Source organism: Fistularia commersonii, chromosome 25, assembly GCF_037954325.1.
Source record: "Fistularia commersonii isolate RoL2024-O1a breed Wild chromosome 25, RoL_Fcom_v1.0, whole genome shotgun sequence".
Classification (NCBI taxonomy): domain Eukaryota; kingdom Metazoa; phylum Chordata; class Actinopteri; order Syngnathiformes; family Fistulariidae; genus Fistularia; species Fistularia commersonii.
Window position 1 is genome coordinate 12,575,456 of NC_141308.1, and position 104,824 is coordinate 12,680,279.

The 104,824-nt window shown below is 45.2% G+C and overlaps 3 protein-coding genes across 11 annotated transcripts; 2 read left to right on the forward strand and 1 right to left on the reverse strand.

Annotated features, from left to right (window-relative positions):
* Window positions 1–2,798: 2,798 nt before the first annotated feature.
* LOC147219344 (solute carrier family 12 member 7-like) lies at window positions 2,799–31,121 on the forward strand. Of its 4 annotated transcripts, XM_086172669.1 has the most exons (27): window positions 2,799–3,152; window positions 9,727–9,815; window positions 9,905–10,030; window positions 12,587–12,733; window positions 17,837–17,891; window positions 18,317–18,447; window positions 18,539–18,669; window positions 18,752–18,856; window positions 18,947–19,152; window positions 20,402–20,563; window positions 20,654–20,752; window positions 20,829–20,886; window positions 21,186–21,360; window positions 21,482–21,600; window positions 21,677–21,775; window positions 21,837–21,956; window positions 24,466–24,570; window positions 24,732–24,900; window positions 24,980–25,175; window positions 25,246–25,415; window positions 25,489–25,620; window positions 25,705–25,812; window positions 27,570–27,674; window positions 28,918–29,087; window positions 29,457–29,471; window positions 29,887–30,020; window positions 30,403–31,121. In XM_086172669.1, exons 1-27 carry the CDS (start codon window positions 3,029–3,031, stop codon window positions 30,492–30,494), a joined length of 3,342 nt encoding a protein of 1,113 aa, XP_086028795.1. In that variant the 5' UTR covers window positions 2,799–3,028; the 3' UTR covers window positions 30,495–31,121. The 4 variants fall into 4 exon arrangements, with proteins under 4 accessions (XP_086028795.1, XP_086028796.1, XP_086028798.1 ...); XM_086172670.1 differs by lacking the exon at window positions 29,457–29,471; XM_086172672.1 differs by lacking the exon at window positions 27,570–27,674 and having other exon boundaries at window positions 2,801–3,152.
* A 5,168-nt stretch (window positions 31,122–36,289) lies between these two features.
* col15a1b (collagen, type XV, alpha 1b) lies at window positions 36,290–89,161 on the forward strand. 6 transcript variants are annotated; one of them, XM_086172298.1, is made up of 44 exons: window positions 36,290–36,543; window positions 36,625–36,695; window positions 62,142–62,329; window positions 63,132–63,341; window positions 63,415–63,567; window positions 66,186–66,260; window positions 67,518–67,616; window positions 69,865–69,976; window positions 70,134–70,348; window positions 70,424–70,450; window positions 70,529–70,591; window positions 70,696–70,782; window positions 70,938–71,000; window positions 71,073–71,204; window positions 71,585–71,719; window positions 74,368–74,421; window positions 74,608–74,643; window positions 74,739–74,876; window positions 74,962–75,021; window positions 76,590–76,625; window positions 76,742–76,774; window positions 76,943–77,005; window positions 77,491–77,526; window positions 77,617–77,700; window positions 77,795–77,860; window positions 78,079–78,114; window positions 78,373–78,435; window positions 78,534–78,623; window positions 78,738–78,773; window positions 78,856–78,909; window positions 79,534–79,590; window positions 79,769–79,828; window positions 81,004–81,048; window positions 85,127–85,208; window positions 85,309–85,334; window positions 85,409–85,507; window positions 85,580–85,724; window positions 85,793–85,866; window positions 85,954–86,085; window positions 86,174–86,272; window positions 86,357–86,431; window positions 86,526–86,723; window positions 86,813–86,928; window positions 87,496–89,161. In XM_086172298.1, exons 1-44 carry the CDS (start codon window positions 36,533–36,535, stop codon window positions 87,716–87,718), a joined length of 3,957 nt encoding a protein of 1,318 aa, XP_086028424.1. In that variant the 5' UTR covers window positions 36,290–36,532; the 3' UTR covers window positions 87,719–89,161. The 6 variants fall into 6 exon arrangements, 5 of the variants coding, with proteins under 5 accessions (XP_086028424.1, XP_086028420.1, XP_086028422.1 ...); XR_015108694.1 differs by lacking the exons at window positions 36,290–36,543; window positions 36,625–36,695 and adding an exon at window positions 55,873–56,244 and having other exon boundaries at window positions 81,008–81,048; XM_086172294.1 differs by lacking the exons at window positions 36,290–36,543; window positions 36,625–36,695 and adding an exon at window positions 55,873–56,244.
* A 626-nt stretch (window positions 89,162–89,787) lies between these two features.
* LOC147219346 (LIM/homeobox protein Lhx8-like) lies at window positions 89,788–96,525 on the reverse strand. Its single transcript, XM_086172300.1, has 8 exons — window positions 96,416–96,525; window positions 94,444–94,587; window positions 93,633–93,754; window positions 91,731–91,951; window positions 91,489–91,592; window positions 91,302–91,397; window positions 90,955–91,132; window positions 89,788–90,333 (listed from the first exon to the last, which is right to left on the reverse strand). The coding sequence occupies exons 1-8, from the start codon at window positions 96,440–96,442 to the stop codon at window positions 90,254–90,256; spliced, it is 972 nt and encodes a 323-aa protein (XP_086028426.1). The 5' UTR covers window positions 96,443–96,525; the 3' UTR covers window positions 89,788–90,253.
* Between the last annotated feature and the right edge of the window lie 8,299 nt (window positions 96,526–104,824).

Here is a 104,824-nt window from a genome sequence, read left to right on the forward strand (position 1 = left end):
GAAGCCGCCGGCATGTTTGCCGCGGGCGGCGGGGGGGGAACCGATAGCGGCGGCTGATAAGACGGAACAAACATTTTTCGCTCTTTTCTCCCATCGGGATGCTAGCAGGCGGCTAGTTTAGCCTCCTCGCGCAGATGTAAACACACGGACGTGCAGGAATTCGGCAGAATAAGCCGAGTTTTTACAGCGAGCGGAAAAAATGACAAACATTTTTGATCGATCGCCAAAGACGACGATGGATCGGAGGTTTGATCCCTCCAGATGTTCCCCGTCCAGATCTCCTCCGCGCTGCTGCGCTTGCGTAAACACTCATTTTAAACTAAAATATTTAACAAGGAGACGACGGCGAGGTGACCCTGAACGCAGCACCGTCTCTTCGGGAGTTGACCCTCAGCGTCCAGCGTGAACCTACAGCACCACCTTCTGGCGCCGCATGAAACCACCTTCTGGCCTCCTGCAGAAGCTGGAGGTCTTCAGATCCCCTGGCCTTTGGAACCTCATCAACTATCACTTAAAAGGGGTTGGAGTTTCTGATGAAGATGATTTGGAAGTCCAACGTCCGGCCTCCTGAAGACCTCTGACCTTCTGACCTCCGTGTCACGCGAGCGATGGAAGCGCTAGACGTGCTAAAGCTAAATTAACGTAAACGCAGGGAAACCCTGGAAAAGCGAGACGGCACCTTTAGCGCTGCAGACAGAAGAGGCGTCGTAGTTTGAGGGAAGTATGTCTCACCTTCTTGCGAGCTTCTAGGACCAGCGTGTAAGATCTCCAGACCTCCAGCGTGGAAACCTACAGACTCGCGTCTTCAAAGATCAACCTCCCGAGACGGAGACGGACCCATCAACCGTTTATTAGCATTAGCGCTTCTTATCTCGAGTCTTTTCTTACGCCGCGACCTCTGCCCTCTGCTTATCACGCTACGTCGACGACGCTCCGTTGTGCTTATATGATTAACAAGAAATCCACTGCGAATTCTCATTCTTTTTTTTTTGCAGCAAAAAAAAAAAAATTAAATTCAAATTAGCATTTTTTAAATTATTTTGATAAATCAAAACATTTTTCTTAGCGATTTACATTTTTTGTCTCAAATGTTGGGAAACCCCGTTCTTTATGGACTCACCTGAGAAAATACATTAAAATAAATATTATTATATAGATATTTTAGTGTTTTTTCTCACCAAACGTCCTTGAATGAAAGGTCAAACCTTCTCCTGTGTATAGAAGTCGAAGGCAGTTCGACATGATGCTACTTTTATGAATGTTATTATTACCATCCTGAATTATTATTATTATCATTTCCATTATTATTATCTTTTTCAATAACCAGATTCTGTTTCGGTTACATCCGTCCGAGCCTCAGGACCAATCACGGCACTCGTCTCGGTCACGTGACGCGCTAGCCTTCGAGCTAGCTGAAAAGAAATTTCGTCGTTGGAGCGATTCTGCAGGAAAAGAAGATACTGCTTTAAATAAACGAGTACAGGGAGAACGATTACTTTATAGCGTAATAAATGTAACTAAATCTCACACACAAAGAGTACTTTTTTGCCTAATGAAGTATTTCTGAGTACTCTTAAAATGACCGTATCGTGCCTTTGGTTTACAAAGACCAATAGCAACGCTTGTCTCAGTCATGTGACGCACTAGCCAAAACAGCTAACCCGCAAGCTAGCACAAATTAAAAAGTCAAAATCAGCTCAGCTTACGAGACGTTTCGTGCAGAAAACAAGAACCCAAACCAGCCTGTGGCTTCTTCCTCACCGCCCAATTATTAAACGACCGCTAAATGCAAGTAAACATGTCAAAGCTAGTAGCACGGAGTGCTTAAATCCAGCTACACTCGTAAACAAAACCACAGAAGAAGACGAAGAAGACCACGTGGACAATATGGAAGCCACGTGAAGAAACCCGTTAGCTGTTAGCTAACTCCGACCTTATCCTTATTCCGGCCAAAATGTTCTTTTTTATTTATTTTTTCCCACCCGCTTCTGTCCGTTTTCTTGTTTTTTGTTGTTGTTAGCAAGAAGTATCTCGCGTCAGAAGAAGGTCCATCAGCTGGACCTTCTTCTGGTGGACATGGAGGTTCTTCTTGGACGCGTTGACCCCACGTTTAAAACCGCCGAGTCAAACCCCCGCCTGTCCGCACCGCCTCGGCTTCCTGCCGCTGTGTTTACAGACGCGTGGAAAAACCTGCGTCACAAGCGCGTGCACACACACACACGTGTGTGTATGTGTGTGTGTGTGTGTGTGTGTGTAAGTTTAAGTGTGTGTGCGCACAAGCTTGCTTGCTTGCTCCGGTCAATTTAGCAGATTCTGAACGGTGGAGGAATCTGACTCACGAGGACACACACACACACACACACACACGCACACACACACACACACACACACACACATTCCACGCTTCCTGCGCTGGAACTTTCCAAATAAAAACAGCTGAAGGCCGCGAGCAGGAGACGCTCTTACGTAAGAGAGCCAATAAAACAATGATTCCCATAGTTTGAAAACAATACATGTTTACAAACACACACACACACACACACACACACACACACACACACACACACTGAGGGTGGAGGAGCTTCCCCTCCTGGTTGAAGGAGGTCTTCACCTCCACACGGCGACCAACACTTCCCACAATGCACTGTGGGAAAAAGGTCACACCCCATTCTGCTGCAGGAGGAAGCAGAAATTTGAGCTGAAAGTTCCTCCTCCTCCTCCTTCTTCTTCTTCTTCTACTACTTTTTTGTTTGCTTTCTCCTCCACCTTCGGCTTGCAGGCAAGGTGAGAGTGTGGAGATCCAGGGGAGGAGCAGCTGGAGGAGGAGGAGGAGCCTCCTGGCTCTTCATATGTTAAACAGAAGGAGGGAGGAAGAGGGCGGTGGAGATCACGTGGAGCTACAAGCCTCCGAGCAAAAGGAGGGAAAACAACGAGAAGAGAGGGAAGACTTTGTTCAGGATCAGAAGATCACACACAGTTTGGATCCTCCTGGATCTTCTTCTGGGATGGTAGCGTGAAGCCCGCGGAGATGCCTACAAGCTTCACGGTGGTGCCGGTGAAAGATGAGGAGGAAGAGGCGGAAGCCGGGAGCAGCAAACCCGTCGGCCTCGACCGGGTCTTCAGGGAGGAGGACCTGGAGGAGGACAACTCAGGTGAGGAGGTGGAGGAGGAGGTTCTAGCCTGGTGTTTGAGGGCCTCTGGAGATCAGAAGGTTGCCTGGGTTCTGTAATTGGATGTGTTCAGAGACCAGGCATTTGGACATGTCACGGCAGGCGGGCTCACACACACACACACACACACACACACACACACACACACACAGCTGACTTCAATCTTCTGATTGGACCAGCCCTCCAACCCCCAGCTCAACAGAAACATCAGAAATCACATGTTTTTACATTAGTGACCCGAGGACACACACACACACACACACACACACACACACACACACACACACACACACTCACACACCTGGATTAATCATTTCCAGGTTGCTTTCAATCAAGAAGCTCCTTGGAAACATCTAGAAGACGTTCTTCAAAGCAGCCCAACCCGCTTCGGACCTCACAACGCTAGTAAACCCCCACAGCAAGAGGGGGGTTTAAAACTCGCCGCCTCCAACCCGGCGAGCGGAAGGATCCGGACTTTCTTGCGGCGGCGTGCGTTTGCGGATCTGGGAATTAACTTGTCCGGCCCCCCCTGAGCCTGTTTTGGTTTCCACTTCCTGTCTAGGTGTGCAGGGCCTAGCGTGTCGGCCAATCACGTCGCAGCGGTTAAGCGGAGGGGCGGGTCTTATTTCGGCGCCACGGTGACGCGTCGACGTAGAGGATGGCGCCGGACGGACGTTTTCGACGTCCCTTCCCAGATCCGGACGAGTTTCTGGGGCGGCCATGATAGTTGTAGTTCTGGCTTAGAGGTCTGGTAGGATATATGGTTGCCCTGGAAACCGGAGGATTCAAGGGTCACATGATCCAACTCATCTTACTTTACTTTTATTATTATTTTAAGTATTACTTACTCAGTTCCATCCATCCGAGCCTCAGGACCAATCACGACGCTCGTATTGGTCACGTGACTCGCCAGCCCGCAAGCTAGCTAAAATTGCAAGCTAACACAAAGACGGCGTTGGTGCTTTTCTACAGAAACATACTTTGAACGAAGGAGTACAGTTACTTTTAAAATTTCGTAGATGTAACTAAAAAACAAAAAGTATTTTGTTTCGAACCCCTTGACGTCAAATCCAGTGCCAAGAAGTAAGCGGTGTATCTTTTATGGCAATAAAACGGTTGTCATGACGACCCTGCGGATCGGGTGAAACATTAACCGGGCCGCGGGATTGGACGTTTGGTCGGGAAGTCGGTTTTAAGATCAGCGGAGGAATGTTTCTGCCGCCGTGCGACCTTTGAGACGTTTACTTCCTGGTTCCAGAGCGCACGGTTTCACAACATCCACTTCCTGCCTGTATTTTGAAAACGGTGGCGTGAATTTCCTCGTGGAAATAGATCAAATATAATGTTTGCATTTGGTAAATTTAACCTTGAGGTATTCTTACATGCTAGCGCTTCCACCTAGCTTGGATACCTACTTCCTGTTAGCAATGTTTTTTTGATCCAAAATTTGAATTGTTAAAAAAACCTTTTCTTTTTTTATTTCTATAAAAAATACAAAAACAATGGCTAAAAAAAAGGGCGAAATTAAAAAGATTGATTTAATAACCAGATTAGCCACCATTAGCCTTGTCCTCTTATACATGCTAACAATCCATTTTCGAATAAATTCTAGTGGCAAATTTTTTCACATTAGCAATATTTTTTGGGTGTAATTTAATCAATTCTGTTTTAATATTGATTTTAAATATTATAAAAAAAAAACACAAAAACGATAGCAAAAAAAGGCGGAAATTAAAAAGATTGATTTAATTACCAGATTAGCCACCATTAGCCTTGTAAATATTAAACCTCCTCTTATACATGCTAACAATCCATTTTACATAAATTTTTTCACATTAACAATATTTTTTGGGTGTAATTTAATCAATTCTGTTTTAATATTAATTTTAAATATTAGCTCAAAAATATATCTAGCATGTAATTTCATCAATTCTGTTTATTATTCTTTGCTATTAATGCCTCATGTTTTTATTTTTTTTGGAACACTTCATAAAATATAAAATTTTCATAATTTACCTGTTTATATCCTTTACACTAAAACAAAGGAAAAAAATTGGACTTTATTATGATTTAGAGCAGGGGTGCTCACACTATTTTAGCATGCGAGCTACTTATAAGTAATGAGTCAAAATGATCTACTGATAACAAAAATGCAAAACATTCCTTATATGTACGATGTACGTTAATGTACCTTGCAATTTTATACCTTTCTGAAGTTTAGGAGAAAAAAACCGAGGGCTAAAAATTGGAGGTAACTTTTTGCAGCACTTTGCCCTGTTGTTTTTGCAATAGATAAAATCAGATGTCATCTGATTGGCTGCCCTGTGTATCAATCAACTGACGGGATTGATGATAGGCTGACGTCTATTTTTAAATTTCATGTGATCTAGCGGTATTACCTTTACGATCGACCGGTAGATCAATCGACGTATTGAGCACCCCTGAATTAGAGGGTGAATGCTTGTATGTCTATATAAATGAGAGGGTGAATGAATGAATGGTTGAATGTCGCCTGGCAACCGGCGGCCTCTCGTCCAATGACAGCGGAGCTTGGCTCCAGGGTAAAGTGGTAGTAGCAAGAGTTGTCCTTTATTTTTTCATATGTATATTTACATATATTGTTTTCATGAAAATGATTAAAATGTCAAAATAATAATCAGCAAAATAATTGAAAAAGTAAAACCTGCCTGAGAAAACAATTGCACAATTATAGAACCGCTTTGAAAAAAAAAAAAAAAAAAAATAGTAAAACAAAAACAAAAACAAAAAAATTATAACAAAATGAAAAAACAAAATAAAAATATAAATTTTGTTTTTTTCATATACATATATACACACACACATATATATATATATATATATATATATATGTGTGTGTGTGTGTGTGTGTGTGTTAACCGGTCACAGGGAGCTGCATTGTACCTTTGTAGAAGTTAAAAAAAAAGCATACAAGGTGCCAAAACAGGAGCTATGGTACGCTCTGTTGGGGTGCCAAAATTTATGCACCTGCCTACTTTTGTTTAAGTAGTTATTGCACACTTTCTGTAAATCCTATAAACTTAATTTCACTTCTCAAATATCACTGTGTTTGGCTGCTATATGATATATTGAACTGAAATTGCTGATCCGAACAACCGATAATTTATAAAGGAAAATCTTGAAAATGATCAGGGGTACCCAAACTTTTACATACGATTTTGAGGTTCATATCATCAGAAGCTTCGAGAAGTGGGAGCTGCATTGTTCCTTTTGGAGACCTAGAACAAGCATACAACAGGTTGTAGAGAGAAACTAGGGTACTGAATGAGGATTTTTGGAGTGACACAGAAACACTGGTGCAGGACATGTATGCTCGCTGTGAGATGACCTTGAACAAGCTACAACAGGGTATAGAGAGAAACTAGGGTACTGACAAGGATGTTTGGAGTGACAGAGAAAGACTGGTGCAGGACATGTATGCTCGCTGTGAGACAGTGGTGAGGTATGCTGCAGGTGTGACAGAGAATTTCAAAGTGGAAGTGGGACTCCATCAGGGATCAGCTCTGAGTCCCTTCTTGTTTGCAGTGGTGATGGACAGGCAGACCGATGAGGTTAAACAGGAATCTCCTTGGACCATGATGTTTGCAGATGACATTGTGATCTGTAAAGAGAAAAGGCAGCAGGGGTGATGTGTGATAACAGTTTCAGCCAAAAAGGGTATGTAAGACTGTGGTGAGACCAGCGATGCTGTCTAGTTTGGACTTAATGGCACTGGGGAGAAAACAGGAAGCAAAGCGGGAGGTCCAGAGATGAAGATGTTGAGCTTCTCTTTGGGAGTGACCAGGACAGATAGGATCAGGAATGAGTCCATCAAAGGGATGGCACATGGTAGATGCTTTGGAGAGAAGGTCAGAGATGGTTCGGTCATGGACAGGAGGCAGAGTGAAAATAGACGACCAAAGAGAAGATTTATGGATGTAGTGAGAGAGGTTATGAAGTTAGTTGGTGTGAGAGAGGCGACTCCTGAAGGGAAAAGCCCAAAAGAAAAGAAGAATTTGTCAAAGAGGTGCAGGACATGTATGACTGAGGCAAGGTAATGACTGAGATGGTTTAAACATTAACACTCCTCTGTCCATGTCCAAACTATGGTGAAGATCTTGGTCGAAGGTTGCTGAAGATGGAGCTCCCAAGCGGAAGGTCTAGAGGAGAAGATTTATGGATATAGTGAGAGAGGACATGAAGTTAGTTCGGGTTAGATGAAGAGGATTGATTGGCAGTGGCGGCCCCTGAAGGGAAAACCCCAAAGGCAAAGAAGAAAATATATGTCTTTCGTCAATCAAAATGTTTCTCCCAGTTGGTCCCTGACTTTTAGTGCCCTGTTTCCGGTTGCCTTCTGTGAGGAAGTACCTCCACCATGTATGGACATTGGACTTGAAGTTCCACCTCCGGCCACTAGGGGGCGCCAAACACCCCCTCTGCATGAGGAGGAAGTAGAAGGAGGACGACGGCACTGAGAACCCGAAACATGACGTCCTCATGGGAGGTCAATGGCGGGTCGACATGTCAGCGGATAATGGATTCGCACACACACAAAACACACAAATGCACACAAATGCACACATACAGGATTTACAGGTTCTCAGCCTGTCAGAGGTTATGTGCTATGTGTGTGTGTGTGTGTGTGTGTGTTGAGGCGGAACGCCACACGACCATATCTGAGCTCAGCTGATTCGACAGTTAGTCACTGTTGACAACAACAACATGTCCATATCATCGATTTTCCGCCGCCGTGTTATGTGACCAGCAGCATGTTTTCGGCCAGACCGTCACGTCCGGTTCGTCCGCAGTACTAAGTACAGAATAATCTGCTCATCGAAGTACAAAATACAAGTTTTTGAAAATGCATGTTGTGTAGGTCTGCATCCCGACCACCAGGGGGCGCTGCTGCACACAAAACAGCTCCATGTGGGGATTCCAACTTCCATGTTTATTCCATGGACTTGGGTTCATCTGAGTCACTCGCTAAAGTGATCCGAATCACTCAAGTGAACAAAAAAATAAAACAACAGATTGTATAAAAGTTATAAACGTTGTGCGCTTGAGAATCATTTGAATCAGTCTGCTGATTCGAGGCAGTAAACCGATTCAAACGAATCACATGATTCGGTCGAGACCGCTGTCTCGAGTCACTGAATCGATTCAAACGAATCATCTGATTCAGTCTTGTTTCTGTGAGTCAGTGACGGGTGATGAGAGGGTGAACGGTTGCATGAATCCAGATATGAATGAATGAAGGAAATTCTGCAAAAAAAAGAGTAACAACAAACTAAAAATGAGATAATCGAAAATCGATTATTGCAGAATATCAATTGATGATGTGTGTGTGTGTACAGTAAATTCCCTACTATTTTTATTGCTTTTATTGTTTCTTTGAATTGGATAATATATATATATGTGTAAATATATCATCAAAATTCAAATATATATATTTGTCTGTGTATTCAAAAAACCTGCAATAAAGATTATATATATATATATATATATCATCCAAATTCATACCTTCAGTAAGTAATAATTTTTGGAATTGAATTTGAATATTGTAGTATTTTATATATATATATATGTATATATATATATATGTGTGTGTATGTGTGTATGTGTATATATGTAATTATTATTCAGCAATATCTCCTTTTTTATAATATATATTTTTAAATAAATACATATTTATTTATTGATAGATACGTGCTTGTGTGTAATAATAATAATAATAGCACACCAATGCGCGTGTAATTACTCAATTATTAGTTGTTTGCTTGGTAATCTGATTATGAGGTACTTCTGTGTCACAAGTAATCTGATTACATCGGTCCTCCAATCGACACGCCTCGATTCAGTTTCTGCTATTTTTCCAACCTCTGTGATTTTACTCAACTACAAAACACTGCGTTTTGTAGTTTTTCCAGCTCCGAGCAACAAGCCCCCGCTGTAAAAAACTACAAATCCCTTTTTTTTTTTACAATAATCTGCCCCGGCTCAGGGCAGTTCTCCGGGGCAGTTGTAGATCAGCAGACAAGAGTGTGATCCAGCATGCAGATCTTTACGTAGCTACGTGACGACCGGTGGCTAAAGCGATGGCCGCCGCCCTTCCCCGCCTCCATCCGGGCTGTTTGACGCCCCCTTTAGCGCTTGATGCTAATGTGGCTAACGTTAGCCGCTCAGCTGCAATCATTTTCTGTTTTTTCCTCTTCTTTCTTCGTATTTCTTTAAAGTCTCTAAAAGAAATAGGGAGTTAATTTGGAGACGAGCCGCTGCTAGCGTCATGCTAACGGTTTGCCCTTCAGCTGTCGGACTTGATTAGCTTTAGGAAAACATTGCAATCTGATTTGTCAGCAGGTCAGCCACCAGAAAGGAGCTCAAGAGTCCCAGAAATGTAACCTGGAATGAAGTTCCTCGCATTGCGCTTCTGGAACGGACATCTCCGGGGTTTGCAGCGACCTGCTAATGGGCTAACCTGGTGCAGCGACAATCCTGGCGTCCGCTAGCCCGAGTAACCTCTCCCTCTTGGTCCTGGCAGGAGACGATGCCGAGAAGGAGTCCATGCCGTTCATCTACTCCAAGCACGGCATCGAGCCGGGCGACGGCACCAACATGGCCTTGTTCGAGGTGAGACGTTACCAGAACAGGAAATGGTTAGTGTGGAACCCGGAACGTCATCGTCGAGCGTCATCATCGTCTCCATCTCTTCCTTCCAGGAGGAAATCGACAGTAATCCGATGGTGGCGTCGCTTCTGAACAAGCTAGCCAACTACACCAACCTGACGCAGGGCGTTCGAGAGCACGAGGAGGCGGAGGATGGCGTCCGGAGGGTCGCCGTCATGGTACGGACTTTTAAAAAAAACTGTTAAAAGCGGCACCAGGGGGTTGCTAGGTCTCATGAGGTCGGAGGAAACGGTTTGCTTAGCGGTGCGGTTGGGTTTGATCAAAGCTAGCAACCAATGTTTGAAGCGGAGATGCAGGTTCCAAAAGTGAACGCTGATCCTCCATGTTTGATTTTAGCACCCAGAGCTGCCCAGGTGTGACTCCACCCCCGTCCAGGAAGTCATACCGAACTAGCACGCCGGCTAGCATGTATGTCCGACACCCAGGACGGAGTCTTCCTTTATCCTACTTCGGTTCAGATGGTGCTCCGCCGGCGTTATCAGGCGTCTCGGCAAAGAAAACAAACAGTAAAGGTATTCTGGACGAAACAACGGCAGCTTTTAGATGATGACTAGGCAGCGGAGATGAAGACGGGAGTCCCGGGGGCAGAGCGCTTCTTCCAGATCCCTTTCATGAGAAGGCCGGGCTGAATCCGCCTGTTGTTCCTCAGTGAAACGCATTTGAAAAGGTCCGTCCGTGATGGAACGGCTGACACCTCATACGTTCCTCGGGGGTCGGAGGTGTCTGATCGGGTACCAAGACATCAGATAATGGAAATGAAAGAGATCTTGTCTCCATCGATTGGAACAGTAAGAAAATCTCAATTGGATAAAAAAACTACTTGTAGTTACATGATACTTATCTTTCCGCACCATATATGGACTGTCTTAGATGTCCTCAAATGGGGGCGATGCTTTATTTACTGTTTCAGTCATACCAAGCTATTAAGGTCTTTATTTATTATTCTTAACTTTGGCACTACCCCACATGTCCCCGCCGAGGAAGGGGATTGTTGAAGTCCCACTATCGCAAAGCGGTAACTGCCCAGTCGGTAGCCTGTAGCCTCTTCTATCTGCTAGCTCTGTTTCACATTAATGCCGGAGCAAAGTTTTGTTTTTGTGTCCATCAAACCAAACCCCAGCGTGGAGACGTAGTACCTTTCTACTCTGGTTGGTATAGTTTGCCTCTACTGCCCCTTGCAGGTGCAGAAAAGAACTTGCACACAAAAACTAAAAACAATATGGTGCCACCCCGAAGGAGACCCTCCCATCGAAGTGGACAAGAGGCAAGGACAAAACTGTTTGAGGTATATCAGGACAGGGTGGCTGCGTCCTAGGCTCTTCTTGTCTGCACTCCAAAATGTCCTCGGGCAAGATACCGAGCCAATTTGCTCTGGGCACTCTGGTTCCCACTTTGAGTGTGAAAGGGTGAACATCATCCAGTGAAAAACAGTGCCCTATAAGTTGCGATCATTGCCACAATCGTTACCCGCAACCCCTGCGATGGCTAATAGGTGAACGTCCTTCTCTGCAGGTGGGATGACATTTGGGACGACCCCTGAGGACTTGTGGCCGACTTGTAAGGGGGGGGGGGGTCACCATTTGTAGCAAAATGCCGTGCTTGATATTAGCGTCAAGCTAGAGGCTAGCGAATGACTTCAATGAGCATAGTGTCAGGAAGAAGAAGGAAAAGAGAGCATCCCTCCAACAAGTTGCTGTCCCCTCCTTTTCCTCAGTGAAGCTCTGAAGTTTAGTCCGGAGGTCAGGGAGTCCACTTTTTTTCTTTTATTGAAAACCTCCTAAGGAGACCCCTTCCAGCCGCGCGCCCAAATCATTCAAATAAAAAGCGTGAAATTCACAAACTCAATCCTTTTTCTTGGCGGCGGCGGCGGGAGGGGCTCGGATTACAACAATAACTGGCATTCTCCGTTCGGAGCAGCTCCAGACGGCGGAGGCCGGATGAAGCCCCGCCTCCCTCAAGGAAGAAGCCCACGGACTCCCTGGGCTTGGGACTCCGATGCGCCAGACGGAGCGATGTGCAGGGGCTGAGAAGAGGCAGGGAGGCGGTGGAGGGGGGGAGGACGGGAAGCCGAACAGAAACGGGGGGAAAGATGTGGGACATTTGGAAGTCGGGCTCCTCGCAGCAGCTCAGCGCCATGGAGAAGGCCAGGGAAGTTTTGATCCACTGCAAAATGGTACGTAGATGCTTTCAGGAGGTGGAGGTGTCTGCAAGTTAGAGGAAGAAGCGCACCTGGACTGTGCTGGACCTTCGGAAACTGTGCATCTCATAGGGATGTGGAATCTGACCGTTATTTGGATTTTCCGAAAGGGAAGGTAGTTCGGGAAGGAAAAACGGCCTTCGACGGAAATGTTTTTATTTTGACACGGTTGGAAATGATCGACGGATGAGAAAGGTGCCTCGGAAAATAAAATATCGGGAGTTTGTCGGGACGTAAGATGAGGTCAAATATTCCGCGAAATAATACCGGCATTATCTAAAAAAAAAAAAAAAAAAAAAAAAAATGTTCTCTTTATTTATTTATCCTGGTTAATTTCAAGACAACTTTTGATTTTCATGAACTAATTCAATTTATTTTCAACCTATCCCAGTTTTTCTATATGTATTGATAAACAGCGGATTGTATTCCATGTAAAACTCACCCTGTTCGACGCGATTCTCCATCTGGAAACATCTCGTCGCGCCCGTCTCACCACCGTCCGTCCGTCCGTCCTCAGGTTCCCCAGATGGGCACCTTCATCGGGGTCTACCTGCCCTGCATGCAGAACATCCTGGGCGTCATCCTCTTCCTGCGTCTCACCTGGATCGTGGGGACGGCCGGCATCCTGGGTTCCTTCGCCATCGTGTCCATGTGCTGCATCTGCGTGAGTAGACGCCTCGGAAGAACATCCGGGTTGGAACCAAACGGACCGTAATCCGGTTTTTCGTTGGACGGAACGACTTTTTACAGGGGTCGGCAACCCTTTGTTCCTTACACTGCGGCTCCGAGTGGCTTGGGAAAATAAATGATAAGTAATTGAAGTGTATTTTATTTGTGTTAGTTCCTTTTTTTTAATTTTAGTTCTAAATTGGGAGATTATTGTGGTCTTGAACTATTAAAATAAAATTATGTTTATTATTTTTCAACGTCACGCTCGCGGAAGCCGGTATACCCGCCAAGACGCCGTCAATTTGTCCAGACTTTAAACCACAGGGGGGCAAAATATGAAAAAGCAATATATACGGTGGTATCTTTATTTTAGACGTCCAAAAGAATCGGGGTCCAAATGGCTCTTCGGGTGTTAAAGGTTGCCGACCCCTGCGCTAGAAGATGCCGCAATTCTGTTCAAAGTGAAGTTTCAATCAATAAATCTAGATGATATATGAAAGTATGTCCTCACATGGTTTTGGAGGAGCAGCTGCCAGATGAGGTTAAACAGGAATCTCCATGGATCATGATGTTTGCAGATGACATTGTGATCTGTAGTGAGAGCAGAGAACAAGTTGAGGAACATCTAGAGAGGTGGAGGTATGCTCTGGAAAGGTAAGGAATGGAGGTTTGTCACAGCAAGACAGAAGATATGTGGGGTGGAACGGTGAGGCTACAGGGAGTGGAGATCAAGAAGTTGGAGGATGTCAGGTACTTAGGGTCAACAGTCCAGAGCGAAGAAGAGTGTGGAAAAGAGGTGAATAAAGGGGTTCAAGCAGGTGGAGAAAAGTGTCAGGGGTACGAAGAGATAGAAGACTATCAGCCAGAAGGAAAAGAAAAGGTGTACAAGACAGTGGTGAGACCAGCGAAGCTGTATGGACTAGAAACATCTACAATGACCAAAAGACAGCAGGCAGAACTAGAAGTCGCAGAGATGAAGATGTTGAGCTTCTCTTTGGGAGTGACCAGGATGGATAGGATCAGGAATAAGTCCATCAGAGGGACAGCACATGGTAGATGTTTTGGAGAGAAGGTCTGAAATGGTTGGGTCATGGACAGAGGAGGGATAGTGAAGATACTGGTAGACGGATGCTGGAATTTGAGGTCTAGAGAAGATGGATGAACGTCGTGAGAGAGGATACGAAGGGAGTTGGTGTGATAGAAGAGGATCCAGAGAACTGGGTTAGACGGAGAAGATGGACTTGCTGAAGGGAAAATCCCAAAGGACAAGAAGAAGTAGTACTTGTAATCCTCACGGTACTAGTACCAGTAGAAGCAGTCGGACAAGCAGTTCATAATATCACAATTCTTAAATGACTATTTTCAAAAACTTGTACTTTCTACTTTGATGAGCAGCTCATTCTGTGCTGAGTCCTGCAGACGACCCAGATGTGACGGTCGTGAGAAGTTAGTCGGTGTGAGAGAGGAGGATCCAGAGAATAGGGTTCGATGGAGAAGGTGGATTCGCTGTGGCGACTCCTGAAGGGAAAAGCCCAAAAGAAAAGAAGAAGAAGCTGAACGTTCATGTCCAGGAAGTGACTACAAACCGGAAGTTGGTCATGAAGGAAGATGCCTGTGGAGGAACTCGGTCCTCCGGGTCAAGGTAAATTCTGGTCTTCGCAACCGGACTTGAAACTCTTCGAGTCAAAAGTAGAAATTCAAGTCCGGTTGAAGAAGTTCCACCAGAGAATCCAAGAAGGAGTTCAAGTCCAGTTGCTACGACAAGAAGATTTTGACAAGAGGTCATGAAGGAAGTTCACTTTTCCATTAAGGGACGTTCCAGACCTCATTCCCGCTAGTTAGCTAAGCAAAACAAACGTTAGCCGACGCCGACGTCCTTCGCTGAGCCACCATGAAGTTTCCAAAAACGCCGGAAACGCTCTCATGCACGTGTTGCCAATGTGAGCGGACGCTTCCTTTTAACAGATCCGGATCGCCTTTTTCGGGGTTCCACCTCCCTCCAAAACGTCGCTATCGGTGGCCGAAAAAGGGGAAAATGTGTCACGTCATCGCCCGCGGACTCGATCGTTGATCTCCGTGCCTGAAAGTGTCCTCAAAACCAGAAAATAATCGGATTCTTATTTGTCAGTGCGTCAGAAGCTCCAGAAGGCCAAACAGAGAGTCGTCTGTTTGAGGAGCTTAAACTTTGCTCATGTGATGCGACGGCAGCATCGCACACACACACACACACACACACACACACACACACACGCATATACGCACGCTTCACGCTAGGGGTCAAATGCTAGCGATGTTTGTGTTTGCCAGAGGCGGCAAACGGGATAATCAATCGTGATTTACAATGCTAACTTTTGCTAGCATGCTATATTTCCGCGGCGCGCGAGTCGTAAGCTAAAGTCGCGATATTGTTTTATGACAATATAATCACACTCTGACGCCGATCGTTGCGGCAGCTTTTGCGCGGAATCGCTCCGTGCAAAGTTTCGGTAAGTCCGACGGAAAATATCTGGGTTAAAAAACAAAAAAAATCCCCCAATAACTCGCCTTTTAAAATTGATAATTTGTCCTCGGAGGTTGCTTCGCTTTGTAGTTTCCCCGCTGCTGCGTCACTGGAAGCCGCACTCCAACCCTCCGCCAGCGCTGGCTCGCCGCTCCGAGGCGGTTTTTCATTCCCTGCGGACTCTGCAGCGGCGCAGCAGACGGCCGACCTCCCGCTCACCCCGGCGGCGACGGAATGAGATTTCCACGCGGCGGATTTTTTCGGTCGATCGTTTCCCTGCCAAGAGAAAAAATTCCTCCGATCCGACGAGCGGGTTCTTCGGAGGGCCGAGAGTTCCTCCGGCGCGATCGACCGACGGTTGTCGACGTTGAGTTTACGTCCCTTCGTAAGCTTCGTTTGCGAAGAAAGAGCGAATTCCACGAGTGATCCAAAGACAAAAATAACGATCTACCGAAGGGGGCGCTGAGATGCGGGAAATTCGTAATCGTCCGGACGGGTGAATGGTTTTATGTGGTGTCGACTTCTTATCGAGGGGCAACTTTTGCGGTGATGACTTAGGCAACTCTCGACTGAACTCTTCCGTGAACTCTTCGACTTCCGGCGCTGCCTCGGGCGGCCGCCTGCCAGAGTTTCTCCTCACCTAGTGTCTCTCTCGTAAATTTTCTACTTTTCTTTTTAATTTTATTTATTCTTCTTCCTTAGTGACAATTTAGATAAAGTTTTTGCCATAATACTAGATGACACTACAATTTTTTCCTTTTATCATACTATTGTGCGCTCCTTACCTCACTTGTTACTAAGACACTTATTTTTATTTCTAATTCTGCCTTTTTCTTTTTATTATTTATGACTGTTATGTTTTTTCTGTAACTCCGGCATAACAATTTCCTTCGAGATTAATAAAGTTGTTCTTATCTTATCTTAACACTTTAAAAAGGTAATTAACAGGTGAAAATACACGCAATACAACTTGTAGCCAGTAGGTGGCGACATAATGCACAAAGATGTTCCTTCAGGCTACCTTAAATCTTGGATTATAGAGCGCACCTTTATCTAGGTCGCATCTACTACTTTTTAAAAGAAAAAAGAAATTGTACATAAATAATCTTCACTTGTCTTAGATAAGATAAGATAATACTTTATTGATCCCCGTAGGAGAAATGGCGTAACCTCCAAAACTACCGGGATGCGAATGCTTTTTTTCAGAGCAGATGTCGAACTTACTGTTTCAGCAGCCAAAATGGTTGATCTGAAGGATTATCGTAAACACTTTCATTTGTCCACTGTGACGACGTTGGCGGATGGAAGCGGTCGTAATTATCCTATTAAAATCCAGTAATTAGCCGCATCATTGTAAAAACTGCAGTTCGCAAGGCGTGTGAAAATAGTAGCGGCCGGAAATTACGGTACATAGGCTACTTGGAAAGCACATCCAAGATTGTCCACGAGTGTCATCATCAACATTGACCAGAGTGGACCGACCATTAACTAGATTTGTCACGGATTACCGGATACCGTAGCATCCACACCAGAAACAAAAGAGGGCAGGAACATTGCAATGGATCCCCACCCAACTGGGCAGTAGCCTATTTGTGCTGCTTCCATCAGGAAAGCGGTACAGGACAATTAAAACCCAGCTGAAAAACAGCCTCTATCCAAGAGTCTAGAATCTTAGAGGAATTGTCAGTTTACCTTCAGATGTTCCCCAGTATGAAGAGAGAAGCCTGTTTTTTTTAAAAGAAAGAAAGGATTTCACTTCAGTCTACCGAAGAACTTCCACTGGACTGAAAATGGCCCCAAAAAGCGACGGTTCCCCTCAGAGCGGCGTTGCATGCTGATTGGACTTTACATTCAGAGGCAGAGCTACAATGCTCAGAACGTCAGTAACAGCAGTAGAACGGGATTTTAAACATTTCCATGCTTTGATGGTGCGTTGTCCAGATCACCCTCATTAACAAGCTGCCCCTGGTTGTAAGCTCTATAAGACCCGAGTGAGAGGGTGCATAGTTGTATGCTCTATATGAAATGAGTGAGAGGGTGCATAGTTGTATGCTCTATATGGCACGAGTGAGAGGGTGCATAGTTGTATGCTCCAATTGACACGAGCGAGAGGGGGCATAGTTGTATGCTCTATATGAAACAAGTGAGAGGGTGCATAGTTGTATGCTCTATATGTTACAAGTGAGAGGGGGCATAGTTGTATGCTCCAATTGACATGAGTGAGATGGTGCATAGTTGTATGCTCTATATGGCACGAGTGAGATGGTGCATAGTTGTATGCTCTATATGGCACGAGTGAGAGGGTGCATAGTTGTATGCTCCAATTGACACGAGCGAGAGGGTGCATAGTTGTATGCTCTATATGGCACGAGTGAGATGGTGCATAGTTGTATGCTCTATATGGCACGAGTGAGAGGGTGCATAGTTGTATGCTCCAATTGACACGAGTGAGAGGTGAATAGTTGTATGCTCTCTATGAAACGACTGAGAGGGGGCATAGTTGTATGCTCTGTATCACGTGTGAATAAGTGAATGTCTATAGGTGGCCCTGTGGTTGAAAGGCCCGGGGTGACCCTGCTTCTCATTCTTTCCTTGCAGACTTTGCTCACAGCCATATCCATGAGCGCCATAGCAACCAACGGGGTCGTCCCAGGTACTCTGTTGTTTTATTATGATTCAGATATCGTTCTTCCGCGGGCAAATTTGTTTCATTACATGCAATTATACCCAATGGATGTTCCTGTGAGAATTAGATTTTGGTTGTATCGTGTTATCGCTAGCATGACAGGATCAGCCTGAGGCCTCCTTCTGCACCTTCAGGTCTAAGAGACCGTTATGCATGTTGTGCCACCTGGTGGTAGCAAGAGCAAATGACGGCATTCAGTCCAGACATCCTGAAAAGAACAATAAGATGGGAGTTAAAGGCCTTTGCCATTCATTTGTACTTTCCAGGTTTTCGCCATAAATCTAGGATAGTTTAATCCAGGCACAACAGGTAGCCCTGGTCCTTCCTGCAATAATAAGATTCGCGCAATCGCGATACAGCAGCCGTCTAACCGGGTTACAGTTTCTCCAAAGCTGGCGGCTCCTACTACATGATCTCCAGATCGCTGGGGCCGGAGTTCGGCGGCGCCGTGGGCCTCTGCTTCTACCTCGGCACCACCTTCGCCGGATCCCTGTACATTCTGGGCACCATCGAGATCCTGCTGGTAGGTGTCCACCCGTCGGACTCCGCGCTGGACTTTTTAACAAATAATTATATGAATGCGACGCCTCTGAATGCAACGTCTTCTTCGGCAGACTTACATCGTCCCCGAGGCGATGGTGTTCGAGAGCACGGGACCTGAAGGCGCAGCGAGTCCCAACAACATGCGAGTGTACGGGACCTGCTGCCTGCTCCTCATGGCGCTGATTGTGTTTGTGGGGGTGAAGTGAGTGAAACCTACACACACACACACACACACACACACACACACACACGAGGAGCCTCACTGTCACATGTTGGGTCTGCAGGTACGTGAACAAACTAGCCCTGGTGTTCCTGTCCTGCGTGATGCTCTCCATTATGGCCACCTACGCCGGCGTCATCAAGACGCTCATCGAGCCGCCGGAGTTCAAGTGAGCATACATGTGCTGCTCTTATTTTAGAACATTTAGAACGGGATGTGTTCGCGCCATCTGTTGCTGACCACAACCGCCCCAACGCAGGGTCTGTCTCCTCGGGAACCGCTCGCTGAACAACGAGAAGTTTGATACTTGCGCCAAGATGGAGAACAACAACACCCTGACCAGTGACCTCTGGGGCCTGTTCTGCAAGGGCCAACGCCATAACGCCACCTGTGAAGAGTACTTCAACAACAACAATGTGACGGAGCTCCAGGCCATCCCTGGCCTCCTCAGCGGAGTCATCAAAGGTGAGGAGAAGGTGGAGGCGAAGACCTCGAGGGTCCGGTTTGTCCGATTCTTTGAAGGATGGCACCCAATGGTGTCCGCTGACACGTTCCAGGAAGAGCAGATCCGGACCAGAATCTTTAAGATAAGATAAGATAAGATAAGAACAACTTTATTAATCCCGAAGGAAATTGTTGTGCCAGAGTTACAGAAAATATAACAGTAATAAATAATAAAAAGGAAAAGGCAGAATTAGAAATAAAAATAAACTATAAAGTGTCTCAGTGAAACTATAAAGTGTCTTAGTAACAAGTGAGGTAAGGAGTGCACAATAGTATGATAAAAGGAAAAATTGTAGTGTAGCTGTTATGAAATGAAATATTGCACAGTTCTGAATATTGCACAGTGAAATGAAATATTGCACAGTTTTTGTTGTTTTTTTTAGGTTAAAGATAGGTTTTTATGGTTTGGTATAGTTTGGTATAGTCTACCAAAACCCCAAATTCTCCCCAGAGCAAGCACTTTGTGGCAGCAGTGAGGAAACCCTACCTTTCACCAGGCAGAGAGCTTGAACAGATCCCAGCTAAATATGGGGTGGTCTCCTGCCTTGACCGGACAAATGATCTCTTACAAAAAATAACAGTAGCACTCACAGTTGCATGCTAACCGCTGAATAGAAATTGGGTTACTATGATGCACTGATGAAGGGAAAGGCTTACGGCACTACAACTAGGGGCAAGCAGAGCGCTAACTATAAGCTCTCTCAAAAAACAAAGGTTTGAAGTTAATTCTTGAATGAAGGGAGGATGGAGATCAGAAGAAGCTTCCACAGAAGAGGAGCTTGGCAACGCAATGTTCTGGAACCACAATGTACCCAATGTCGGGTGCTCCAAAAGTCCAATGTTCCTCGATTCTTTTGTCCCCCCTGCTCCACATACAGTATGTTGTCTCAGAGAGCCTCTGAGGATAGGCCACTTGATGGAACCAGGGTCCACAGTAACCAGGTTCCAAAGTGCCTTGATTCTCCAGCTGTAGCGGCTTGTATCCAAGTGTTCACAGCTTCTGGTTCCCTCTGGGTCCCGTTGTATGCTCACCTCATTTCATGCCCGGTGTTCGACAACGTTCAAAGCTCCGGGGGTGCCAGTGTTCTCAGGGCACTCCCCATCCGAGAACATTCCCAAGATCAAATGAAACACCTTGTAACCTACGTGTCTTATAAACCTTGTATGAAATTGGTGGATAAATCCGTCTGTTCGTGCTTTGCCTCTGTAGACAACCTTTGGGGGGAGTACGCTCCGGCTCAAAGTACCATCCAGAAGAGGGGCCAGCCTTCGGTCCCGGCCAAAGACTCGTCGGAAGAGCGTCCCTACGTCTACAACGACATCACCACTTACTTCACCCTGCTGGTGGGGATTTACTTCCCCTCTGTCACAGGCGAGTTCCGGGACGTCGGTTTCGGGGAGGAGCTCTCCAGAGGCGGGCTTTTTTTCAAGATCCCCTGTGGGTTGATGTTTTTTTTTCCAGGCATCATGGCCGGTTCCAATCGGTCTGGGGACCTGAGAGACGCCCAGAGGTCCATACCCATCGGGACAATCATGGCCATTCTCACCACCTCCTTCCTTTGTATCCTCGTTTCGTTCACATCCGGGTTGATTTACCTGTTTACATTTTGCGTTCCCCGTCTTAACTCCGCGCTCAGACCTCTCCTGCGTGGTCTTGTTTGGCGCCTGCATCGAAGGCGTGGTGCTCAGAGATAAGTAAGTGACCACTTGTTTATCCATATTCGTGCAGAGTCTCTTGAAGGTGTTATTGAGGAGACTCCTGGTCGCTTTCCAATGGTGGCGCCGCAGTTAGCAAGAAGACCCCCGGTTCCATAGGGAGTGGAGTCTCCATGTTCACTTCATGTTGTCCTCCGAGTTCCTCCAAAAGTCCAACAACATGCAGGAGGCTCATAAGATACCCTACATTGGCCAATTTACATGCTTTAGCTGATACTGAGTGCAACGTAGCTTGTTGTGCCTTTTCGCCTCACGCACTTTGTTTGCGGCCGATTCAGGTTCGGGAGCTCGGTGAAGAAGAACCCGGTCATCGGCATCCTGGCCTGGCCGTCGCCGTGGGTCATCGTGATTGGCTCGTTCTTCTCGTGCTGCGGGGCGGGGCTGCAGAGCCTCACCGGCGCCCCCCGGCTGCTGCAGGCCATCGCTCGCGACGGCATCGTCCCCTTCCTGCAGGTTAGCGCCATGCTAACTCAGGCTACACGCCGTTCGCACTGAAAAGCAGGGGCTGTCGCCCGGGAGCTAGCGGCGGCTAATTTCTAGTAGCGCCAACCATTCCACTTCCTGTCCTACCCAGGTGTTCGGCCACGGGAAGAAGAACGGGGAACCCACGTGGGCTCTTCTGCTAACCATCGGGATCTGTGAGATCGGGATCCTCATCGGCTCCCTGGACGCCGTGGCGCCAATCCTCTCCATGTACGCCCCCGTTGCGGAGAACGCCGCCAATCCCGCCGCCATCTTTTCCCGCCTCACAAACCTCTTCCCGCCGCAGGTTCTTCCTCATGTGCTACCTCTTCGTCAACCTGGCCTGCGCCGTGCAGACGTTGCTCCGCACGCCGAACTGGAGGCCTCGCTTCAAGTTCTACCACTGGTGAGGACGGGAGGTGCGACGTTAGCGACGACTTTGAATCTAAAAAATCGTCTTCCTCCAGGACGCTGTCGTTCCTGGGGATGAGCCTCTGCCTGTCCCTCATGTTCATCTCCTCGTGGTACTACGCCCTGGTCGCCATGGTGATAGCCGGCTGCATCTACAAGTACATCGAGTACAGGGGGTGAGTCGGAGAGCGAAACATGCTAGCTTAGCGTGGCGGGATGCTAGTCATTCCAGATCGCCCTCAGGAAGATGGTGGATGACGTTAAAAGGACACACACTCTCACACACACACTCTCACACACATTAGGAGTGACGCCAGATACAAATGTCCGTCAGATGGGAAACCATAAACCGTGACCCCATAAACCGTCATCCCTCCTGATAACATCTTTTAAGTAGTTCAGTGTTGCACGTGCGGCCGGCGGCGGCTGCAGGATGGTAGACAAAGACCCTGTTGTCATGGCGACGTGATGCCCGCTGTGTCCGAGAAGAGAGCGTAACGTCAGCCTGCGCCCGCTTCATCTCGCGCAATCCGGCTAGCCGTTAGCAGGCGCTGCTGAGAGTGAGAGGCTTCTCAACCAATCCCAGGCCAGGGACGGTCATTCATTCATTCATTCATTCATTCATTCAGTCAATTACTCACATATTCATTCATTCATTCATAGATTCTTTCATTCATTTATCCATTAATTCATTCATTCATTATTCATCAATCCATCCATTCATCCACTCATTCATTCATTTATCCATCATTCCATTTATTCATTCATCCATTAATTTATCCATCCATCAATCCATCCATCCATCCATCCATCCATCCATCCATCCATCCATTCATTCATTCATTCATTCATTCATTCATTCATTCGTTCATTCACTCATTCACAGATTCTTTCATTCATTTATGCATGCCTTCATTCATTCATTTGTTTATTAATTCATTTATCTATTAATTCATTCATTCATTATTCATCCATCCATCAATTCATTCATTCATTCATACATTATTTCATTCATTTATTCATTCATCCATCCAATCTATGAATTCATTCATCCATTACTTTATCCATCTATACATCCATGCATCCATTCATTCCTTCTTTCATTCTTTCATTCATTTATCCATTCATCTATTCATTCATTCATTCATTATTCATCAATCCATCCATTCATCCACTCATTCATTCATCTATCTATCATTCCATTTATCCATCCATCCATCCATCCATCCATCAATTCATTCATTCATTGATTCTTTCATTCATTTATTCATTCATCCATCCAATCTATTGATTCATTCATCCATTACTTTATCCATCTATTCATTCATTCATTCATTCAGTCAGTCATTTACTCACATATTCATTTGTTAATTCATTCATTCATCCATTCATTTATTCATCCACATATCCATCCATCCATCCATTCATTCATTCATTTGTTTATTAATTCATTTGTTTATTAATTCATTTATCTATTAATTCATTCATTCATTATTCATCCATCCATCAATTCATTCATTCATTCATAGATTCTTTCATTCATTTATTCATTCATCCATCCAATCTATTAATTCATTCATCCATTACTTTATTCATCTATACATCCATGCATCCATCTATTCATTCATTCATTCATTCATTCATCTATCTATCATTCCATTTATTCATTCATCCATTAATTTATCCATCCATCCATTCATTCATTCATTCACTCAGATCCATTCATTCATTCATTCATTTGTTCATTCGTTCATTCATTCATATGTTTATTCATTCATGTATCCATCCATCCATCCATTCATTCATCAGGGCTCTTTAAACCTCAATCTTTTGTTTTTCAACCTAGCTTGTAGTTGTTACACCTGAAATACAAAACACCACTGATGTATTTGAATAACAGCTCAAGTAAATCAGAATACGGTATGTAGCACGTTGATACGCCACGTTAGCATGAGTTAGCACACCATCACGACGAGAAGGTTCCCGTAGATTTTCTCGACATGTTCTTTCCCCGTCAGCCTCGGTTCTCCACGTTTTCCATGTTCTCCAGCCTTGCTTCTCTACTTGGTCTTCTTAGCAGGATGATAATGAAATTAATCAAGTGCTTTACAACTTAGCATAAATAAGAGCAGTGACATGGTATTCATGGTATTCCATTCAGAGTGCCGCTCGACGCTTAGCCCGCTAGCAGTTAGCGCTTGTTCTTCAGTGACCCCATCGTCCTCCTCTTCTCACAGGAGTTCTGAAGAGTCCTGCTGACCTTCTCCTTCTTCTTCTTCTTCATCTTCTTGTCTTCTGAATGCAGTTGCAAGCCTGTGGACCCCGATGGGTCTCCGCAATTAGCTTTGCAATGCGGCAAAGCTTACGGCAACAACCCTGTTTGGAATGATGTAAACGCGTCAGAGCTAATTGGACGGCTGAGAGACTATCACACACACACACACACACACACACACACACTTACGCCAGTCCAGCTTGTATTGCCGGAACGAATCATCCCGCAATGCAAAGTAGCACAAAGCCGCTTCTGTGTCCGATGTCGTCCTTCCAACAATAACAAAAGCTCCAGTTGTTCCGACAAATAAAAAAAAAAAAACAAACATCCCATAATAATCACCGCACGACAACACCCCCCCCTTTACTCAAGAAGAAGTCATGTCTTGTTTCTGACCTCTCCGGTCGCAGGGCGGAGAAGGAGTGGGGCGACGGGATCCGCGGACTTTCCTTGAACGCGGCGCGCTACGCCCTGATCCGCCTGGAGGAGGCGCCGCCGCACATCAAGAACTGGAGGTAGGCGCCGCGGGGAGCTCCGAAGGTCCACCAGGTTCTACGTCGATGACAAGAACTCTTGCGGTCGCGCGTTTCCTGTCAACGTTGGGGTCGCGGTGCTGCGTTCCTACCAGTAGGTGGCTCCAAAGCTCAGCGCTGCTTCTGCGCTCTGCTTCTCGCAGGCCTCAGCTGCTGGTGATGTGCAAGCTGGACGCCGACCTGGCGGTGAAGCACCCGCGCCTGCTGTCCTTCACCACGCAGCTGAAGGCCGGGAAGGGGTTGACCATCGTCTGCTCCGTGCTGGAAGGGACCTACATGACCCGCGGTGACGACGCCAAAACCGGCGAGAAGGTCCGACGCGCTTTCCCTCAAACCGGTATGCTTTCTTTTGATTTGTTTTTTTTTCAAACTTCAAATCGCCCCCTTGCAGAATCTGAAGGCCGCCATGGCGGCGGAGCGAACCAAGGGCTTCTCCCACGTGGTGGTGTCCTCCAACCTGCGGGACGGCTTCTCCTTGCTCATCCAGTCGGCCGGATTGGGCGGGATGAAGCACAACGCCGTGCTGATGGCGTGGCCGTCCACGTGGGAACAAGACCGGGACCCGTCGGCGAGGAGAAACTTCATCGGTAAACATCACGACCTGAAGGCAACTCCCGGGGTTTCCCTTCCGAACCACCTGACCTTCTGTTGCCCCAGAGACGGTGAGGGAGACCACCAAAGCCCACCAGGCGCTGCTGGTAGCCAAAAACATCGACCATTTCCCCGGCAACCAGGAGCGGCTGAAGGAAGGGAACATCGACGTGTGGTGGATTGTGCACGACGGGGGGCTTCTGATGCTGCTGCCGTTCCTCCTGAGCCAGCACAAGGTATGACCTCGGACACACACACACACACACACTTCCTGGTTCCCGTGCGATGAGGCGCCATTTCGGCCCGCAGGTGTGGAGGAAGTGCAAGATGCGGATCTTCACGGTGGCGCAGATGGATGACAACTCCATCCAGATGAAGAAGGACCTCCAGATGTTCCTCTATCAACTGCGTCTGGACGCGGTGGTGGAGGTGGTGGAGATGGTAAGGGACGCCCGTCCTCCCGCCGCCAGGTGAACACCGTGCTAAGCTAAGCTAACGGGTCCCGCCTTTCCTCTGGCGCTGCAGCACGACAGCGACATCTCCGCCTTCACCTACGAGAAGACCCTGGTGATGGAGCAGAGGTCCCAGATGCTCAAGCAGATGCAGCTTTCGCGCACGGAAAGGGAGCGAGAGGTAAGGCAAAACACATGTGACAGGACACATGCACCACCTACAGGAGGTTGGAAGGAGTACCCTGGTACCGAGGGAGGACAACTTTATGAATCCCGAAGGAAGTTCTTTTGGTGGAAGACTCGAGCATGACGTACATTCACTCAAAACCTGATTCTGATTTTATTGCTGTGAGGTTTCCTTCTTGCAGAAAGGGGAGGAGTTCTATAGATTGATGGCCATGGGTAAGAAACACCTCCTGTGGCGTTCTGTGGTGCTCCTGGGTGGTCTCAGTCTACATCTGAAGGTGCTTTGGTAGGACTTCAGTCCAGCATGCAAGGGTACAGGAGAGGTGTTGGCCCTGATACTTAGCAGCTTCTCCGGCATCCTCCTCTAGAGACCTCCACCAATGAGTCCCATTCAACTCCCAGGATGGAGACTGCATTCCCGATGAGCTTATTTAGTATGTAGCCTACCGCCCACTATCCTAGAAGATGACGCTGGACACCACTGTGTGATCAAACATCTGCAGCCTGGCTCTGCAGACGATGAAAGACCTGAGTCTCCTGAGACAGAACAGGCAGCTCTGACCTTTCTTGTATTTGGCATCTGTGTTTTAAGTCCAGTCTAGTTTATTGTCTGTATGGATGCCAAGGTACGTGTACTCATACACCAATACTGAGGCAGGAGGACATCGATACTGAAGGAGTACGCTGATACTCAGCCAGCAGTACACTGATGCTGTGGCAGGAGTACGTCGATACCCTTGCAGGAGTACACTGCCTAAGAAGCAGGGGTACACTGGGGGGGAGGGGAGGTACACTGATACTGAGGCAGGAGTGCCCTGATGCTAAGGTACTGAGGCAGGGGTATGCTGATACTTAGGCAGGAGTAGACTAATACTGAGGCAATAGTACACCAATACTGAGGGAGGAGTACACTGATGCTGAGGGAGTACACTGATGCAGAAGTAGGAGTTCAGCACATACTGAGTCAGGAGTACAATGATACCCTGGCAGGAGTACACCACCTCAGAAGCAGGAGCATCTGGATGCAAAGTTGGAGTACACTGATGCAGAAGTAGTAGTGCACAGATACAGCGCCAGGAGTACACTGGTACAGTGGTAGGAGTACACTGATGCTGGGGGAGAGGTACACTGATGCTGAGGGAGTACACTGAAGCAGAAGTAGGAGTTCAGCACATACTGAGTCAGGAGTACAATGATACCCTGGCAGGAGTACACCACCTCAGGAGCAGGAGCATCTTGATGCGAAGTAGGAGTGCACTGATGCAGAAGTAGTAGAACACAGATACTGCGCCAGGAATACACTGATGCAGCACTAGGAGTACACCGATGCTGAGGGAATACACTGATGCAGCACTAGGAGTACACCGATGCTGAGGGAGTACACTGATGAAGAAGTAGGAGTACACAGATACTGAGCCAGGAATACACTGATGCTGAGGGAGTACACTGAAGCAAAAGTAGGAGTTCAGCACATACTGAGTCAGGAGTACAATGATACCCTGGCAGGAGTACACCACCTCAGAAGCAGGAGCATCTTGATGCAAAGTAGGAGTACACTGACGCAGAAGTAGTAGAACACAGATACTGAGCCAGGAGTACACTGATACAGCGGTAGGAGTACACCGATACTGAAGTACAGTGATGAAGTACATTAGAAGTACAGTGACCAAGAAGGAAGCAATCACAGTGTGAAGCAACCAAGGAAGAGTTGTAAAAGTACTTCCTGTGTACACTCCCCACCGGCGTGCTCAGATTCAGAGCATCACGGACGTGTCTCGCGGCTCCATTCGGAGGAAGAAGGCATCGCGCGTTGGGACGCCGTCCCTCGACGCCTCGCCACCCACAGCCAAGGAAGAGGTAGCCACGGCAACCGAGCAGCCCTCGCCGGCTTGTCACGCCATTTCTTTCCCGCCGCCATCGCCCATCATCCATTGATCTTTCCCTGTTCCTGCTTGCAAAATGAAGGTGCCGTCCACCGGTAGTTGCTGCAAATGGACACTGGGGGGCGACAGGCGTCTGATTGGACAGAAAGAAGCTCGCTCTCCCACTCTGATCTGCCCTCACGCTTACTGGGAAAACAAGTCTATTGATACCTACATCGGAGATGACTGATACTTTTCAAAATCGTGTTAACGATCAACGGCCTTGTTCCGCTTTCCACGAAAACGGGTTTTTATTTGATCGTCCGACATCTCAGGGAGTTTATCAATCGGTATCATGTGCAACAGCGATTGATTGGCCGCAGAGTAGCCTAGCAGCAAGAAGGTCCCTGGTTGGATACCACCAGTGGGGATTCTTGTGTGGACTCTCCATGCTCTGAAACCGGGTTCTCCCATGATCCAAAAGCAAATCGGAGGTGCTTCCAAGACCGCAAATCGCCTCAATGATGCGTGACTTTGAGCCACCGACCACTCAAAGAAAGTGCCGTAAGCTAACATGTTTATGCTAATACGTGCATCAGTGAGGGTTGTAGTCAGAGGCATACAGTGCTTGTAGACGCTCCCAGAGGAGCTGCACATCTCTAGAAATAATACTTATTTGTCTGTGGATGTTCTCGCTCATGTAGGTCATGATGAATTCTTTACCTTCTTCAGTTCTAGAAGCCTCTTGGAGATGTTAGCAAGAATGTTTGTTACGGCCATTATCATAAATCGGAGTGAGCGCGAACTAAAGAAGCCTCATGGTTGAGGGATGAAACATCTTCAAGTGAAGAAACTAAAGTCCAGTTGCCACGACAAGAAGATTTCTACAAGACCTCACCAAGGGACTTCTTCAGTTCCAGAAGTGAAGATCTCAGAGAATATTCGATGTGGGCATTATCACGAATCGGAGTGTCTGCGAATGTTTGGGTTTCAAAACCCCGTCGCCGATAAATTCTCCGGCTCAGGACATCAAGCAAATAAGCGCCGCGTTGACCTTTGGGTTTCTGAAGTCACAGGAGGAGCCTGAAGGACTTTCAAGCCGCCACTCACCCTGAAATCTCCTAACATGCTAATTTCATGGTCATCCTCATGTCACTCACAAGCGTAAACAACCCCTCCAGTGCCATCTTGAAAACCCGTCCAGATATTTCCCCTCACTTCTGCTCTTCCTCTTCCAGGCGCAGCTGATCCACGACCGCAACACGGCGTGTCACACCGCCGCCGCCGCCAAGGCGCCGGGGGGAACGCCGGATCGCGTCCACATGACCTGGACCAAGGACAAGCTGATCAGCGAGAGGAACCGACAAAGAGAAGGGATGGGGGTGAAGGACATGTTTAACATGAAACCGTGAGTTTTTTTTAATGTTTCTATTCGAGACACAAAATATCAAGGTGTCCTGATGGAACAAAATGTTCTGGGTTCTTCCACCTGCATCATGAGCAGAACCACAGGAAGTAGCGCCTGAAGAAGGACTTCTTGTTTGCGCATTTGTCGCCACCTAGTGGTCAAGAAGTGTAACTGCAAGTGAAAGGTAGCCTTGTGAACGCAAGACTTCCTTGTTTTTGGGACCAGGATGACCTCTTTTAAAGACTATGGCGACCTCAGTAGCGTCACCAGCGAGGCTCCGCCCCCAAATTAGTACCGGTGCAGATGATTGGTCCCTGCTCCGGTTGTTTAATGATTGGATGTGTTTTTTCTTTTGCCCTCCTCTTCCAGCGAGTGGGAGAACCTGTAAGTGACGTCCCCATCTTCTCCATCTTCTCCATCTTCTCCACTCCCTCTGCCTGCATGTGCATGAACTTCTCCATGTGTGTGTGTGTGTGTGTGTGTGTGTGTGTGTACACATGTGTTACACAATCACAGTTGCCCGTTAACGATTGCAAGCTAGCCAGCATGCTCCACCAATCATGCGTCGCTAGCCGTAGCTGCTGCGGCCCTCTGTGACGTCTTGTTTCCATAGCAACCAGTCCCCCGCCTGCATTTGCATGCACTTCTCCGCCTGCATGTGCGCACACCTGTCGCACGATCACGTTTGCCCGTTAAGAATCGCTAGCTAGCCGGCATGCACCACCTGTCACTGTAGCTTCTGCGGCTAGCATGCACCACCGTAGCTTCCGCGGCCCTCTGTGACGTCTTGTCTCCATAGCAACCAGTCCAACGTGCGACGTATGCACACGGCGGTGAGGCTGAATGAGGTGGTGGTCAAGAAGTCCCAGAAATCGGAGCTGGTGCTGCTCAACATGCCGGGCCCGCCCAAGAACAAGAAAGGGGACGAGAACTGTATCCTTTGGGTTAGTTACCATATGGTAACACGTTAAATTAGCGCCGGTGATCTACAAGTCTGGGTTTGTTGCCACGGTTACCAGAAACATCACCAAACTATGTCTATATATGTAGATGGGGTGGAGGGGTTACCACTTCCACCTTGTAGCGAGAAGGTCCCTGGTTCAATTGCGATAGGTGGCCTTTCCATGTGGGTCTTTCCATGTTCTCCCGTATCTGATTGAGGTTCCTCGGGGTTCTCCAGGCTCCTGTTACAGTCCAAACACTTGCGGAAGGTGAAAAGGAAGAGGGCGAATACTTGTATGTCTTTACAGATCGTTTGGAAGCTAACGTGTCGGAGGAAGGGTCTGATGTTGTTGCTTAACGGAGCGTCTCGCAGACATGGAGTTCCTGGATGTGCTAATGGAGGGGTTGGACCGGGTCCTGCTGGTCCGCGGCGGAGGACGGGAAGTCATCACCATCTACTCGTAGTGCTTGAAGGGCATAGAGGAGGTGATGGTGATGGATGGACTGAAGATGGAAACGGGAAGGAACCGTAAGACTTTGAGACAAAGAGCCCGGTTGCCTCCTTTTGTCCTAGAAGGACAAACCACCAGACCACACATGAGGACAACAGGCCTCGACCTTCTCCGCCTCCGTTTTAGCTCCGTTTTTTCGCCGGGGGGGTCGGCTTGCCGGAGGGCCGGCATGCCGGAGGGCCGGGCTGCAGCCCCAGAATTTTTTAAGGGAAGTTTAAGGGAAGTTGCGATTCGGCCCTGCGCTCAGAGGGGGAGCGGCAGGTGAGCCATCTGTTGTACTTCGACTTTGTTTTGTTGTTTTACTTTTATTCCTCTTAGTGTTTTACTACTGAGTCCAAGCAAAGTGCGCGCTGCTCTGGGCAACGCACACCCTGCACAAAAGGATATTTTTATAAGAAATTAATAAAACTGAATGAACAAACGCGTGAATATCCCTTTTGCCGAGACTGAAAACCCCAGAGAGTAAGAAAATAGTTGCGTTTTTCAGAAAAAAAACAGAGCCAGGAATCCGGTGTTGCCGTTGCGGTCCACTAACCGGGAGGATCTCTTTGGGTCCAAAATAAAAAGGTTCTCCGAAATGTCTTCTGTCTGGTTGGTGTATCGTTTAATTTCCTCCTTTCATGTAAAATGACTTTTAGAAACAATAGCAACCATCTGTTTTTATCTGTGATGCTAATCTAAACTAGCGCTAAGCTAACTTAGAGGGTTTCCGCCCCTGATCAGACGGTGGAGAAGTGTTTGTCATTGGACCTGCAGGAGGGGAACCTCCCGGCACGACTCACTGAGCGCGCCCGGAAATGTCCAAACAGGAAGTTTGTACAAAAAGGAAATGAGGCTGAACGGTGACCAGGCGGAAAGAGGCCACTGTTTTTTTTCTTTTTAATTCTATTTTTTTCAGTCTTTGGCTGAAATTCCTCCCCCCAACATCAGATCACATCCACGGTCCTGGATTGGAGACCCGATCTGTCCCAGACGGTGACCCCTGCCGCCGCCTCGGCGTCATCTCTTACGTAACCGGCCTGGGCTCCGTTTCCAGAACTCAATTTAGTAGCCCCTCCAAAAAAAAAAAAAAAAAAAAAAATCATCATCATTGTCGCTCGGCTCACAAAAGAACAAAGTAAACCGCAGGAAGACGGTTCGGGGGAAACTTGGCCTCGGATAAATGGCTTCCTGTTTGTGCTTTGGAGGGGGGAAAGAGGGGTCCCGCAACAACAACACCAATCAATCTCATACCGAACTCCTCCGCTGTGATGCCTGCAGTTGCCAACCTCTGCTCCTCCTCTTTCTGTCCACTGGCCCGAGTCCAGGTAGGAACCACAATGACCTACTAATGATCACATTCATGGACCTCCTGAGGAAAGGGAACATGTGTCAACCGGTTCTGCACTTCTAACGTAGCATGACATAGTTTACACAGCAAATGTGCGAGTGCTTCCAAAGGTGGACTAACCAAAACTGTCAGTCAGATTTTATTAATGTGGCGGAACAACAGTTGTTTGGTGACACTTTCCTTTTTGTGCTCTGGATCCAACATTCCCCCATCAGGAAGCACTTGGTGCGGAACCGCTAAGCGCTAACACTTACGTGGTAGCTGAGGATGATACATAAATAGCTTTGATATTCAGGAAGGAATAACTGGTGGATGCTTGGAGAGACGCTGCAGGAGATCAAACCGAGCCGCCTGGGAACCCGGGAGAGTCTAAGGACTCAGGAGAAGATAATAAGGCTACTATCATGCCCTGTTGAAGGGATGTGGGTGCAGACAGGGTAGGAAGAAGATAATGGCGGCATAACTCAGGGCTAAGCTAGTGCTAACTATAAGCTTTCTCAACAAGAGAGGTTTAAATTTATTCGCAGACAAAGAAAGGTGTCCGATTTGGATTCGGAAGATGGTTCCACCGAAGAGGAGCTCGGTAACTTAAGGCTCCGGCTTCCGTTCTGCTTTCAGAGACTCTGGGGACCACATGTAGCCCGACGTCCGGCCGGTGGGATTCCAAGAGTTCTCTGTGATATGAAGTCCCGCAGAAAGAAATCTGAAATGTATGTTTTTCTTTCTGGCGATCAAACATCACTTCGACATCTTTCTTTTAGCTGGACTGACTTGTATGACCTTTGTCACCAGTCTTTGACCTTCGGAAAATTGAAAAGGGTGGGAGTTTCTGGACACTGCACTCTTCCCAGCTTTGTAACAACGGCGTTGTGGCGCAAAAGCACTTAGCAATATAAATATAAATCAGAATATTCTGGCTTTTAAGTAACGTTGAACCAGCAAGCAAGTGCTAGTTCCATAGCAAAGGCTGATACAGTAAACCCTTGTTTTTCACAGGGGTCACGTTCCAAAAAGAACCCGTGATAGGCAAAATCCATGAAGTAGAAACCTTTATTTTTTTTAAATACTCTATTATACATCGCTGCTGTCGTTCTTATGTTTTTTTTTTCTTCCTTCTTTATGGAACGAACGGGAGATTCATTCATTCCGTAATGCCGACCTACAGCCGCATAGCTTTTAGCTTCCCTTAGCATGTCCAGAAGTTTAACTTTATCTGCCATAGATAGCATCTTCCTGCCGCAGGTGCTTTTGTCGCTCCAAAGCGTTTTGTCAACATTATCGGTTTTTAGAGAAACTGGAAATTGCGAGAGAATTTGCACGTACGTCATGTAAATTTGCCGAGCTGTTTTACGTACGTGTACATATTAAACTGCAACGTTATCGACACACAGGTAGAGAAGAAGCGGAGTGACTTTTTAGCCAATCAGAATGCAGAACACAATGCGCCATGCAAATCCGTGAAGTAGCGAAACCGTGAAAAGTAAATCGCGTTCTAGCGAGGGATCACTGTATCTGCTACCGTTAGCATTAGCCTCCTGTTGCTTTCGGGGCAACGTTATTTCATGCAAACACAGCGCGTGACTTGATTTATTAAAACAAGGACGTTCACGCGGGATCACGAGGGCGTTGTTTAGTCTGAAACCACGGAAACCGGCGTGTATGTATGTGTGTGTGTGTGTGTGTGTGTGTGTGTCGGGGGGGGAGCTTACATAACCCGGGAACAAACCGGCACCCTCAGGTGTTCCAGGTTGGGCTAATGAGGCGAGATGACCATTTAAGACGACAGCGCCGGAGGGGTCACGGCAACATGAGCATCATGGGAGTTAGCAAGCTAACATTCCTTCAGAATGGCAGAGGTAAGGCAGGGTTTTTTTGGGGGGGGCAGAAGACAAGAAGTGATTTACAGGACCAAGAGTGCGAGATGGAAAGAAGCGATGTAGATAAAGACGACGAGCCCTCAGGGTGTTGCCAGTTAAGCCGTTGATGACACAAGGCTTGTCTCCTGAGCGTCTCCGCACAAGAGGCGGCCTTTGAGAAACAAAACAACCCCCCCGTCATCCCCACCGGGGGGGTTCGGGCCCTCGGGCCCCTCGGGATTAAGGATTATTTCCCGTCGGTCCCCCTTTAATCCGGGTTTATGGGGGAATTTAGCCTGATTTGAAGGACGAGAAGCAGAGTTTTTAGGGAGCTACCTGAGGCACAGATGTGGAGGAAGGGCTAAAGCATTGTGTTTATGAACTCACAGGGTGTGTGTGTGTGTGTGTGTGTGTGTGTGTGTGTGTGTGTGTGTGTGTCAGGAGAGGATGAAAGACAGAAGTGGGGGGGGGGGTCACCTTTATTTTCTCTGAGCTATTATCATTCCAGGCTGCGCTAATAGTGGGGTGTTAACATCACAACCTGGACATTCTCACTGAGACGCCCTTTGACCTCACTGACCCCCTGCGTGTGTGTGTGTGTGTGTGTGTGTGTGTGTGTGTGTGTGTGTTCCCTCGCAGGGAAAGTCAAGCCGCTTCTTTTGCTGTCCAGCGTTGCTTTTCAAGGTGTTGGAGGGTGGATGTAAAATTTGAAATCTGCAGGGGGCGGGGCTTCGGCTTGAGCTTCAGCCGGATAATCCTGACTTTATTGAGTCGGACTTTTGTTTTGATTCAGATGAATAGATATAAAAACCAGGCGTGGAGAGGAGGAGATTTTACCAAATATGGGAATTTGAAGGCAAAGCTGCAGCTCTAAGTCGGGTTTAACAAATCTTACAGATCAATTAAAATAGGGTGTGTGTGTGTGTGTGTGTGTGTGTGTGTGTGTGAGCGTGCGGCCATTACAGTCGGACAAGTTTTCAAATCCGGCTGATAAGAGCGACGCTGGGCTTCTGACTCAGAGTCCCCATGAAAGCACCTCCCTGAACTTCCCATCATCTAGTTATTTACTTTATTTTGATTTTGAGCTTCCTGTCAGTCGCATTTTTTAGAAAAAGTCGGTTCTCTTGTTTTTAAAACGGATAATCTGGGAATATACGAGGACTTCAAGCCCTATCTGTTTTAGCGAGGCTTGAAAATGTTTGGGAAAATGCATCCGAAGGCGGCGGCGCTGCGTTCAATGACCCGCTGCGTCTGTTGGCGGGTTGCCGCAGCTGGTGGATGGGAGTTATCGCCATGGCAACCAACTTGCGTGTTGTTTTTTTCCCCTCCTGCGACCTTTCAGCAAACGCCAACCTTTGCAACTTTGCAAGAAGAGCGTGAACCGTCACGCTTCGTCTGGTGTAATTACAGTGTTTGGCCACAGGGGGCGCTGTTTAGCAACTTCTCACAACCACTCAATTAAACATCTGATTCAGGCCCGCCAAACTATTTTCTTTGAATATTTTAAGTAAGTATTTTCAATTGATATTGAATTTAGAAACTTCTTTTGTTTTATTTTGTGTAGATGATGACATAGAAAATGTCAGTACATTTATATGATTTTCAAAAATCTCAAAGTTGAAATAAAATGCTAAAAAATGTAATTATTTAAATGACAATTTTCATTTCGTTCAATTTACATGATAGCAAGTTTGCCCGTGCATAAAACTTAAATAAGGAATGCGGCCAGCTAAAATGATGCCCACCCCTGGTGTAAAGAAATAAAAACTTGAGTGTTTTTCGAGATACGAAATAGTGGATCAGTGGATTTTTTTCTATTTTTTTCTTCACGATTGGAGCCCGGATTTGAGTTTGAAGCGGTTGAACAGACGTGGCCGCTGCTATCGGTGAAAAAAAATAGTGCAACGCAACGCCTGCCGCTGTTAGCCCAGAGAAAATCACGGGGGAAAAAAACATGCCGACTCGTCCGTGAAGACGTTTTCGGTTTGTTCCGGAAGACGACGGGAACGTGGACGGACGAAAACCGGCTGAGGATGATTTGATAGTTTTAAAAAAGGCGGAGCGGCGTTCACTCGGGTCATAAATGGCGTTTAAACAAAGTGTAGCATTTAGCAACACGTTCAGTAGCCACAGGAATCTTCACCTGATCAAAAAGGTAAATAAACTTGCCAATATGTTTCCGTCCATACATATCTATATATATATATATTTTTTTTTAACTTTTTTTTCCAATTATATATATATATATATATACATATATTTTAACCTTTTTTTTCAATTTATTCATTTTTTTTAACCTTTTTTTTATTATATTTATATATATATATTTTCATTTTTATTTTTTTATTTTTTTTACATTATTTACATTTATCTTTTTTTAAAAAACACACAAAAGTGGTTAGGCTCGAAGGGATTAACCACGTTTCAGCTCCGTTTTAACGCAAAAAAATGTAAAATTTCACATACCAGCTCGGCGATTCAACTCGTGAGCTTTATTTTACTGGCCGGAACGAAACATCGGGACGCTTTCCAGACGAGAACTCACATCATTTTAATGGAGGGAAATCTGACTCAGCAGCAGGTTAAGGGGTGGAGGCGAGCTGAGGGTGGGTTTTATTTTTTTTTTCCTCAAGGGGGGGGAATCAAATTTCCCATCTCGGTGGGCCTGAGAGAGCAAGAGAGAGAGAGAGGGAGTGATTTAGAACTGAGGGAGCTTTTGTACCGACCGACGGAGCGACGAGTCAGCAGAGAAGCTCGCCGGAGCTTCATCACACACACTGGATTTTTATTCCCTTCCTCGCCGAGATGTCGGAAGGGTAAGGCTTTCTCCTTCCCGTACGATGCTCTCGATCGGTAATCAATAAGTTTCACCCGGCGGTTGCATCTCCTCCCTCCAGGTGGTCCACGGTCCTGGTCCTGCACCTCCTGGCGTTCTGCTGCCCGGTTGCTACCCTGCAGGTTATTGAAGGTAAGAAGAAAAAAGACGTTTCGGAAAAGTCGTTTCCCCGATCGCGTTTGATCGGCGATTTATTTTCCCTCCTCAATCCCGCTATCGAGGCCGCGACGGAATCCGCCTTCGTCAATTAACGGTAATTAATCCTTCAGTTTCCGAGCTCCGTCCGACCCCCGATTGGCAAACGCGATGCCGTCCCTCCTCCGCACATTTCCATTTTCACACCTCCCGCCGTGAGACTCGTCTTCCGCAGCTCGGCGGGAGGTTGTTTGTTTGTTTGCGGAGCTTCCTTTTCGTGTGTGTGTGTGTGTGTGTGTGTGTGTGTGTGTCAGACGGGTCAAACGGCGCACCGAGGTGAGAAATGAAGCGTCCGGTTGGCGTGCAGCACTTGGTGTTTGATAGTGAAAGGACGGTGGAAGCTGCGCCGAAGCGCGCTACTTCCTGGTCATGTGACCACCAGTCTGTCGTTGATTTCTATTTTTTTTTTTTTTTTTTTTCTCTGTTTACACTGATTTAATCTTACGGGGACTCCCAGGGGCCCCCGAGGGACACCGCTACGTTTTTCTGTTTACGGTCGGTCGGCGCTATTTAGCTACACGCTAGCTAGCTGTTAGCGAAATCTTCTCGTCGCAGCGACTGGACTTGAACGTCTTCACTTCTGTTATAAGAATATATAACAATACAGTGGCCCTTTAACATACCAATCACTTTTATACCCAAAAATAAATAAAGGGAACACTAAAATAACCCATCCTAGATGTAGATGAATGAAATATTTTTATGAAATACTTTGTTGTTGACAACAAAATCACACAAATCTGATCGCCTATGGAGGCACCTGGATTTGGAAAAACACCCTCCAGGCGGAAGCAACGTTGATATGATGTCCTTTAAAACAAGTCAAAATTAAAAAGTGTGACTGACTCGGAGTTACTTTGTGTTGTTTAAGTGTTCCCTTCATTTTTTTTTTGAGCAGTATATTTATGAATGTTTGAAGAAATGGAGATTCGAGTGAATTTTATCCTTGAAATACGAAAAACATTTCACGATCCCGATATGAGAGCGATGAACCAACCAATGATGAACCAAGAAAGATGTTTTCAATGGAAATTAAGCAGGAAATAATGTCGAAGCATGAACATGTGACCGTACAACACGACATCATCCAATCAGGTTACGCCCTACATCTTTTTTTATCCTTTTTGGTCCCGACCTGCAAGCATCCTGCCTATTTTTGTTAATTTATTTGATACTTGTCACTCTATTTATATTGTTAGTTGTCGATTTTTCACCTTTACTGTTCCTTTATTGCGTCCATTCTTATCCCTGATGTTGTTTTTGTTGTTGTTGTTCTCCCTGCTGTCTATTTATTTGTGTTTTCTGTCTCTCTATTTCCATTCATATTTATTTTTTGACACTATAACTGTTACACTGCTGTGACAAAAGAATTTCCCCGATGGGGATCAAAAATATTTATCTTACGCAAGTGAATATGATTGCAATGCATCCACGATATGTAGCATCCAGAGGCAAAACGGAACTTTTAAGTCAATGAAGATCTTACTATTATGTCCGAAAAACACGACGACATGGGAAAAAATTGCCATTGTGAGTTTTGCGGGGGTTGGAAAGAATTAATATTGTTTTCTGTTATTTGAAATTAGGGATAGTTCATTTAAGATACGAAAATATTAACATGGGACCACCGTATATCCGTTATGTTGGGAGTTTCTGAAGATAAGCTTATATAACAGCATATAACAATACATCAATTATATTGTGAAACTCCCCGCGGGTCATTAGAAGTGAAGAAGCCTCTGGGATGAAGGCCTGAAACGTCTTCAAGTGAAGAAATTCAAAATTTTGACCTGAATTCGCCATGACCTGGATGGCTGGGAACCTCCACAGATATGCTAGTTAGCATCCTGACGCAGGATAGCATCACATACAGTACAGAGCAATTAACCTTTTTTTTTTTACTAGTCTACTTATTGTTTCTTTCTACATATTTATCAATTCATTCTCCCAGTTATTATCTATGTTTTTTTTATATATATTTGGTCCGTCTTGAATCTCTCACCCAGAGATGTTGCTAACATTGTATTGTTGCTTCGTGTCCTGTTTTTTTAAGGCCGTTCTGAGCGTCGAACCTGAGAGCTGCTGTCTCTGAATTTAAATAAAAGCCTTGAATCACGTTGAATCACCGGCTGAGTCGCCTTTCAGGAGTGTGTTAGCATCTAAGAGCGCTAAGTAGCTCGGACGCTAGGATCAAAACCCGCTCTGTAAGTGATGTCGAGTGGCTGCCGGCCGTTCACCGTTCATCTCCAATGGGTATAGTTTTATGTAACAGGGTAGCTTGCTGCTAATTTGCACTTTTTTATTATTTTGTTAATTTTTGCGTCGCCATCAGATCGTAAGAAACGTTCCTATGTATGTCCAGCACGTGCGGAAAAATTGACAAAGCTAAAACTTTGACTTTGACTTGGATGAAACGCCAAATTCAAACCTAGCATCACAATATCGACCGCTAGCTGCCGCTCATTAGTTTGGTGAGTTCGTTTTTTTTTTTTTTAAACCGATAATTTTGTGCTATGATAGATTAGCCAAGAGTGCGGCTGCGGCATCGTCGTCCCCCTGTTATTTCCTCAAAACGCCAATGGATGGGCAAAATTATACGAAGACTAGTTCATTTTTGTGTTTCTGCTATGATGCATGGTTGCTAACAACCCAAGACTCCAATGTCATCGCCTTCATGTCTTCAAAACACCGTAAAATCAAAAACAACAAAGCTCGGGGTGAACGTAGCGAATACATCGGTTTCAGCGGTAGCTAGCAAACGGGTAGTCAAAATCGTAAGTGTTTAGCAAGAGAATCTGATGCTAATCCCGCTTAAATTCCCCCCGTCCTTGAATGCATCGTGGAATTTTTTTTTTCTTTTTCTAATCTCGTTGCAATCCAGCCTCTTTGGCCTCTTCGCTTCTCATTTACCGCCGCCTGAGTTGCTCTGAAAGGCCTCCATGTTTTCGCCCCTGGGGTTGATCGTGAGCTGAGCCCAGTAGGAGTCCGCTCCGGGCCAGAATCCCCCCTCGAAAAGCCCCCGCGACACACTCGAAAGTGGCTCCGACGTTTTCCCCACGACCGATTTTTCTATTTTACGGGCCCAGAAGCTGGCAAGTGAAGGTAAATATCTGGACCCCGAGCCCGGAGGGGAGGCTGGAATGTTCTCGCTCAGCCGGGCTGAACTTTGGTTCGAACGCACCGGGGTACAATGGGCCGACTGTAAAAGGTACTGGTGTAACGGTCGGCTCCGGGGCGTTTAATGGGGCGGGGGGGGGGGGGGGCGGGTTGGAAACTGGGAATCCCGAAAAAAACAAAGAGCGGGTCCTTGGAAAGGCGCCGCTCCATGATGCGGCGCTCCCGATGATGTCACCTTTTAACGGCGGACAAAAGCGCGTTGTTGCCCCGGGAAGCCAGGTCTAGCGACGACGGATCGATCGAGGCGTTTATTCTAGGAGGTTTCCGCGTGGCTGTTTGGTTTATCCGTTGCCGTGGTTACCCGACGCGGCGTGAATCGTGATCATTGTGCGTCCGTCCCGAGCTCCTTCGGGCAGGACGCCACAAAGGACGCCTTTCTACCGAACCGTAGGATCAGGGAAAGTTCACGCCGTGGGAGAACAAGCTAATTAGCGAATGCTAAATATCGGGATTAGCATCTGGATTAAATTAGCGGATGAACAGGAAGTCCGATTCCGAAACGCTTCACTGGCGGCTCATTGTCATTTCTGCCGATAGACGTTCAGTTTGATCGATTCCATCGGACTTGAATTTCATCGCTTGGAGACGTTTCGTCCGCCGTCCCAGAAGCTTCTTCAGTTCATTAGCCAGTATTAGCGTTCATACGTTCATCGTTCACAGGGCTACATAGAGAGGCGTACAAACATTCGCTCATTCAGTCAAATGACCAGTGCGCTTAAGTCAGGGGAGGCAGGAGAGTCCGTGCCTCACTTGCCAATCATAGGCTGAAAAGTACTTCATAGGTACTTCAAAAATGTGCTCATTAGTTTGATCCGTTCACAGCTGGTTGGTACTTTTACTTCTCCTGTGTATCTATTATAAAATATATATAAAAATCAGTGAGGTGCAGTCAGGGGAGGCAGGAGAGGCGCTGCCTCACTTGCCAGTCTCGGGAAGAAAAAAATGAAAAAGCGTTAAATGGTTCTATTTATTAGTGACGGGCATTATAAAGGTATTTTTCAGTTAACTTAACCAGTTTTAGATTTTTTTTTTTCTTCAAAATGGATTTCCACATACAGAGACGAGATGTGCGGTGAGGCCGCGGACTGTTGTGCCTCAACGTAGATCGCGCAATGACAGCTGACTGCTAGCATGCTCTGCGCTAAGGTCGTCTCTCTGCCGCTATTAAAATGTTTCAACACTTTTGCTATATGAACTACATTTCCAATGTACACTGCTTTTTTTGTCAACAACTATATGTGTGTAACTAGTTTCTTGCGCTAAGCGATCATAAAACAGCCGCCAAGAACCACTAGGTGAGGCACGCAGTTCTCCTGCCTCAGGGTTAACCTGTTAACTGGTGCCAATCAAATGGTGAATAAGCTACTCTAGAAATAACTCAATTAGAAGTAAAAGTCCTGAATTGTGAGGTAACTTTGTGTAGACCGGGTATGTCCAATGTCCGGCTTGCGGGCCAAATTCGGCCCGTGTTCAAATTCCCACTGGCCCGCAGCTTCGGTCAAAAAGTGAATAATAAAATCTTATTGGGTCCGGCTGGCCATTTTTTCTATTTTGTATTTCTGATCTGAATGTAAAATTGAAATAATGAACAACATTACTCCTTTTTGATAACGAGTAATACAAGGATTCATATTTTTTCTACTGTCTGAATAGCATCACTGTTACTGTTGTTTTCCTTGAATTTAGAAGTTCATAGTGAGCATTTAATAGTGAATAATATTTAATGTTTCCAATGAACCCAGATATGTTTCATCTTTTTTTACAGACAGACTTTTTCCTCACTTTATGTGGTATTCAAATATGATTTTGGTATAAAAAAACTTTTAGATTTGAGTTCTGTATGAAAAGTAGACCATTTGCAAAAAAAAAAAAAAGTAATGAAATAGTTAATTTACATTTAATGGTTCAAAGAATGTCAGGCTGAAAAGAAGTTTGGAAATCCCTGCTTAACCAAAGTACTACTATATATACCTATCAAATTTTGCACAGGGTACTTTAAGTAGTAAAAGTATCAATTGTAGTGTTTTTTTTAATTACTAATAAACATACATGAGAGTATTTAGTACAAACGTGAACCAGCTTTGGCGATCAAAAGTCCCGCGCGATAATAGACTTTAGAGCAGGGGTGTCAAACGTACGGCCCGCGGGCTGCTACTGGCCCGCCAGGGGGTCCAGTCCGGCCCGTGGACTAAATCTACAATTTTGAAAAAAAAAATCAATTATGAATGTCTTCTTTTTAAATAGAAATGCAGTTCCTGTATCGTCTGCTAGGGTTGCACTATTTTAGCCAGCTTTAGCAACATAGCACAACATCATGTGACTCCAACTTACAGCAAATAGCAGCAATGTGGCTTCGGGCCTGTGAATAGTATATAATACTTTAAGTAATAATAATAAATAATATTAAATAATAGTAATAAAAATATTAATTGGAGAGTGTGTGTTTTTTTTAATCACTGATAAATATACATGAGAGTATTTAGTGCAAGTGTGAGCTTGTAAAATTAAAGTTACATGAAATATAATGTTTTTTTCTTCTTTTTTTTTTTGCCTTTATGCTATGTAGAAACAAAACGTGTTGCATTTTTTAAAATCCAATGAACTGCAGAGAAAACAAAATGACATTTCGCCGTGAAACAACCTGCAAACGTCATTTATCGACGCGAAAGCATGTTTTCCGTGAAAATCACAGGGTTTCAGTCATATAAATGCAAGCTCGCTATCAGTGCATGTGTGTGTGTGTGTGTGTGTGCGTCGACCACGCCTCTGAACGGCCGTGACGTTTGCTTTTCCCGCTATTTTTCTTTTTATTTAATTTCCTGGAGCCAAAGTGTATTTTCCACTCCGCTTTATTTTTTATTGCCGTCCCGGTCCAGCTTTTCCCCGCCGTCATGCTCAGGCGGGCGGGGTTTTTGTGAACGAGCCAGCCGGTGTGTGTGATAGCTGGATTTCGGATCCAGGTAATGAAGTCCCCGCGGAGATGCTAATGTTTTGAAGCGCTTCCTGTTGACGTTTCGCAAAATGACGTCTGTTAGCTCCTATGTTTTCTTTATCGGGTAAATTTTGCAGGCGGTTAATTGTTTGTTTTGCTTTATTTACATAATTATTTCTTCGGACGGGCAGACCAATTTGGCGGATATGGTGTTGGGTAAATTTCCGATGCATTTTTTTTACACTTGGCGAAACATGGGCGGATGGGGAGGGGGTGGTCGCCGATGGCAACGAGCCGCGGACATGAGATAATATTTTCCTGTCACATTTTCTCCAAAAGGTTGCCTTTCATTCGGAACCGTCCACAATGAGGGTCTGTCACAAAGGCCGTGAGCGGGGGGGGGGGGGGGGGGTTGCAGCTGGGCAAACACACACACACACACACACACACACACACACACACACACTCACACACTCACTTTGCTGTCTTATATATAGTTGTTACCTTTTTAAACTAAACCAAAGCAGCTGTTAGTGACAAAGAAAGTGTGTGTGTGTGCGTGGGTGTGTGTGTGTGCTGCGTTCTGAGGTGTCCACACACTTCGCCGTGCTCATCTTCACACAAGTCCACTGCTAAAACGGCGCTACGTTAGCATCCCTCACCTAAAATAAAAAAAAAAAAAAATCAAGTCCTTCCTCCCAGACAGCGCCACCTAGTGGCTCGGATGACCAACTGCAGCATCTAAAGCAAAGCAGCTGTTAGTGACAAAGAAAGATGTGTGTGTGTGTGTGTGTGTGTGTGAGGTGTCCACACTTCCCTGTGCTCATCTTCACACAAATCCACAGCTAAAATGTCGCTATGTTAGCTTCCCTCCCCAAAAAAACACAACGTCCTTCCTCGAACAGCGCCACCTAGTGGCTTGGAGGACCAACTGCAGCACCTGACTCCGCAGCGACCATGCACGATCTCATGCGCTAAACACACACACACACACACACACACACACACACATTTCGATGTGTCTTAAAGTATCTACCCTTTTAAACCAAAACAAAGCAGCTTTTAGTGACAAAGAAAGTGTGTGTGTGTGTGTGTGTGTGTGTGTGTGTGTGTGCGCGCTGCAGCCTTACGTGTCCACACACCTCTCCATCTTCGCACAAGTCCACAGCTAAAATGTTAGCTTCCCCCAAAAAACATCACATCCTTCCTTTCCTTTATGACATATACAACCAACACAAATATGGCCTTTTTTGATTGTTACATTACAATAAAAGAAATTATTTATTTTTCTGATTAGCAAATAAACTCGTTTAATAATGTGTTTACATGCTATTTTTTTTTTTTTTTTTTTGACATGCAGAAATTTATTCAGGTTTACTTAAAGTATTTTGACCGGAAGTAACCGCCAACATACACGTCCATGACCGAGTTATTTATTTGTTTTCACTTAACAATTCTTTTTTTTTTTTATACAAATTTTTATCCAAAACAAATAGTATAAACAGACGTACATATATACAAACAACCCGATCGTGCACTAATCTTCGACACACAAACACACACACACACACACACACACACATTTGGATGTGTCTTAAAGTAGCTACCTTTTTAAACCAAAACAAAGCAGCTGTTAGTGACAAAGAAAATGTCAGTGTGTGTGTGTGTGTGTGTGTGTGTGTGTGTTTGGCTGCAGCCTTACGTGTCCACACATCACATCCTTCCTTTCCATTATGACATATACAACCAACACAAATATGGTCTTTTTTTCACATTAAAAGGAAAAGTTTTGATCGTTACATCACAATTAAAGAAATTATTTATTTTTCTGATTAGCAAATTAACTCGTTGAATAACGTGTTTACATGCTTTTTTTTTTTTTTTTTTTTTTTTTTGACCCGCAGAAATTTATTCAGGTGCACTTAAAGTATTTTGACCGGACGTAACCGGTGACATTCACGTCCATGATCGAGTTATTTATTAGTTTTTTATGCAAAATTTTATCGAAAACAAATAGTATAAACAGGCATACATATGTACAAACAAACCGATCGTGCGCTAGTCTTCGACACACACACACACACACACACACACACACACACACACACACACACACACTGCACGGCTGAGCTGCACCCTGGACGACCCCTCCGCCGGCCGGTGTGTCCGTGAGTGTGAGCGTCGGGGTGAAGTGGGGGTGAGAGGGTGGCAGTGGATGTTGCGGCGAGGGAAGCGGGGATGATTACTGATGTAATGGAAACTGTCCCTCTGCAGATGTCCACCTCTGACCCCCCACCCCCCTCCAACAAGTCCAAACAATACATGCTTTTATCTGAAATATGCTGCCGTCCTAAGTGTGTGTGTGTGTGTGGGGGGGGGGGGTGGTGAAGTTCATCTCCGCTGTCGGTTTGGATTTAATTTTCAAACTGGTGTTAAAAACACACCAGTCAGCATTATTATCCTGTGTTTTCAGGATAGCTTTTCTTAGGTTATCTAGAGCCTCCATGTTCTTCACGTGTCTACATGGGGTTCCTCAGGGTTCCTCAGGGGTCCTTCCACAGTCCAAATTCATGTGTTTGACCCCAAATTGTCCAGACCTGTGAATGAGAGGGTGAAAGGTTGCATGTCCCAATATAACATATGAATGAGTGAGTGTCCCAATGTAACGTATGAATGAGTGACTGAATTATGTCTCCATGCGACGTCTGAATGAGAGGGTGAAGCATACATGTCTAGTGCATACGGACCTCTGTGAGCAACATTAGATTAGCTAATGGCTTATTAAAAGAATCAAAATACAACAGCAATTTCCATTAGTTTACTTTTAATAGAACTCATTTGGCTAATTGATAGCATCCATCATTGTCAATCGTTGTCAAATACATATTTTATTGCCTGTTTATATATTGTATAGTTATTGTATTGCCTATCTGTATATTTTTTATATATTGTCTATTTTGTACAGTTTTATATTTGTATTGTCCAGGACTACGGATGGAAATTAGCTATGAGCTACAATCTGGTACAAACATCTCTGCCTCTGTGCTTAATGTAATTGTACACTGTCCTAATAAACTTCTAAACAAACAAACAAACAAACAAACAATGAGAACTTTAACTTGCTCAGGGTCAGATTTTTTTTATTTTTTTTACTGGTTGATCCTCCAAATCCCTTTTCCCCTCTTGAGTCTTCGTCTAATTCCAACAACATTCATATCGATGGCTGGAATGCAAAACCTCCTATCTGCAATTTTTGCAGATCTGGAGTTTTTGCATTGAATGGTGAGAAATGGGACGGCTCTACATTCGCAAGATAATCCCGCCCTTTCTTTTGACATAAATGTCACATGACAAATCTCCTATGTGCACAATGAAGCAGAAAAAAAATTAGGAAAAAAAACACCGCATTGTCAGTGGGAAAAATAAATGCGATGTATTTTCAAATTATAACATAGAAATAAAGTCTGTGAACAATAGAATATTCTTAAATATCTTTAACAAAGACCATACTATAACCAAATGAACCTTTTTTTCATTTCCTGAAAAAAGATTTTTTTATTTTTTTTTTCAGATAAGAGGTTTTGCATTCTTTTCTGCTGAATGTGTTGCTTGAGGTAATCCAACTTCTATTTAGTCCATATTTTACCATCAGAAAACTCGCTAACTACTTTAGCTTCGCTGCGTTTTTTTTTTCCAGAGCAAACCTTTCTCACTCGAAAAAGAAAAATACTCACCCAGTTTCACCACTTGTTCTACTCCAACATCCAAATTAAAAGAACCGCATTTCTTTTTTATTTTGGTTTAATAAGCGGACGGATCACATTCACCGCTCGCTCGCTTCGCCATGATAAGGGGTTAGCATGTTAGCATTAGCATCACTTAACTCCGCCAGTTATTATTGTTATATAGCGTGTGACACATAGCGTCATTGTATCGTGTCATTTGATTGGCTGGACACCTGTCACTTACTGACAGGTGAATGGTTCTTTATCTGGTCCAGTGACCAACCAGTCGCGGGTGAAGCCCTGCTCTCGGCCAATGACAGCAGAGATACGCTCTAGCCCCGCCCCCGTAACCATGAGCGCAGGAGAATGAATGAATGAATGAATGAATGAATGAATCTTATACATTAGCACCTTCCTGTACAGGATATTAATTTTTTTCTTAAAAAAAAAACAAAAATGAATTAATGATTGCTGTATTTTTTAATTCTAAATAATTTAATGATGATGATAATAATAATAGCAATATTGAAAATTCAAGTGTAGGGAACACAGGCTGTTTTAATGCTTTATCAGTGGATGCCGTCATCGACCACACACTGACTGGAGACACACACACACACACACACACACACACACACACACACACACACAACATGACAACCTTACATTTCCAGCTTTGTGTGTGTGCTGGGGTGCTGGGTGGGGGTGCAGGTCGGCCGGCGGGGTTAATCCCGGCCCCGGGTCGGACTCTCTTTTCTGATAACCCGCCTCTCCTCGCCTCCGAGGGCCTTCTCTCTATTTCTGTCCTCCGTCTCCGGAAAAAAAAAAAAGAGAAGCTTCCCTGCTTTTCCCACGTCAGGACGGCGCGGCTATTTCTACCTCCCGCGCTCTGACGGTTTATTTCCATACCTCCCGCAGAGGAGCTCTGTACCAAACTCCATTCAAAAAAATAGGGATTTAAGGCCGAGCGCTTGTTCTTTATTTACAGTGAAAAAAGAAGGAACTCACATTTGTTTCGAATCCGCATCAGGATGTTTGTTGCTTCTGCGTCATTCTGTTGGTTTTTTTTTTGTTCTTTTTTATGCATTTTGTCGATCCCTGGATCCATTTGTTCGCTCATTCTGGTGCTGTTTGACACCAAGCTAAGTATGCTAAAGTTAGCCTTCCAGAAAAACAACAAATTGTCCAAGAATTAAAGGCCAAACTACAACGGCAGCAGAATGTGTCGATATAAAATATTTTTCTTTATTCACTAGGATAGTTTGATCATTGATTGATGGAGGAATATGAATTTCTTAACCTGACAAAAGAATCCGTTCTCTATTTTTACCCTTGTTGATCTCCGTCCATTCACATCCTGTTTATATTTGTCATTGCTATTGTCACACTGTTATGTGTTTAATTTTTACATATTTTTCCCCATTCTGTCGTCTATTCACTCCAAGTGTCTCTCTATTTCTATTCATATTTATTGACAGTATAACAGTTTATCTTATCTTAATATAAAAGGATTTATATTGTAACAAAGCAACTAGAAAAACATTTTTTTTGATGGATTTGAACGAGTAATAAATTCGGTTATTTAACATTAAGGAGTAGTTACATTCTTCTTTCTCTCTATTTTTCATCCTTTTTTTTTCTTTTTAACTGTTACTCTGCAGTGACAAAGAAATTTCTTTTTTTATATTACATTTATACCGTTACCGTGGCAACCATTATGCTAAAGGCACCCCGAGGAACCCCCATGCAGATGCTGGGAGAACATAGGAGGCCTCCTCGGCCGCCTTCAGGTCGTTCCCCCCTTTGTCTGCGCTGGAGGTTGATGAGGAGGGATCAAAGTGTGTGTGTGTGTGTGTGTGTGTGTGTGTGTACATGTCATTTTCGGCGGCATTCCGAGCATTCTATGTCTCCCACCTGCCGATCTGGACACAAAGGAGATTTGAGCAGACAGACAGTCGAACAGACAGATCCTTACCCCCACCTTGACACACACACACACACACACACACACACACACACACACACACCAGCCGCCGTCCCACTAAGTGATGTTGTGGGTGTAACCCGAGCCGGGCGGACGATGTGTTGACGGCCGCGTCCGGCGTCACATGAGGCTTTTAGCTTCTTCTTCTTCTTCTTCTTCAAGTGCAGACAGAACCTCGGGTCCGAAACAAACACACACTTTTTTTTATTGAAACACTTCTTTTTATTCATTTGTTTATTCCAAACGTGGCCTTCTTACGCTCATGTCGAAGTGTGTGTTTTTTTTTGGATGCCTGTTCGCGTCGCTTGACTTTAATATTGTATTTTCGTCCAAAAAGCAGAAAAACACTATTGTAAATTATTATATTTATGTTGGTTGAACTGCGAGAGAACACATTGTTGAAAAGATTGGCCTTTTTCTTGCTGACATTTTCAATAAATTTGGCTTAGCAAAGGTATTTGTGTGTGAGGAAGGGATAGAGTGATGTAAGTGTGTGTCCCCCTGTGTGTGTGTGTGTGTCACATCAAAATATGTGGTCTTAGACTGCTTGCTTTATTCATTTATTCTTTTATTTATTAATTTTTTTAATGCAAAAATGCATTTCAGGTTTTCATTTTCACCTCACGTGATGCTCTAGACCAAACTTTTAAAATTTGACAGACGGGCCGGGTCACCACAAGATACGATACATATAAAAAAATTTAAAAAAACGCATTTGATAACAGTACGTATAAGGCTCGCCTGCTTGCTTTGAAAATAAAACCAGCTTAGTTTTGAAGGCTCTGACTTTTGCTAGCATCGTGTTTTTTCCTTGTAGCTTCACGTGCAGCTCATTCATGGGTGTCCATTACATTACATTTCAGTCATTTAGCAGATGCTTTTATCCAAAGGGACTCACAAAAATTGCAATTCAATAACCGAAGATCCAGCAGTCGTTATTAAGAAGTCACCACTCTACCAAATAGCCATCTCAAAACCATATATATACACTCATTTCTTGTTTTTTTTGGCTAAAGGCTAAAGGCTAAATCACAAAGCCAATCTGTCATTCAGTTCAGGAAAATTCTCAAGTAGCTCCAAAAATGACATAATCTCCTGTTTGAGCTCCCACATTCATTGATCCAATCAATCATTTAAATCAAGTATGAATTCTGTACCAATCTTTGGCGGGCCGAACGAAAAAGACCAACGGGCCGGATGTGGCCCGCGGGACGTATTTTGCCCACCCATTGCTCCAGACCACAGGTGGCAAACTCTGGCCCGCGGGCCACTTTTGGGCCGCATTGTTATTATTTTTGGCCGGCAAATAATATGTGCCGGCACAACGGTATTATAGCCCACAGTACCGCTAATACCACATATCCCAGAATGCTGGTATTTTGGCAGAAAAATCACGACAGGACCCATAAACGTCATCTCCTCTGTTATCATAGCAAGCGCATGCTAATAGTGGTAGCACGTATTCCCCTTCCATTATTATTGTTGTTGTTGTTATCATCATCATCATTATTATTATCATTATTGTTATCATTATTATTATTATTATTATTTCATTTTTACATTTATTATCAGCCTGTGGTAAAAGGTTAAAATTTAACTCAAGAGGTTGCAAATAAAAAGCACACCATTTTTTTTTTTGTAATTTTTATTTAAATAATAAATGCCATTGATGTGTTTTTATCTCACTCATCTTCGGATGTTTTCAGGGTAATTTTTAATGCAAATGAATAAGTGAATGGTAGTACTTCTATATTGGCGTGTGAATGGTTGGATGTCTGTAAATAATGCATGAATGAAAGAGTGAATGCTCAATGCCTTCATATTTTCAAGATAAATTGTATATAGAATGAATAAATGAATGATTTATACCTGCAATATCTAAGTATTGTTATGCATTTAGCATTACTGTTATTTCTGGACTATAAGCCGCCACTTTTTCCACACGCTTTGACGACGCAGCTAATTTATGGATTTTTTTTTTTTTTTTTTGGGCTAGCGAGCTAAAAACATTTAGCCTTGTCATAGCGGACCGACGAAATAACCGTGAAATTCTGAGGTTGTTCTATTCAGACACAGAAGAAGATGATTTTAACGGTTTTATTGAGCAGGAGGAAGACCAAGATAGCGATAGAAAATGGATGGATAGATGGACTTTTCCTTGTTATTTATTCTTCATCTTTTTCATCGACCGTGTTACAGACACTGTTTGAAAATAAGCATTTCTAGCACGTGTTTGTGGATGTATTTAATTAAAAGAAAAAGAAATGTCTCATGTTACAACATGGACACCTGCGGCTTATATGTACACATATTTATTCACTTATTTTTAGCCATTGCGGCTCATATTCAGGTGCGCTCAATAGTCTTTTCAGTCTTCTAATGTCTTCTAAACACTCAAGAAAAAAATTTAGAGATAACCAATAAAAGTAGGATATTATTAGTACAATTGTTAGCGTTATTGTTGTACTCATAAATGTGTTCTTGCGCCCCCTGTTGGTCAAAGTCAATTACTGCAAGGGCTCCGGCTGTTTTATCTTAAATACTTGTTAATATTTTTAGAACTTTTAGCTTAGCATTTGGGAAAAACGTCGACACCGCTACCCAAATCGTCAAAAACATTTTACCTTTAGCTTAGCGCTGCCATTTTAATTTGGTTTTTAATTCTTGGATGTTTTTTTTTTCTGGAAGGCTACCTTTAGCATACTTAGCTCCATGTTTGGGGTCAAAGATTGACGCAAAAGACATACCAGTTTTTCTCCTTTAAACACAAACATGTTTTCGTCTTCCCATCTTTCTTGAAACAGCCTTCCATCTGCATCCACGTTTCTCTCCCTGGACGTTTAGGGATCATTTGTATTTCTCAATTCTCTGATTGAAACTCTGCACACACAAAAAAACAAACAAACAAACGCTAAAGAACGATAAATCGCGAGAACTGAATTACAAAAAAAGAAAAAAAACGAGGTAGCGAGGTTGCTCTTATTCTTATTATTATTGTTATTCGTCTTCCCATCTTTCTTGAAACAGCCTTCCATCTGCATCCACCTTTCTCCTCCTGGATATTTAGGGATCATTTGTATTTCTCAAGTCTCTGATTGAAATTCTGCACAAAAAAAAACAACAAAAAAAACGCTAAAGAACGATTTATCGCGAGAACTGAATTACACAAAGGAAAAAAAACAAGTAGCAAGATTGTGAAAGCTGTATCACAAGGGTCCACTATAGGTGGAAACAATGCTGAAAAACATGTGTGTACTTCCATTGAAGGCCACTAGGGGGCGCAATTGAGCCCCAGAACCAACACAAACTGCATCTAAGCTCTTCCTTTCTGCAACTTCATTGGGAGGTTTGTTTGTTTTGGTGTCAGGAACGGCAGCAGCTCCCCTCCGGAGCCTCCTCGCTTTGTTTTCGGTCCCAAGTTCACTTTCAGGTCGCCGCTCGGCCCCCCGTTCGTCCCTCCGTCCTCCCGACCTCCACCTCACCGAGGGTGTTTTCCAGGCCGTTCTTTCCAGCCCGGACTCCGAAACACACTCCGATATTTCCTGAGCGAACACGCCCCAGAAAATCCAAAGAGAAAACACCACGTCAGAGCTGATGGGAGGGCGGGAATGGGCTTCATGAGAAAGAAGTAGTTTTGACAACACTGGCTTCATTGATTGCTTGTGTAGCTGCTCCTGTGTGTGTGTGTGTGTGTGTGTGTGTGTGTGTGGTGTACGATTACCTGAGAACAGGTCCTCTCTGTTGACCTCCGTGGCCCGCCCACCCATGTCTCCGCTGCAGGGCCCGGTTGAGAGGATGTGTCACAAAAAAGCTTTTCAGGGAAAACACACTCGCGCAGGATTTAACGCCTGTTTGGCTGCAGGGATTTTGTTTTGAATCGACGCCGAGAGCCGGGAGGCCGGAATCGGATCCGGTTGTGTCGCCGTGACAACCTTGTCAGGTTATCAATAAGCACTTATCACCAATATTAATCATAATATGAAAAAAAAAATTGGTTTTATTAATCGGGCACTACCCATTTTGACCACTAGGTGGCGCCAAAGAGCAGGTTCACACTGGAAACTTCTGCCCTCACGGTGTCAGCCACCTGTCCAAGTCTTATTTCTTTATTTTATTCAAACAACCTCATGTAAAACTCAAAGATCATAACTCGGGGTGAATTATTAACACATCCCGCCCTTCACTTCCTGCTTTCCAGGTTTATTTCTGTGAATAAATTCACAGCGTCCCCCGTGCGATTGGCCCTGACAGTAAACCAATTAGAGTTTATTGTTGTTCTGGGGGTTCCAGGGTGGAGTGAGAAGTGAGAGCGAGGTGAGGGGTGAAGGGGTAACTCTTCCTGGAATCCTAGGGGCCCTAAACGAGGGTCCACATGTATGGAAAAACTCAGCGGGTTTGGGGTGGGGGTTCCCTTATAATGCATTTCCTTTATCGCCGCAACAAGACAGCTCTTTGTTGACACCTCGGCGCCGATAGATTCCGGCGTTCACGAACCCTTTCGCGTTCATTATCGTCAAACGTGGCCTCCGACATTGTTCTCTTGCCCCGCCTCCACTCCCCGGGCATGTCAGCGTCGGCGCCTCGGTGGATCCGGACTTCTTTTAACAGCATCCTCTGGGATAACGTAAAGGATAACATCCTGAGGTCTGCCAGGAGGAGGCGGGGCTATGACATCACAAACACGCAATAGTCTGGAATTCAATTTATTGCAAAAACATGCTAGTCATATGTTTAAAACGAAGCGGCTTCACATGTGCAGTTTGTCTTCTTCTCCTTTTGGGCCTTAACCCCTTCAGGAGTCGCCACAGTGAATCCACCTTCTCCATCTAATCCTAATCTCAGCTCCGCCTACAGTAGCCCGTCTAGATCTTCACCACGGTTTGGGCCGAGGATTGTTAATTTCCAAACCATCTTAGTCATCACTTTGTCTCGGTCATACTTGTCCTGCACCCCTTTGACAATGTCTTCTTTTCTTTTGGGCTTTTCCCTTTAGGGTTCACCACAGCAAATCCACCTTCTCCATCTAACCATATTCTCTGTATCCTCCTCTCTCACACCAACTACCTTCATATCCTCTCTCACCACATCCATCAATCTTCTCTTTGGTCTTCCTCTTGACCTCCTACCTGGCTGCTCCACCTATAGCACCCCAACTAGATCTTCACCATGGTTTGGGCCGAGGAGTGTTAATGTCCAAACCATCTCAGTCATCACTTTGTCTCGGTCATACATGTCCTGCACCCCTGTGACAATGTCTTCTTTTCTTTTGGGCTTTTCCCTTCAGGGGTCTCCACAGTGAATCCACCCTCACCATTAATTATTTTAGCTGGCGAGTTACATTTCTTATTTAATTTTTATGTGTGGGACAACTAGGTATTGAAAATTGCGATTTAAATATTTACAATTTTTGGCATATAAATGTACCGACATTATTTCGTATGTAATCATCCATACAAAATTAAACAGACGGAAAAAATAGCTGACACTTTTCTCCACCCATTCCAACTTTTTCAGTTTGATTCGGGTTGAAAACGACTTTTACATCAGGTGATATTCTGACCCTTGACCTCTGACAACCCTCACCCCTCCCCCAGGTGAACAGATGTGGATTATATACTGGGAGTAACACAGCAGGTGTGTATGTGTGTGTGTGTGTGTGTGTGTGTGTGTGTGTGTGTGTGTGTGTGTGTGTGTGTGTCTTGATGTAAATTTCAGATCCGCTTCCTGGCCCCTCCGTCAGACTGGCCCATATCTTGACCCCCCCATCTCACACTAATCCAGGACTAATTAGGATCAGACAAATCAGGTGTTTGGTGGACGCTTCTTGACCTTCTCAAAAGTTTTTTTTGGATTAAATCCATCATCTGCCCCATTAGAGGCTCATCTCCAAAGTGTGTGTGTGTGTGTGTGTGGGTGTGTGTGTGCTGTGATTGCTAGCAAGTAAGCGGAAAACAGGACCAAAAAAAATGTACTTACCTTTATACTTGATAAATATGATAATCTATAGCTATCAGGTGGCTAGCTGCTAATGCTAGATCCACCGTCCCCCTTAGCTACTGAGCGCTTATGTGCTAACTTAAGTTGAATTCTCATGTCATCTTTATTAGCTACCTGCTAACATATTACTCTCCATCTCTTTGTGGTTGCTTACACACTCAGGGAGAGTTGTTATTGATTTGTGATTATGAACACTAGCACGTTATGGGCGGCCCGTTATTGACGGTGAATTGAATTCATTTTAGCTTAGGCTAAATTAATACAGCAAGCTAACCGTTGGTGTCGGCAACATCCAGCACAGAAGCACAGTCACCCCAAATATTGACGCTCCTCCTGCGACAGGATGCTAACACTTGTAGGCATTTTGTAGTTTTAATGAATGTCATAGCGCTCACAAAGTCGGCGTAATCTGGAGCTAAAAGCAACACGGGAATAAACAGGAAATGTATGCGACTGTGGATTGTTTAAATTCAGGCGAGCTGATCGGTGAATGGGTAGAAGCGTTTTCAGAGCTAACACCTACTTAGCTACACCTACACATTAGCTAATTTGGTCGCTGAACTACATCCAAATAAGAAAAACAACAATAAAACAGACGTGGATTGGCAAACTTTCCTCCTGCTACAAACAGGGGGCGCTGGCGGGTTCAAAAAGTGAAGTCGAATGGAGAACTCAAATGGTTTATTCCAAACCTTCTCCAATTTATGAAGCTTTTCCTTTAATATTGCATTTATTTTCCAAACAAATTTCCACTGCCTGTTTTTAATCATATATCAGTGGAATTATTATAATTTTAATAATTTGTTTTCATTTTTTAAAACGTCACGTTATCTATTTTTTTTCTATACACTTTGGTGATGGTACATACTAATCACATGAACCTGCTCAACAGCGCCCCTTGTGGCCAAATATGATATCTTACTTTTTTTTTTTTTTTTTTTTTTGTTATACCCCGAAAGGTTTGAAAATCTGAAAACAAAAACAATGTCAACAAAACAAAACAAAAAAAAAAAAAAAACTTTGTTTTTGTTTCTAATTCCTTCCCGAAAGCATTGGACATACAACTATGGCATTCCACCTGCAGAGTAGTGTGTGTGTGTATATATATATATGTGTGTGTGTGTGTGTGTGTGTGTGCTTACCAGAAAGGGGGAGGAGGGAGGAGCGAGGTCCAAACTCTCTAATCCGGGGGAGTGAAACCCAGAGGGGGGGTCGGTAATTACCGGGGGGTGAACGGAGGGGGGAGGAAGAAGGGGGGATACCAGGGAGTCACAAACGCTGCAAGAGAAGCGAAGGTCACAGCAAGAGAGCAGGAGAAGCGAGGACGCCGAGAAGGTCGGAAAAAGTCGTCGTCTTCATCTCCAAACGTGGATCTCGGCCTCGGGATGGGACAACCCGGCTTCCCCGTGGCCCCCGTCCACCTCCTCCTCCTCCTGCTGCTGCTCTCGGCTCCTGCAGGAGCCCAGTGGTGGAGCTTCATCTGGGCGAGTCTGAGGAGCGGCGTGACCTCCTCGCCCCCGCCGGCGTCTCCCCCCGCCGCCAGCTCGCCGTCGGGGCTCTCGGCGCCCGCCGAGGGCACGACGGCGAGGCCCGACGGGACCCCGCCTCCCCACCGGAGCACAGGTGGACCCGGCAGATCGCAGGTCAAACCGCTCAAACACTGGAACAGTGGTGAGTGTGTGTGTGTGTGTGTGTGTGTGTGTGTGTGACTTGACTCTTGGAATTAATCACATCCATAGCTGGTGTTTAATCCTGGAACAGGAGGGAGGGGTTGGACTGAGAAGGGTCATGAAAACGAAAGTAAAATGCAAGTACCTGTAAGAGTACACGGTGTACTCTTGCTATGATTACAAATACCGTTTTTTAGCACAAAAAGAGTAAACTTTAAAAATACACTGCTGTGACGATGACTGCAAGGGGTTCAAGACAATTCCATCAATTTATTTATAAATTAGAAAAAAAAACTAGCGTGAAACACAAACAGTAATCCATTTATATGCCATAAATACAGTAAAAATATCATTTCCTGACTATTAGGCGCACCTGAATATAAGCCGCATCGGCTTAAAACAAATATGTGTCCATATATAGGCCGCACATGTCTATAAGCTGTTATAGCATAAGACGTTTACATAGAAACTTTTTTTTTTTACTTTTAATTCAATACATACCGGTGATGTCAACGAATACACACTGGAAATAGTTTTTTTTCCCCAAACAGTGTCTGTAACACGGTTGATGAAAAAGTAAAACGCAAACCGTAATCTGTGATATGTGTGTGTGTGTGTGTGTGTGTGTGTGTGTGTGGGCACATCAAACCTTCGGATTCAAACCACATGTTGTTGTTGGTTTCTCCCAAACATCCGGAGGCGGGATTAAGAATCGGGGGCTTAAACATCCTAAAACGGGAACGCTAGGCTAATTTGTGTTTTTGACGATTTGGCTAGCGGTGTCGACGTTTTTCCCAAATGCTAAGCTAAAAGCTCAACAAATATTAAAAAGCATTTAAGATAAAACAGCGAGAACAGTTCACAATTGCAGTCATTGGTTTTGACCAATAGGGAGCGCCAGAACGCATTTGTATAAAGAGTGCAACAAGTAATAATGATAACAATAGTAATAATACACATCTTTTCTTTTCCACTTTTATTGGCTATTTAAATCTTTTTTCTTGTGTCCTTTAGTGTTGAGTGACGTCCACGTTGTAACATGAGATATTTACAAAGAAACTTTTTTTTTTTATTATTTTCATCAAAAACGTACCGGTAACATCCACAAATACGTATTAAAAACACTTTTTTTTTTCCAAACAGCGACTGTAACACGGCAGATGAAAAAGAAGAATAATAAATAACACAAGGAAAAGTTCATCCATTTTCTTTCCCCGCAAAATCGTCAGAATTTAACGGTGTGAGAATTGAACTGCCTCGGAGTTTCACGTACATTTTATCCGTCTGACGCGACGACGCTAAATGTTTTGGTGGCGTGAAGCTCAAAAATATCTATAAATTAGCCGCGTCGTTGTTTAAGCCGCAGTGTTCAAAGCCTGTGGAAAAAGTAACGGTTTATAATCTGGAAATGACGGTGCTGAGACGTAAAACTGTAAACTTTAAATTGCAAGTTATGTGTATTTTAGCGCAGCTTGCTGAGAGCCCGCGCTCTCAATCCTATGGCTGATCATCCTCATCACCTAGAAAAAATAACTAAGTACAGAAGTCCCTTGTTTTAACCGTCTGATAAACCAAAATCCGCAAAGTAAAATTTGTGTTTTATGATGTAGACCAACACGGAACCTCAGCTTACATTTAATTCTTTGATTAGTCCAGAACCGAATCAACTGTTACCGTTCATTAGCCCATAAGGACATTCTGCACTCATTTGAAACTTTTTAAAGTGTTTATTTGTGGCAAAAATTCAAGAGAAATTAACGATAACCTTAATTATTGCTGTGTTTCTGTTTTTCTCTCTCTTCTCACCGGCACTTTCCTTCACTAAATCAGCAAAAGTAAAGCTTTCTTGCATATGAGACCCTCGCTAACGCTAACGCTATCTCCAATTAGCTGTCATCCACACTAGCGTTCACTTTTCTGCCGTAAATCCCGGCAAATAAGCTGCTATTACGATAATTCTGCAGCCATTTTGTGCTTTTTGCTCACACCCTCAAATGATCAGCCTGGCTGTCGAAAAAGAAAATAGAGCTGCTGTTGTGTTATGTATCGTTTAGTTGTGGACGTTACCGTCATTTATCTAATTAAAAGTTTAAAAAATAATGTTTCCCGCAATATCTTGCTCATCTCATGTTTCAAGGGGGACAACTTTTTTTCATCCTGTTGTTTATTTTGATCCTTTTTGTTGTTAATATTTCTGTATAATTTTTGTGGGTGTCTTTTACTATCTTTTAATTGTCACTTTTTTATGTTTACACTCATATTTATTGATATTGTTATTGTTGCACTGCTGTGACAAAAGAATTTCCCCTATGGGGATTTATAAAGTATCTCATCTTATAGACAAGTGCGGCTTATTAATATACCATTTTTTTATTCTTTTAAAAATTAGTTCTCAAGTCCAGAATTTCGCCCCTTTAGCCTCATTAGCCATTTTACCGCATCTTTGTTTTCAGGATGGTACAGATGGTTTTCTTAGCCTTATCGTTCTTGGCGAGATCTGTATCATCAGATCTGTCTTCATTCTTAACACCATTAGCATTAGCGCTCTCGACTTTTTTTGGGATGAGGACTAGCTTACTGAAAAATAGTGTTATAACAAGAGAACACAACAATTTTAACAATTCAGAGTCGCTTGCTATCAGTTCAATGTGAAATTTGATTGAAAACTGTTTGTAGTCTGGTTTGTATGTGATTGACCCTCCTCTCTCTCTCTTCTAAACCCTCTCCATACTCTTATAAACACTTCCTATAAAATGTCAATGTTGCACTTTTCCTACAACGATTAGCATCTTCTTGAGCAGCTAACATTTAGCGCCAGATACCTCAGGAGGTACAGTGATCCCTCGCTATAACACGATTTACTTTTCACGGTTTCGCTACTTCACGGATTTGCATGGTGCATTGTGTTCTGCATTCTGATTGGCTAAAAAGTCACTCCGCTTCTTCTCTACCTGTGCGTCAATAACGTCGCAGTTTAATATGTACACGTACGTAAAACAGCTTGACAAATTTACATGACGTACGTGCAAATTCCCTCGCAATTTCGAGTTTCTCTAAAACCCATAATGTTGACAAAACGCTTTGGACCGACAAAAGCACCCGCGGCAGGAAGATGCTATCTATCGCAGATAAAGTTAAACTTCTGGACATGCTAAGGGAAGGTAAAAGCTATGCGGCTGTAGGTCGGCATTACGGAATAAATGAATCTTCCGTTCGTTCCACAAAGAAGGAAGAAAAAAACCTGAGGACGACAGCAGCAATAAATTTTAATAAGGATGTATAATAATTGTAAAAAATAATAAAGGTTTCTACTTCACGGATTTTGCCTATTACGGGTTCTTTTTAAGAACGTAACCCCCGTGAAAAACAAGGGTATCCTGTACAGAACATTTAGGCGTCGCAGTCAGAGTTGAGACAAATTAAAAACTTTCACAGACAATTCGCACAAACGCAACAGCGCTACGATTAGCATGGATGTGAATAGTGAACACATGCTAGCACAGGAGATTCAGAGGACGATGCTGTAGTTGCCAAGCCAATGCTTATTTCACCATTAAATAAAAAAATGTAGATTTTACCGCAAAAAACAGTTGTATAGTGAAAAAAAAGCGATAAAGCGAAAGAAGAGACTAGTGAAACGTTAGCCGTAGCTAGGCGCCTTGGTCGTTAGCCGTCGGTCAAAGTTGTCTTTTTGCATACAGGATACAGAGATTAGGGTTAGATGGAGAATGTGGATTCACTGTGGTGACCCCTGAAGGGAAAAGTCCAAAAGAAAAGAAGACATTGTCACAGGGGTGCAGGACATGTATGACCGACACAAAGTGAGGACTGAGATGATTTGGACATTAATACTCCTCGGCCCCAGGCTGGTATGCAACACAGTCGTACCCCGATGTGCCCTGCGCTCCATAATCTCCAGGAGCATGAGAAATGTGGAGGGAGCGAGCGGCGGCGGCGGCGGGAGGCTTTTGCGTGGTATGGCGGGGTCGGGGTGGGTTTAAGAGGTCATGTGTGGCAGCGGGTCGGCGTCGGTAATATCGGTTTTATAAGTCTCTGCAAGCTGATCAAGGGTTTGCGGCCAACGGGATGAGGATTAGGCCGCGGCGGGGGCGGCGCGCAAACAGGAAGTTAGCGCGGTGGCGTGAATGGGAGTGTCCGGATTCGATTTACGGCGCGCTTTTTCAAAAAGGAGGCGGCGAAAGAGACGTAAAGCCGCATCACATGACGCGCTCCTAGGGGGATTCTGGACTCCCGGGTCCGAAAAATATGATTATTTACATTTGATCTTAAAGAGGCTAACGTGGCTTAGCAATGGAATGGAAGCACCTAGCGCAGAGAACAGATGCTACATTTTTGCATCATTTGCTAATGTACAATCGGGGAGGGATCAGATTGTGGCGTTCCTGCGAAACTCCCGGCCATTTCCAAGTACTCCTGCAGCTTTTACCCCCAACCCCCTCCTCGGACCTTGAGAACTCCTGGAGCTTCTGCGCTGGGAAACGTCCCGGCGCGCTAATGGCCGCCGTCCAACTTACCACCGCTAATCATCTCCTGCCTCCGACCAAACTCCCACCTGGAGTCGCGAGCCTCTGGAGGCTGCATTTGTTCCTCTAATGGACGCACATCTGGATTGGAGGTGTGTGTGTGTGTGTGTGTGTGTGTGTGTGTGTGTGTGTGTGTGTGTGTGTTAGCATCCTGCCCTCCACACCACCTGTGTTCGCAACAATAAACGTGTAGATTTGCCGATCGGCTTTGCTCACAGAGGTTTAACCGGTGTATGCCCGTGCTCACACACACACACACACACACACACACACACGCACACACACACACTCACACGCACACACACACATGCACGCTAAACCCTCTAATTAGGTATGTTTCCACTTGGTCAGACCGATGAATTAGAGACCCCCAAATCTTTGGCCTGTCTGGTCCGGTCTGAGCCTGTGTGTGTGTTCACGTGGGTGAGATGTCTTATTTAATTTGCGTGAGTGTATGCAAATACATTGTGTGTGTGTGTGTGTGTGTGTGTGTGTGTGTGTGTGACAGAGATACATAGAAGGGGTGAGCCTGGCTGGAATGCTGAGGTGAGAGTTTGTCACTACGGGAGACAAACTCCTTAGTGCGGGAATGTGAGGGCATCTCTTCACATACGCACACACACACACACTAATTGCCACTCTGTGTAAGTGTGTGTGTGTGTGTGTGTGTGTGTGTGTGTGTGTCCCTGTCTCTGTTTTGGAGGATTACGTTGGTGCGAGGCCGAGCAGCGAGGCGTAGGCAGAACCAGGATCAAATCAAGTCAAATTAGAGCGGCACCGCTCTCCCACACGGTGTGTGTGTGTGTGTGTGTGTGTGTGTGTGTGTGTGTGTGAAGTAGTAACACAGGTAGCCAACATGGCGGTTCAGACATCGGCTCGCAGTGTCACCTTGATCATAAGAAAAAAAAAAAATTGAAAAAGAATAAGAAAGCCTTTGGACCCCAAAACAGACCAGAATAGTCGGCGTTACCATGACGACCTGTACCATATCAGTTCAAATGAAGCATTGCAAGTTTGTCACTGCAGAATGAAAGTGTGGCACAAACTGGTACAACACTACTGCTTTACAGGCGTTTTCCTGTGTATGTGTGTGTGTGTGTGTGTCCGCGTGTGTGTGTGTGTGTGTGTGTGTGTGTTTTCGGGTTTTCCCACACCCAATAATATTCCGAAACGCTTCTTTTTGTGGCTTTTTGTTTGAAATATGCCCTCTCGAGATGAAGTGGTAAATAAAGAATGCTTAAAAATAAATAGCAACGGTCGGATTTTCTGTGCAAGCAGCCATCCTGTGTGTGTGTGTGTGTGTGTGTGTGTGTGTGTGTGTGTGTGTGTGTGTGTGTGTGTGTGTGTCCGGCAGAGCGCGGCTCAGGAGGCCACCTGGACCTGACGGAGCTGATCGGCGTCCCCCTCCCGCCGTCCGTCTCCTTCACCCCGGGATACGAAGGTTTCCCCGCCTACAAGTTCGGGCCGGACGCCAACATCGGGCGTCTCACCAAGACCTTCATCCCGGGGCCGTTCTACATCGACTTCGCCATCATCGTCACGGTAACGCCAGATTGTCCTGTGCATGTATATTTATATTTAAAACTAAAGGTCAGTAACAGAAAAACACATGTAAGTTTCCTTCTCCTGCAGAACCTCATAACTATTATCAATGCACAATGTCGCCCCCTAGCGGCCACTTGGTGTAATTACATGTTCATGGAAACCAATATCTGCACATGTTTTCTTTCAAAGTTGTTGATTAATAGCTGGTTCAGAGGTGGGCAAACTTTTAAAATTTGACAGACAGGCCAGGTCAGCAGAGGTTCAATACATATTAAAAAAAATCAAAAACGCATTTGTTATCAGTGCATATCAGACTTGCCTGACATTTGTCTGAATGTTGTCTGATATTAGCTTTGAAAATAATACTAGCTTGGTTTTGAAGGCTCTGACGTTTGCTTGCATTTCATGCACAACCCGCTTTTTCCCTTTTAGCTTCACGTCCAGCTCATTCATGTGTGTCAGTATCTCCACAGTAAAGGCCAATCTGTGTCATTCAACTCAGGAAAAATCTCAAGTCGCTCCAAAAATGAAATAGCTTTAGCTCCCACATTCATTAATCTGATCATTCAATCATTCACATCAAGTACGAATTCTGTACCGATCTTTGGCGGGATTAAAAAGACCAACGCGGACCGTAGTTTTCCCGCTCCTGGGCTAGCTCCACACCGCTAACCTCGCCGCCAACCCCCCTGTGGCCACTTGTTGCTAATTCAGGCTAACGGAAACTGATATCAAAGTTGTTATTGATAGGCTAATTCCACGCCGCTAACCTCACGGCCCATCTTCTCGCCGCCCCTAGGTGCGCCCGTCCAGCCCGAGGGGCGGCGTGCTGTTCGCCATCACCGACGCCCACCAGAAGGTGGTGGAACTGGGCCTGGCCTTGACGCCGGTCCACGACGGCCTGCAGAGCATCCTGCTGTACTACACCGACCGGGAGGAGGCGGCGCACAGCCACAAAGCCGCCGCCTTCAGCGTCCCGGACATGACGGACCAGTGGACTCGCTTCACCGTAAGCATTTCCCATTTCCACGTTTTTGTCTTTTTTTTTCCCCGCAACGCCATCAAACACGGTTCCCCGACAGGTGGTGGTGGAGCACGAAGAGGTGCGCCTCTACATGGACTGCGGCGAGGCCGAGAGGGCTTCCTTCCGCCGGCGACCCGAGAGGCTCACCTTCTCGCACAACTCGGGCGTCTTCGTGGCCAACGCCGGCAGCACCGGGCTGGACAACTTCGTGGTGGGTGGAATCTTCTAAGACAGGGGTGGGCAAACTTTTTTGGCTCACGGGCCGCATTGACTTTTAAAATTTGACAGACGGGCCGGGTCAGCACAAGATACGATATATATATAAAAAAAAAAAATTAAAAAAAAACACATTTGTTCACAGTGTTTATCAGACTCGTCTGACATTTGCTGGTTGTCAAAACCTTCAAATGTCAAAACCAAGCTGGTTTTGAAGGCAAAACCAGTTTTTCGCTCGTAACTTCACGTCCAGCTCATTCATGTGTGTCAGTACGCCCACAATAAAGGCTAAATCACAAAGCTAATCTGTGTCAATCAACTCAAGTAGCTCCAAAAAGGAAACGATCACCTGTTTTAGCTCCCACATTCATTGATCCAATCATTCAATCATTCACATCAAGTATGAATTCTCACCAATCTTTGGCGGGCCGGATTAAAAAGACCAACGGGCCGGATGTGGCCCGCGGGCCGTAGTTTGCCCGCCCCTGTTCTAAGACAAACTCGTTTTCGCCAAATCGGCATCACGGTCGCCCCGAAAGGGCCACATGTGACGGTAACAGTGTAAAGTGTACCCTCGTTTTTCGCTGGAGTTACTTTCCAAGAAGAAGAAACGTATTATTATGATGGTATTTACAGATTTATTAACCCTCAACCAACCTCAGTCAACCCTTTACCAACCTCCCTGCACTTTACTGTTTTTTTTTTTCTTCAGAAACATCGTTCTAGGCCAGGGGTCGGCAACCTGTGGCTTTTGAAAATAATCGAGTGTTTAATTTAATTTTTTTTTTTTCTTTTTTTTTTTTTTTAGTTCGTTCATTTTTAAAACGGATGTTTAAATTTGAAAACTATGCCGATCTTGCAATAAATTTCAATAAAATGTGTTAGATAGTTTTGTTTTGTGGCTCTTAATAAACCAGACAGGACGGCATTTTTGGTTCGCTATCGGTGGATAATTTAAATTTTTTTTCATGAATACAATATTCAAATAGACATTGAGTGTTTGCTGCTAGCCGGCTGCGCTAATCCAATCTCGATCTGATTGATCTCGGGCAGCGCCGACATGTCATGACGGCCTCCTGGAGGCCCCTGGGGGCCCCCGGACCCCCCACCACCCCAACCCCCAACACTACACAGCAGGGATTTGTCTGAGCAAACCTTTGAGGATTAAATGCACACACAGGAAGTCTGAGGGAGTGTGTGTGTGTGTGTGTGTGTGTGTTCAGATGTGGTCACATCAAGGACGAATCTTCGGATTCAAACCAGACATCGTCAGTGGTTCCCCCTAAAGCTCTGGAGGCCTGAATAAGATTTGGAGGCTAACGCTGGGCTAATTTGTGTTTTTGACAATTTTGCTAGCTTTTACCAATGCTAAGCTAAAAGTTAAATTTATCTTTGTCAAACAACAAATGTTAAATATTTCTCCGTTTTAGTTTTAGACTGTTTAGCTTAGCGTGATCTTACTTGCCATGACTGAACTGCACTGCACACCAGCATTTCCCTGTTTAAGTTAAGATAAGATAAACTTTATTGATCCCCAAAGGGGAAATTCCTTTGTTAGCGCAACAGTTATAATGTCAAAAAAAAAAATGACCATAAATATGAGTATAAATATGAATAGAAAGGCAGAAGTCAGGAGATACAAGACATAAAAAATAAATAAATCCATGAATAAAGAGACGGCAGATAAGGAGACAACAATAACAACAACAAAAAAACAACAATATAAATAGTGACAAAAATAAATAGCAATGAATAAAATAAATGAATAATAATAGTTTGCTTTTAGACTTAACTTACAGTAGTAACAGAAGTTAATTGGCATAAATGTTATTTATTACTGTTATTATGTTATATTATGTATATTATGTTATTATTATTTGTTACAATTGTCACACTTGGATGAGGTCAAAACACGATATGTCTCATTTCTATAATAAAAATAATACATTTTTCTGTGAAAATATCTCATGTTACAACATGAACACCTGCAACTTATAGACAAGTGCGGCCTTTTATATGTACACATATTTATTTAGCTGTTTTTAGCCAGTGCGGCTAATATTCAGGTGCGTCCAATAGTCTAAAAAAGACGATACTTAACGGCTGATATCAACTCCAGTGACACTTAAGATTTTTTCAGATGTTTTAGGCCTTTAAGCGACTATGAAAAACATCAGCGCCTTAAATAAAATTAATTCTTATCATAAAGACAAGTGGACGAAACGCGATAGTTGGTCGGCAACGCTGGACGTGCAAAGAAATGCGGGTGTCATCATGTCGTCATGGAAACGGGGGAGGGGATGCATCATTCAGCTTGACGTCGCCTGACTTTGTGGGGGTCAGATAAATATTTGGGTCAGTGTGTGTGTGTGTGTGTGTGTGTGTGTGCACCCAATGTTTGTTGTCATGTCATGAGGCCCTTTGTACATATTGTGTATGTGTGTGTGTGTGTTGACGTGATTCAAAGAGGACGGTGGAATCTCATTTTCCCACACGGCACACTGCGTGTGTGCGTGTGTGTGTTTGTTACACAAACGCGAACACACACACAGGTTTAATAATTTCCAGTAAAACACACGTAAATAAGTAAAGAATCTTTTCTCCGTTCTTCAGGGTTCCATCCAGCAGCTGGTGATTCGAGACGACCCGCGAGCCGCCGAGGAGCAGTGCGAGGACGACGACCCGGATGTGAGAACACACACACACACACACACACACACACACACACACACACACACACGCAAATAACGGCAAGAAAATGATGCTAAATTTTCCACCAAGTCCCCAATAGAAGTGCACTTGTTGGGCTGGTGTGTCGACACTGCCCCCTAGTGGTGGATCACAGCAAGTACATGCAAGTCCAAACATTGAGTACATTTAATAATAATAATAATAATAATAATACATACGATTTGTATAGCGCTTTTCACGGTACACAAAAACGCTTTAAACATTTAAGAGGTACTTGCGCGTAATTTTACTTTTTATATTTGAGAATACTTAAAATTCCACTGGGCTTTTTCATCAGCTCTGCTCTGTCGTACCAGCCAAACTAAATTCCCTTTCACCGATATGTTATATTACTATATCGTGCAGTCACTCGTCGTTTTACGACGATGATCCGTTTCCGACGACCGTGTTGTTTGGCTAAATCGTCATCGCGAAGGATTTATGTCTCGTAAAAAATGTATATACCATATTGTTTTATAATAGGTTTGCCTCCCGTTCCGTAAAAGTTAACCTACTGTCGGTGAAAAGTGACAAGTTAGCCTAGCCCTAGCAAGAAGAAAACAAAAAACGACTCTAAATAATATAATTTGTCTATAAAATTGTTATAAGTACACCTCTGCCTTAAATTATAAAAAATAGCATAAAGGCAAAAAAAGAAAAAAAAAAGTCATCTGGCATGTTTTGATTTTTAAATTTTAAACTGTATATTCTAAAGTCTAATATCATGCAGTGCTTTTAATCACCAAAGCTGGTACGCTCATGGATAAGAATAAGAACAACTTTATTCATCCCGAAGTAAATTGTTGTGCCAGAGTTACAAGAAAAATATAACAATAATAAATAATAGTTGAAAATTATATAAACAAAAAAATTAAAAAATAAATAAATAAAAATAAAATTGAAAAAATAAAAAAAGGGGGAGAATAAGAATAAAAAAAAATACAAATAAACTATAAAGTGTCTTAAGTAACAAGTGAAAACTATAAAGCGTCTTAAGGTCTTAAGTAACAAGTGAAAGATAAGGAGTGCACAAGAGTATGAAAAATATTGTACATGAAGCTGTTATGAAATATTGCACAGTTATGAACATATATTACAGATAAATTATTACAATGTACAGCAAGTGGGTGACTTTTTTTTTTTTAAAGGTTATAGATTTTAAATTTTTAAGTGATTTAAAAAAGAAACCACAATCGATACTTGTGTGTGTTTCAGGCCTCGGGGTTCTCCAGCGGAGACGACGCCCCCGACGACCGTGAGGCGGCGGAGGAGGCGACGAAGAAAACGGCGGAGGGGAAACACGGCACGCCTAAGGTTTTGTTTTGCTGTTTTTTTTTTTTTTTGTTTAGAAGTTTATTAGGACTGTGTACAAATACATTAAGCACAGAGGCAGAGATGTTTGTACCAGATTATAGCTCATAGCTAATTTCCATCTGTAGTCCTGGACAATACAAATATAAAACTGTATAAAATAGACAATATATATAAAATATACAGATAGGCAATAAAATAACTATACAATATATAAACAGGTGGACTCGGAGGATTCCCGCTTCCTGATGGAGCCTCCGAGTTCTCCTCACGCTTTCTCCAAACACATCCAGACCAAAAACTGACTGTTGGAATGAGAGGGCTAACGGTTGCACTGCTATATATGACATGTGAATGAAAGGGTGAATGTTGTGCGTCTAAGATGTATGAGACAGTGAATGGCTTCACATCTTCGTCAGCCTCTTAAAATAATCGCCTTTATTTTTTTTTTTTACAAAATTTTTTCTTTTTGCCAAAATTTTGCCTCATGATGCTGACCACCTCTGGCAAAATTGCCTACATCTTCAGTTAAACAGTTAAGTAGAAATTGCCTATGTCAAGAGTGTGTCACATGGTTCAGTTTTTTGGTGTTTCCTGAAAAATCTGAAAAAAATGACGATTATTTTAAGAGGGTGACAATATGAGGTACGAATGAGAGGGTGAATGGTTGTACTGTATTTTACTAAAAGGCGCAGTCTCAGTTATGAGTGCCATTACTGTATTTAACTCACACATAAGGCGCACCTGATTATAAGGCGCACCTGATTATAAGGCACTGGTTTTATATGCAATCCAAGCCCGCACTTCCCCCTTTAACGTTCTTATGGTGTCCTCTACTATGTCCACCTTACAACAACAACAACACACACAAGCATACAAGTGTGCGTATTTGAAAATAGAGCGGGAGCTAAACTGAGTTTGGTATTCACCTTTTTTTTTTTACCAGTAATCTTCATCAATCGAACCCATGGAAGTCCTCGTCCTCTGTTTCTGATTTGAACAGACGCGCTAAATCTCCATCCAACATGCCAGGTTTACTTTCTACACTGTCAGAGTCACTTTCCCCGCGGCTCCTCGGAAATGATGCCGGCTTTTGTGAAAGCTCGAAAACAGTGTCAGCAGACACGTTAGCCCGAGCATCTGCAATCCATTCACAAATTGTGGCAAAACTCTTAGTGAAACTGTGGTCTCCATCGGTCATCCATCACTCCCACATCGCTCCTAGGATGGCCGGTTCACACCGAAGTCTAGCGAACATGAATTCATTAATGTTATATTCTGCTTGATTTCCATGTTCCTCCGCGTAGCTGATGGCCTTCAATTTAAACCCTGCCTCATAAGCACGTCTCTTTGCCATTTTCTGGGTTGTTAAAACAACGATGTTCGGCATAACACACATACATGGTTGTACCGTATTTTACTGAAAGGCGCAGTCTCAGTTATGTGTGCCATTACTGTATTTAACACACACATATAAGGCACATCTGATTATAAGACGCACCTGATTATAAGGCGCGGGTTTTATATACAATCGACGCCCACACTTCCCCCTTTAACGTTCTCATGCTGTTCTCTACTACGTCCACCTTACAACAACAACACACTCAGGGTGCACTGCACTATAGGGCGCGCCGCACATTTTGAAGAAAATCTAAGACTTTTATGTGCGCCTTTTATAGTCGTGAAAATACGGTATGTCTATTTTACAAATGAGTAGATGGATGTTGTGAATGAGAGGGTGAATGGCTGCACATTTATAAGTAACATGAATGAGAAGGTGAATATTGTCTGTCCATCCATGAGTCCAGGGGGAACCTTGTCGGGATGCTAACGCTAACAACGCTAACATTGATGTATTAGATCCAGATCTTTTTCAAGGACCCTTTTAATTGTCGCTGGTTTACGAGCAATCCTCCTCCCTTAAAGTATTTTACTCCCAGACGCTCCACAATACTGATTGATCGGTATTTATAGGAAGTAAAGAGTGAACGTCCGCCGGGTGCGTGTTTGTTCCGCCGGCGGCGGCGTCCTCCAACCTCCCACGGTTGGTGGAGTCAGTCTGACCTCCGAAACATCCCATAATCACCGCCTGTCCCTGAAGCTTCTAAAGAATCCGGACATTTTTGCCTTCCCCCCCCACCTCATTTTTGTTTTTATTTATTTTCCCAAGTGGAATCCCATGTTAGCTTAACTTGCTTTTCCGACGTTTTAAGGGCTGCTTCTCACGGGAGCAACTATTTTTATTTTCCAGGAGGACAGTTTCCCGGTCAGGGCTCCGCCCACCGAGGCGCCGGCGGAGGGGAGCGGTGGATATTGGGGTCAGCAGACCCCGACGGAGGCCGGCGAGGACGTCTACGTCCGAGGTCAGAGCCGTTGAATCACAAAACGAGCCATGCTAGTTTTCCCTGTACAGAACTCCATTCAGAAAACAAGCCGTTTTGCATTCAAGCGTTGAGCCGCCGCGTCGTTCGGATTGCGAGAGTTAGGATCCGACACACCGATAAAGTTTGTGTTTTCCAGGGCCGCACCAGGCGGAGGGACCCGGACGGGCCCCCGAGGGCGGTCACATCAAACCCGGGTTAAAAGGAGAGCGAGGGGAACCCGGACCCCGAGGCCCGCCCGGTCCTCCGGGGCCAACCCAGTCACCCGTGCAGGGTCAACCCGGACCGCGAGGGCCGCAGGGGTCCCCGGGGACACCCGGACACCCGGGGGCTCCGGGGAAAGATGGAAAACCGGTGTGTGTTGAAAAAGCATGAAAGCGTCGTTCGACTGATGGTGAAGCTTTTAACACCTTTTGCATGTTTTCCCAGGGCGTCAGTGGAGAGAAGGGAGACCCGGTGAGTCACTTGTTTCTTCACCCCTTCTTCTCCATGGTTTGGATTTGTGCAGGAAACTAAACCGATCTTCATCTGCAGGGTGAAAGGGGCCCCCAGGGAGCCCCGGGTCTGGGGGGGGAGTCCGGAGTCAAAGGCGAGAAGGTAAAATTTGTACGCTAAACACAAACGTTTAGTTTAAAAAGGCGCAAAATGGTGGATGTCGTCCTCTCCGCTTCCTTCCTCTTTCCTTGTGTCGTCATCATCAGGGAGACCCGGGATCGGGGCTACCAGGCCCTCCGGGGCCCCCCGGACCCCCTGGACCCTCCGGACCCCCCAGATCACGCAGCGTACCAGTAAGTATCTGTTACCTTGAGCAGCACTGTTCTAAAATGTGTCATTTTTCTAATGGAGTTTTGTATGGGAAATGTTAGCCCATAACCACAGTGAACGTGTGTGTGCATGTGTGTGTGTGTGTGTGTGTGTGTGTGTGTGTGTGTGTGTGTTCCAGTACGGAGCAGATGCACTGGGCTCTGGGTTCGAGGACCCGGACAGCGACACGGAGCTCATTCAGGTAAAAACATCCAACGCCTGGAGTTCAACCTGACCGGTAATCGCTAACTTTAAAAAACGTCATCCTCCCCAGTGTCCCCCCGGACCCCCGGGGCCCCCGGGGCCCCCCGGACCCCCCGGACCCAACATGCCGTCCTCCGGCTCGGGTGAGGGATCCACAGGACCCCCCGGTGCTCCTGGAGAAGATGGCACAGCCGGACTGCCGGTAAATCAAGCATTGGATTTTTAACCCTTTGCAGTAATAGCATGTAAACACACACACACACACACACACGCACACACACACATGCGTGCAGAACTGTTTGGGTTGCATGTAGAAGAGTCTGCTATTACGGTTTCCACGGCAACGCTTTGCATATTTTCACAGGCGCCATTTGTTTGTTTTTTTTCGGTCTCCAGTAATTAGTCACCTCCCGTCATGTTTTTATTTATGTTGTTCCGCCTTCTTGTCCTACGTCAACTCTCCCTGCTCATGATTGACGGGTGTGTGTGTGTGTGTGTGTGTGTGTGTGTGTGTGTGTGTGTGTCCTCTGACCATTTGTCCATGTACTCCACCCCCCCCCCCCGATGTCGCCTCCATCCCAGACCTTTGACGACTGGTTTAGCGGTTCAGGTCTGAGCGCCCGGCTCTACCTGGACCTGGACTCCGCCGTCCGTCCCGGTCCCAGTTCCGCCTCCGGGTCCGGGCTCGACCTCGGGTCCGACTCGGGTTCAGGCGAGGTATATCGTCCCGGCGTGGCGGCGAACGACGAGGAGGGGCGTGGTCAGGACCGGAGCGCCAAATCATACGATCATTGGATCAGGGGTGTCGAACACGTTTTGGTCCGAAGGGCAACTTATGGTCCGATTTGACGTCAACCAGTAAAATCATAACGTAGTAACACCAAGTCCAAATTTTTGCTTTGTTTTAGTGTAAACAGTTTAGCTGTGAGACAGTGGTGCCGTGTGCTGCAGGGGTAACAGAAGTTCAAGGTGGAGGTGGAGGTGGAACATTACATACTGCAGATGTTTGGCACCCTTCACGACAACTAGGATGTGTAGCATGACTTTAACTACAGGAGTTCGTCTTCAGTCTAAGTAGGTTAGACTGGTGCAGGACTTGTATGCTCGCTGTGAGACAGTGGTAGGGTGTGCTGTAGGTGTGAGAAGTTCAAGGTAGATGTGGGACTCCATCAGGGATCAGCTCTGAGGCCCTTCTTGTTTGCAGTGGAGATGGTCAGGCTGACAGATGAGGTTAGACAGGACTCTCTATGGACCATGATGTTTGCAGAGGACATTGTGAACTGTAGTGAGAGTAGAGAACAGGTTGAGGAACATCTAGAGAGGTGGAGGTATGCTCTGGAAAGGAGAGGAATGGAGGTTTGTCACAGCAAGACAGAATATATGTGTGTGAATGAGAGGACCTCAGGTGGAACGGTGAGGCTACAGGGAGTGGAGATCAAGAAGCTGGAGGATTTCAGGTACTTAGGGTCAACAGTCCAGAGCAACGGAGAGTGCGGAAAAGAGGTGAAGAGACGGGTTTAAGTAGGTTCGAATGGCTGGAGAAAAGTGTCAGGGGTACGAAGAGATAGAAGACTTTCAGCCAGAATAAAAGGAAAGGTGTACAAGACAGTGGTGAGACCAGCGATGATGTTTGGACTAGAAACTGTTCCAATGACCAAAAGACAGCAGGCAGAACTAGAGGTTGCAGAGATGAAGATGTTGAGGTTCTCTTTGGGAGTGACCAGGATGGAGAGGATCAGGAACGAGTCTATCAGAGGGACGGCACATGTTAGATGTTTTGGAGAGAAGGTCAGAGAAGCCAGACTGAGATGGTTGGGTCATGGACAGAGAAGAGATAGAGAATATATTGGTAGACGGATGCTGGAATTGGAGCTGCCAGGCAGGAGGTCTCGAGGAAGACCAAAGAGAAGATTTATGGACGTAGTGAGAGAGGATATGAAGGTAGCTGGTGTGACAGAGGAGGATACAGAGAAAAGGGTTAGATGGAGGAGGTTGACTCGCTGTGGCGACACCTGACGGGAAAAGCCGAAAGAAGAAGAAGAAGTTTTAGTGTAAACAGTTTAATGATAACAATCTTTTATGTATTGAGAAAAGTAAGTACAATTTCAACAGCAATATGCTTCGGTTGTGTCTTCTGACTTGAAGTGATCCATTTTTCCAGGAAAACCCGTCCACTTTTGTCTTATTTGACAACCGAGGGTGTCGGAGCCAAACGGAAAAATAGGTACATTTCTAACAAGAAGTAAAAATGTTATTTACAGACCCGGAAGCTGCATCGCTGCCATTTGCTGTAAGTTGTGAGTCACATAGTGTTGTGCCGTGTCGCTAACACTGACTAAAACAGTGCGTATATGAGCTACATTTTTATTTAAAAAAAGAAGTTCTTGATTTTTATGTCTTTTTTCAAATTGTAGATTCATTCCACCGACCGGATTGGACCTCCTAGCGGGCCGAAATTGGCCCGCGGGCCGTACGTTTGACACCCCTGGCTTATATGGTGTTCTTGGTGGACGCCATATTTGTAGTTCCTTTGTTAGGCTATCATGATTTCCACAGATACTCATGAAGTCCTTTTAAAAACGTTTATTTTGTGAATCCACTTCTGAGGAATTTTTCATTTTTAATCCGATCTCGCTGTCAAGTTTAATCCGCCATTTTGAAATCCCGCTGCTCCGAACACCCGATCGTCCCTCCCCAGCCGTCCAATTCCCGCCGCCCCGGCATCTCCGCCGCCATCGCTGCTTCCTCCCGGCGACGGTTCAGTTTTCCACCCCCTCGGATTGGAAACGCCAGTCGCTTCGGTTCCCGAAGCTTCTACCGAACCGAGGAGGAGCCGGTCATGTGACCCTAGCCCTTGTCCACTTCCTGGTTTCTGCTTTTGTTTCCCGGCCGTGCTGCAAGTTATTCCGCTTTCACGCTCGCCATCAGCCCCGGCGTGGATTCACTGCCTGTTCCTTCACAACCTTCTGCATTTTTTTTCCCAAAAAAAAAAACAAAAAACACGTCGGATGCGCACTCCTCTGTTGCCGTTGTCATTTTCACCGCCAGTGAGATGCTGCAATTTTTCATTAAAAAAAAAAAAAAAAAAAAGTCACTGCTATTACATGCTTATTATCATGTAATAAACAGAAAATACTATTTTGCGCATCTCACTGGGGAAATGGGAACAATTTTCTAAAACGTGCGTGTGTTCAAAGCGGACGTGGCCTTTGAGAAACACGTGAAAACGTTTCTAAACTACGACGGGAAGGTCAACCGTGCGTCCGAACGCTCCACTGCTTAACCCCCTCCCCCGTGCAGTTGCACCGAGCCACCACTAGGGGGCGCCGGAATTCAAACCGACTGATTGCGTTTTGTATTCCAAGGGTCCGGCGGGGAGAGACGGCGCCCCGGGACTCCCGGGATCCGCCGGAGAGAAGGTAGGGTTCACCTGAACGAGGTAGTTTTCTTGGTTCCTCTGAGGAGATTCCCTTTTCAAGAAAGAAAATCATTGCTCTTGACGCCAGAAAGTCACTCAAGAGCCCAAATCTGAGGTTCTCTTGATGACTTTCGAGTGTTACTTAAGTTATACAAGTAATGTCTGCTCTCTTCTTGTGGGTTTCCAGGGCGAACAGGGGTTAGCTGGGCCACCTGGACCAAAGGTGAGTCCAGGGATGGTGTCGCCTGCTGGAGCATCTTGAATAAACAGGGGGCGTTGCAGGTGCTGAGCTTGTTGTGTCCTGCCCCCGGTCCGCAGGGTGAAAGCGGATCCGAAGGTACATCGGGGCCACAGGGGCCACAAGGGCCTACGGGTCCACCCGGCAAGAGAGGCCCGGCGGGTCCGCCCGGACCGCCCGGACCCCCCGGACCAGGAGGGACCAGGTTCTTCTTGGAGGTGACCCCTTGTTTGTGGCGCGGTACACTCCATGATATCAGCAGGGTTGCGGAGGGGTATGTAACTTTGGGCAGCTGTTTTTCAGGACATGGAAGGATCTGGAAAGAGTGACGTGCTCATCGGGGCAGGAGGCAGGGGTCCGCAGGTGTGTGTGTGTGTGTGTGTGTGTTCATCCATTATGGTCCATGGCGTGAGTACCAACAACAACCTTCATCTAACATCTCCTCTCATGTGCTGTCCCTCTAAAGCAGGGGTTCTTAACCTGTCTGACCCTGAGGCTCATTTTTTTCAGTACAAAGGGGCCCAGGGCCCATTAAATATAATCTTAATATGTATTATTTATTATTAATTATATTATATTATATATTATTTAATATGTATTATTTAATGTATATACACTGTATAGGTTTATAATTATGGTGAATGGTTTCTTACTTTGTGCCACGCGTCTGGCTACGAGCTAGCTAGCTTTCAGTGCACTTTTAAAGTTGCCAGTCAGTGACACGATCGATCTTTTCTGCATCTGCATCTTCTTTTCCCTTGAAAAATTCCACCGGCTTCCCCACAAGCGTCGGATGCTCGGTCTCTCGGCGCCGCTGTAGTTTTGACGGCTTCGGTGCTTCATTAGACAGCGTTAACACACACTCCACACACCGGGCTCTCGGCACTGCCTCGCTACCTCCGTTTACGAAGCCGTACTTAATGAAGTCGGGATTGTACTTGCGCAAAAATGTACTTTTCGGCGGGGGGTCGTCTTCATTTTTTCATTTTAAATATTTCTCCATCTTGTTTGTTTACAGCTAGCTGAGTGTCTTCTCCTTATTTATGGAGCTGGTTAAAGTAACAACTGACTAATGCATTAGCGCCACTACATAGTCGGGAGTTGTTATTGCGTCCCGCAGCCCTCGCGGCCCACACGTACAAAACAGATTTTTTTTGCGACCCCCTAGGTGGCGCTCGGGGCCCAAGTTTGGGCCCTATGGTTAAGAATCACTGCTCTAAAGGACTTCTTCCTGGTCCTCTCCATCTTCCTTGCTCCCAAAGAAGAACCTCCACATCTTCATCTCTGCTGCCTTTGTCTCCCCCTCAGTGTCTCCAGACTTGGCTGCTCTCAGCTCCGTCTTCTACACCTTTCCTATCACACCTGACACTTTTCTCCACCTGCTCGAAACATTTCTCCACCTCTTCTCCAAACTCTCCACTGCTCTGGACTGTTGAGCTCATCTCCAGCCCTCCGTAGCCTCACGGTGTTCTGTCTTGCTGCAGCTAGCTTTTGTTCCTCTCTTCCCCACGAGCATATCTCTCTAGATGTTCCTCCAACTGCTCTCACTATAGATCACAGTGTCGTCTGCAAACATCATTAGATTTCTGTCTGGAAGCCAAAGCAAACAAAAGGGACTCAGAGCTGATCTCTGATGGACACCCACCTCACCACTGCCTCACAGCGGTCATACATGTCCTGCACCACTCTATCATACTTCTCTGCCGCTCCAGGTGCCACAATTCTTCTCTTGGTACCTCATTGTATGCTTTTTTTCTAGTTCTACAAAGAGCGCTCCTCTAAGCTTCTCCATCAACATTCTCAAAATTATTACATCTGTGGTACTCTTTCAAGTCAGATACGGCATCTGTAGTACTCAAAACATGAACTTGGGTCTAGTTTATCAGCTCATATCTCATCTCATCCTGTGGTTTCTTCTGGTTCCTCCTCAGGGGCCTCCAGGTCTGCCTGGCCCTCAAGGTCCAAAGGTAAAGCCTAGTATTCCACATAGTTGCGCATTTGTTGAATCCAGTTCGGCCTCCATGGAAATAGCCTGCGCCCCACAGGGTAGTAACTGATGGTTTATTTTTCCCATCTGGTTCAGGGTGAAGATGGACCCCCTGGCCTCTCTGTCAAGGTGAGACCCTGTACTCAGATACCTCACCCTGTTTGTACCAGTGGGCGCTATATTCAAAATAAACCTGTAAAGCATGGAATAGAAGAAGTGGCAATGACTTGAGAATTAGCAAGAAAGGAGCAGGTGGAAGCGTAATGTTGCACCTGAACCTGCCGTCTGTGACCGTAGGGCCAAACAGGGGATCCGGGACCGGAGGGTCGTCAGGGTCCCGCTGGACTTCCGGGTGCGAGGGTAAGTGCGAGGCCGTTCTAAGCTAACAGGAAGGTTCACTATCTTTTAAGGAACATCGATTTTAAAGGAGGCTGGTTAGCTTAGCACAACAAAATGTAGCAGCATGGTGTTGTGCGCCAAAGCTTAACATAGTGACTCCCACATTCACCACTTCATAGGTGCCACGTTATAAAGCATTGTCATTTTTGAGGGAAACTACTCTCCCAGAAAACACCTAAACCCCCTTTAGTGGCCTTCCTGGTCCCATCAGCCAAATGTCCCTTCATAAGAGTGTTGTTGAAAAGAAAGGTATTTTTCTATTGCCAGGGAGGTGGGCGGCCATCTGCCAAAACAACGCTAGCCGCCCGTCAACTGGCTCGAATCAGGATATGGACAAATTAATGTACTCTTGATGTGACTTCCGTAATTCTTAGCTAATGATCTTTGGACACGTCTGGAACGGTATGTCTCATTGGCTACCCTGTACTCTTGTTTTCCACCGATAGGGTGTCAAAGGAGAAAAAGGAAGTACAGGACTGAAGGTGAGGATCCACCAAAGTTGTCTTCTGATGTTTGTTTGCGCCCCATGTGACGTTTTAATAACCAGTGTTTTCTGCTCCTTGCCCCGCAAGGGGGATCGCGGTGCCGACGGACTCAACGTACCCGGACCCCCGGGGCCTCCCGGACCCCCCGGACCCGTCACCAATCTGCAAGACGTACGTGCTGCTGCACTTATGTACTCAAGGACACAATTTGACGCCAGAGTGGTCACATGACATGACTTCCGTCCCCCTTGTGTTCCACCCGCAGTTCCTGCTCAACATCACGGACGGGATCTTCAACTTCTCTGAGATCCGTGGGCCGCCGGGACAGGCGGTGCGTATCCGGGGCGACAGACAAGAAAGTCGGCAACGGGCGTCGGCAACTGTGTGAAAACGGCAATTGATGGCATCACGGACGATATAACAGAAATCTGCTTGCGAATGCAAAGCGGCGTAGCTTTGGCTGAAGAGCTAACAGCTTGCCTACTGATCTGTTTGCGTATGTGTGTGTGTGTGTGTGTGTGTGTGTGTGTGTGTTTGCGCATGTTGCAGGGCCCCGAAGGCTTGCCTGGCAGAGCTGGATTCCCCGTAAGAGCTTTTTTTTTTTATCTTTAACAACTTTTTTTCACGCTGCAAAGGAGATTTAACCCTTCTTTCCGATCTTGTCTTTCTGCCGCCGCTCGGCCTCCAGGCCAGGTAACGTCCTTTCGGCGTTTACCCTCGCGGTTCATGCTCGCGGACTATCAGACACCCCGATTATCGGACTTTATTGACATGCGCTACCTCAGTTTTGAATCCCCTTGTCACAAGAAACGTCCAACCTTGCAATCTGCTCTGCTTCCCCAGGGGCCCAGAGGACCGAAGGGGGACTTGGGCCCTTCAGGCATCCAGGGACCACCAGGACTGAAGGTGACAGGAAAGAGGAAGAAGTATCTGGTCACGTGTGACGACAGGCTCTTGGTGGCAAGAATCCCGCTGGAGCTGATTTTCAATTTTCCTGTTCCCAGGGAGAGAAGGGAGAACCTGGAGTCACCATCGCTGCTGATGGGTCTCTGTTAGCGGCGCCCAGAGGCCCCCAGGGGCCCAAAGGCCTCAAGGTGTCGCCCCTTCAAGCACTTAGACACCACTCATACCTGACTTTAACTTCATGTTCCACATGTACATTAACTTTTTTTTAATGTACACTCACCAAACCCCTGTGGTTCTGACAGGGCGACCGAGGTTTGCCCGGACCGGCCGGACGTGCGGTGAGTTCACAATCAAACGCGCTGGAATCCACAAATTTGATCTCATCTCTGAGCTGAGACCTCGTTTGTTTGACTCCTTCAGGGCTCCGTTGGACCTTCAGGACATAAAGGAGAATATGGCTTCCCCGGCCGTCCAGTAAGTAACTTGAAACTCACAGCAAGCAGGAAGTTTTTGCAGTTCGCAGAACCTTTCCGGGAACCAGTTTGTTTCTTGGTGCACTCAGACAGCAGAGGAACCAGGACCTTAGCTCCTGCAACCATTTTAGCTCTTGCTCCCAGTTTTTACAGTTTCACAGGAACTTGAGACAGAAATGGTTGGTGGAAGTCATAAGTTCATCTACTACATCTAGTGGACCATGGGGCACCAGTCTTAGAAGCTATTGCGGACACTCATCAGCTTATTTCTTGTAACAAGAAGGCACATTGAAAACGCCGTGGAAACTTCCACCTCCATGTTGTCCATGTAGTCTTCCTCTTCTTCTTCACAGTGGGTTTATTTTGAGTGTGGTGCTTAAGGTTCTTGCATCACACCAGTCCCTACCGTGGCCCCTTACTGCCTGTGGTAACACAAAACTAAAAGGTTCACCTGGAGGAGGCTGGTCCCCGGAGCCACAAATCAAGCGGGATAGTTCTTACAGTTGAACTACAGCAAGGACGTTTAAGGACAATAGGAAAGGACCGTGGGTTGAGCCCTGAGGAACCCCACATAGTGACCCATGTGGGAGATACCAAACCTGTCTTTGTCATTGTCTGGTTCCAGGGGCGACCAGGCATAGTGGGGAGGAAAGGCGATAAAGGAGACTCCGCCGGCCCACCGGTAAGAACATAGAGGCGTGGGGAAAGTGGTGTTTGTTCTTTTTATCCTGGACAGGAAGTGCGGGGGACACGTAAAACCCCATTCAAGCTAAACGATGGCAATTAAAACGGGACTTGAACTGATTTGCATCAGTGCTTGGTTACAGTAACGATCTCCTCCGTGCTCTCTGGACTCGCAGGGTCCCCCTGGTCCACCTGGCCCTCCTGGACTTCCTGGGAAAATCCTCGGGCTGAACGGAGTGAGTACCAACCCGCCGCTTGGCAACTGTGATCATGATCTTGCGCTCATACATAAGAGATGTTTCCACGGGGGGAGGACACACTAGCCAGAGCTAGCTACCAAGCATTAAATACTGCAGATGTTTGACAGCCTTCACGACAACTAGGATGTGTAGCATGACTTTAAATACAGGAGTTTGTCTTCAGTCTAAGTAGGTTAGACTGCTGCAGGACTTGTATGCTCGCTGTGAGACAGTGGTAGGGTGTGCTGTAGGTGTGAGAAGTTCAAGGTGGAGGTGGGACTCCATCAGAGATCAGCTCTGAGGCCCTTCTTGTTTGCAGTGGTGATGGACAGACTGACAGATGAGGTTAGACATGAATCTCTATGGACCATTATGTTTGCAGATGACATTGTGATCTGTAAAGAGAGCAGGGAGCAGGTTGAGGAACCTCTGGAGAGGTGGAGGTATGGAGAGTGGAAATCAAGAAGTGGGAGGACTTCAAGTACTTAAGGTCAGAGGTACTATGAGATAGAGGACCATCAGCCAGAATGAAAGGAAATGTGGAGGAGACCAGCCGTTCTGTATGCTCTACAAACAGTGACAATGACTAAAAGACGGGAGGCAGAGCTGACGGTTGCATTGATGAAGATGTTGAGGTTCTCTTTGGGAGTGACCAGGATGGAGAGGATCAGGAGTGAGTCCATCAGAGGGACGGCACATGTTAGATGTTTTGGAGAGAAGGTCAGAGATGGTCGGGTCATGGACAGAGGAGGGAGAGTGAATATATCGGTAGACGGATGCTGGAATTGGAGGTCTAGAGGAAGACCAAAGAGAGGGATGTAGTGAGAGAGTATATGAAGGTAGTTGGTGTGAGAGAGGAGGATCCAGAGAATAGGGTTAGATGGAGAAGGTGGATTCATTGTGGTGACCCCTGAAGGGAAAAGCCCAAAGGTGAAGAAGAAGAGACTCCGTCTTCAGAGCCTCGAGTCCTTGGAAAGGAAAGGATAGTCACCACAAAGTGCAACGCAGATTTCGGTCGACGTTAGACCACAGCAATACAAACCCCACCGTTATTTAGCAAGAAAACACACCTGGACCTTAAGCCCCGCCCCCTCGGGTTTATGCACTTGCGTTGCCGCCGTCCCCGAAAAACCCGCGGTCTGATGACGATGCTCTCCTTCTGACTCTTCAAGACAGTGTTTCCGGTGCGACCCAGACCGCACTGCAAACGGGGACCAGTAAGTCCGAGCCGTAGGGGGGGCCCGTCCCGCTGGTCCCTTTTTTCCCCGCCCTGAAAATCGGACCAACCGGTGGCCCCGCCCCCGGGCTCTGTCTATGTGTGTGTGTGTGTGTGTGTTGGGGTGTCGCAGCATGGCAGTCGTCTGGTGTGGGGCTACAAGGGGGAACAAGAAAAATTAACCCGCATCCTCGCTCTCCTGACCCGCCAACTCCTCTTTTTCCAAGAGACACTCCTTCTCTCGGCAGGCGTCCCCGTTCGTTTTGGACGTTTCGCCATTTGACTTCCTGGAAATAAAAGGTCCGCCAATCGAACTCGGACGCCTGCTCGCCGATTGGAGGGGAAGGGTGTCTCGCTTCGTCTTGTCGGATGAACCTCAAAAAACAGCGGCGACGGGAAGGGAACGGAAACACGGGCAAAGTCCGACGCAAACGGCAAAATGCTTTATCGCAGGAAGATAAGACTTGCGTATCCACGTTGCCGTAAAAATATCTCCCAGTATGTTGTCGGTCATTTTTTTTAAATATAGGAATACCTTGACTTACGAGTCCAATCGTGACTTAAATTGCTTGTATGTCAAATTAAAATGAACGTTCATGCTATTCGGATGTTTTTAAATTGGAAAAATGCACTTTAGAAATAAATGTACGGTCAATAATAAATTAAAAAAGAGAGAATGGTTTTATTAACCTTGAAGATTGGACAAAGATCCAATCAGTAGCGGTGGAGGAGGCTACATGCTTGATGCTACAATGTGCTAAACGTGATTTAAATTTTTAAAACCATCAATTTGTCCCTGGACGACTCTTCCAACATTTCATCCGTCGACATTTTTTAAACGCCACATCACGGACAAACACTTTTTTAATCGCCCATCTCCAGCCGGAGCAGAGCAAGACGATCTTCGAGGGAATTCAGCGAATATCGCTGAGTCATCTGCGTTTATTAGCTTCCGTTAGCGTTGGACGAATCATAATAAGAGGGAATGTAAAGAAATGAACCGGTTTTATGAAGTGGATCTGGACGAAGATGCCGGTGGCGGCGGCGGAGGTTGAGGGCGTTTTCCATTTGCTAAAACCTTAACTTAACTTACAGGCTAACACTTAATGCTACAATGTGTTGCTAAATGTAACTTTGCTATACCAAATCTCCATAAACGTCTCCCGCCTTCTCACAAACGATGCTCGTCGTCACCGTATCTCACCGTCAGCGACTTCTCGGTCTCTTCATGGACGAGTCCATTATGTGTTTTTCAGTTATTTTCTCTGAGCTAGCTAGCTGCACGCGCCGCGTCGCGCTGTTTTTAAACTCCACTTCACGGACAACATGCTAGCAGCGCACAATTCGCAGGTTTTTTTATGAATCGCCCCTTTCCAGCAGGAGCAGAGCGTCACAACACGAGATGATCCTCGCGGGAATTCGGCGAATTTCACCAAGTCATCTGCGTTTACTAGCCTCCATTAGCATTGGTCGCATAGCAAGCGTTGCCCCAAAAGATGGAGCGCGGAAACGTCCATAGTTGCGCGCTGAAATGACTCAATTCCGCTAGTTTTCTCCTTCCACGTGACGCAGATTGGACGCCAGTCACATAAAAGCAGTACATCTACTCCTGGTTCTCGTCCTACGCCCAGATAAATATGTAAACGTTGGATTTGTTCGCGGGATTCGTTCGCTGGATTCGTTCGCGGGATTCGTTCGAGAGATTCATTTGCCGACGAATCCCGAGGCAGTCATACCGTAAACTCAATTTCGTCGAATACCAAATTTAATTTCCACATAAAAGTTAATTTTAAAAGCTAAAAAGTGAATCCCTTACAGCCCTCTGTGTTTTTTAAAATAAGAAAAATGTGCTTTTTATAAATAGCTAATGATAGACGATGATAGACAATTTAAGGGAATCGGATGAAGATGCCGCGAGCAGTCACGCTATTCTTAACTTACTGGCTCAACGCTTTATGTTACAATGTGTTGCTAAATGTAACTTTATTATATTTTATGTCTCAACTTCATTTATGGACGAGGTGGATGCACTCGTGAGTCAAGGCTCTTCTGTAATTCCAAAATAAAACGTTGTTCTTCGTTGTGGCCACTAGGGGGCGCCAGTGAGTCGACACAGCGCCGCAAAAGGTCAGAGTTCAAAACAACGGAGGACAATTAAACCTACTTTAAACACAGGTTTTGCTTTTTTAATCACACTTTCGGCGCTTTGCTGTCGTGTTTCCCTTCGCCGACCGCGTCGCCGAGGGCGGCGAGTACGAACAGGCTCTTCTTCTGTGGTGTCTGGGTGAAGGTCATGTTGTTTTTCTGCCACGCCGGCATTTTTAAACAAACAAACAAACAAAAAAAAGGTAACAACATGGTCAGATTCTGATTTTTTTTTTAAACATTTTTTAACCGTTATTTAAATAACCAAAAAAAAAGGTGAAAAAATTGTCAAATTCAGTTTTTTTTGACTGTTTTTTCACATTTAAACTGGTTTATAAACAAACACAAAATAGCTGAAAAAAATGTTTTTGTTTTTAATTCTTTTTTAACATGTTATCTGCTACTTAAACAAAGCAAAAAAGTGTGAAAAAGGTCAAATTTAATTCTAGCATTAACTGATTTTTTTTTTTACTGTTATTTACGCAAACGAAAAAAGGTGAAAGATCTTGGATTCAGATTGTTTTTGAAATAACAAAAAAAAAAATAATTATCCAGAAATGGAAAAGAAATTGTCAGATTCAGTTTTTTTTAACTGTTTTTTTTAACATTGTAACTGGTTTATAAACAAACAAAAAAGATGAAAAAAGGTCGAATACAGGTTGTTGTTTTTTTTTTTTAACCTAATTTAAACAAACAAAAAATATGAAAAAAGGTCAGATGCAGATTTTTATTTTAACTGATATTTAAAAAAACAAAAAAGGTGAGAAAAAAAGGTCAAATTGATTTTTTTTAAATTGTACTTTTTACATTTTTAACTGGTTTATAAGCAAACAAAAAAGGCGAAAAAAGGTCAAATTCATTTTTTTATTGTTTTTTTAACATTTTTATCTGTAATTTAAACAAACAAAAAATATGGAAAAAGGTCAGATTCAGATTTTTATTTTAACTGATATTTAAAAAAGCAAAAAGGTGAGGAAAAAAAGGTCAAATTAAGTTTTTTTTTTAAATTGTTCTTTTTACATTTTTAACTGGTGTATAAACAACAAAAAAGGTGAAAAAAGGTCAAATACCATTTTTTTTTAATTTTTTTTACATTTTTAACTGTAATTGAAACAAACAAAAATGTGACAACAGTCAGATTGTTTTTTAACAGTTTTAACTGTTATTTAAACAAACAAAAAAAAGGTGAAAAAATTGTCAAATTCAGTTTTTTTTGACTGTTTTTTCACATTTAAACTGGTTTATAAACAAACACAAAATAGCTGAAAAAAATTTCGGATTCATTTTGTTTTTAGTTCTTTTTTTTTAACATGTTAACTGCTACTTAAACAAAGCAAAAAAGTGTGAAAAAGGTCCAATTTAATTCTTTCTTTAACTGTTTTTTTTTTTTTACTGTTATTTAAACAAACGAAAAAAGGTGAAAGATCTTGGATTCAGATTGTTTTTGAAATAACAAAAAAAAAAAAAAAAAAATTATCCAGAAATGGAAAAGTCTTCAGGGACGCCATGTTTGTAGTCCCACAGATCTGCATCACTGCTGGTCCTGTAGTTGTATGTTTAAATAAAGTTTTGGTATTTTGCTGTGTGTGTGTGTGTGTGTGTGTGTGTCATCTTCTAGCCCACCAGGAGGGCAGGAGAGTTTATTATATCGGATTATTTCATCATCTGGGTGTCTGGGGTGCAGCACGAGTCAACTCCTGCAAAACACACACCTCTGTCAGACGATGTGTGTGTGTGTGTGTGTGTGTGTGTGTGTGTGGGTTGCATGCCAAGTGTTTAACAACCCCCTCTTTTTGCAGTGTTGACATGTCATTAACGCCAACCTGCTGTTTGTAATAAAGGTTTAACACATGTGTGTGTGTGTGTGTGTGACCACATGATGAAGCACAGGTGTGTGACGCTATGTGTGTGTGTGTGTGTGTGTGTGCACGTAGGGCTCGGAGACGAGGGGAGATACGTTCGGAGACAAAGGGGAGAAAGGAGACGCAGGTCTGCCAGGGGAGCCCGGCACGTCCGGTATGCAAAACGCGCAAATGTTTTCAGCCATTTTGGAAAAAAAAGAACTACAAAAGACTACAAATATGGCTGACGCGCCGTCTGTCCTTTCTTTTTCCAGCGCCTCTGTTTTCAGACGGAGTGGCGGTAAGCAGAGATTTACACGAGTATCCGTAGTTCTTATGATGCTAAGCTAACGGTTTGTTTCCCCGCCGACTCAGGGTGCGAAAGGCGACACCGGCTACCGGGGTCAAAAGGGGGACAAGGGGGACTCGGGCCTGCCGGGCCCCCCGGGGCTCCCGGGTCGGTCTGGACTGGTGGTGAGTTTGGCCCCGGGGGCCCTGAGGGGGTCCTGGAAAAACCCCTTTTCCTGGAGTGTTCTTGTTTTATAGGGTCCTAAAGGCGAGTCCATCGCGGGGCCCCCGGGTCCCGCCGGCCCTCCCGGCCAGCACGGACCCCCCGGGTTCGGACGGCCCGGCCCCAGAGGCCCCGCCGGCCCCCCGGGGCCTCCTGGGTCGGCGCCCGTGCACGGATCAGGTACGCGTGCACGAACGGAAACCTAAACTTTCCCATACAAGACAGTAACTTTAGCGTTTTGTCACCAGCCGTCGGGATCCCCGGCCCCCCGGGGCCCCCCGGACCCCCGGGACCCCCGGCCTCCCAAGGATTCACCAACCCAGTAAGATCTTCACAAGACCGGCATGTCCACAGAAAATCACAGGAAAGCGAGATGATAGTGTGTGTGTGTGTGTGTGTGTGTGTCCAGGTGTCGGTGTATAAGACGGTCCACGCTCTGAGCCGGGACGCCCCGCGGGCCGCCGAGGGAACCCTGGCCTACGTGTCCGAGCGAGGAGGCAACCTTTACATCCGGACGTGGAGCGGCTGGCGAAAGATCCAGGTTCGCCGCCGATCAATCCGTCGATCGCTCGTCAATCGATCGGATATCGATAATCAATGAACCGCTTCGGAGACGTTTGTCCTTCCAGCTCGGGGAGCTGATCCACCACGAGACCTCGTCCCCGGTGGCGTCCCAGGCCCTCAGCAGACCCGGAGACTGGAGCAGGCCGCACCGGACGCACAGCCAGGTACACACACACACACACACACACACACACACACATCCTGCAGGTCTGCGACTATGCACGTGTGTGTGTGTGTGTGATGGACAGGAGCTGCAGGAGGGCAGCAGAGGCTACCAACCCAGCTACAACGTTCTAACCCCGGCCTTCAGCTCAGCATCCGGCGTGAGTGACACACACACACACACACACACACACTCTCCGAGGTGCGATGTTCGAAAAGGAGGGGGCGGAGCTTAACCTTCCCTGACGCCCGCAGCTCCACCTGGTGGCGCTGAACGCCCCGCTGAAGGGCGACATGCGCGGGATCCGCGGCGCCGACTTCCAGTGCTACCAGCAGGCTCGCGCCATGGGCTTCACCGCCACCTTCCGCGCCTTCCTGTCCTCGCACCTCCAGGACCTCGCCACCATCGTACGCAAGGCCGACCGCTCCGACATGCCGGTGGTCAACCTCAGGGTGAGCGGGACGTACCATCTGAGGGAGGGACGGGGGTGGAAGGGGGGACGTCGGGTCGGACTTCATCTCCCGACTTCTGTCCCGACCAGGGCGAGATCTTGTTCAGCAGCTGGATGTCCATCTTCACCGGGAACGGAGGCAACTTCAACCCGGGCGTTCCTATTTACTCCTTCGACGGGCGCAACGTGATGACTGACCCCGCCTGGTGAGTGTGTGTGTGTGTGTGTGTGTTAGAAAAGAAAAACACACACACGTCCGCTGCACAGTTAGGGATGGGTGCTGGATTAAAACAAAAGTTGGTAATAATAATGGAGATGATGATAAGGCTGGGTCCCTGTGTGTGTGTGTGTGTGTGTGTGTGTGTGTGTGTGTGTGTGTGTGTGTGATCATCAGACTTCATTATGTCAGATCATTCAATGACATGTGTTGACATGTTTGTTCGACATGTCAGATTGTTTTTGAAGTGACAAAAACAAGTCGACGTGTTCAGGGACGCCATGTTTGTAGTCCTTGTAGTCTTGTTTAAATAAAGTTCTAGTCGGATGGCAGATGGGATGAGTGTGAGTCTGTGTGTGTTTGTGTGTGTGTGTGAGTGTGTGTATGTGTGTGTGTGTGTGTGTGTGCACAAGTGTTGGACCACCCCCTCCTTTCGCAAAGCTGACATGTTTTAAACCCCAACATGCTGTTTTTAATCAAGGTTGTGTGTGACCACATACATGAAGTACAGGTGATGTTGACTGTGTGTGTGTGTGTGTGTGTGTGTGTTTTCCAGGCCAGAGAAGCTGCTGTGGCACGGCTCCAGCCCGGTGGGCACCCGCCTGACCGCCACCTACTGCGAGGCGTGGCGGACGGCGGACATGGCGGTGACGGGCCAGGCGGCGCTGCTGCAGACGGGGCGCCTGCTGGGGCAGCATCCTCGCTCCTGCTCCAACCACTTCATCGTACTGTGCATAGAAAACACCTACGTGGGGAGCGGGAACCACCGGAGGACCTGAGGAGGGGACGCACACACACACACACACACACACACACACACATATACAAATACGCAAAAATACATATGTCCAGCGTGACAAAGACTGCAGAGTAGACAGTGTTAACAGTGTGTGAGAACACACACACACATACATGCCTGTGCGCACACACGCGTGCACACACATGCATGCACACACACATGCACACACACACACACACACCGCCACAATCGGCTGCATTCTCCTAATCGCACTGTAACACACTGACATCGCAACAGTATGGGTGGTTATGTTGGCGCCCCCTAGTGGCCATAGCTGGAAAGACACAGAAAAATCACACATTTTCGATTTTTATTATAAAATGGGTCAGAAAAAGTATTTTTGAAAAAAATACCTTGAAATATAAAAAAATATTCTAATTTTTTTTATTTGGAGAAATCTTTTTAGAATTGTGATTTCTTTTCTTTTCAAATTGTTTTTATTAGTAACCCCCCCCCCCCTTGAAATGCGCCTATGCCGCTAACTGTCACAAAGACACACACAAGCACGCGCATAATGCACGAGCATGCACACACACACACACACACACACACACACACAGTCACAAAATCACGTCCCCTTTAACGTGGACTCGCCCTCGTGCAGACGGAGGTGTGTTCAGGCCAGCGATGTCTTATCGTTTTATTTTTTTGTTTGTTTTTTCGGTTTCCAGCCTTCAACGCGCCTTAAGAAAACGCGTCGTATTTATTCGCCAGTGTCACCGCCATGTGGCGTCGACGAAGCGACAGCAAAGACCCGTTGGACTCAAAAGGACATTTCAAGGTCCATCGGCGGACCGATCCATCTGAAGTTTTCCTCTAAGACGTTGTGGGAAATCGGGTTAACAAAAAAAGTAACCGCGTCGTTTGTAGCTGGCAGATCTTTTTCTTCCGTCCAAGTGCAAACCGTGTCCGTCCGTTAACCAATAAAAATCCCGGAAAAACAAAAAGAAACAACTAAAAGGCATCTGAAACGAAGTTGAGAATTATTAGGACTTTTCTTCTTTTAAAAATTGCAAATTTTGACTTTAGAATTTCAAGGTGGAAGCGATTTTTTTCTTTCTTTTTTTTTTTTTGAAGCTGATCGGCCCGTAGAATTAGCTAAAAATCAATGTGGGAATTTTTCTGTAATTTATATTTTAGGCAGATTTTAGTTTCAGGTTTTGACAACGTTTGAAAATGTATATAAATGTGTGTTTTTATTTCTTTGTTGGCTTCCTTAATGTGTAGCTTTTGCGTACGACGGAGATGACGGGCTCAAAACGCGTCGGTGTGTTTTCAAGTGTGTGTAGGTATGAACGTGTGTGTGTGCGTGTGTCATTACAGTGTCACTGTTTAAAAAAAAATTGAGCTTCTGAGGAATATTTGTACTGACTGACTGGTTCTCACTGAATAAATGTCTATTTTGTTTTGTTTTTTTGTTTTTTAAAGTGACGACTCCTTTACTTTCAAGTTTAGCATGTTGCATGTTAGCATGGGCGGCATCACATTTCCACCTCGCAGCAACAAGATCCCTGATTGGATTCCCACAAGGGAATTATTTATTTAGATTTTAGTTGTTTTTTTTTTACGGTGTTCTAAATTTGAAGATTATGGTGGTGTTGTAACATTAAAATAAAACATGTTTCATTTCTTGTTGCTCAAAATTGAGCTTTTACATCAGTGACGTGCACCGATGTGCATTGAGGTTCAAGAGCTTAGAGTGGCAAAATTGCATTTTTAACTTTAATTGAATTTTGTGATGACAGCACACAGGCGCAATTTTAATTTTGGTCTTTTTATTTCCCAAATACCAGGAAAAGTAAAACTCAGACACGATTTCATTTTGAACTTCAACCGTCTTTTTTTTTTTTTTTTCCTCTCCCTCCAAGAGTTGCATGCAGAAAAGTTTAAATTCTCTTCCTAGCATAACCGGGAAAAAAGAAGATACCTGCAGTGTTATCTTCTTCTTAGACTCCAGAATGGGTTTTGGGGCTGCCGGTGTTTTTCTGGAGGCCTCAGAGGCTCTGAGGAGAACTTTCCGGGACAAAAACAAGCTTCTCTTCAAGGTGCAGCAATCCAATTTATTCCCCGTGCAGTCGCAACACAACTTTGCACAATTCTCCAGCTATACACCGCTTTTTTTTTTTTTTGTGATTCCCACCATCTACGCGGCCCGACTTACACTTCGGGATCAGGAAAAAAGGAGTTGTTTCCCGGTTGGTGAAAGAGGAGGAACGAAGGCATTGCTTTTCTCGTCCCCTAAATGTTCTAGTAGTCTTTAATCAAAACAAAGAAATTGTCCCGTTTACTGACGATCTCTTTCACAGTAAACCAAAACATGTGGTTGTTTTTTGTTTTGTTTTTTTTTTTAACAAAAAGTGCCTCATTTCTTAATATTCAATAAATTAACACAAAAAAAAAATAAACAGAATTCTTCTTACAAGTATTCACCAGCGTCCTCAAATGAAACAAAGGCATTACAGCTCATGAAGAAGGGCTTTCGCTTCCCGCCCTGCAACTCGCCGACGGTTGGCGCTCAGACGTGGCTGACGGGCTGCTGCTGGGTCAAAGGATGGGAGAGCAGCGGCTGAAGCGGGAGCGGATCTGGATTTTGGACTGGAAATGTCAAAACAGAGGGAGACGTTGGAAGTAGAAGGTCATTATAACTCTTTTACATGCATACATTAACTCTGCTGCCTTCGAAAGATGGGCTAAGTTTAATTGAGCTCGTTTTCTTGCTAATTGTCAATATACCTCACCCTTTCACGTCTCATGCCCTAACTGTCTATCTTATCCGTGTTGGCCTCAGCTTATTTTTGTTTTCTTTTAGTCATTGCTATTGTTACTCTGTTTATGTTGTTACTGTTGTCCATTCTTATCCTTGATGATGTTGTTCTCTCTGCTATCTATTTTTGGATGTCTTTTGCTATTTTCTAATTGTCTCTCTATTCATATTTATTGACACTAACTGTTCCACTGCTGTGACAAAAGAACTTTCCCTGTGGAGATCAAGTTTATCTTATATTAAGGTGTTTTTAATGGTCTACAAAGCAAGGTGTAATTCCACAACTGGCCACTAGAGGGCGCAGTTGTCCCAAGACCACAGCACTGCAGGATTAGATTTAGCTGTAGCTAGTAAGGTTTATTAAACTGAAATGTAAAAATTTGCTATTTTAAACACCTGCACTGAATCTGTGTGTGTGTGTGTGTGTGTGTGTGTGTGTGTGTGATTCTCACCGTCCATGTAAGTGAGTGTGGTGAGAAGGGGGGTGTCCGGGGACAAGTATGTGGTGTACTGCAGGTCGTCCATCAGCGGCGGCGTCAGCTGGCCGGCCGGGAGCGAAGCCATGATGGTGGCGTACGGATTCGGTGCGACGTGCTTCTTCTGGCGAGCTCGGCAGTTCTGGAACCAGACCTGGGGCGGAGGGGGAAAAAAAAAGGGTAATCTTAACGCCGTTCAGGTTAGGACATGTCGTAACTGATTGGACTACAACGCAATTTACAGGATCGAATCTGAGGCTTTTTGGCCTCAGTCGACCATAGAAGCCGCGAGAGTGAGCGTGGGTCGGGTTATTTGGACCCACCTGAATCACCCTGCGGCTCAGACCGGTACTCTCCGCCAGATTTTGGAGCGTCTGTGCGTCCGGATTGTTGTCCTTGGCAAACTGGCTTTGCATCACCTGTGAAAGTGAGGCCCGATCGGTAACTCTGGTTAAAGACATCCAAGGAACCGTCCGAGACTTGCCGGATCAGCCGACCCGGTAGCAGCACCTGTAACTGGTCCACGGTGAAGCTGGTCCTGGCACGTTTCGCCGGGCGTGGGGCGGCGCCGGAGCCATCTTTGTCTGCATCCTCTTCTACCGGTTTAGTTTGCTCTTGAGGGACACCACGTTTTAGATGCATTGGCACCAAAAAAAAAAACATACATGTCCACCTTAAGAACCTGGAAAGTTTCCCAAAAGGGACGTCGCAGAGAAGAACGGAGAACCCTGACCGTCCTCCTGGAGACTCACCGCACTCCTTCGCCCGTTTCATGTTCTCCATCATGATGTCGTAGTGAGGCCGGCAGAAGACCCGGTTCTCCAGGAGCCCGCACTCTTCCCCGGTGGACAGCTGGCGTTTGCAGGAGGTGCAGGAGAAGCAGGCCAGGTGGAAGGTGCTGCCCCGCGCCCGTCGCACCCAGTCGCTGGGGTGGATGTTGCGGCCACAGCGGGCGCACCGGGTCCCGTACCTCCTGCAGGAGGGAACGGAAGAGCGGGGTTGGAGGTTCTCCATCAGATGCATCAGCCTCTGGATCTTAGCAGATAAGACCATCCAGTCTAAGCTGGAGGCAACTTAACATTCATTGATACACATGACAAGGGGTTACTGTTCCTTGTGCCAAAATCCTTGGTAGATACACATCTAGAAGCCCCATCCAGGCTGTAGAGAAGCGATCTTAAACAACAAGCTAGCTACCGGAATGCTAACACCACTTGCCTCTGCAAGCCACCAACAGCCTGGATCATGTCATCAGGGTTTTCAAGTGGGCACCTTCCATCATCAGTGTTTCGTCAAGTCAGGCCAACAACACAACAACAAGGCTTGACAGTGAAATCCAGCTACACAGCTGAGCCAAAAGCTAACAATATTTCTTTAGCAACCTCCCCAGCTACCTTGCTTTCTCTTTGCTCTGCTGCTGGAGTCATGTTACTGGCCGCAAATTGAGCTGAAAAATCAGGTTTTATTTTTTATTTTTCTGTAAATTTGTTGTTTCCCTTGACAAAATGTTAAAACAAACTCTATTCAAAAACGGGATTTTAGCTAAATGTACCGTTATTTCCTGAAAAACCTGAATATAAGCTGCATCCGCTAGCTGATCTTGGTCTTCCTCCTGCGCACTAAAACCATCAAAGTTGTCTTCTTCAGCGTCGGAATCGAACAGACTCAGAGTTTCACGTTCATTTCATCGGTCCGATGTGACAAGGCAAAATGTTTTGGCAACATGAAGCCCGATAGCCCAAAAAAACAATAGCCACATTGTTGTTTAAGTCGCAGTGTTCAAAATTTGTGAAAAAAGTAGCAACTTATAGTCCGGAAATTAAGATGCCTATTTTCGAGAGTATTTTGTCCAGAACTAAGCTAATCAAGTAATTTCAATATTATCAGGAGTGGTATGTTTTAGCACCAGCGTTAGCATGTATTTGTATATATTGGGGATCAGGTGATCAACATTGCCAAGGGTGGTGTGTTTTAGCATGAGCATTAGCATGTATTTGTAAACATGGGTTATAAGGTGATCAATATATCAGGAATGGTGTGTTTTAGCATGAGCATTAGCATGTATTTGTAAACATGGGTTATAAGGTGATCAATATATCAGGAGTGGTATGTTTTAGCATGAGCATTAGCAAGTATTTGTATACATAGGGGATCAGGTGATCAACATTGCCAAGACTGGTGTGTTTTAGCATGAGCATTAGCATGTATTTGTAAACATGGGTTATAAGGTGATCAATATATCAGGAATGGTGTGTTTTAGCATGAGCATTAGCATGTATTTGTAAACATGGGTTATAAGGTGATCAATATATCAGGAGTGGTATGTTTTAGCATGAGTATTAGCATGTATTTGTATACATAGGGGATCAGGTGATCAACATTGCCAAGACTGGTGTGTTTTAGCATGAGCATTAGCATGTATTTGTAAACATGGGTTATAAGGTGATCAATATATCAGGAATGGTGTGTTTTAGCATGAGCATTAGCATGTATTTGTATACACGGGTGATCAATATTACCAGGAGTGGTGTGTTTTAGCATGAGCATTGTATACATAGATGACCAGGTGACCTTAAATCGAGATCCAGGTCCGGGAAGTTTAGACTCAAAGTGCACGCTGAGGGTGCAGTGACAGGCCGCAGACGCTGGCGTACCTGAAGTAGTCGAGTTTGCAGAAGACCTGCTTATCTTTGATGTAGCAGCTCACGTGTCGCCCCAGGGACGTCTTGCAAACGCTGCAGGAAAGGCAGCGCACATGCCAGCACAGGTTGTTCACCTGCGGCGGGAAACAAAAAAAATGATTATATTCATTGCACAGAGTATAGCCGGAAGCCCAGGTTGTATCTTTTGATTGTCTAATTTATATTTATACCTATTTATTGATATTGTCATTGTTGTGCTGCTGTGATAAAGAAATTCCCCTATGGGAATCAATAATTCATATCTTGTCATATTTGAGTGTCTGCTAAACTACATGACAAATATTTAAAGATGTGAATATATCAGTGAGTCAAAAAGATAAATTGTGTTTCACTGATGCACACTGAAGCCCATGTATAAGGAGAGGGGACTGAAAATAATCAGATCATATTAAATAGCTGTCACAGGCTGCTTTTGAGAATATATATAAAGGAAAAAGGTTAATATATTTTTTCATGTCCTGTAAATTTCCATTTTCACAAATTTAAGAGAATATCCTGATCATTTTCTTGCAATTTCTTGAACCGATATGCATATTTTTATGTTTAAAGTTATTCAAAGATTTTACTTTCTTACATTCTTCTTTCTTTCAAACATCTAGCCTTCTAAACGTATACTATTTCCTGTGCATCGTGTATTTGCAAGTGTATTTGCAGTCCCTATGTCCTCTATTGTAAGTCGCTTTGGATAAAAGCGTCTGCCAAATGCGATGTAATATAATGTATACGCATTTAGATCTTTGGACCGTAGCTGCCTTGGGCTCACCTTCAGGAGGTACCTGTCGGCGATCAACAAGCCGCAGGAGGTGCACAAGATATTCCCCTGGGGGGCCACGGAGGGGGGGGACGAGGAGAGGGAGCAGGGGGAGAACGAATCCTCCTCGAAGAGGTCATCAGGCCCGGAGGAGCTCTGCAGAGGGGGCCCAAGAGGGACGTGAGCAACCAGGGCCTCACACAAGGTGGGGGAGGTTATTAAAAACAGGAAGTAAATGGGCCAAACTTTGAATGAATGAATGAATAAATAAATAAATAAAATGAATTAATTAATTTGTTCATTCATTCATTCATTCATGGATTAATTTAATGTAATTAAAAAAAAAAAATATGCAGCACAAGTTTGTTTTTCTTTGACTTCCTGTTTACTCTGCACCTGAGCTCGCGCGTGTTTTCTCCCAACACGGCGCTCCTTTGTGAGCCCTTTCGCGCGAACTCTGTGTCACTTCCGGGAAAAAAAAAAAAACTACAAAAGTCGTTCATGTTTTTTTTTTTTTTTTGTTGTTGTTTTTGACAAAAAGACGTACCGAATCCACCAAAATACTCGCGTCCAGCTGTGTGAAAACGGCTTCCTCCTCTTCCATCTTCGGGCTCCGCGCCTCGAATCCGGACCGGAACTCGCGACGGAATGGACCCCGCGCGCACGCCCGTGTCCCTCTTTCATATTTCCATGGCAACCCGCGACATATCCATACCCACTTCTTCTTCCCCCCCAAAAAATAAAACAATAAAATAAAAATCCAAAACGAATCCAATTTTACGACCGCGTTCACTAGCCTGTGACAGAACTTTAAACTTTTAATGTTTTTTTTTTTTTTTTTAATTTACTAAATCTTTCTTTTCCGCTTTTTCGTTTGCCTCGGCGCGCGCGTGTTCAATCACCCAATCACCGTGCGGGAGGAGGCGGGTGCGCGCGCGAGTCGCAGCTGACGGCTATCGACTCTTGATTGGACCGTCGCCCTTGCACGTGCGGCACATCGCGAGCGCTCTTCGCCACGACCGGAAGTTGCTCGGCTCCGTAACGCCGTAAAATACGGATTTATTTTCTATTTATTTTTATTTATTTTTCAATTTCAGGTAAATTTTAATAGCTTTTGTCACACCCGTAAATGTGTAATTAACGTTAATTTGAATGAAGAGGCAGAATTGAAAAGTTAGAAGAAAAAGAAAATGAAACGTCATTTACATTACACGCCCAGGGGAAAAGAAAAATGACAGATTTTTTATTTTGAAAATAAAAATTTCAAAGTTATTTTTGTAGTTTTGGGATCATTATGTTAAATAATCCAATTGGATTTTCTCTAAAGTGACCTGTTTCTTCAAACCAAACTACTGGCCGACACCTATACGATTACATTGAATTCTAAATTACAATAAGAAGGTGTATTACTTCTGTAATATTGAATTTATTTATCGATATTTAATAAATATAAATATTCCTCACCGTAATCCAACAAAAATTCAGGTCTGGTGGGGGCTAAGAATTTTTAATTTTTTTTTTTATCTTGAAATTTCAGCTCCATAAAACCGGTTTAATTCTGAAGTATATACACTGCTCAAAAAAATAAAAGGAACATTGAAAGAACACATCGTAGATCAAAACGAATGAAATATTTTGATGAAATACAACAGCAATGATCCGTGGAAATCAAATTTATGAACCCGCACACTCAAAATTAAAGTGTTAAAACACACTACAGGCTGAATGTCCTTAAAAAAAGTCAACATGAATCCATGTTGCTTCCTAAGTGGACAGTTTGATTTCACACAAGTGTGACCGACTTGGAGTTCAATTGTGTTGTTTAATTGTTCCCTTTACTTTTTTGCGCGGTCTAGTTTTTTTTTCTTATCATCCGACTAGATCTCCGACTGTCATCTGCATCCTAATCCCACCTAATCCGAAGGGGAATACTTCTACTTTTTCTATCTTAATCCCAGCGTTGAAGCGATAAATCCCGACTCACCAGGCTGTTGGAAAGCGACGGGAACATCTTCTCCTCGGACCGAGTCGGCTGCGTTCCCCCGGCCGGTCAGCGCTCCATCCGGCTCCTCTCTCCAGGAGGCTGCTGGGCCCTGAGGTTTCCCCCCCCTGCGGTCTTTAAGAAGCCCCCCTTCGGACCTCCCACCCGGAGACCCGCCTGCTGCAGCCGCCCCGCCGCACCAACCTGAGCAGGTTTGACCTTTCACCTCCTGACGCACCAGGGTGTGTTTTCCGTTGTTGTTTTCTCACGCGCTACTTAACAGTGATCGGAATATTTAGAAGAAAAGCGTCGTTTTGAACTCAACGTCCTCTTGGTCCAATGCAAGTAGCCCCTTCACACACACACACACACATACACTTTTGCATACATAGCTACCGTCCAGATGTGGTCCACTGGAGATTGCAGTCCTGATGTCCTCAAACGGGGACCTCCACGCTTAGCAGTATTTCGGCTTCCAGGTTGCATATCAACTTTGCATCCGTTATGTCATGTATTTTTCCAAAATGTAAATGTGTGTAATATCATCTGTAGATTCCATATTGTTTTTACAGAATGCCGTCAGCTGCTGCCGCTAACTATATATCACAATATTACCTTTTTTTTTTTTTTTTTTTTGCATACTGCTATTTTGCACTGTTTTTGCACTTTTGCACTGTTTTTGCACTATTTTGCACCATCATGCTGCTAATGTGCTACTTACTTACTGACATTTGGTCTAAAATGTGCAAAAAAAAACGTGCTGCTGCTGCTCCCTTTATTCAAAATACACATACTTTTACATTTCAGTCTTCATGCGGTCAAAGGTTTGTCATCTTTTCATCTTGTGTGCACTTTATACCTTAAAGTTTCATGTTTACTGTTTAATGTACTGTCTTTTCCAGACCTGAATATAAGCCGCATAGGCTGGAAATAACAGAATAAATATACGCGTACATATTTAGGCCGCACGTGTCTAGAAGCTGCAGTTGTCAATGTTGTAACATTACATATTTAGACTGAAATTTTTTTAAACTTTTAATATAATACATACCGGTTCAAACACTTCCCTTAACACGGCTGATGAAAAAGATTAATAATAAATAGGAACACGGAACAGTTCATCCAACCATTTTCCATTCCTGCTTTAAAATTAGCGGCTTATAGTCAGGAAATGATGGTAATAGTGTACTTTACGGTTTAATTTGCGCTCTATTTGTTATTATTTGGTTAATTTCATGTTCATGTTTCATGTTCTGTGTTTGTCCAGCACATGCAGAGAAATTGACAAAAAGCTGACTTTGACACTAGTGGGTGCCAAAGGGACTGTATATCTGTTATATATGATTTATGAAAGTAAAAGCTCACTAGCAGAAGTTCTCAATCGACTGACTTCATTTTATTTAATTTTCAAACTTTTTTATTGCAAGGTAAAGTCAACTTCACCCATAATCATCACCTTTGAACTGAGAAGTTCTCTAAATACAAATTGTAGTCCACAAAATCAGGGAATATTTAATTTGAATGATGCTATTTTAGTTACAAGGGTTCATATTGTTGTGTGTATTATATATTATAATATATCATAATGACATGTTATATTTTCCCAATCTATAGTTTGTTTTTTTATTTTATTTTCTACAGATTTTCCCTGCGACCGAACCATGAAAATACTTTTTCTGCGTGTTAAAATTGAGTTGAGTGACAACCTTAACGTATTTTTCGCACTATAAGTCGCACTTTAAATCTTGTATGAAATCTTGTTGTGTTTTCTGACCTCCAACCAATTTTACGTGGTACAGTGCGCTCAAACATCTGTCAAAATGTTTAAGTGTGACTTTAGTGCGACCAAGCCGCTCCGCTTGATTGATTGTCGAACCGTTCCCACCTGAAAATTCCCCCAAATTTAACAGTAAGTTGAATAAAGTTCGACTAACCTGACTATTTGTTTCGCTTTTATCAACCGTATGTTTTAACATTGCCTTATAATGCGGTGCGCCTTATAGTCCGCAAAATACGATACAGTGGCCCCTTAAGATATGACTCACTGTAGATATGATTTTTTAAGGCGAATTTTATCCTTAAACACCAAGAGCGAGAAAATTAAAATTCGAAATTCGCACGTTACGCGCTGAACCATACGCTTTTATGACACCGGCGCATCTTCTGAATCGGCGCCACTCTCACCTTGGAGGGAACAAACAGAGTTTCCGAGGAAACAAAACAAGACGAATATAAGTTCAACCAAACTGACTGTTTTGTTTGGCTTCATCCACCGTATGTTTTATAACCTGCTCTTTGATATTGCACCAAATAACGCGGTGCGCCTTATAATAATCCCATGCTAATCCCACAGTTGGGAAACACTTAACACCCTCGGACCCAATCCGATAACACGGGAGCATAAAAGGACTTGGGTTTTATCATTTAAAAAAAAGTTATTTGTCGGATGGAATCGTCCCGAGCCCAGATTCGCGATCTAATCTGCAGCAACGGTCATGTTGTTGCCAGCAGCAGCAACACTCGCGTCTCAGTCCTCCGCCTCGGATCCGGCCCAACACTGGCGATCAGTATTTCTCGCCGCTTCCTCTGCGGCCATCGGGGACGCTAGCAACACAGCGCCGCTCCACTTTTGGGACCGAATTACATTTATCCAGACATCCATACCGGGGGGGGGGGGTGGCCCTCTGCCTTATTTCCCCCCAAAACGCGGTCAGGGCGAATTAGAAAAACACCATTTCAAGTAACTCAATAATCTGCTTTTATACTGTAATATAAGCGGAGCTGATGGCGACCCCCCGAGGCCGGTGTCAGAAAGGCACCGACGCGAACGCTCTCACAGGGCACTTTGTGCACGGCGGGTCAAGAAGCCCTCCGGGTCATATTTGTGCACCTACAACCCCCCCGCCGCCCCCCAACCCAGGCCTTCGGGGCGAATTAAATGGCCGGTCTGTAGAGCCGATACCGCGCCCTTTGGAATTTTTTTTTTTTTTTTTTTTTTAACGCTATTTCTGGTAGATTGATGAAAACGGCACATTCTGTGTAAAAGGCATAAGAACAGGAAGGAAAAATGTGAATATCTATTATATACTATCTGATTTCTGCCGTCTTTTATTTCATGAAGGCAATTTTTAACCTTCCCGTGACCCCGAGCCCTCAAACGAGGACGCCGAACTTTGAGTTCTCTCCGTTTTGACACTTCGTTTTGGAGAACTTTGTTATTGACGACCCGTTGCGCTTGCTAGCGCTAGCAACAAAAAGAAGGAGCGAGTGTCGCTGTGGCCGACGAGCAACAGATTCCAATACCGAATCAGAATCAGAGCCGCGTCAAATTGTGAACATCAAAGAATAAAATTAAAATAAATTCAAAATGAAATAAAAATAAAGATTAAAAAAAAAAAATAATAAAGATAAAAAATAAATAATAAAATTAAATGTATATATCTTGTCGTCTAATTATCTCCATTTATATTTCTATTCATATTTATTGATACTAGAACTGTTATGCGATAGTGACAAAAAACATTTTTATTTTGTTTTGCAAAAATTCAAAGGTCGTGCTTTGTTTCTTTACTAAAATACCAACCCAGAAAAAAAACAGAAGGTCTGTTTTCACAAGGTTGCGTGAATTAGCGGTCTATAATTCTAATTTTGTTCATATATTTGTAGGTAATTGGCTACTGATAAAACCAAAATGGCTAAAAGGCAATGTCCTGAAAGCGCTGATAATAAAGCGGACGTGTTTTTTCAAGACTCGATGCACTTTCGTCTACTCTCACCTGTGACTGGGCGACCTCTCCGTCCTAATCCGCTGCTCTTCACCGGATTTAGGGATTTAAACGGAGGAACCGGCAGCATCTGCTGAGCCAGTAGGACAAAGGAGCCGAGGGACGGCGATTAGCTTCCTAAGTGTTAAGCCTCAATGTTGGAGGACGGCGGCAATTTTTTTAAAAGTTGATTACAGGTCAGTTTGCTTGCAGAGAAGTTCCAGCCGCCTTCTCCTGCCAGGCAAACCAAGGCATTAATAGCCTTTTTTCTCTTGAAGGCCCTCTTGAAGGCCCTCTTAAGGAGGTCTGAGTGTTTTTGTTGGGCAGGCAGGCACCTGCTCCCCTAAGACACCGGCGTTGGGCTACAGGAGTGGTCCAACCCACGGGTCCACCAATCAGGGAGCGGGTTAACGGAGATAATTGAAATGAGAAATGAAAACATTTAACCTGGGACGAGAAAATTGGATCGCCGCTAACGTCCCCCAAAGGCTTTTCCATAAGTATGCTAATCCTTGTCGCTAATGTTGTCAATGTGGTCCTCGCCACAGCTCCCGCAGGAGGTTACACAGAGGCGTCCCTCCAATAGGAAGGTTGACGGTCTGACTCCCGGCTTCCGCTTTTCTGCATGCCAAAGTCTTGAGTTGCTGGTTTAGCAGCTTTGCGCTATAAATGGAAACTATTCTAGTGTTGGGTAAATACAGGGCAGGCCGAGTGACTCTCCAAATATTTTTGATGCTGGTGTATTCGCTTGTAGCAAGACTGGAAAACCACCCGGGTTACTAGCTTCTCTTGCAAATAGTGTTTTGCAAAAAAGCCCTCAGTCCCTCCGCTGTAAAACATGAAGTCCATTAAAAACAGTGAGGGGGGGGGGGGTTAAGAGTCATTTCCCTCCCAGTGAAACGGCACAGTTGCCTGTTTATGGTTGTGATGTCAGAGTTCGTGAGCGTGGTGTGTTTGTTGGTGGGCTTGGCTTTCCTTCCCAAGGCTGAAAACATCCCAGCGTCCCACAAACACGAAGCTGTTTTGCGTTTTTTTTTTTTTTTTTTTGGGCTTATCTCGTGGCGTGTGTCACCGTTAGGGCGTTGGAGGCCTACGTGTACTCTCTGTTTTGGGGGGTGGAGGGGTAGGAAAGTAGGAAAACCTCGAGTGCTAACGGCGAATTAAACACTTTATTTGTAACAGGGAAGGATGGAGCGACGTGAGAATTCGCTAATCCACCCATCCGTCAATCACTTAATACATCCAAACATGTATCCATTCTTCTGTCAAGGGTGGACGGGGGGAATACAAGTCTGGGGTCAGTTCCCAAATCCACTGACAGTAACTGGTGGAATTGGATCTTTCTTTCTTAAACTATTTTCCGTCTCAGGAGCTGGAGGTTCACAAGAATGGACGGGGGGAATACAAGTCTGGGGACAGTCCTATGGATTATCCCAAATGAAAGGTCTCCAAGATGCAGTTGCCAGGGGCTTGTGAGGATTCAAGGATCCTTGTTGTTGGCGAAGACCCAGAGCTGGACGAAGTGAAAAGTCATTCCTATGATTTCCACCACGCATCGGGGCCAGGGTCGCCGTGGCAGCCACAGAGTCAAGTAACCCAGACGTCCCCCTCTCCATCAATACCCTCTGGTGTCTCCAGGGAGAACCCAAACTGCGATATGTAATCCCTCCAGCAGAATTCTGGGTGTAGCAGTTGCTCCCCTCCCCAGGAGTCGCCCTAATCAGATGGCCGGGCCACCTCGAATAATGTTTTTTGACACGGGGGTGTGGGGAGCGGCAGCAGCAGCTTTGGTCCACCAGATACCGGAGCTTGTCTCCTGTGGAGGATCAGTTGGCCCCCCGTGGTGGAGGGAAGGTCGGCCAAGTTCTTGGGTTCCCGGAGTTTCTGAAATCATGTCCAGACAGTAGCCTCCGCCATTGTCGTCCTACACCTATGACTGTTTCCTGTTTCTGAGGGAACCACTGATCAGATCATCATCAAATATCACCACTGCGCTGTTTGTGTGCGTGAAGCCAGAAATACATCAACAGACATCGGAGGTCCCGCGTCATCTCCATCTCCGCTTTCATCTCTGGCACAATAGCCCATCGCCAGGAAAACCAAAACAAACAGCGGGCTTCCTGGGTACTATATCGCCGTGACAACAGAAGGACCAGGAGGGCGAGGCCGGGCTGGAACCCAGAAGGCTCCGCCGCATCTGGCCTCCATTAGCGGCGGTGGCCAATGACAGATGACTCGCATTCGGCATCGTGACGCGACGTGAGGCTGCGTGGCGGACGTCTATAATGGAGGGGAAATTACATCACCGAAGGAAACTGGTGTTTCCTGGGCCTCGGGGGCCCGTTTGCAGACCTGGAAGGATTTCATTTTGGGAGGTTTTGTCCGGATTGTCATTAACAGACAGCGCAGATATGCATCCTGGGGTCCAATGGAGCGCGAGTTCGTCAGTCGCCGTTTTAATCAAATCCGATGTTTCATTTTCAAAGGGTTGAATCAGACGTTAGCGACGTACCTCCAGCTTTCCATTTCAGATAAGCTGATCTGACTCATTGCAGTCAGTATTTTTTGGACAGAACACAGAACTATCTTCCTGCACAGTGAATAAGGAAGGGCGTAGAGGTGCTAATGCATCGTTCATTTGCCGTTAGCGTCCTGACGCTAACGGTAAACAAGCTGGACACAAAGAAATGTCCACCTCGAATCTGGTTCCAGGAACTCGCCTCCTCCGGGGAAAGCTTTAGTTTTGCTTTCCCACGGGCGGTAAGGGACATCCGAAGGGACCGGTATGACGCAACCATCAGCAGCGTTTACCCTAAGCGCCGCACTGCTAACGCCGTACCGCTAACAGCGCAGAACAAGGTCGATTCAAAAGCAGTCACCTAAAAGTGTTGATGACTTTCCTGAAGGAAACCTTCAACCACCTCACTGTTTTTTAAATATAAATCAGTTTTAGTTACTACCTGATAGTGGGACAGATAGAAGAAGCAGGAGAATAAAAAGGTCATCAGCAGGTTAAGAAAGCTAGCCAAGTCCCTCAGCAACCAATTTGAGTTCATTTGAAGGGTTCTTCTCCCCCTCATAGTTAGAAATTCTGGATCTTCATTTTCAGGCAGAAGGTTGTAAACACCCACCGTTCCGCAGGAAATGTTGCTTTCTTTTCTTTTTTTCCCCCTCTGATGTTTAGCTGGCGTGCTAGCGGCCCGCCAAGATTTCTGTGGTCAGTCAACACCTCAGTCAGGACGTCGGTGGTGTCGTTGCTTCCCTGAGAAACCTGAACCAGCGCTTGAGTCAACAGTCCAGGGCTTTGTGAATCAAAACGTTTCTATGAAGTGCATTTCCTGCGCATTTACAGGAAATCCACCATTGGTACACTCCGTGATATTATAATTTCATGTCTCCACGAGGACCTCTGACCTGCTCACAAGCCAGAACTCTGTTTCCTCCATCATCTCGTGGACTTGCAGCACAACGCGATTTACTCAGGCATCCGGATGAATCATCACAAGAAACATGTCCATGGCCGGATAAACGTAGGTCCCTCAAATGGTCCATCAGTTCCCCAAGTTCTGCTCTATAGCCAGACAGAACACCGGCTGGAACGTGGTTCTCGGAAGTACCCGTTCCCACAGGGACCATGGCAGGGTGACCCGAGCTTCTGCCACGCATCCCTTAAGCGCAACACTCAAAAACAAACCACCGACGACTTGGGTTGTAACGTCAAACAACGTTGGACTTCTCTTATCCCTGCACTGCTTCGCTGTGGGAAGAACCCGCCGTTAGTGAACTCCTGACTTAATTTGGGCCAAAATGTTGACGTTCCTCTGTGAGACCTGGAAATCCCTCTGCGGTGTAGCCGGCCAGAAGAACCTGGACCTCTTCGTCGCTCTGTTTCCCACTGTCTCTGTCCATTTTGTTGAAAGAAAACAGACAAGCAGTGACCCAAGTTATTTTTTTAAAGAAGAGAGGTCAGCAAGAAGTGTCTGGTCATGAGCTCTAACAGTTACCAAGCACCTACATCACAGAGCTTGTATGGAACTCTAAAAAGACCCTGCCTGGGAGTAGGAGCTACAACAGGTCTAGAACTTGGGTTCCCAGGTTCCTCCGCCGTCCGAATCCACAAAAAATGCCCTTGTTGAGGCTCTGTATCACATTTTCTACATCTTGTGCTTGGATGTCCCTTGGCAGTCACCTACCCATCTCCAGTGTGGGTGCTCTATTCAATACCGTCAGCAAAGATGCCTGATGCCTCGGTGCGAATCCGACGCAGAGGTGTCTTTTCGTGCACACATGATGACTCTGCATGTTTGGTTTGTTTTTTTTTCCGTTTAATAAACGGCTTCCTGACTGGAAGGATCTGCCCAGTAATTTGTAACATAACAGCCCAGATTCCTTTTTCCATGCCCGCACAGACACTAACGGAACGCGACGGCAGAACAAGTTTCGAGGATGTTTTTCCCAAACGAGAGCCCCGGACCACAAATTGTTGTCCGGAGGTGTTGAAGTGCTGAAGCCACGGCTTCTGAGGCGGCTGGAACGCTGCGCCGCGGATTTACATGGAACGGAAAACTCAATGAAAGCTCGCTGTCGGTCTTTACAACCACCTCCACCCGTTGGCCCCCAGGGGCCTTGAATGAGCCATCCAGATATT

Excerpts from the sequence above, each read along its gene's own strand:
- LOC147219344 (XM_086172669.1), top strand. The coding sequence starts at position 3,029 with ATGCCTACAAGCTTCACGGTGGTGCCGGTGAAAGATGAGGAGGAAGAG. Across the intron at positions 21,361-21,481 it reads GCATCGTCCCCTTCCTGCAG|GTGTTCGGCCACGGGAAGAA; the intron begins GTTAGCGCCATG and ends TGTCCTACCCAG. Across the intron at positions 25,176-25,245 it reads GGCGAGGAGAAACTTCATCG|AGACGGTGAGGGAGACCACC; the intron begins GTAAACATCACG and ends CTGTTGCCCCAG.
- col15a1b (XM_086172294.1), top strand. The coding sequence starts at position 55,959 with ATGGGACAACCCGGCTTCCCCGTGGCCCCCGTCCACCTCCTCCTCCTC. Across the intron at positions 78,436-78,533 it reads AGGGACCACCAGGACTGAAG|GGAGAGAAGGGAGAACCTGG; the intron begins GTGACAGGAAAG and ends TCCTGTTCCCAG. Across the intron at positions 85,209-85,308 it reads AGGGGAGCCCGGCACGTCCG|CGCCTCTGTTTTCAGACGGA; the intron begins GTATGCAAAACG and ends TTCTTTTTCCAG.
- LOC147219346 (XM_086172300.1), bottom strand. The coding sequence starts at position 96,442 with ATGTTCCCGTCGCTTTCCAACAGCCTG. Across the intron at positions 93,755-94,443 it reads CCGACAGGTACCTCCTGAAG|GTGAACAACCTGTGCTGGCA; the intron begins GTGAGCCCAAGG and ends TTCCCGCCGCAG. Across the intron at positions 90,334-90,954 it reads CACACTCACTTACATGGACG|TCCAAAATCCAGATCCGCTC; the intron begins GTGAGAATCACA and ends TGACATTTCCAG.